At 38.1% G+C, this 144,179-nt stretch overlaps 1 protein-coding gene across 1 annotated transcript; it reads left to right on the top strand.

Annotated features, from left to right (window-relative positions):
- The first annotated feature begins 25,836 nt into the window (after nucleotides 1–25,836).
- Nucleotides 25,837–79,021, top strand: EIF3E (eukaryotic translation initiation factor 3 subunit E). Its single transcript, XM_036741279.1, has 13 exons — nucleotides 25,837–25,996; nucleotides 38,502–38,616; nucleotides 40,180–40,297; nucleotides 44,716–44,758; nucleotides 45,948–46,052; nucleotides 51,910–52,035; nucleotides 52,729–52,853; nucleotides 61,753–61,879; nucleotides 63,466–63,567; nucleotides 64,926–65,035; nucleotides 77,756–77,858; nucleotides 78,179–78,313; nucleotides 78,858–79,021. The coding sequence occupies exons 1-13, from the start codon at nucleotides 25,907–25,909 to the stop codon at nucleotides 78,894–78,896; spliced, it is 1,338 nt and encodes a 445-aa protein (XP_036597174.1). The 5' UTR covers nucleotides 25,837–25,906; the 3' UTR covers nucleotides 78,897–79,021.
- Nucleotides 79,022–144,179: the final 65,158 nt, after the last annotated feature.

Raw genomic sequence — 144,179 nt, forward strand, 5'->3', positions numbered from 1 at the left:
ATAATTTTTCCTCCCATTCCCACTGCTACCACCCTAGTCCAGAATGCCAATCAATCATGTCCTTCTCCAAACTAGTACAGTTACAGGGCAGTACATGGGGTGTTCAGGAAGACTAGCACCTTTTGGTGTGTGGGCTTGCCAAGCCCTCTTCATGGCTACTTATCCACCTTTGGTATTCACTCTCACCGAATTCTCAACTGTGGCTCCAAGAAAACTAACTGTAGCAGGCAAAACAGCCATACTCAGGTAAACCATGTTGGCAGACAGACTAAACCAGATTGAGGGTAACCACCAGGCCTCAAACCTGTTAGTGAGTTGGGGGATGTCTATCCAAAACATGTGAAGTCTTACCCTGGCAGAAAAGGCGGATGAGAACAATTTGTTCCAATGGCCATGAAGGCAGCTAAAGCAGACACTGTGGAGCTCTTAGAGCTTGGAGCTTGGTCAGACATCAAAGATATCAGTGTCATCCACTGCACCCTGGGCCATCGCCAGTATTCTTGATTTTTGTCTTGCCACTGGACTTGGATGACTCTGGAAGAAAGAGTGAGACTGATGACTTTGTGCAACTCTGCCTCACTTAAATCCAATGAACTCTAAAGTCATGACATCACCCTGTGATGTCATTGATCCTCTTCAAAAACTATGAACAACAATAGTAAAAAAAAAAAGCTGATTTAAATACAGTAGTGGTATACCTATAAAGCTGGATATTATGGACCCAGGGGGCAGTTGATATGTGTCCTTGCAAGCCAGGAAGACCAGGTTAGATTTGATTTGGTATACAACTACAAAGTCATAATGAAACCTTCCCATAAGATTCAGCTGGCAGTAGTACACAGAATAAAGCAAAGTGGAAAAAGGGGGACTAGCCACATTGCCAGCCTGTCACCATTCATACACTGGCCTGTTAATACCACTTAGCAGCAAATCCATATTTCCCAATTAAGCACAATTATATTATTATCCCAATTATCTAGGTTCACATCTTGGAATTATACTTGATTCTTCACTCTCTCACCATCCCCTTTCCCATCCAATTACCTACCAAGTCTAGTCAAATTTATCTCCCCAACAGCTCTCAAATCTGTTCCCTTCTCTTGACTCACATGAACATCACCATGGTACAGTCCTTCATCATTTATTGCAATAGTATCCTCACTGGTCTTTCTTCCAGACTTTCTTTTCTCTAATCCATTCTCCATACTACTGCCAAAAGAATCTCCCTAAAGTATAGATCTGACCCTGTCACTCCTATATTCAAACATCTTCTGTAGCTCCCTCTTGCCTCTAAAATAAAGTATAAATTCACAATCACAGAATCACAGAATTTTAGAGCTGGATGGAATCCCAGCAGTCCTTTAGTCTAAGCCATATGCCTGGAATCTCTACTACAAAATACCTGAGGAATAGTCACCTAACCTCTGCTGGAAGACTTGTACTAATCATGAATACATTATCTGTTGAGGCAGTCCAAAACACTATCGGGCAACTATCTATAATTAGGAAATGCTGTTTGTTTTTCTGATCTCAATCTTTATTTTGCCTCTTTGTGGCTTCTATCCATGGCTCCTAGTTCTCCTTCCACAAGATGGTCTTTCAAAAATTTGAACACAATTACGTATATCCTTCCAAGTCTTCTCTTCTTCCAATATGTCTACTTCTAACTGATTTGGATGGTCTGAAGACCCTTCACCAATCTGGTTACCATCCTATGGACATTCCCCAGATAATCTGTCATTCCTAAAATGTGGCCATCAAAACTGAACACAGCATCACAGATGACAACTGACATGGGGAAAACAGAGTTGTACTATCTCCTCCTTATTCCTGGAAACTATATACAGTTATCCCTTCCATGACTTTCCCCATTGCAGTTTCAATATATTGTGGGTCGGCATAAGAAATTAAATGGGAATTTTGGGGGAATTTTGCAGACGCTGCAGATGACACAGAAAAAGTTTAGAAACTCAGAATGTATAATATATATATATATATATATATATATATATATATATATATAGCATTATGTAATATTGACGTATTTTATATTTTAATATAAGAATAATTCAGACTTCTCTAATACGAAGGGAGGGCCAAAAATTTTACATGGATTTTCCAGATTGCAGGGGCACCATGCCCTGAACTCATATGCTGTGGAAGGAATAATACTCTTAGTGCAGTCTAAGATTGCATTAAATTTTTTGGCAGCCATATCCCATTGTCGACTCTTACTGAGTTTACAAACCACTAAAACCACTATATCTTTTTCAGATAAATTGCTAACTGTGCCTCCCATATCTTTTACTTGTGAAGTTAATATTTTGAACCCCATCAACCACCAAGCATTTATTAAGGGCCTAATATGTGCCCAAGAAATCAAGTTCACAAATACAAGACAGGAGAGGTATAATTAAAATAGAAATTTCTTGGGGGAAAAAAGAGCTGGGGTTTTAGAGGACTACAAGCTCAATATGAGATACCAGCCTTACTTTCAAAATTTGCCTCTCAGGGCAGCTAGGTGGCACGGTGAGTAGAGCACCAGCCCTGGAGTCAGGAGGACCTGAGTTCAAATCTCACCTCAGACTCTTGACACACTTACTGGCTGTGTGACCTTGAGCTTAACCCCAGTTAACCCACTTAGCCCCAACTGCCCTGCCTTCCCCACTTCAAAAAAAAAAAAGATTTGCCTTTCATTTCTCCCCTTCATAAAAGCTCTGCTTTAGTCAAACTGTCCTACTCACTAATCCCTGAATTTGGCATTCCACTTTTATGCCTTTGCACAGGCTGCTCTCAAAACCCTCCTCACCTCCACCTCTTGGACAATTTAACGTCATTCAAGGCTCCATCCAGGTGGCACCTCTTAAAGAAAGCCTTTCTTGTCACACTCAGTACTCCCTGCCACTAAGAAAGCAAAGGCTGGTGGATCACTCAAAGCTCAGGAGTTCTAAGCAGCAGTGCACTAAAATGACTGGATGAGTTTTCTTCTCCAAATCCAATCTAGTTAACATTTATTAAAAACCCACTATGTTCCAGGCACTGTGCTAAGAATTGGAGACACAATTAATAAAATGAAAGATAGCCCCTGCTCTCAAGGAGTTTATAATGAGGGGAGACAACGCACAAAAGGAGGCAAGAAATGGTTGGGGGGACGACAAGGGAGTACCTGGCACAGGGACATCTTGTTCCATGGAGCTGAAAACAGGCAGAGCAATAGATGCAGAGTATAGTGAATTGAAAAGTCCAGTTTCTGCCCTCTAGAAAGAAGAGCATTGGGAAGAGTTTGGTACTCTGACCTCCAATCTTTCAATAAGAGAGAATCTGTGGCTCTAAGAAGCTGTAGCATGTGAAGAGGCCATATCCCAGTAAAACAGTCACAGCAGACAGCTCAAGTAGGTTGACAGTTAACCAACAGCATCAGTGAGTTAGAGGGATGTGGACCCAAGCGTATAAAGACTTCCCCTGGCAGAATGGGCAGATGAAAACAATAAAAGCTGTCTGAAGCAGATGTCATGGAGCACTTAGAACTTGATCAGAAATTGAAGATGCCAAGGTGCCTGGACCTAGGAAGAGAGCATAAGACTGATAGACTTTGGGCAACTCTACCTCACTTAAATCCAATTCACATGCAAGTCAAGATATCACCCTATGATGTACTTGGTATTCTTCAAAAACAAAAGACTAATGATAAGAGAGAAGGGGAGGCTGGGGGAGATGGTGTCAGTCAACGCTTTCATTGATGAGATTAAAAGGGCATGGGGATGAAATTAACCCAGATGGGGCATGTTGTTCTATGGAGTTGAAAACAAGCAGATCAGCAAATGGAAACAGGAAATACTGAGTTTTACTCCTACCTCAACACTTACTAATAAACCTTTTTCAGCTGGTTTCCTCATTTGTAAAATGGAAACAATAATAATAATAATGCCTACTTCAGACTTCAGGAGGTGAAGCCAAGATGGCAGAGCAGAGAAAACACTCAGCTGAGCTCTCCTAACACTCCCCTCCAAACAACTTCAAAATAATGCCTCGAATTGAAATTTGGAGTGGCAGAGCCAACAAAAGGTCAGAGTGAGACATTTTTCCAGCCCAAGACAAGACAGGAAGTCAAAAGAGAGATCTGTGAAACAGGGGAGGAGGTTGGCCTGGAGCAAATGTGGATGAAACACTAGTGTGCGACAAGGTGGTAGCAGCACCTTGGGGAGCTCTCAAGCCAGAGACCATCATACCAATTGTCAAGTCTGAAAATAAATGACCAAAAAGTCACAGAGATTATTCTGTTAATTCTGAAAAATAACAACTCACTCACACAGGTTATTATAACCACAGTTAACTCTAAGAAATAAAATGAAATAAAACCAAAGTGATAACAGTGGTCATAACCAAAAAACTTTCTTTATTCCACTGGAGGAGGGCAATTAGACATATGTGCCAGGGCCTCCTTTAGGAAACCCACTTTAGTATGGGCAAATCTCAATACATATACCAATAGCTACACAGGGAGCTATAGCCCTGACTAGGAGGGGTAACAGCAACAAGTTTGCTTTCATTGATGAGATTATCAATCAAGTCTGATTCATAGCAGGACTTCATGACCAGAACATGGGTCCTGCAGGTACTTGCCCAAGCTCAGGAATGACCTGGAGCTGATGCGAACTAATTCTGAGATTTTGCTGCAGCTGAGTTCATCCAGAGGGTGAGCACAAAGGATTGTTGTTATGCTAAGCTCAGGACACAGTGTGCTTGCTGTGCCTCAGCTCTGGAAAACAGGGTGTCTCCTAATAGTAAAAAGAAAAGAGTAAAGTGAGAAGGGTGGTCTTGGCATAGGGATTTTGACACTTGCAAGCACCAAAAACTTCTAAACTGTCAGAACTAGCTCTGAAAACAGCCACGTGAAAAAGCCTAAATCTTGAAACAATGCCCCTCCACCTCCCACCCCCCCACCCCCCATGCTGGGAACAGAGTCCAACTGAAACTTAAACTTCCAGGTCAAGAAATAAGGTGAAAAAATAAGCAAACAAAAAAAAACCCTGAACATAAAAGGTACTAAGGTGATAGTGAAGATTAAGATAAACTCAGAAGAAGAAAATGAAGTCAAAACAGCTATAAGTAATACATAAAGAAAAAAAATGTGAATAGGACAGAAGCCCAACAAGAATGCCAAGATCTAATAAATGATTTTCAAAATCAAATGAGAGTGATAGAAGACAAATTGGGTAAAGAAATGAAAGCGAAGGAAAAAATTATGAAAAGACAATTAATAATTTCGTAAAAGAAGTACAAAAAATACTAAAGAAAATAACACATTAAAAAAACTGAATTTGCAGAATTTGCCAAATGGAAAAAGAGGTTAAAAAAAACTTCACTGATACAAACAACTCCTTAAAGAGCAAAATTGGTCAAATGGTAGAGAAAGTTAACAAAAGTTCACTGAAGAAAATAATTACTAAAGAATTAGAATTGGGCAAGTGGAAGCTAATGATTTCATGAGACATCTAGAAATAGTAAAACAAAGTCAGAAGAATGAAAAAAATAGAAGAAAACGTGAAATATCTCCCAGGAAAAACAACTAACCTAGAAAATAGATTGAGGAGAGACAATTTAAAGAGTATTGGATTACTGACAGCCATCTTTGAAGAGCCTAGACATCATCTTTCAAGAAATTATCAAGGGAGCAGCTAAGTGGCACAGTAAGTAGAACACCAGCCCTGGAGTCAGAAGGACCTGAGTTCAAATTCCACCTGAGAGACTTGACACACTTACTAACTGTGTGACTTTGGGCAAGTCACTTAACCCCCCCCCCCAAAAAAAAGAAATTAACAAGGAAAACTTCCCTGATATCCTAGAATAAGAGGGTAAAATAGAAATTGAAAGAATCCATCAATCACCACCTGAAAGAGATCCCAAAATGAAAACTCCAGGAATATTACATCCAAATTCCAGAGCTCCCAGGTCAAAAAGAAAATACTTCCAGAAGCCAGAAGAAACCATTCAAATACTGTAGAGCCACAGTCAGGATCACACAAGATTTTGCATTATCTACATTAAAGGACTGGAGAACTTGAAATATGATATTCCAGAAGTCAAAAGAGCTGGGATTACAACCGAGACTAACTCACCCAGCAAAACTCAGCATAATCCTTCAAGGGAAAAAATGAATATCTAATGAAATAGAGATCTTTCAAGCATTCCTGATGAAAAGACCAAAGTAAAATAGAAAATGTGACTTTCAAATACACAAAAGAAGCATAAAAAGGTAAACATGAAAAAGATATCATAAGGGACTCAACAAGTTTAAACTGTGTGTCTTTCTATATGTGAAGATGATATACGTAGCTTTTTAAAAAACTATAATTATTAGGGCAGTTAAAAAGATTCTACATAGAGAGTGCAGGAGTGAATCAACTGTATTTGGATAATGGGGGAAGATGGATAGGGGAAAGAGAGATCCCCTAAGAGAAGCGGGGAAGGGAAAGTAAGAGTAGGAAAAAATCTCATAAAAAAAGTGTACAAGGAAGAGCTTTTGCAATGAAGTGGAAAATGGTGGAAGTGATCAACACCTGAACCTCACTCACATCTAAATTGGTTCACAGAAAGAAAAAAAAAGACCCACACACATACATACAGAACTGCTAATAGAAATCTAGCTTACCCAATGGGGAAGTAGGAAGGGAAGGGATTAAGAGAGGAGGGAGGGATAAAGACAAGATAGAAGAGCAGATAAAAGACAGCAACGGTCAAAATCAAAAAAAAGACTTTAGAGGAGGGACAGGAGGGACAGGATATTAATAGAGAAATGAATAAACAAAAGAAATAGGATGGAAGGAAATGTAAAGTTAGTAATCATAACTGTGAATGTAAATGAGATGAACTCACCCATAAAATAGAAGAAGATAGCAGAATAAATTAGTAACTAAAACCCAACATTATGTTTTTTACAAGAAATACACTAGAAACAGAGAGAAACACACACAGAGTTAAAATGAAAAGCTGGAGCAGAGTAGATTATGCTTCAGCTGAAATAAAAAAGTCAGGGGTAGAGCCAAGATGGTGGCTGGAAAGCAGGGACTAGCATGAGCTCCCCACCAAGTCCCTCCAAAACCCTATAAAAATGGCTCTGAACCAATTCTAGAACTGCAGAACCCACAAAATAGCAGATGGAAGCAGGGCTCCAGCCCAGGACATGCTGGATGGTTGCTGGGTGAAGTCTATCGCACATGGAGCTGGGAGCGGAGTAGAGTGGAGCAGAGCCCAGCACGGGCAGTGGCAGGACCAGCCAGACCGGGAGCCAGGTGGAGCAGGCTCTAGCACCCTGAATCAGTGAGCTGCGGCAGTTACCAGACTTCTCAACCCACAAACACCAAAGACAACAGAGAAGGTTAGTGGGAAAAGCTGCTGGGGACTGAGTGAAAGAAGGAGTTCGCGGTTCAGCCACCACCTGGGGGCAGCGGAGGTGGGGCAGCTACAGAACTACAGCTGCAGTTGCTTCTGGCCCCAGACCCACCTGGTGGAAGGAATTAAGTGGCAGATCAGAGCAGGAGTGAAGAGCCTGCTGAAGATCTGAGTCCAGTCCAGGTTGGCGGTTCTTGGGGAAGGAGGAGTGCTGGTGTGGCAGAGCTGGCTGTAATAGCTCTGAAAACAACAGCTCATCCCCTCAAGCTTGGAACATAGTACTCTTTACTCTAAAAGCAGTCATACCCCAACAAAAAACTCAAGGGTCAAGTAAGATGGCTGGGAACATGGCCAGGCAGCAAAAACAGACTCAGATTCAGTCTAAGACTTTGGAATCTTTCTTTGGTGACAAAGAAGACCAAAACATACAGCCAGAAAAAGTCAACAAAGTCAAAGAGCCTACAACAAAGGCCTCCAAGAAAAACATGAACTGGTCTCAGGCCATGGAAGAGCTCAAAAAGGATTTGGAAAAGCAAGTTAGAGAAGTAGAGAAAAAAGTGGGAAGAGAAATGAGAAGGATGCAAGAAAACCATGAAAAACAAGTCAATGACTTGCTAAAGGAAACCCCAAAAAATACTGAAGAAAACAACACCTTAAAAAATAGACTAACTCAAATGGCAAAAGAGCTCCAAAAAGCCAATGAGGAGAAGAATGCCTTGAAAGGTAGAATTACCCAAATGGAAAAGGAGTTCCAAAAGACCACTGAAGAAAATACTACCTTAAAAATTAGATTGGAGCAAGTGGAAGCTAGTGACTTTATGAGAAATCAAGATATTATAAAACAGAACCAAAGGAATGAAAAAGTGGAAGAAAATGTCAAATATCTCATTAGAAAAACCACTGACCTGGAAAATAGATACAGGAGAGATAATTTAAAAATTATCGGACTACCTGAAAGCCATGATCAAAAAAAGAGTCTAGATACCATCTTTCGAGAAATTATCAAGGAGAACTGCCCTGATATTCTAGAGCCACAGGGCAAAATAGAAATTGAAAGAATCCACCAATCACCTCCTCAAATAGATCCCAAAAAGAAATCTCCTAGGAATATTGTCGCCAAATTCCAGAGCTCCCAGATCAAGGAGAAAATACTGCAAGCAGCCAGAAAGAAACAATTAACATAACATAGCTAGTCATTCATAACATGGGTATCGTGGAAGGGTTTTACATAATGATACGCATGTGGCCTATGTTGAATTGCTTGACTTCTTAGGGAGGGTGGGTGGGAAGGGAGGAGGGGAGAGAATTTGGAACTCAAAGTTTTAAAAACAGATGTTCAAAAACAACAACAAAAAAGTTTTTGCATGCAACTAGAAAATAAGATACACAGGCAATGGGGCATAGAAATTTATCTTGCCCTACAAGAAAAGAAGGGAAAAGGGGATGGGAGGGGAGTGGGGTGACAGAAGGGAGGGCTGACTGGGGAAAAGGGCGACCAGAATATACGCCATCTTGGAGTGGGGGGGAGGGTAGAAATGGGGAGAAAATTTGTAATTCAAACTCTTGTGAAAATCAGTGCTGAAAACTAAATATATTAAATAAATTAAATAAAAAAAAGACAGGGGTAGCAATCATGATCTCAGAAAAAGCAAAAGCAAACACAGACCTAATGAAAACAGATAACCAGGAAAATTACATTATGTTAAAAGGCACCATAGATAATGGAGAAACATTGAAACTAAATATTGAATATTGAATTTGGATGCACTAAATGGCAAAGCATCCAAATTCTTAAAGGAAAAGTTAAATGAATTACAGGAGGAAATAGACAGTGAAACTAAACAAGTGAAGGACTTCAACTTTCTCCTCTCAGAGCTAGATAAATCTAAGCAGAAAATAAATAAGAAAATAGTCAAGATGAATAGAATCTTAGAAAGTTAGAGATGACAGACTTCTGGAGAGCCCTGTATGGAAATAGAAAGAAGTATACCTTTATCTCAGCTGAATATGGCACCTTCAAAAAAACTGACCCTGTATAAGGCCATAAAAAAAAATCATAACCAAATGCAGAAAAACAGAAACATTAAAGACACCCTTTTCAGACCATAATGCAACAAAAATTATATTTAATAAGGGGCTGTGGAAGCATAAATTTAAAATTAGTTGAAAATTAATAGTCTAATCCTAAAGAATGAGTGGATCAAAGAACAAATTGTAGAAATAATTAGCAATTTCATTAAAGAGAATGACAACAATGAGACAACATTCAAAAATTTGTGAGATGTGGCCAAAGTAGTATGTAGGAGAAAATTTATATCTCCGAATGTGTACATCAATGAAAGAGCGGATCAATAAAGTTGTCATACAACTAGAAAACTAGAAAAATAACAAATTAAAAATCTCCAAATAAATGCCAAAATGCAAATTTTGAAAATCAAAGGAGAGATTAATAAAATTCAAAGTGAAAATATCATTGAGCTAATAAATAAAACTAAGAGTTGGTTTTATGGGGAAAAAAAGAACAATAAAATAGATAAACCACTTATTAATTTGATTTAAAAAGAAATAAGAAAATCGAATTACTAGTATCAAAAATGAAAAGACTGAATGCACCAGTAATGAAGATGAGATTAAAGCACTTATTAGGAGCAATTTTGCCCAATTATATGTGCCAGTAAAACTAATAATCTAAGTGAAACAGATTGGCATTTTTAAAAATATAAACTCCCCAGACTAGCAAAAGAGGAAATGGAATATTTTAATAAGTCTGTTTTTATGAGGAAAAAGAAATTGAAGAAGCCATCAATGAACTCCCTAAGAAAAAATCCCCAGGACTAGATGGATTCACAAGTGAATTCTAACAAATCTTTAAGGAAAAACTAATCCCAATATTAAATAAGGCTATTTGAAAAAATACGTAAAGAAGGAATCCTACTAAATTCCTTTTATGACACAATTGTGGTTTTGATACCTAAACTAAGGACAACAAAAACAGAGAAAGATAACAATAAGCCAATTTCCTAACAAATATTGATGTGAAATTTTTTAATTAAAATATTAACAAGGAAATTATAGCAATATATCACACAGATTATATACTATGATTAGGTGGGATTTATACCAGGAATCCACTTAAAATCCACTTAAAAAGTAGAATTGGCCAAATGGAAAAGGAGATACAAAAACTCACTGAAGAAAAGAACTCCTTAAAAAGCAGAATTGAGCAAGGGGAAGGTAATGACTCCACGAGACATCAAGAAACAATGTTTAAATGTCAAAAGAATAAAAAAATAGAAGAAAATGTGAAATAGCTCATTGGAAAAACAACTGACCAGGAAAATAGTTCAGAGAGAGATAATTTAAGAATTATTAGACTACCTGAAAGCATGATTTAAAAAAAAGAGCTTAGAGAATATCTTTCAAGAAATTATCAAGGAAAACTGTCTTGACATTCTAAAATCAGAGGATAAAATAGAAATGTAAAGAATCCACTAATCACCTCCTGAAAGAGATCCCAAAATGAAAACTTCCAGGAATATCATAGTCAAATTCCAGAGCTCCCAGTTAAAGGAGTAAATATTGCAAGGAGCCAGAAAGAAATAATTCAAATATCATGGAGCCACAGTCAGGATAACACAAGATTTAGCAGCTTCTACATTAAAGGAACAGAAGGCCTAGAATATAATATTCCAGAAGGCAAAGGAGCCAGGACTACAACTAAGAACCACTAACCTAGCAAAACTGATTATAACCCTTTAGGGTAGAAAATGGATATTTAATAAAGCAGAGAATTTTCAAGCATTCCTGACAAAAAGACCAGAGCTGAATAGAAAATTTGACTTTCAAATACAATAATCAAGTGAAACATAAAAAGGTAACCAGGAAAGAGAAATCATAAAAGATTCTGTAAGGTTAAACTGTTTACATTCCTACATGGGAAAATGATACTTTGACCATTTATCAACTGAAGAATGGCTCTTATTTTTATAAATTTGATTCAGTTCCTTAGATATTTGAGAAATGGACCTTTATCAGAGAAACTTGCTGTAAATTTCCCCCCCAGTTTCCTATCTTTCTCCTTATTTTGGCTGCAATAGTTTTGTTGTAGTAAAAGTCTTTTAATCTCATGTAATTAAAATTATCTCTTTTACTTTGCATAATCCTCTCTCTTATTTGGTCATAAACTCTTCCTTATCTATTGATCTTTTTTATGTCCCCCTAACTTACTTATGATATCACCCTTTATGTCTAAATCATTTATCCATTTTGACCTTATCTTGGAATATGGTGTTAAACATTGGTCTATGCCTAGTTTCTGCCAGACTGCTTTCTACCTGTCCAAGCAATCTTTGTCAAATGGTAAGTTCTTACCCCAAAAGCCTGAATCTTTGGGTTTATCAAACACTTGACTCACTATGATTATTTTCTACTGTATATTGTATACCTAATCTATTCCACTGATCCACCACTCTATTTCTTAGCCGGAACACACTGTTTCAAAGATTACCACTTTGTAACACAGTTTGAAATCTGGAACTACTAGGCCACCTTCTTTTCATTTTTTTCATTGATTCCTTTGATATTCTTGACCTTTGTTCTTACAGATGAATTTTGTTATTTTTTCTAACTCTATAAAATATTTTTGGTAGTTTGATTGGTATAGAATTGAATAAGTAAATTGACTTCGGGAGAATGCTCATTTTTATTATATTGGCTCAGCCTACCCATGAAGAACGACTATTTCTCTAATTGTTTAGATCTGTCTTTATTTGTATGAAAAGTGTTTTGTAATTGTGTCTATATAATCTCTGAGTTTGTCTTGACAGATAGACTCCCAAGTATCTTATATTGTCTGCAGATATTTTAAATGGAATTTCTTGTTGCTAGGTTTTGTTGGTAGTATATAGAAATGCTGATGTTTTATGTGGGTTTATTTTTTATCCTGAAACTTTAGTGAAGTTGTTAATTATTTCAACTAATTTTTTTAGTTGATTCTCTTAGCATATTACCATATCATCTGCAGGGTGATAATTTTGTTTCTTCATTGCCTATTTTTATTCCTTCAATTTCTATCTTTTTTGCTATAGCTAACATTTCTAATACAATATTGAATAATAGTGATGATAATAGACATCCTTGGTTCACTCTTGATCTTACTGGGAAGGCTTCAAGTTTATCCCCATTTCAAATAATGCTTGCTTTTGGTTTCAGATAGATACTACTTATCATTTTAAGAAAGGTTCCATTGGTTCTGTACTTTCTGTTGTTTTTAATGAGAATGGGTATTGTTTGTCAAAGGCTTTTTCTGCATCTATTGATATAATCATGATTTCGGTTGTTTTTTGTTGATATGGTCAATTTTAGTGATAGTTTTCCTAATACTGAACCAGCTCTGCACTTCCATTTGGCTAATTCTACTTTTTAAGGAGTTCTTTTCTTCAGTGAATTTTTATACCTTTTCTTTTTTAGCCATTTGGCCAATTCTGTTTTATTTTTAAAAGATGTTATTTTCTTCAGTATTTTTTGTGCCTGCTTTATCAAGCTGTTGACTCTTCTTTCATGATTTTTTTTTGCATTCCTCTCATTTCTTTTCCCATTTTTTCTTCTATCTCTCTTATTTGATTTTTAAAATCCTTTTTGAGCTCTTCCAGGAATTCTTTTTGGGCCTGAGACAATTCACATTTTTTTTCTTTGAGGTTTTTGCCACAGCAAATTTAACTGTTGACTTTTTCCGAGTTTGTGTTTTGATTTTCCCTGTCACCATAGTGACTTTCTATGATCAGATTCTTTTTCTGTTGTTTGCTTGTTTTCTGGCCTATTTCTTGACCTTTAAATCTATGTTAAAATAGAGCTCTTCTCCTGGGGTGGAAGGGACACCAACCCAAGCTTTAAACCTTTCATGCTATTGCTCTCTGAGTTAGTTGTGAGAGTCTGTAAGTTTTCAGTTCTTCCAAGGCTGTATGACCTAAAGAGAGGTGTGGTCACTGCTCTCCTGGCCTGTGCTTTGATTTGTGAACAATTACAAACATTCTTTTCCACACTGGAACTGTGACCAGGATCCCTACTCACCTGACGCTGCAAGGTATGAAGTACTAGTGTTCTTCCTTGCCCTGGGATTGCAACCCAGATCCACATATGGGCAATACAACAGAGTCCTACACTCAACGCCAGCAAAAGGACCCCTGTAATCTTCTGACCAATTGGTCTGACCCCCTTATCATCTGTGGCCTGGGAGTTCCAGAAGCAGCTACTGCCACAGCTGATTCAGTCATCCCTAAGGCCTGCTGCTGGTTTGCTGGTGCCCAGCCTGTGTTGTAGTAGACTGGGTTATGCCCCTCCAGAATTCCTTTTAAGGTATTATTTAAAGTTGTTTGGAGGAGAATTTGGGAGAGCTCAGGAGAATCCTGCTTCTTCTCCTCCATCTTGGCTCTGCTGCACCCAATTCACTTTAAAACTGAAAGTCTGTCAAGCATATTCTTTGCTTACGCTTACCAAATAAAGAAAGCACTGTATTCTTGTGACTAAATGGTATATTTTTACAAATAAACACAATAACGTAGGTTTGTTATATTCAGACTGGAGCAGAAAGGAATAATAATTAAATTAATCTTAATGAAACCTATAAGAGTCATGGTTTTCTAGTGATATGCAAGTTACTTAGGCCAAGCAATGGTGTTGATATGGTTTCATTTTCTAAAAAAATTGTAATATGTATGCATTTTTGCTGAAATTAAACTGTCCGACCATAGCCAGGACTGAACTGATGCCTTTTTTTTAGTTAGTTTGTTTTCCATCAGCTGAATGCTGGCTTTCATATTATATGCTGGTATTTTATTGCCCTCTTTTGTTGTGTTTTTAGTTTTCTGGTTTTTAAGAATGAATATTATTACTCCAAGAGAATATCCAAAAGTTGGAGCTCTAAAAGAATGCACCTGAGTGACTGCTAGAGATACTGTGACTATCAATATAAGGAAATCAAAAATTTCAAGGATCATTCAAGTCTACATAGTAATAGGACTAAATGCATGAAAATGATCAAAAAGGAAAATTATCCCAACTAACTCTTAAAGAATAATCAAAACCTTTAGAAGGACCTAGCAGCTAGTGGAGTTTTATTGATTCCTCTACAGGTTAACATAGGAATGAAAACAAGGCAGCCAGTAAAAAAAATAGTTGCTATTGTTCTAAAGACAGAATGGTCAGGACAATATAATAATGAGTACAAAAGACTGAAAAAAGATAATTTTTAGAAAACTGAAAAAAATGAAACTCTTTTTTTCATTAAGGCCATATCAAAACCACTGTCAAAAACAGTTCAGCTGGGCCTGTAATAATTGGATATCTTCACCAAACTTTAAAAATTCAGAAATTTATCCAAGAAATAAAGATGGACATGCTTCAGTGGTCTGATAACTCCCTTTATTTAAACCTAATTAAAAACCTGTTGGGGCAGCTAGGTGGCAGAGTGAGTAGAACACCGGCCCTGGAGTCAGAAGGATCTGAGTTCAAATCCAGCCTCAGATGCTTGACACATTTACTAGCTGTGTGACCTTGGGCAAGTCACTTAACCCCAATTGCCTTGCCTTCCCCCCTCCAAAACAAAAATCAAAACAAAACAAACAAAATCCTATGAGCTATAATCAACATGAGACTTGAAAAAGTCTCCAGTTTTTCAAAGATATGCTTAATATACAATGTGATAAATGTATGGTTTCATGATGAAAAATTAAAGAATATGTGTCAAAATCCTGTGAATTCTGTGCCAAATCATGTGAAAACAAGTCACTAGAACCAGTGATTGCAGCATAAATGTAATTATTTTACTTTTTCTCTGTTAATTTGAGCATTACTGTACATCTCTAACCAGCATCATCCAAGGTAATAAAGAATATGTCTACATATCAAATACTGTGCTGTATTGCTGAAAATTCATTGGAAATAAATTAGATAATCTCTACCCTCCAAGAATTTACATTCAGTGGATATTCCTGACTTTTTTTCCTATAGCCTTTCAACACTTGAAGGATCCATGATTTCCTTGTTGTTATATAACTTCTGGTGACATAGATTACAATCTCTCATGGCTACAACCTGTAGTGGTCAACCTTTGACTGACAAGTATTTCTTTTCAGATAACAAACACTGAGTCTGTCAATGGCTTACTAGGTCCTACTAAATCCTGCACTGTGTTAACAAAGTCTTCACAAAGACAAGGTTACCTCCAATGTCACAAAGAGGCAACAAAATAGGATCTTAATGAGTTTGGCCTTAAGTACACAAGCAGGCTTACTTCAAGCACTTATATGTAATAAAAGCAATAATGTAACATAGGTTGTGTTGGGGATTTTTAGTGATATTTAGGACAATGACCTCCCTTCTTTTACTAATATTTATAGAGAATTCAATCATACAAAAAGTATCAGTACTTATCAGTCAAGCCATCAACAAAGAAAAAGTTTGAAAATCACACCAATGGAACTGACTTGCGAAGGAGTACTCACTGGAAACAAACAAAAAAAATAACTGTATATTTGTAGGCTTAAAAAAAACAGTTGCCATATTTCTCTATGATCTCACAGAGATTTCTTGAATCAAAAAGCTTAAGTAGAGAATCTATCCAACCGTACCCACAACAGCGAAAAACTTGCTGTGTCCCACACAAGGTTCCACATGTAACACTAGCTAGCATAGCCCACACTATCAGGAAGGCCACGGCCTCATATTTTCCTGAAAAGGCAACAAAATTAGGACTTGATTGGCCCAGGAGCTCAAGCTGTGCCTTCCTTGATGTAGCTTCCTGGTGGCCCCTTGCTGTATTGACTTGGCTTCCTGGTCACCTAGGGGCATAAAAAGGTTCCACCTATATGGGATGAGTGCCTTTCACGCTTGATGGATTCCTAAAGACCATGTGAATCACCAAACCCTGCCCTGTTATATCAGATGTTGTTCAGCCGGGGGGGGGGGGGGGGGGGGGGGGTAGGCTGTCTATAAAATCTAAGTGCTACTATAAGCCTGTTGCATATCCTTCCTATGTTAAGACTAAGTAAATCTTTTTTTGGAGGCATCTGTGAGTGCCTCATTTTATTCTTAACATCAAACCTGAACTAGAAGAGTGGCATCAGTCCTGCCCCTTACAAAGCCACAGACATAGAAGTTCAAAACACTGACATAATTTAGCCTGGAGACCCTCTTCCTGGGCTTTAGTCCCTTAGTTGGTAAGTGGCATATAGCTTCTGCTACAGTTAACACAGGCTCTTACTAGAAAAGAGGTTTTCTAGTCATTGCATCTTAATAGATGGCCAGGAAACAATCCTATAGAGATGATGTCCAGAAGTGGTAGCAGAGAGAAATTTGTCCAAATATCCAGTGAGTCAGTCAACAAGCATTTGTTAAGTGCTTACTATATGGCTGACACAGTGCTAAGTACCCAGTGGGGATACAAAGAAAACCAAAAACAGCCCCTGCCCTCAAAGACACTGTACCTAGCAGTCATTAGCAGAGCAAAATTCAGAAAACACAGTGGACCTAGCAACCGCCAAAAGACCAGTGAAGTAAGAGGTCTAGTAGATAGCAGAGTCAAGACGCCCAGCAGAGAGCAGTGTGCTAACATCACCAGAAGACATCATCAACTCTACAGCACTAGAGGCATGAGTGACCCAACCATGTTTGTGTCCTGATCATATAGGTTACTTTGAGACATATTCCCTAAGTGTGCTCAATCTTCCCGATGATGACAAATGCATTTGTGAGTAAGTGAGCCCCCAGTTTATGAAGGAAATGTTTTTGCTGCTTTTCCTCCAATGCTAGTTCATTAAATGTTTGACCAACAAAAGTAAACACACTGGGAGGGAACTCATGAGCTACAGCTTTTAAGTAGGTTCAGATCCACAGAGAACTTTTAACCTGAAGTAATTTTTCAGGGGGGATGAAGAGAGAAGGGTATATAGGTTGCTATAGATGCCTTTTTAAAACTGATCAGCATTATTTTCCCCACTGGCAAATTTGTGCAGGGGATTAGGAAAGAGGAGGGAATATTGTACTTCCTTTTCCCCCTCCTCTTTTTCCTCCTCCAAGATTTTAATATAGTGTCACAGTGTCCAGGCAATTTCCTAGTTGAATGGCACAAAAAAGCAGAAAAATTAAGAGATGGAGATAGTTCTAGAAATACTGTTACAACAATTCAGCTAGAAGCTGCTGTGGGGGTGAAAGACCAACACAAGCCCAACAACAAGAAGGCTGCCAGCACAGGTTCTTTTGATCTGCTTTAATGAGGAAAGCAATGTTAAAGGGTTAGCAGTCTTATTTCAATCCAACATACAAATATCATTCACTTAGTTCAGGGGAAAAAGCCAGCACCCAGAACTTCAGAGCAAATACAAACAAGTTACAAATATACATTATAAACAGACCAAATATAATTCATAGTTACCAAGAAATCATCAACATCTGGGTTGATGAGCCAGGAGGCTCTTAGAGCAGCTGCCTAGAGTCCTACACCAACAACACTCCTCCAAGAGTGAGAGCCTGAAGCAAGCAGCTCTGTTCTCTCTTTTTGTACACTCTTTAGATATCATCAAATGTCACCTGAGCCACCAGAACTTAGGCACCTACTATTGGCTCTGGTCTTAGCAACTCCCCTTAGGACCCTGGGGGCTTCACACCTACATCAGTTTAGCACCTAGTAATTGGGGGTTGAGGCCTGTGGTTTAGCACCTAGTTATACTCAATCAAAGAGAATTAATTTATCATTCTAAAACAGTAAAAAGTCCCACCTTAATTGCCAAAGCAAATACAATCTCTAGTATGACTAGAATCACACTCAGCTCTTTTCCTCAATCTCTACATATGGCATGAAAGTCATTATGCTATCACTGGGAGAGGACTGTTCTAAACAGCAATCATTATGTTCTCTGCAAGTGTCTGGAAGTCAGCCAGTTAGTCAGTCAGTCAGTCACATAAGAAGCATTTTTTAAGTGCTTATTATGTACAAGACATTGTGCTGAACACTGGGATGCAGGGAAAGGCAAAACTAGCAAACAAAAAGCAGTTGCTTTCCTTGAGGGGTTCACATTCTAACAGAGAAGACAACATGTAAATAGGTACATACAAGATATATATACAAAGTACATGGACATAATCTTGTAAGAAAAACTCTTGGAGGCAGCAGCAAGGAAGACAAGAAACAGCTTCTTTCACACAATGGGATTTGAATGGAATCTTGAAGGAGGCCAGGGGAGCTATCAATCAATCACTTAGTAAGCAGCTATTCAGTGCCAGACACTATGCTAAGCTGGGGATAGAAAAAGGCAAAAGACAGTCCTTGCCCTCAAAGAGCTTACAGTCTACTGAGGGAGATAACATTCAATAAAATAGATACAAAGCAAGCTATATATAGAATAAATAGGAAACAATTAACAGAGGGAAAGCAGTGGAATTAAGAGGGGTTGGTGAAGGCTTCCAGCAAAAGATGAGATTTTAGTTGGGACTTAAGGAAGCTAGGGAGGTCAGTAGTTATAGTGGAGAAGGGAGAACATCCCAGGAATGGAGGATAGCCAGAGAAAATGCCCAGAGCCTAGAGATGGTGTGTTTTGTTAGTGGAAAATCCAGGAAGCCAGTGTCGCCAGATTGAAGAGTACATGTCTGGGAGTAAAATGTATGACTGGAAAGCAGGACAGGTTATGAAAGGCTTTGAAAATCCAACAGAGTATTTTGTATTTGATACTGGAGGCAATAGCCACTGGAGCTTATTGAGTAGGGGATAACATGACTATCCTGTGCATTAGGGGTGTATCGGGTGTTTGGGGAGGATTAGCACTTCTGGCTGAGGGCTTGTTGAACCCTTTTCAGGGCTGCTCATCCACATTTGGTGTCCACTTTCACCCAATTCTCACCTGTGGCCCCAAGAAACTGTAGCATGCACAGTGGCCACACCCCAATAAACCGTTTTGGCAGACAGGCAAACCAGGTTGAAGGTCAACAGGCCTCAAACCTGTCGGTGAGTTGAGGAATATCTACCCTAAGCATGTGAAGGCTTTCCCAGGTAGAATGGATGGATGAGAACGATTTATTCCATCAACCATGAAGGCAGCTGAAGCAGGTACATAGAGTGCTTAGAGCTTGGTCAGGGCCATGGTTTTTTATTTTTTTCTCCACACAGGATTCTAAAGATGTCAGAATTAAGGAGGAAGAGATCACTTCTCCTTATGCAAAACAGAATAATAGCAAGATATTTTTCTAGTTATGAAGGAGGTATATTATTCTAGATTCTCCCTAAAGGCAAAGATCATGACTTGGTACCACAGAAAGTAGCTAAAAAAAACTAAAGAGCAGATAGGAAAAGTTTTCTGCATGCTGAAGCCATGTTTGCATGCATTAGAGCATAGTTCCAAAGATGATTCTGAAACTAATTTTCAGTATATTAATAAGCCCAGGTTGTGTTATGGTCTAGTACTTTCAGCCTTCTGCCAATCGTAACAATGTGTATGTAGAAGTTGTAGCCCCAGAGTGCTTGATTTAAGGATATAGTAGGGAAGCATAATCACAGAATCTATAGTACTATATGGGAGAAGAGTGTCCTCTTCAAGTGGTAAGGAAAATAAGTTCCTTGAGGGCAAGAACTTACTCATTTTTGTCTTTGTATCCCTAGTCCCTAGCACAGGGGCTGGCACATAGTAGGCACTTCAAAAAGGTTCATTCATTGACTGAATCAACACTGGTGAAAAATGGAGTGACATGTTGCTGCCAGATCACTCCCAATCTAAATCATGGCTGTGGTAAAAATAGTAAAAATAGTTACAAAAGTTACAGTTTCTTTATTTGTGATCAATAAGGAAAAGAAAGGCAGTTATACTCTTAACAAGCACTCAGAACTTGGGAGACTGGATTTCTAAGACTTCAGAGAAAGGATACTATAGCCTAAAATTCTATAGCCACACAGAGGAAGTCAGACTGCTCAATTAATGAAATCAAAATACATTTGTATCAGGCACTGTACTAAGTATTGAATATATACATAAACACATATGTGGCCAGGGAGGGGTTATTTACCATATGCTCACAGTTAAGTAAATATAGTATATGTACAAAATAAATGAACAGTGATTGGAATATAAGGACATTGGTTCTGCTCCTTACTCTGCCATAAGAAGCTGTGAGACCTTGGGCAAAACACTGACCTCCTTTGAGCCTCAGTTTCCTCAAACATAAAATACAGGGTTTGGGTAAGATGATCTCTACGGTTCTTTCAACTCTATGATTTGTTACCCTACTATTCCTAATAACTAGATGAAATACCTAGAAAATAATGAGACTTTAAGAAAAAAACACTTTTATAATTTCAAGTTCATGAAACACAGAAGTAAAAAGAAAAAAAACATTTTATCTAGACAGGCTCCCATATATAGTCACCAGGAGACAGTGTTGTTCCTTTCAGTTAGGGTATAACTCTATCCAGGAGGTTTACATCCCTCTGACTTCAGTCCTAGGACAGTTGTGTTGACACTAATCATATCTTTCAGCTCAAGCCCCCACCCAATGACCACTAGTTTCCTTCTTTTCACAGCTGTCAATCATATAACCTTGTCCCAATGTCAAAAAGCATTTTAAATGGAATAGATAAAAACTAAAGCAAGCAGCATTGCTCAAATATAACACAGACCATATACTGAATTTGATCCTAGACTCACATTCTCCCAAAGTTAAAAACCTTCCTAGGCCACATCTCCTATCTGTTTTCCCCACCTCCCTCTCTCTCTGTCTTTGCCTGTGACTCAGCTACCACCTTGAGCATAACAGCTAATATGGAAAATAATTGTCTAATTTTTTGCGATTTCCCATCTCCCATGAAAAGGAAGTGACAAATAGTACCATTAGCTCATGAATAGTTTGGAAAGTTTTGTAGAAACTTAAACGATACCCCTAGTCACAGCTGCAAACAAAACAGTAGACTATTTCAGCTCTAGGCTCTAGAAATGCCATTATCCAGTATCTGGAACTTCTTTGACTTTGAAACCTCAACACTGAAATTCCCCATCAGAAATGTAAAGCTAACACTGCCAAGGTAATAGGAACAATCCTGAAAGTCACTGAATTTCTTCAGTTACCTTTCTGTTTTACCTTCTAAGATTCACATGCAGGGATATATATTCTAAATGACAGCAATCCTGCAAATCTATCAACCAAATCTAATTCTACAGCTAGGAGACTCTATCAATTGCCTTGTCCCTCTGTTTCTTACTCCACTTAGATAGTGTAGCCGCATCCTTTGTTACATATATTTTTCTCCATTAGTAAAATAACAGTTTTGGCATGTAACACATTCCAGAGAAGAATAACTATTTCCCAAGCATCTCAAAGTATTCATGTGCTTAAACATATTAATCAAAACACAGAGCGACTATAAAAGGCTTGTACTGATTTTCTTTCGTGGTTCAAAAACTGGCTCTGAACTGGAATAACTGTATAGCCTCCTAAGGCAACAACAGGGAAGGATTTATAGCTGATTAAAATGTGTTATTGTTGGTGTATGTTTTCTTAATATAAAAGTGTCTCTGCTAAATAGCCACATTTAGTACATAATAGGCCAACAGTATGAATGGTACTGATTAGAGAAAAAAGTAAATAAAATTGCTTTCGCAAAATACCATTTCACTAAAACATTTAAAGTTAAAAGCAACAATTAGTATATAACACGCAACTATTGAGGACAATACAGAAGTCACCATTCTCAAAATATACAAATTATATTGTATACTATATAGATTTTTAAAAATTACATTAAAACACAAAACAGCATGTAAAAGTGCTTCTATATAAAGTTTTATAAAAAGTTATATAAATAAAATAAAACCAAAAAAATTTAGCCATGCTCCTAGACAGAAGGCCCAGTCAAATGATAATCAAAACTGCTGCAAATTTTATTGAAAAACTAGCAATAAAGACTCAGACTATAAAGAAGATACCCTCAAAATTGCTGCCATTGAGAGTTGGGGTGTGGGGGCGAAGGAAGAGAGAGAGTGATGGGAGAAAATGAGGAAACTCTGTGCAGATTGGCACCTGCTCAGCAAGTTACAGTATTTAGAGAGCTGCTTGCGCACTGAGAGATTAAATGATTTTTCCAGGATCACATGGCTAGCAGGTATCAGAGAAGAAAATGAACTCAGATCTTCCTCACTCTGCAATAAGCTCTCAGTTGACACCTTCTTTCTCCCTTCTTCCCTGTCCCATCTCACCCCATTCATCTAAAAACTTTAAGAGAATAAGGCATGCTGTACTAGGTTAGGTCAACGGCCCATCTAATCCAACAGTTTCTGATAGTGGTACTGAGGGACAGTTTCTGGAAAAGTGTGTATTTATATATTTATTTATATATATTTTAACCCTTCTAATTTCTTAAGTACTTTACTTAAGTGTGACAGGGCCTTTGGAGCCTGCCCAGTTCACCTAACATGGAAGCACCCCTAAGGAGGCTTCACCAGCTCTCCTAAGATAGAGGCATTCTGATTTCCTTTTCATGTAGGTGAGTGTATAATCACAAGAAGTTGTCTTTAAACCTGGCCAGACTCCTTCTGTGCCCAGAGGGTGAGATCCTAGTTTACCCACAGCGTTGGCACCATGAACTGAACCAATGAGAGGAGAAGGACTTCCTTCCCTGCTCTCACTTTTTCACCCTGGATGTCAAGAAACAGGCTAGGGTTTGTCTTGTGTTTTGACTTCAGTTTTAGGTACAGGTAGTGATCCCCACTGGACTTAGGAGTTCAAGTCATAGTGGCCCTGGCAGACTGGTGTAGCCAGTAGGGAAATTCTGGGAAGCCAGGGGGCCTGGAACTGAAGTCCAAAGGGTGTTCAGGACTTGGAAATGGGATTGTACTCCATGGAGACCTAGCTAAGGAGTAAGATGGGACAATAGGGTAGGTGGGGAAATTGTTCCTGTCATGTGTTGGGGGAGTAAGTTTGTATATTTGTCATCATGTTTTTTGAAGTAAAACTTTCTTTGAAAAAGATAATCTGACTGTTCACAGTTAAATGGAACTGGGATACAGGGGACTATGCCCTACAATTGTGGGAACACCACTGGTGGGGCTGGGGCCATTTGCAGAGAGCCTAGATAACCTCAATTCCCTCTTAAGGATAATGGAGGATACTGGAGAAGGGGTGAAAATCTAACCCACCTGGTCTTTCAGGCTGTGAGGGCTGTAGTGGTTAGTGTTACATGAGCATTTAAGAATCTTTATTATTATGAAACAAATGCAATTATTTATGTGAGAGATACATTGTAAGAGTGTTCAAACCTTCTAGTATTAAAAAAATTGGTGGCTTCTAATACAGAAAAATCTTTGGTCACACACTTCATAACCCAGTGATTCTGAACCCCTGGCTGTCATTCATTCAAACCCATTCCCTGTCCACCACTGTCCAATCCCTTATTCCCATTATTCTTAAATCTACCATTCCCCAGAAACTATCCATCCCTCTTACTGTGTGCTCTTTGGAATGCCTGCTCACCAACTCCAATTTTTTTTCTTTCCCCTGAATTCACTTAACACTATAAGGATCACTGGAAGAAAGTGGATATGTTTATCCCTTAGAAGACTTGGTGGACAATATGCTAGCTGGCTTCAAGTATTTTGACAGCAATTACATAGCCCTCATTACAAACTTTCTAATAATAGCAGCTATCTAAAAATTGAATGGATTGACTTAGAAGATAAGAGGATTCCTTCTTTACAAAGGAAGGACAAATACAAACCTGTGAGTAGACCGAGCTGCCTGAAAGGGAACCCAGCTAGTTGGGTAACTCAGCTGGTCCTCTGCCTCTCCCTCTCTCCAAAGTAAGGCAAATTGTGATGGCCAGAAGCTGCCCACTTAATTTGGGATTTACTTGCTAGATTCACTCCTTCCTTCCTTCTCTTCCCTTCCCTGCCTCTCTTCCTTCCTTCCACAAAACTTTATACCCTCTGAAGCTTATAGATTGGACCACAATAGGTCCCTGCCCAAGCTCCACCTAATGGCTGTATTTTGGGCCCTCCTGGTTTAGAGTGAATGTCAATGGTAACTGTTTCTCTTTGGAACAGCAACCCTGAGGGTCTTCCCCTCCCAGCTTGATTTTTTTTTTCCTTTTTTTCTAATTAAAGGTGCCATCCTTTGACTCACTTCTTAAAGAGGCCTATTCACTGAATGGGCTTTACCCACCTCTAAGTGAGTACATGAAAAGGCCTGAGCCTAAAGGGCCAGGGTCTCCCATTGCACCCTGGGTCATCTCCAGTCTTCCTGATGAATATCTGGTCACTGGATCCAGATGGATCGGGAGAAGAAAGTGAGGCTGGTGACCTTGCACAGCCCTCCCTCACTCAAATCAAAGTCACCTGCAAGTCATGTCATTTCCCTGATGCCACCATCCTCTTCCAAAACGAAGGACAAACACAACCTCTTTGAGGGCAAGAACAATACTTTTTCATCTTTGTAGCTCTATAGGATGCTATGTGGCTTTAATAAATGTTTGTTGAACTAGTTTTCCAGTTACAGAGCTCCATACAAATTCATGATTTAGCTTTATAAAGTCCTTGCCTCACAACCATCCTATGAAACACATAAATTGTATCCTAGCTAAGACTCTGGGCAAGTCATTTAATCTTTCTTAGCCCCAGTTTCCACAGCTGTAAAATAGCAATCAACCTGCCCAAGAGCTGGTTAAAGGTTCGAACAAGAATGCACGCAAAGTACTTTGTAAAACCTCAAAGAACTACAAAAAGATAAGCCTATTACATTTAGTGTCAAGAATGCATTTCAATTTAATTCAAAAAGCATTTAGCAATAACTTACTTTGCGCCCAGGGGCCAATCCTAGAGCTGGAAATACAAAGGAAAAGGCCCCAGCCCACAAGTAGCTTACATTCTACTGGACCTCATCCCAGAGCTGCTATGTAAATATTGTACACTTGGAGTCAGTCCCCACCCACAGGACAAGCACCCAATCGTCCTTTCCGGACGTATAACGACGTCCTCCCTAACAAGAAGGATGAGGGTTGGGGGTCGCAGCGTGGGTAGAACGCAGCAAACCAACTTGCTCCGCCATCCCTCCCAGGGACGCAGGCCCTTTCCACCCGTGACCTCGGGGTCCACAGGAAGAAACTTCGGAGGACCAGAGACGTCAGGAGAAGAAGCTCAGCCCCTAGGCAAAGCTTGAAAAAGATGTCAAAGAGGTGGGGGTAAAATGAAACAAAAATCTACCAGACTGACAAGGCTGCAGGGCTCAAGCTTAAGGTCCACTGCTTCCCTTAGTTCCTGAGAAGAACCGGAAAAAGCCGGCTGAACTACGCGCCTGCGCAGTAAGCATGCAATCATCCTTGTATCCCCGGGCCTTGCTCGAAAGCCCCGCCCTCCGCCTCACTCTTTCCTTTCCCCACCCCTCCCAGGATGTGGAGCTGCGCAAGCGTAGTCGAGGATTTGTCTGTTTGTTCCCTTTAGAGCGATATCAATAAAGCTTGGCTAGAAGTTACTCCCTTTTTCCCGGCAAGATGGCGGAGTACGATCTTACTACTCGCATCGCGCACTTTTTGGATCGCCATCTGGTCTTCCCGCTGCTCGAGTTTCTCTCAGTCAAAGAGGTGAGAAAGCTAACAGGGCTGCAAGGAAGGCCTGGGAGCCGAGGCGGCCTTTGTTTCGTCTGTTCGGCCGCGGGAGGGGCGTCTCAGGCCTTCTACACGTGTAAGGAGGCCTAGGAGCCGGCAGGTTTTCCTTTTTCCTCCTGGTCCGGCCGGGGCTTCCGACTGCGGGGACGCGGATAGGGCGTGGAAACGATGGGGAAGCTACTTGGCTTCCTTGGACTCTTGAGTACCAAGGCGCTTCCGCGGCCTGCTGGACTGTTGCCGAGCGCCTAGTATTTCTCTCTTTTTTAAGGTGCATCGCGTAAGAGTTTTAGAACGGGACGGAGGGAGCAAAATTGCTTGCATTTCTTTTACAAGTCTGAGGAAAGGTGGGGACTTCCTTCTAACTCCTCCAGCCTCCTTTATAGGTCCCAGTGTTGTCCTTGCACCCAGATCAAAATGTTAGTGTCTGTTTCTGTTATGGTTGGTTACATACCTTAGAATTTTTGTGGCCTCTTGTGGGATTAATCTCCAATCCGTTCTTCCTTGTATGCACCCTGTTTCCCCCTTTTCCCACCTGCTCTTCCTGCCCCTCCCCCACTTAGATTGCTTGGAAATTGTTTTTATTTTCTTCTGGCTGTTAGGGCAGTTCTGTTTACCGTGTATAGAAGAAGAGCAAAAGATAAAGCAGGGAAGTGTTTGTCAGTCGTAATGAAATTTGTGTTCTCTGAGGTGGATATACAGGCCGTCTTGGACGAGGTAGAGTTCTTTAACCGCTTCCCTTAAAAAAATATTGTAAAGAGATGGTTCAGTGTTCTCATGAACTTGCTCTTTTGTGAGCTTAAGATAAAGAATTTTTAAAAATATATTTTGTTGTTTCGTTTTGTTCAGTTGTACAGGCTGTTTAGTGGCACATTTGTCTACTTATTTCGGGCACTAAACTGTAGAATTAGATCCCCGGAAAGTTTTTCCTGTTGTTCTCACGGTTGTCGCTATATTTCCTTGGTAATGATAGACTCATTTTACAGAACCAGTGTTGAGTTAAGTGCTTTTATTTCTAAACTCTTGCTTAAAAATTAAAAAAAAAAACCGAGAAGTATTTCAGTGGTGTTCTGGGTTTGTGTTTCTTAATATGCTTAAGGAGTTTTTAACTACCCTAGGTAAAGACAGAAGACGGAAAACTGTCCAGGGACACTTTAACTGAAGAATCTATTTTAATCTATTTTCCTTAGCTCCTTGGCTATACAAATTTTGAACTTTGATTTTTTTTTTCTTTGTATCGTTTGGATTTGGAGCCAGAAGATATACAATCATTTCTTTTCTCTGATAATTGGTAGATATGTGGATGACCTTACCTTCTCTGATAATAATAATGCTTATGCTACATGTCTCACGGGGTAGTCAGGAAAACTGAAATACTATATAATTGTGAGGCAAGGAGATATGTAGATACAGTAGCAGGGCTAGGAGTTCTGAAGTCCTAGCTTCAAAGCCCGTCTCTGATATGTACTAACTTTGCGAATACGGATAGATTACTTCCAACATGCCTCTGGCGACTCTCGGGGATGTGTAGTAGTTGATGTAGTCATGAACATTTTTTAAGCCTGTTAGGTGCTAGACACTCAAGTGCTGAAGATGCATAAAGAAAGGTAAAAAGGACAGCTCTTGTTCTCTAGGAGCTCAAAGTGTAATGGGGGGGAGACAACATGGAAACAATTATGTACAAACAAGGTCATAACACAAGATAAATTGCAAGTAATCGACTGAGAGAAGATACTAGGATTGAAGGAGATTACAAAAAGCTTTTTGTAGAAGATAGAATTTTAACTGGAACTTGAAGCTGCAAGCAGAGATGAGGGAGGGAGACCATTCAAGGCATGGGAGAACACCATCAAAAATGTCTGGACTTGTGAGATAAAGTGTCTTGTTTGAGAAACAGTGAAGGAGTCCAGCGTTCCTAAATTATTAATAGAGTGTGGGGGGAGGAGGGGTTGTGAGGTGTAAAAAGACTGAAAAGGTTGGGGGAGTGGGAGATTATGAAGGGCTTTGAATGCCAAACTGAGGATTTTATATTTGACCCTGGAGGTGATAAAGAGCCATGGAGTTAATGGAGAACGGGTCATGAAGTAGTCTAGGAATATCACTTTGACCACTGAATGGAATTGCATAATTTGAGAGTTGGAAGGGATTCTAAAAAGGAGTGGAGTACATAGGTTCACCAGATTGCCAAAGGAGTCTGTAAGGGAAAAAATAGAACCACAATCATTTCATACATATTGATGGACTAACAGTGTCAATGCCCCAATCACCTGGTGGCCTACTGGTGAAAAGTAAGAAAAACATATAATAAACTGTGTAAAATAGATGGTCTTGTCCACTGTTCCAACAACTATTGCTTGTCCTTGCAGTCTTGTGTAAGGACTTTCACAATTAATTGTAAAAAGTATTTAACTACCTCCTCTTGTCTCCTACTCTTGAACAGGGAATATCTTCTCTTTTGGATAACAACTTTTGCCATGTGGGTGGGAAATATTTCGCCAGAAGCCTCTTCTCCTTTTTCTCCCTTGAATGATTCCCCCCCCACCCTTTTCTACCCTTCCCTTTTCTGTAAAAAAAAAAAAAAATGTTACTTATCTAACCTAAGTTGTAACAAAATGCTGTTCGTTGGCTGTGTAATTTAAGTGGGCCTCAAAAGTTGTGAAAACTAAATCTGTACCTCTGAAAGTTGAAACTGCCTTCACCAGTTTCCTTAGCATGCTAATACATTTCTTTGCTTTCAGTTTGATCTATCTTTGATCCAGTCATCAAACCCCAATGACAGCTGTTCATCTCCCAAGAGATTCTATTCTTCTTAGTTGAGGAATTCCCTGACAGACCCATGAGACAGAAAAGGTTAAGAATCCCGCCTCTAATGTGTGTAAAAATAAGTTTGATATGTAACAGTGGCGAGGAGATATCCTGAGGAAATATACTAAGACCATTAGAGGAAGAGCAGAGTGGACAGTTTCATGGAGTTGTAATCTAAGCACTTTATGCATATCTTACTTGAGAAGGTAGTGCAAGTTTTATATGAAGAGAGTTTAAATGACTTGCCTGAAGTCACACAGATAATAAGTGATGGAGCAGTGTTGTATTCACTATGTTGCTAAGGATAATAAAGAAATATAGCCTTCAAATTGGCAACAGTATAGTTGGGAAGGTAAGGTTTACAGAAATGGAGCAGTTAGGTAGTACATTAGCAGAGGGGGTTGGGGGAGAGGGGAGAACTGTTATTATTCAAGAAATAGCAAATAGACCAATGTAGCTGGACCACAGAGTGTGTGGAGGGGAGTAATGTGTAAAGACTAAAAAGTTAGGAAGAATTCAGATCATAAAGAACCTTAAAATGCATTACTTCCAGTTCTACAGTGGAATCCAGCTAAAGTGACCTCCCTGTTCCTCATAACCTTCCTTCCTGCCTGCTTGCCTGTCTTCCACATAGGGTATCACAGCCTTACCTGCTGGTCCTCTGCCCAAAGGGAATGTAAATTTTAATCTCTGAAACTTTTTTTTTCTTATTAATCCCAAATCCCAAGCCCTGCTTGATTATTGTTTGGACCCTGATTGGCTCAGAAGGAATGTAAATAGTAATTGTTTCTGTTTGGACCAGAAACCCAGAAGGTCTTCCCCTCCCAGATCAAAATTTCTAATTAATTAATTTAATTTTTGACTAGTAAAGAGGCCATTCTCTGCTTCAGTTCTTATTAAGCTTCAGTCACTGAATGGGCTTTGTCTAGGAAAGGAAAAGAGACCATTCCAGGCCTAAAGAACAGCCAGTGACAAGTTGTAAAGTATCCTATGGGAAAAAAGCCCCAAGAAGGCCAGTTTAGCCTTCTAGAATCATAGAGTAATAAAGAGGCAAGTAAAGTGTGGGAAGATTGGAGAGGAACCGGCCAGGCTGTGAAGGGCTGTAACTGCCCAATAGGAGCCTTTGGAGTTTATTGAAAGGGGAAGGGGGAGGTGATATACTTAGATCTACATTTTAGTAAAATGACTTTGGCCCCTGAGAGGAGGGTGGATTGTCATGGGGAGAAACTTGAGGCCTTTAAACCAACCAGTAGGCTATTATTACAGTAGTCCAGGCTTGAATTGATGAGAGCCTGCACCAGGATGAAGGGGGACATGGACAAGAGATGTGAAGGGATCAATGACAAGACTTGGCAATGTTGGATTTTTGGAGTAAGCACAAGAGGACAATCAAGGAAGACAGTAAGGTTGCGTGACTGGCAGATTTGTGGTGCCCTGGATAGTAATAGGGAAGTTTGAAAGGGAGAGGGTTTGAAGGGAAAAGATAATGAGTGCTGAACATAACTTGATTGCAGCGTGTTTACAAGTTGTCTCACACATTAGACTGAGAACAAAAGAACTATCTTTTGCAAACTTTCTTTGTATCCCCAGCACTTAGCACAGGTGCCTGGCCTACAGCAGGTGCTTAATGTTAATTGACTGAGATGATTGACTTAAGTTCAAATTGTCCAAACGGCAATTTCTGATGCAAGACTAGAGGTTGGATAAATAGATCTGGGAATTCTCACCCAGCTGCTTAGAGAAGATAATTCAGCCCTTTGGCATTGATGAGATAAATAATGTGGAGGTAGGAGAGAAGGTGCAGTTCAGTGCCTTGAGAGTGTGGCAGATGAAAGATGAAATGGCTGAGGGAACAAAGGTTGGAGCTTCCAAGTGTATTAATTTATTAAACAATGCATGTCAATTACTTAACAAATGAGGATCAGTGGCCTTCCTCAGCTTTGGCATTGGACCCTGAATATAGGAGGAGACAGATTTTTATGCGTTGAAAACAACCAAATAAGACCAATTAATTAAAAAAACAACAATTAACCAGGATACAAAATTAGGTAATCATATTTCTAATTGAAGAAAAGTTTAGAGACTTTCCAAGTTGGGAGAGGAAGAGTAAACCAGTGCAGTTCCCTGAAATCAGAAAAAGAGGTGAACCACTCCCCCCACCCCCACCTCCCAAGTGTCTGTATCCAATCAAAGGAACATGGGACAATAACTGATTAACCAGTACAGGGCTAGTTTTTAAGTAAGATGTATGAGTTGCTTGAGATGTATAATTGTGAGAAAACTCCTTGTCTCAATCTTGAGATTTGACTGGGTTTCTGGTCAGCATAATTTTGGTCCATAGTTAACAATCTCTAAGCAACAGTAGAGGTAGTCCAGCTTTCCAGCCATGCTGAACTAGTTTCAAACAGTGCAATAAGGTTTTCTCATAATTCCCACAATTAAATAGTTTTCTCACAAAACAATAATTGGACTAGACCCATAATTGAATATAAAGGGAACTGAGCTAGATCTAGAATTGAGTCACAAGATAGAATCAGTGTGTTTCACTCAATTCCCACTACCATTGCCGTTCTGATCCCCCTCAGGAGACACCTGTGGTTAGTGGTCATGACCTCGATGAAAATCTGGAGTGGTCAGACAAAAGAAGAACCAGGAGATAATAATGTCAAGGAATTTAGCTAAGAAGGGCAAGCAAGACAGGGTGATTAATAGATGCCAGGGGTGGTAGGATCATGTGAGTTTGTTTTTTAAGTATGGAGGTATCATAGGTATATATCTATAGGCAGCATTGAAGGAGCCAGTAGAGAGGGAGAGGTGGAAGGTTAGAGAGAGTGGTGATGACAGGAGGGTAGATAATCTGCTAGCAGAAAATGGGAAATTTTAGAAGGGACCTTAGAGGTTATTTAATCCAGCCTCCAACTTGATGAAATACTTAATGGACTGCTACTTCCTTCTCTGGGGTGGGGTCGATATTACAGAAAGAAGGATTTCATTGTGATTTTAGGAAAATCATGGATTTCTCCCTCGTTGGAGGTTTTCAAGCAGAGACAGTATGAACAGTTGTCAAGGATATTATGGAAATTATTCTTGTACGGGTACCGATTTGACTATTGCCTTGGATGAGGTCCTTTCCAAATCTGAAGTTCTTTGATTCTGAATTATATACAGCCCTTGTATTCAAGTGCTTATTAGATGGGGAGCCTAAAACATGTATACAAATAATCAGTACCTAGTAGTGGCAAAAATAGTCACTTCATATAAAGAGCTTACTGTGGTATACTCAGAAATAAGTAAGTAGAAACTAATTGAAGGAGAGAGGAGAGTCCTCAAAACCAGAGGAGTCAGGCACCTTCAAGGAAGCTAAGAATTTGGAGAGTTGGAATCCATCAGAGCTACCAACAACTATGTTAGATAGCTTCAAATTACTACTAATATGAAAAATACAGATTAAACCAATTCTCAAGTTCTCTTCCACACCCATAAAATTAGCAAAGATGAAGATAAAAAATAAAGGAAAATGACAGTTGTTAGGTTGGGGGTGGGGATGGGCACATCATGGATGGGCACATTGGTGGAGCTGTGCCTTGATCCAGCTATTCTGGAAAGCAATTTGAAACCATTTTCCAAAAGTGACTAAACTGCTTATTCTGACCCAGCAATACCACTAGGAGGCCTAAACCCCAAAGAGATTGAAGAAAGGAGAAAAAGGACCCATATATACAAAAATATTTATAGCAAAGAATTGGAAACTATGGGAACATCAATTGGAAACATCAATTTTTGTGATTGCTTGAACTAATTATAGTATATGACTACATGGGAAAACTATTGTGCTATAAGAAATGATTAAAGGGATGATTTCAGAGAAATAGAAAGACTTGTAAGAACTGATGGGAAAAAAAAAGTGAGCAGAACCAAGAGAACAGTTGGTAAAATAATAACATTATAAAGAAAACAACTTTGAAAGTTATAAGAACTTTGATCAGTGAAATGACCAACCATTATTTTAGAAGTATGCTACCCACTGCTCAATGGAGGTGATAGACTCAAGGTATAGATGAGACATCCATTTTTGGACATGTCCAAGGAAAGATTTGTTTTTCTTGACCATGCATATTTTTTCCCCAAGGGTTGTATTTTCTTTTTTCAATTGTAGTTTGGTTGAGAGGGAAAGGAGTGGTAGCTGTAGGTTGTGACCCCCTTCCAGGTACCTTCGCCCCCTCCTCCCACACACACACACACACACACACACAGGTCATAAAAGCATTTCAAAGTTCAAAACAATTTTCAAAGACGTGACTGCTTTCAAGCTGTTTTGAAGCAGCACCCGCCAGCCTCTTCAGATCAAAATAGGAGCCAAACATTCTGCTGATATGCCTGCTGTCTTCCATCTCCTACTAGATACAGCCTTATCCCTTGATGCCTCTAGCCTTCCAATTCCTTCCTATTTCACCTTCCCTTCCAGGTAGAGGAAAATTGGTGGGGAACTGGGACTTTTTTCTTCTACTGCTACACCCTTTCCTACCTAATCACCATTCAGAGGGAAAAGGAGTAGTGAAGCAGGGCCTCTCCACCGACCTTCTGACCCTGTGCCTCTCATCTCATAGTTCATTTGCCTCTAGTCCCATCTCCAAATTCCTTTGAGGAATGGCACCCTCTGCTCAATGACGAAGCAACCTTGTCATACCTGATCATTTCCTTCATATCTAAATGAGTCTGAACTCCTACAGGTCATCATCCAAACTACATTTCCCATCCCCCAACATCCAGTTCCTTATTCCCATCCCCCTCAACCTTCCCATTCCAGTTTCAACCAAATTCCACTGAGCCCTTCCACACTGCCCTATGGAATCACCTGTTCCATAGGCAACAAACTTCATTTCATCCTAAATCTTTCCTCTCCTATTCCTTATCTTTCCACTTATCCTTCCTCCCACTTTTCTTATTTACTATAGAAGGCACCACTATCTTCCAAGTCACTCAAGCTTGCAACCTAGGAGTCATCTTAAACTCCTCACTCTCTTAACACCACTCACCCCCACATCAAATTTGTCTCCTCCAAGAGCTGTCAATTTCACTTTTGCAACATCTCTCAAATAAGCCCCCTTCTCTCCTCTGATAGTGCCACCACTCTGGTGCAGACTCATCACCTTATTATGCCTTGACAATTACAATATAGCCTGCTGGTAACTGTCTGCCTCAAATCTCTCCGTACTCCAGTCTATCTTCTTTTCAGTTACCTGAAAAATCGAATAAGACTATTGCTTACTTTGTTATGTTCATTTTAACCTAAAGTAAAGGTCCAACCATCTTACTCCTCTATTCAACAAACTCAGTGGCTCCTTATTGCCTCCAATATCAAATGCAAGATGCTCTGTTTGGCATTCAAAGCCTTTCATAACCTAAACTCCTACCTTTCCAGTTTTCTTACACCTTACGCCCCAGCATGTATTCTTTGATCCAGTAATTCATTGGCCTCCTAGATGTATACGATTTACAAGAGATGTCATCTCTAACTCGGCACTTTCTCTGGCTGTCCACCATGCGTGGAATGCTCTCCTTCCTCAGCTCCCCTACTGTCTTCCCTGACTTCCTTTCGGTCCCAACTAAAATCTCACCTCCTATTGGAAGCCTTACCCAACCCTCTTAATTCTAGTGTCTTTTCTCTGTTAATTATTTCCTGTTCTCTGTATGGCATTTTGTAGATAGGTTTTTGCATGCTGTCTCCCCTCTTAGATTGTGAGCTCCTTGAGGACAATGACTTTCGCCTCTTTGGGTATCTTCAGCACTTAGCACAAAGCCTGGCACATGGTAGGTGCTTAATAAATGTTTATTGGTTGATCTCTGGAAATGGAATGTTGAGTTTTGAGAATTACAGGTAGGCCAGTTTGGCTGAAATGTATGTAGAGTCTATGGTGGGATTAATGTAGCGAAATGAGCTAGTGGCTCTTTATCCAGGCTTTGAATTCTCAACTGTGACTTGTATTTAAGCTTAAAAGCAGCAGGAAATTGCTGTATGTTTTGGTCTTCTTTGTCACCAAAGAAAGATTCCAAAGTCTGAGTCTGAGTCGGTTTTGGCTGCCTGGCCATGTTCCCAGCCAACTACTTGACCCTTGAGTTTTTCGTCGGAATATGACTGCTTGTAGAGTTGAGAGTACTTTGTTCTAAGCTTGAGGGGATGCGCTGTTGTTTTCAGAGCCCTTTCTATACAGCCAGCACTCCTCCTTCCCCAAGAACCTCCAGCCTGGACTGGAGTCAGATCTTAAGCAGGTTCTGCAGTCCTGCTCTGATCCTCCACTTAATTCCTCCCACCAGGTGGGCCTGGGGCCAGAAGCAACTGCAGCTGTAGTTCTGTAACTGTACCACCCTCACTGTCCCCAGGGCAGTGGCCAAATCGTGAACTCCTTTCACTCCTAGCAGCTTTTCCCACTAACCATCTCTGTTGTCTTTGGTTTTTGTGGGTCAGGAAGTCTGGTAACTACCACAGCTCACTGATTGAGGTTGCTAGGGCGTATTCTGCCCAGCTCCTAGTCTGGTTGGTCCTGCCGTGGCCCATGCTGGGCTCTCTGCTCCCAATTCCGTGCACCATAGATGTTACCCAGCGATCATACAGGCTGTCCTAGGCTGGAGCCCTGCTTCCCTCTGCTATTTTGAGGGTTCTGCAGTTCTAGAATTTGTTCAGAGCCATTTTTATAGGTTTTTGGAGGGACCTGGGTGGGAGCTCACGCAAGTCCCTGCTTTCCAGCCACCATCTTGGCTCTACCCCCCCTCCCCTGACACACACATGTTTAAAATTTTTAAAAAAAACTCAAGACAAAAAAAAAATCTGACCTCACACAGATGTATTTGGAAAAGAGGATTATGATAGTTAAAGTTTTATGATATTTTTTACCTTCCAAAAAGTCTTCAAGAACCTCCAGAGTTTTTCATACCACGTTTTGAGAACTGCTGCCTTAGATCCTCACCTCTCCTTATTGGAATCCTTAGATCCCTTCGAAGGTCACTGCATGTACTGCCTCATACAGAAAGCTTTTTCTGATCTCCACATCTTCCTCTTCTCCGCAATTATATTCTATGTATTTTGTATTTATTTACATATTTGTTTTTCCTGTCTAGTTTGTAAGCTCCTTGAGAGCAAAGACATTCCTCTCTTTGTTGCTTTTTTTTTTAATATCTCTTGTGCATAGTATATGGTAAGTGCTTCTAAGAATACTTCCTATTTATTGTTGGTCTTGGTTCTATTAAATTCATGTACCATAAATTTTTTGACCATCGATAGTAATTGAGGCATATTTACATTGCTTCCTACTCTTTGCTACTATTAAAAGTTCTGCTGCAAATATTTTAGGGTATATGGGATCTTTCTTTGACTTTGCTGAGATATTCCTAGTGAAATTTGTGAGTCAAGTACGTTTTATTTACTGTTCTGTTTGTCTTCTTGTGTTTTACTCCCCTTGCCTCACACTCTGTGATCCAGCTGTACTGGCCTGTTGACAGTTACTCCAACCTGACATTTAATCTTAACATCCTTTGCACTGGCTGACCCCTATGCCTGAAAATCTCTGCCCTTTTACCTACAAGGTGAGAGGGTTTTATTGGCCTTCTTCAGAAATCATCTTGAGTTCCAGAGTACTGGAGTCAGGAAGACCTGAGTTCAAACACTAGCTGTATGACCCTGGACAATCCACTTAACCTCTATGTGTTTCAGTTTCCTCAACTGTAAAATGGAGATAATAACATCACTCCCTGGGTTATTGTGAGGATCCAGTGAGATGATATTTATAAAGCACTTGGCACAGTGCCTGGTAGGCTCTATAGAAATGCTTTTTACCTCCCTCTTCTTCCCTCCCTCGCATGAAACCATTGTTCCTCCCAGAACTTATCTCTAGGAAGGCTGCACAGGCTAGCCATCACATTGCTCACCAGCTTGTACTCTAGATTTCTCTTTTCTCGCCCTCATGCGGGGTACCCCCTCTTAGCTTCCTTTTATGTGTCTTAACCCATTGGAATGTAAGTTTCTTGGGAGCAGGGAGTGCCTTTCTACTTGCATTCCCAGCACTTAGCACAGTATCTAGCACATAATCAGTACTTGTGGATTGGTTGACAGGGGGCTTGAGAACAGGCTTTGGCACAATTAGTGATGTGAGATAGATGTTAGAACCAATAAAAGAGGCTGAGAAAGACTAGACAGACAGTAGGAAGCCACTCAGGAAGGAAGTGTCACAAAAACCTAGAGAGGAGTATCCAGGTGGAGAGGGTTGTCAACAATGCAGCAGAAAAAAAAAGTCTAGGAGGATGAAGATTGAGAAAAGGTCATCACATTTAGCAATTATGAGATAATTGGTAACTTTTGAGAGAGCAATTTCAGTTGAGTGATGAGGTTTGGAAGCCAGACTGTAAAGAGTTAGGAAATGAATAAGAAGGTGGAATCTGTGAGTCTATGAGTATAAACAGCTTTTTCAAGGGTTTTTTTTGTTTGTTTTTTGAGTTTCAGTTCATTGTTGGCAACTTTGTTCTGTCCTTCCAGGTTGAAGGTAATTCTACATAGTAGGAAAAAAGCAAAAGGATAAGAGTTGAGTTGTTCTTTCTTCTCTCATCATTCTTTGAGATCATCGATGGAGTTATATCATCTTATGGAGAAATGGGGGCTAATACACTTAAGGGGATTTGAAACTAATTACATGACTAGACCCAGTGATTAATCCTATATAAATGGGTGGTATACTTGGAGGAACAACTCTTGTGGAGTATCGCAGGAATCCTTTAAAAAAGTTGTTTGTTTTTTTTTTTTTTTCAGTTAACATGCATTTGTTTTCTCTACTTTCCACCCCTAATTTATTTTTTAAAAAATCTTTTTGATTTAAAAAAAATCTTTTTTTCTCATTGTTCCCACTGTATTAGAAAAAGAAAAACAAAACCTTTGTAACAAATATGCATATCAGGCAAAGTACTTTTTTCATCCATCTCTCCCTCTTCCCCCTCCCCCTGTGATGGGCATCCACATCCTTTGCCACCACGAAAAAACACTAACATGTTAGTATTTTTCTTCCATCTTTGATCTCTGTGGGATTGATGGATTTATATGCACAAAACTCTAAGGGCATAGTACCAAATTGCTTTCCATAATGACAGTACCAAATTACTAGTCCATCAGTATGCCTGTTTGTCATCTTCTTATTTTGTCAACTTTGCCATGCCTGTTGAATTTGAGGTGGGACCTCAGAGTTGTAATTAAACTTCTTTTAGTGGTTCGGAACACTGTTTTTCTTGTGGCTGAGTCACCAGTATGACATGGTGGCTTGGAAAGATAAAACAATCTTAGACTCTATTAAAAGTTAAAATGAGCATAACAAAGTAAGCAGTAGTCTTACTTGATTTTGGATAGCTCATTTCTGGAGTATTATCTTCAGTTTTTAGTGCCACATTTTAGGAAAGACATATTCAAGTTAGAGTGGATTCCCAGAGGAGAGCACAAATCTGATCATGCATGAAGATTTTTGCACTATCACATAATCCACCACCTCTACTGAAAAGAGGAAAGGGTTTCGTCATTGGTCCTCTGGAACCTAGACCAGAGTAGACATTGCAAATAATCTGAATCCTGAAGTCTTTTAGTATTGTTTTCAATTAATCAGTTTTTTTAACTTCTCTCAGAATATTTCTTAACTCTTCCTTGCAGATATATAATGAAAAAGAATTGCTTCAAGGAAAATTGGACCTTCTTAGTGACACAAACATGGTGGATTTTGCAATGGATGTTTATAAAAACCTTTATTCTGATGACATTCCTCATGGTAAGTAGCCTGGTAATAAATTAAGACCAGAACTTTGGGACTCTGGGCATGTATTTTAAAAGTTTTTCGACTATTAAAGCTTCTTTGCTAGGAAGCTTAATTATCCTTAGATTGACATAAAATTCAGTTTCTTTTGAAGGCACAGAATTGTCGTAAAAGATTATCAAATGCTTTCTGTTCTTGACAGCCCCTTTTGTTTGTATTGTCAGTTATGTACCTGTATATACTGGTGACCTGATTTGTTCTGAAGATGTAACCTTTTCATCTTGAAAAGCATCTAGTGCATACTTATGAAAAAAAAATACAGAAATAGCTCTATCAGGGGCAGCTAGGTGGCACAGTGAGTAGAGCACTGGCCCTGGAGTCAGGAGGACCTGAGTTCAAATCCAGTCTTAGACACTTGACATATGTACTAACTGTGTGACCTTGGGCAAGTCACTTAACCCCAATAGCCCTGCCTTCTCCCCTCCAAAAAACAATTAAAAAAAAAGAAATAGCCCTATCAGCTGAATGATCCTATAGATTTAAAGTTTTCAATTATGCATTGTGTTTATTCTCCCACCAACATTGATTCCATCAGTAAATTTTTAAAAAATGTTTAACAGTAGCCTTGTGCAGAGAGAGTATTGCCAACTTTGAGGTCACTGATCTGTCTTAAGTAACAAAATCCAACAATTTGCATCGAAATCAACTAGATACATACTTTGAAGAAGGAGGCTACTGAAACTTGGTATGTTTGCCTTTTTTGTTTGTTATCATCTAAAAGATAAGAAACAAAAGGTAGTTTGGCAAAACTGAGCAACATATTCACCAAGTATAGCAGGATATTCAGGGTTTACACATCCATAGTCCATCCCTGCATGAAGATACAGAGTTACTTTTTTTTTTTAATGTCTCTTGGGGATTTTTAGCCCCTGTAATTGTGTGTATTAATGCTGATTCATAACAAGTTAATAGCACCAAAAGTGTTTTCATGACCTACCCAAAGTCAGTTGTTTGAAAACTTTTAATTTTTTAATATAAAATTTTATGGACCTTCACCATCATATCCTTAGAACCTACTAGTTGAGAAACTATAACCACAAGTTGTTATTAATGGAGTAGTGCTTTTAAGTGGATTAATTATAATAGTCTTTACATAGATAGTAATATACATATCTGTAAGATATATTGATTCTTCAGATTACTTATTTGAGGATTTGCATAGTCACAGATTTCTTGAAATGACTCAAGAGTCCCTGCATGGTGGGGATGACTTGTGTAGTTTATTGATGCTGGCATCTCTAGAAAGAATAGTTTATGTAGCTTTATTTGTGCTGCATTTGTTATATTTTGTATAGATCTTATTAGCTATATGGCCTTAAAAGTCCCTTTTCCTCTCAGCCTCAGTTTTCTCCTCTGTAAAATGGTAATGATAATCCATTATACTCCCTGCCCAGGAGAAGTAGTTAGTTATTGATAGATAAATAAATCTAAGGACAGTGACTATCCATCAAGTTGAAAATTGTAATCTGATCTGCTTTGCATTGGCATTATAGTAACACTTCACTTTTTTTTTAATAGCTTTGCGTGAGAAAAGAACTACTGTTGTTGCACAACTAAAACAGCTTCAGGCAGAAACTGAACCAATTGTCAAGATGTTTGAAGATCCAGAAACAACAAGGCAAATGCAATCTACCAGGTAGCCATTTCTTTCTTTGAAACCTAATGATGGTTGAAAAAATATTGGCAGAGAGTTTAAAGATCTGACTTCTGTTTCTGGCAAGGTAGTTCTCTCTCTAGCACCTGTTTTCTCATCTCTAAAATAAAGAGTATGGACACGATCATGTCAGAGGTACTTTCTAGTTCTCATTCAATGAAATCTTTCCAGCTTCATTAATTTGAACATGATGGCAGCTCCCTAAAATGAACGTATGATTTGAATTACCACTTTTCCCCCTTTTTTGCCTTTTTGCAAAACACTCTGGCACTGTTTATCACTAAATGCCAATTTTCATTTCTTTTTCTCAAAGGAATGAGAAAAGAATATTGTCTGTGCAGTAAAGCTTTTTACAACAGCAGTCTCAAACTCAGATTTTAATTTTGTTTTAATTTTATAGCAATATAAATTTAATACCTTCTAAATTTTTGTTTCCAAAAAAATTTGTTCATCTAGTTATAAGTGTCTCTGGGGGTAGCCTTGAGGCAGCAAGGTCTAATGCAAAGAATACTGGATTTGGAGTCTTAGGAAGGACTAAATTAAGTCATATCTCAGCTGACTGCTTTTATAAAGTTGAGCATATGACTTAATCTCTGTGGATCTTAGTCTTCTTATCTGTAAAGTAGAGACATTTGGTGTAAGTGAACTAGAGCTTCTTTCAGCTCTAAATCTATTCTCCTGTAACATCACGAACATTGGTAAGAGAGACCTGAGCTCTTCTTTCCTGTCATTTTGTTTCATTTTTGCATACCTGTCTTGGTATAACTTCTTTGTTGCCTGGTGCTTGGGTTGTAGTTGGAGGCTTATCAGATTTCCTTGTTTCCCTTTCCTTCTTAACTGTGTGTCTATTCAGAGTTCCAGAGAGAGAATTGGGAAGAAAAATAGAAGTCAAGTCAATATGCACTTATTAATTGCTTAGTATGTGACAGCCACTGTGATAATTGTGGGAATACAAATACAAGGTAAAAGAATCACATTTCCTTCTCTCACGGAACTTAAGTTCTTTTTTGTTTTGTTTTGTGAGGCAATCAGGGTTAAGTGACTTGCCCTCACAGAGCTAGTGTCGTGTCTGAGGCCAGGTTTGAGCTCAGGTACTCCTGATTCCAGGGCTTGTTCTCTATTCACTGTGCCACCTAGCTGCCCCAGGGAGCTTAAATTCTAATGGGGGAAGACAGCATAAAAAAAGGAAACTGAAAAGTACCAGAGGGGGAGGGAAAAGGGTAAGGAGGTGAGGAAAGACCATGGGAGAGAAAATCTGGAGATTCAGGAGTAGAGGAATAAAGACATAGCTCTTGGGCTTTTTCCTTAAAATGGAGGATCTGGGAGGAAGCAGTTGATGAGAAGAAGGGGCAGAGTATACTTGTAGGATGAGGTTTTTGTAACATGATAGATCAAGTCTGGAGATTGAGAAGTGGCATCTGAGAGTCACTTAATCTGTCAGTATTCCTAGGCAGCTCTCTAAGTCTGTTATGTTTCAAAGTCGATGCTGAGCTACTATGGTAGAAGGTGTTTCCTCATCCAGAGTTTCCATACTAGTGAAATTACAAGTGTGGTTTGGTGTTTTTTTTTAACGAAGCTATAGATAATGAAGATAAATATTTTCAGTTAAGAAAGTTGGTATAGGCTAGGAGTATTTGTTTTGTTGTTGAGTCATTTTGGTCAGATCTGACTCTTCATAACCAAATTTGGGGTTTCCTTGGCAAAGACACTAAAATGGTTTGCCATTTCCTTTTCCAGCTCATTTTACAGTTGAAGAAGCCGAGGCAAACAGGGTTAAGTGGCTTGCCCAGGTCACACTCTAGCAAGTGTCTGAGACCAGATTTGAACTTGGGTTTTCCTGGCTCTAGGTCTGGTGCTCTATCTGTTGTGCCACCTAGCTGGCCTTCAGGCCAAAAGTTTAAATAGCTTTAAATATTGGGTAAATAAAAATACTTAAGCATCTGTGTTTCTGGAGTTTTACGTGGTCCTTCTACTAATGCAGATTGTAACTACTCACCACCTTAGGAGGTTTAATAAATTGTTGTAGATAAAAAGGTCACCTAGCGACCAACCCTCTGTTGATAGACTTCTTCAGGCTTAGGCTGGTTCCAAGCCTTTTCAGTTTGACATAGGACCTGTAAAGCTTGTGGTAGCCTCTGAGATCCCAGAATCAATTCCATACCAAAGTAAAGCATTGAAATAGAACTATGATGAAATACAAACCAACAAAATTTTTTTAAATTAATTTATTTTTACAGACCATTTTCTTTCCTTCTGACTTCCTCTCATCCCAGTTGAACAGTATATAAAAATGAAACCCTCATAACAAATATGCATAATCCAAGAAAATAAATTCCCACATTGGTCATGTCCAAAACTATGTTCTATTTTGCATTTTAAATCCGTCCACCTCTGGCAGAAGCTTATTTCATTGGAAGTCATCTAGACCCCTGGTTTATCGTTGTATTGATTAAGAGTATTAAAGTCTTTCAAAGTTGCTTTTTCATTCCATAAATTCTTCTAGTTCTGTTCACTTCAACCTGTATCATTTCATAGAGATCTTTCCAGTTTCCTATAAAACTGTTTCATCATTTAAATTTGTATCTTGGTCTTCCATGCCACGGTAGTAGTTTTTTAATGATCGTTATTTTTTTTTTTGTTAACTGCTCATTATTCCATCCTATTTCTTCACTTTGAACTTTATCTTAAAAGTTGAGTTCTGCTTACCTGGATGTAGAGCAGCATTGTGCCAAGCTTTAGGCTTTTTCATACTGCTGTTTTCAGAGCTAGTTCTGAAGGTCTACAAGTTTTTGGTGCTTCCAAGGTGGTGCTGTCCTGGGAGAGGTGTAATCACTTCCTGCTCTGTGCTCTGGTTTTTAACCCAAGAAGGGCCCCTTCTCCCCTGCAGCCGCAATTACTAGTGTTCCTTTTGGCCCTGGAACTGCAGCCCAGAACTGCTTATACACGGTGGAGTTTCCAGTCAGCGCCAGCTGTACCTAGTGCCAGCAAAAGCTCTCCTGTAATCTCTTTCTTACTATTTATTCAGCCCCTTTAACCATCTCTGGGTGAGAGCTTTCAAAGCTACTGCTGTCACAGATGCCTCTGTGGGCCCACTGCTGCTTTTCCTGCCACACTCTAGGACTGCACCCACCCCACTGTCACACACCTCTACTGCTGACCTCTTGAATTGTCTTAGGCTGCAAAAATGTCTCCCGCTGACCTTTAGTTGGCTCTGCCACTCCAAAATTTGATCTGAGGAGATATTTTAAAGTTGATTGTAGGGGAATGTTGAGCAACTTCAGCAGGGTTCTGGCCTGTACTTTATAATCTTGGCTCTGCCTTGAAGCTCTATTATTATCTTACATTCAATTTCCTACTGACTTGAACAGATGGATAAAATCACTGCTTTTTGTAGTTGAATAATCATATTAGAATATAAGCTTATCTTAAGCTCACTGAAAGTATCTTCTTTCAACTACAGTAGCAGACAGGGTAGGAATAATATGATATGAAATGACCTCATCCTATTTCTACGAGATTTTGATTTTGTTACAGCCCTCTATTTTCAGTTGTTCATTCTCTGTAACTTGTAGATAGAATTTAGTTTGGTGACATCTATTAAAAACTTTGTTCCTAAGTATTTAATGGCTCTGTATTGTGTCTATGTAGTTGTTAAACAAAATGAAGTTGGCAGTTAAATATCTAGCAAGACATTTAGGTTGATTTCAAAGAGGGCAGCCATATTCTTTCTCTGGTTCTTTCGTGCCTTTTTCAATGATTGACTGATTTTAACCTGATACTATGGTTAGATCAGCCTAGCTAGTCAGATCATTTTAAGAGCACTTAATTTTAATGGGTCCCTAATATGAAAGAGTCTAAGTTTACAGTGTTGTTTACAGCATTTTAGTTTAATTATTTGTCTTCAATTTGAATAGGAGCTCTTTGAGAGCAGAGGCTTTTTTGTATCCCCACCAGACACTTGCTAGAGTGTGACCTGGGCAAGATGCTTGGCACATGTAAATGCTTAATAAATGCTTTAACATTAAAACTAAGTGTGTAATGAAAGATTATTAACCAGTATTTTTAAGTACCATATACCCCAAATTTTATTATTCCAGGAAATAATAAAACATGTCTCCCTGCCCTTGAGAAGTATGTAATCTAGGCAGGGAAGAATGTATTCCTGCTGATAAAAACAGGCCAATTATTTTTATATCCTCACAATTAAAACACAATTACTAGTATTTTAACCCCTTATTCTAATGTTTTGGAAAATTAACAGTGTGCTATTTCATTGTGAAAGCTTATTTCTCGCCTTGCAATTTGTGTCATTTTTAATTTTTTTTCCTTCATGTTCTGAAAGAGTTGTTTATTTTGAATTATTCTTAAAAACTAAATAAATTTTTTAAACATTTATTAAGGGATGGTCGGATGCTGTTTGACTACTTGGCTGACAAACATGGTGTAAGTGTTTCGGTTTTTTAAAATATTTAAAAGTTTAAGTATTAGTATATTTTATCTTAAATATGACAGGTCACATCAATTTGAATACTAATGTAAATTTCAAAAGAGCATTTTTCTAAAGTTGTTTTGTCAAAAGGAATAACTTGCCTTTAGATCACAGAAAAAATAATTCATTTTGTTGTAATGCAAATAAAACATGCATAAAACTGACAGTTAATATTTTTGCTGTATCTTTCATGTCAGTCTTCATCACTTCAGGGGTCTCAATTACACCATAAGAATAGTTGAAGGAATTGGCTGTTGTTTAGCAGGGAGAAGAGAAGAAATTGGGAGGGAGGAGAGGGAAAGAAAAGACATTATTGCTGTCTTCAAATATGGAAAGATTGCCGCATAAAAGAACTGCATGTTCTTCTTGACCTCAGACAGATAGGACCAATAACAGATGGAAGACACAGAAAGAGATTTTGACTCATTGTATGTAAGAACTTCCTAACAATTATAGAATATGAGTTGGAAGGTTCTTGGATCAACTAATCTAAGATTTTTTTCTCTGGTATCCTGCTCCTGTTTGTGTTATCTGGCTTCTGTTTGAGGGCCTTCATTGGTGGTTGAAAATCACTGCTTTCTAAGATAGGCTGTGCAGCTTTTAAAGTATGAAATAGTGTACCTCTAGAGACCTTGAGTTCAGTGACAATGGAGCCATCACGTAGGAGTTGAAAGGATTCATTCCCTTTGTAAGAGGACAGACTAGATGACTTCTAGGGTACTGTCCAATTCTGGGATTCTATTGTCAAATCAATATTGTACAATTTGGGGGAACATTTTTAATATCATTTATGGTTTTAATTGGCAAACTGGTAGGCCATGTAAGATGCAGATACATGTTATAGTTCCTTGTCAGTGGCTTCCATAAAATAACATTTAAGTAAAGATAAGTCTTTTGTATAGTATTTGAAAGTACTTAAAACAGAAAAGCAAATATCTTAAGCATTAGGTTTACCTAAAAATAGTACTCAGAAGAATCTACATTAAGGACCAGAGTTGTTTTTTGATAAAATGTGAGGGGTAAAAGTTGGGAAAGAATCTAGTCTTCAGTGAAACTAGTTGATTGTGAAATGATTTGGTATATAACTTAAGTGGATGGCATTAAGTCAAAATGAAAAAGTAACACTTTAATTTTTATTTTCAGTTTAGACAAGAATATTTAGATACACTCTATAGATACGCAAAATTCCAGTATGAATGTGGCAACTATTCAGGAGCAGCAGAGTATCTCTACTTTTTTAGAGTATTGGTGAGTACTCCTTTTTCTTGCTCTCTAGTAACTTAATCAGATGTGACAGCGTGGCTACCAAGCTAGAAAGACCAGGACTCAAATCTTGCCTTTGACACATACTGGCAGGCATCCTGGTCAAGTCATTTACCCTCTCAGTGCCCCCAGACAGCTTTCTAAGTTGTATTAATATGAGGAGTTTCTTCATAGAGAATCCCTATGCCAAAGAATTCAGATTTGAACACTTTACCCCTCCAAAAAATTCTAAAGGAAATTATTTTTGATTAACATTAAGTGGTTTCTGTCATTTAGGACAAGTTTATTCATTTAGGTTTGACAAGGCTCGCAGAGCAAACATAATTATTTGTTTTGTCTATTAATTTGTTTATTTCTAATTTCTTTAAATGCTAAGAACTTTATGAAAGATTTTGTTAACTTATTTTTGTGTACTTATTATTTGTTTTTGTTGGTAATTACTAAGTTCATAATGGTTCAAAATTGGCAATGTATATCAGGTTTATTACTCTCTGTTTAATTTTGTGTTTGCCTATATAAAATGTCTTTCTGGCTCTTCCTAAAACAGCATAACCATGGGGGCTTTTCTGGAATTTCTGAAATTCACTTCAGTTTATTTTCTGCCTTAATATTCTAGATCTGTGGTCTATGAACATGGTCGATTGCAATAAAAATCATTCCCATCTATAAGTTACATCATCCTATTTTGCTGTCATTTTAATTTTTCTCACTGTAATTAAATACTGTTATTAGAGAATATTATATACTGCAAAGAGAGAAAACCAAAACTGAGAGGCATTTTGATTTTCGAGGAGTATTGAGGGGTAGTTTGTGTTTTCTACATCTTTATTTAGGTTGATGATATAATAATAATAATTAGAGCTGGCATTTATATATCACTTTAAGGTTTTTAAAGTGATTTACAATCACACTTAATGCTCACAACAGCCTGGAGGTAGGTGCTATTATGTATCACTCCCATTTTGCAGATGAGGAAACTGACTTAGGTTAAGTGACTTCCCTAGGCTCACCAGCTAGTGAGTATTCTGCCTAACTTCCAGATCCAGTGCTCCATTTGCTCCAACACCTAGCTGCTTTTATGTCAATAAATACTCCAGATCTATGAGCCTTTAACATAGTGGTGTAGAAATAGAGCTGACCTCGGAAGCAAGAAAACCTGGATTCAAGCCCTCTGACACATAACAGCTTTAAGTGACCCTGCACTTAACCCCTTAGTACTCTAGGCAAATTTCTAACACTAAGTTACAGGGAAGATGATGAACTGATTTGGTAAAGGGAGTTTGCTCAACCAAGAGTTCCCTGTACCAACAAAATTACAGCTCTATTCAATCTGTTCATTCCTATACCTACACATACTTCTAGGTAGCTCACAATTGCAAGGGAAATAAACTACAAATGGGATACTTTTTCTTTCTGGTTTTTGAGTTAGCATAAATTTTTGCCCTGGGTAAATAAACACATCCCTAGCAGGTACCTGTAATGCTTTTGGATTTTTCCCATTCAAGAACTGTGAAATATATTTCTTTATCCACTAAAACTGTCTTTCAGTTCTAGATTACTTGTGTTCCTAATTTCTAATGACCTGTTCTTTCTGTTATCTCAGAGTTTTAACCCAGACTACCACAAAGGAAAGTATTTTTTTAGTTGCTAGCATTGTTTCTTATCCAGGAAATTAATCTCTCCTAATCCTGATATGATTTCAAAATAAGGAAACAAATTGGCAATAAAGCTGAGAGTCAAGAATGCCACATAATAAACTGTTAAAACTATGCTTTTAAAATTTACTGTGCCATTTTATTTTTAAATAAAATCAGCTCTCCTAATTGCTTAGTCTTGTAATTTAAAAATTAATTTCAGTATTCCCTGTAAACCTAGAAAACTAATGTCTTCTAATTAATCCATGTGTAAATGAATTCTTAAACGCCAGCCAGTGATAGATAGCTTTGGCAGTTAAATTGAAGGTAGTCTTTGATAATGCTGAATTTGTAGCTTGCTTGCTTTCTTCCTTCCTTTCTTGCCTGCCTTCTTCCTTCCTTCCTTTATTTCTTTATTTCTTTCTTTTCTTTCTTTTTTAGAAAACAAAATCTCCCTTTAAATATTGTGAGCAATATCAAATAGTATGATTAGTTTACTTTGCAAATGTAAACAGCCTAAATCAGGATTGTAAAATCAGAACTCTGATATTCTTACACAAGTGCATGAAAAGAGCTAGTTATTCCTATCATTTGTTAATGTTGAGAGTGAATTTTGAGAATGAAGATTTAATGTCTTCTTAGAGTCTTAGCACAGTAAATTTATTGTTGCTAGTCAGTGAGTAATGTGCTATTTTGCTAACCCATGGAAACTTAAGGCAACTGTTAGAAAAGTTAGATATTGAAACTGTTCTAGTATATCCATCTCTGAAAGCAGGATGGTAGGAAGAGCCAACTATAATGATACAGAGTTGAGCCAGGGCAGAACATTGAGACTTTGAAAGAAAAAAATACTGAAGTTCACTGACAAACTTTTATACCAGCATTATGGCATGTTCTAGTTTTAACAACATAATTTCTAGAATAAGTAACCTGAAAAAATATTTCTACCTATAGTATGTACTTACTGGATTTTTAGGTTCTTTAATGTTTTCACTCAAATGAAGGTATTTCTTATTCAATTTTTAAAAAGAAAACCTGGCTTCTCTGTAAATAAATCGAACACCATTTATCTAATGCTGTGTTGCAACTCAAACTATACTAGCACCCCAGATTTTTAAGTGGTAGATCATCACTATTAGAATTCCAATTAGTAAGATTTCCGTTAGTACACCACAATTTAGAATGTAAGTTTGTGTGTAATTAATTCTTGTCACCCTGTTAGAAATAGCTGACAAAAGCTAGAGTTGGAAAAAATAATTTGATTTTTATTCTTTTCAGTGGAGTGGGAAATAGAATTTGAAGTCATTCTGTTTACTTAAATTATTGCCTTTTGTAAGAAATTGATTTAGGCCAGAAAATGTAAAATTTTGGTGGTGGTCTTTTATTATAGAAGTAGGATGGCAATGGGGGAGAGGGGGAAGGGGGTGAGAGAGAGAGAGAGAGAGAGAGAGAGAGAGTGTGTGTGTGTGTGTGTGTGTGTGTGTGTGTGTGTGTGTGTGTGTGTGTGTGTGTGTGTGTGAAATTTTGGTTGGTAAAGATTCTTTTAAATTGATAGGGAAACATAAGCTATGAAAGAACCATTGTAACTATGAACCAAGATTAGAATTTGACACCTTAATTGACCTTTTGTGTTTGTGGTGTATAAATTAAAGCTGTGTGACCCTAGAATTACCCTTATTTGAAAAAGAATTAGTGAATGGCTGTTCAGAGTTGAGTAAATTCAAGAACTCACTGTGTATTCTATGAAACTTGAATTGACTTATCGTTTCATGAGAAATGTCTTATTTCTAATGAAAGATTGAATGTTTCCCATTAATGCCTGAGACATTAGTAAAAAAAACATTTTAAATCTTTGAATAAAACTACTGATTAAATAGTAGTTATTAACTTGGATAAAAATCTGCCCCTTATTGTCACCTTTAATCTGGTTCTTCATTAGTAACAGGGAATATCCCAATTGTACTGGCCTGATTATAATTTTGTATCATTCTTTTATCGGAAATGCAATTTTACTGTTGGGAATTTTGAGTTGAATATAGTTGAGTTGAATAGTGCATAATTACAAGATTCTGTTAGTGGAACTCGATGATTGTAGGACAGATGTCCCTTTCTGTTAAAGCTATACTATACAATTAATAGTCTCTTCTGGAAGATCATTATGCGTCCAAAAAGTACAAAGGCTGAATTATCTGTCAGTATTTGAAACAAGGGTTTCATGGAATTGTATGTTTAATATTTAAACTACTAATTAAATTTCCATATTTTTAACAAGTGATCAAAAATTTATGCTATCTAGAACATTTGGGTTGGTTCTTTTGGTCAAAGACGGACTTCAGTACTGGAAATTGTTGAGGAAAGTTAGAAAAGGGAATATATTTATTTACACATAATGCTAAAGGGCTTGAGGAATCAGTTCTGCAGTGGGAATAAGTTAGGAGCTATATGGGAATTTCTAGTTTGTGGAAGCTCTTTGCCTGATATATTTCTGAAGAAAAAGGTATAAGGCAATGCCATTTTGTGATTTAAATTTCTCTGGAGTAGGAGCTAGTACTTTGTCCACCTTGATTGGTTATTCAAGATTTCAGTGACCCTTCCTTTGCCTTTTGTCCTGCTTGCATCAGATCACAGAAGTGTCATTGTTCTAAGCAAAAGTGGTAGATTTGGTTGGCCTGAGCCCTTGGGAAAAATACCTCCTACAGTGGCTCTTATAGCGGGTGAAAATGTTTCCTGATCGTTTTGTCTTTTGCAGGTAAGCATTTTTCTAGATGGATGTATCTTTTGCTGAACCTTTATGGATCTGACGTCTAATAAACAGGCACGTTATGTATGCCTTTATGCCAGTGTGAGTGATATGAGATAGAGTACAGTAGAAAGAACACTGGATTTTTAATCAGAAGACCTGACCTGGCTTTGATTCCTAGCAGTAACTTTCATTTTCTTTGTAGCATAAAGGGGTTGGACAAGATGATGATGTCCTAGGTTCTTTCAAGCCCTAAATCTGAACAACAGAAAATGAATGGTGACCCAGGATTCTCTTTGGCTGTCCTTGTCAGAAACTGACTTCAGATAAACAACTTAGCAGTGCTAGAAAAGAGGAGTAAGAATAGCTTTAGGTTTTAGAAGTTTTTCAAACTTTTGTTAAAACATTTCCTTAACATCCACAGAATAGCATGGTCATCTCTTTTACATTGCTTCATTGACTTGTTAGAAATGCTGTTTGGGGGAAGCTGGCTTCTACCCTAGATTTTAATGTGGATTCACAGAACTTGTTCTCCACATCTGCAATACAGAGTAGTTTTTCTCTTAGGTTTACCTTAATCTCCTTCAGATCCACTTGCTTTCTGAAATTTTTAGGTACTCCAGGTAACAAACATTTGACAGTTTGTGCATCTTCATTTATTATTATTATTATTATTATTATTATTATTATGTTTTCCAGTGGTTTTACTCACATTAAGTACTTTAAGATTTTTCTTAAATTTTTATTGCTACCTTTTGTTTTATATTATCCTCATTTCCAAATACATCCCATCCCTGTCCCCCACTTTGAAAGCCATCTCTTAGAATAAACAGAGCAGAAAAAGCAGTTCACTAAAACCAGTACATCAAATGAGGCCAACATTCCATACATAATGTTCCAGTAGTTGTCCCTTCTACTTCAACTACCCCTTCCAATCTCTCTTCCCCTCCCTACAATGACCACGTAATGAAGGGAGGAGAAAGAACATTTTAAAGTTTGGAATACACATATTTTATAACAACCATGTGCGAGGTTGGTAGCCCCTTTTTTACACATGAAAAAACTGACAAGAGAGTTGACTTACCCAGTTTTACAAAGCTAATATGTGTCAGAGCCAGGATTTAAATCCAAGTCTCCTACTGGCTCCCAAGTTCAGCACCCTTTCCACCAGATCAAAATGCACTTTGGTTTATTCTGCCAGTACTTTGAAATGTTTCTATGTATATTAATCTAGATTAAATATTAACAACCTGTATTTTCAGTAAATCAAGTTAAGTGAAAAAATTTTTAAAAGAGATTAAGTAAAGTATGGTCTATTAAGGACTAAGAATACCCACCAGTTTCAGTAAAATCAGCAATTTTTTTTTCTGAATATAAGGTTATATGGCTTTTATAAGATATTGCATTATCTGGCACTTTGTGGACTACTTTGTTGTAAATATGTAATTGTCTTTAATTACCTAAACAGGTCCCCTCAACTGATAGAAATGCTTTGAGTTCACTGTGGGGAAAACTAGCATCTGAAATTTTAATGCAGAATTGGGATGCAGCCATGGAAGACCTTACAAGATTGAAAGAGACCATAGATAATAATGTGAGTTAATTTTTTTGAAGTGCTACTTAATATAAATTAATGCTTTTTCCACCAGAATTTTCTATTAGTATAGTATGGAAAATTTAAGAATTTTACTTGAATGTCTTTAGGGATAATACAATTTTTGCTTTGCTTTTTTCCCCCCTTAAATGTCTCCTGGGAGGGTGTCCATGTTTTGCATTAATCTGATGAGGAAATGACTGGGCAAATAGCTGGAGTAGTGTTTGTTATACCAAATGTATAGTGCAGAATGTTAACTAGGTAAAAACTAGTATCTTGGCTGAAATTCAGTTTCATAACACTGCTGTTGCTAGTGTACTTTGTTGAGATATTGAGAGACACATACTTGCAGTATTAAATGCTTATTGAGTGGGTATACAGAAAAACCTATTTCGAGGAATGCTTATTACAGTTCTTACTTTGAAACTTTGGTCTAAAATATAGTATAGTTGTTTACTTTTATACATTATTACAAGATAATTAATGTACTTGAACCTCTTTGATGACCCCAGATTTTGAAACAACTGAAAACCATCATTCTGAATATTATATAGAATCTTATTGATTCCAGTGTATCCCTCTATTTCTTCTAAAACACATCCAGTATCTTTTTTTTTATTTGCCTTTTTTTCTCCTAAAAGTGAAGTATGAAACTTTTTTTCCCCAAATGTTCTTTCCTTTATATCTTCTCAGTCTGTCAGTTCTCCACTCCAGTCCCTTCAGCAGAGAACATGGCTGATTCATTGGTCTCTATTTGTATTCTTCAACCACCCCAAAGGTCGAGACAACATTATTGATCTCTTTCTTTACCAGCCACAGTAAGTAATTTTAACGTAAAGATTTGTTAACTTAATTTGTTTGTTTTTTAGTTTTTAAAAATTGTTTGAAGAAAGGGTTACTATTGATACCTTTTGTTACTCCATTTCTTACATTTCCTTCTGTAGCCCTTTTTCCTTCCTTTCCCTAAGAACTATCCCTTATGACAAAAAGATTTTTTTTAAGAGGAAAAAGAAAAAAATGCCAGAAAAAAAACCCATTTAGACATTTAAAAAAAATCTGACATTATTTGTGATGTGTTCTACATCTATAGACCCCAACTCAGGTATCTTCTTACACCTTTTCTTAGAAGCCAAGCTTGTGCTCTATGATTTCACAATATTCAGTTATGATTGCTTTCTGATTATTGTTCTTTTCCATTTAAATTGTTGTAATCATTGGGTATGTTGTTATCTTGGCTTTGATCTTTCTATTGCTCTGGTTCCTATAAGTTTTTCCATGTCTCTCAGTCATGGTTTCACATCGGGCACAGTTTTCCTGTTAGTGAAGGCACAAAATTTCTTTAATTTACGTACATCAATAAGTTTTTGCATATTCTGTGCCTTGCCAGGTAAAAGCAGTCTACAAAGAGACAAAAGCAGCCTGCAAGGAAGTTCCCCTGGGTTCATAGGGTCCATCTCTCTGAGAGCTTGCCTTATGAATTCTTTGCTCAAAGGGCCCACAGCTCCACAGCTGAGTCCTAGTTCAGTGTACCTGGAAGGAGAGTTACCTAAAACTGCCTCTATTTTACATTTTTTGGGAGGTTTGCAACAACCCCTGTTGGTGGTGTAGGAATATAAGGGTTTACTCAAGCCAGTCCAGTTCTGCTAGCATCTGGCCCATAATAACCATGCTTCTCTGTATTCATCATGTTAGACATTTCTTACAACACAATAACATTTCATTACATTCTTGTGCCACAATTTGTTTAGCCCATTCCCCGGTCTTTGGTCATTTTCTTTGTTATCTTGAACAGTGCTGCTATAAATATTTTGATGTATATAGAGCCTTTTTGTGGGGGTGAGGGATTCAAGTGATAACTCTTCTTCATGTGACAAGGTTTGTTTTTTTGACCTTTCCAAATTGAGAATAAGACTCTTAAAATGTACTGCAACAATTTAATATGGTACTTTGTATGTGGTTTGATTCCTCACCTCAATCCTTACCTCCTAAAATATGTAGCAACTGTTACGTTTATGAGATCCAAATGTCATTCTCTCACTTAATCCAAGTTGGCATTAGCATTTTTTGGATTAGATTTGTTCTTTTTTGAGCTATTGGGCAACTAGAGCCCTTGTAACTTATTTTATATAAACTTTTCATTTGTATTTGTATAGTTCATTATTAAAACCTAAATGCTGGACAGCTCTCCCTGTTAAATTTTGGTGGTTCAGATTGCTGTTTCATTTTGTCTAGACCTAAGGTTCTTAAACTTTTTTTTAATTATAGACCCTTTTGGCAGTCTGGTTGAGCCTGTGGACGCCTTCTCAGAATAATGTTTTTAATGAATAAAATACTATGTGTAGGATACTAAGGGAATCATTCTATTGAAATACAGCTTTCAAATTTATTTTGAAGTGTAGGGAGCCCAGATTGAGGAATCCCTGGGCTATTTGCACTCTTGATCTTCTAACTTACTACTTATTCCTCCTACCCAGCTTTATATTATCCACAATTTAGGAGGAGAATATTTCTTATGTTGCTTATTGCTATACTTGGCATGGTACTATACTATGCCAAGTATGGTTCCATACTTGGTAATTCTATTACTTTTAGAATTAAAAAAAAACTTGGCTATGTTAGAAACATGTGGGAAGCAAATTAACACATTTGACATTCATATGGTCTGAAGTTTAATGAAATTTATTTTAAAATTTTAGTTATAGTTTTGATTGTTGTTTGGCAAGAACATAAGCTGTATTTTTCTTGGTCGTACTTTGACACGCAAGGAAAGCTAAATTTTTTGGCTATAAAAACAAAAGTGAAACTGTTCTCTTCTTCAAGGAATTTATATATTACTGGAATATCCTATAGCAAATGATCACTTAAAAATTAATAGACAACCCACACTAATAGAGAAATGATCATTGAAGGAACCTAAGTACCTGCCTAGGAACAAAGTTTGATAGAAGTGATGAAATGCCGTATTTCAAAAGGTTTTTAAAGAATATATACATTGGCAGTGAAATTACAAGATGGTACACTTTTGAAGGTGTTCTGACAGTATAAAGTCTCAAAATGTGGGGGAAATATATTTGATTCAGTTATCCCATTATTAGGATCTATCTATCTCTGATAGAATTTTTTTTCAAAAGTGTATCACACCTTTGTCTTAAAAATGTTTTGTTAATATTTCATCTTAACATCAACCCTTTCCTGCTTCCCCTCCAGGTCAAACCCTCTCATCACAAATCAAAATAAGGAAGAAATCCAATAGACACGCTATGTGGCTACATGTACCCAATATTTTGCCATAGTAGTCTCCCACACCTCCCAGCTGTGAGGGAAGAGAGACATTTCATTGTCTCTTAACTAGAAATTTTCTTTTTTGTTTTTTCATTTATTTTTTATCACTAGCTCCTAGCAGTATCTGGCACACAGCTTAATAAGTTCTTGTTATGATGCTTAATAAACACTTGTTCATTGATTGATCATCACAACATCACTATGAAGTTGGTGCTATTTATTCCCATTTTATAGATAAGGAAATGGAAGCTCAGAGATACTGTATCTTGCCAAGATATATAATAGCATATAAATGCATTCATCCCATTCGAGATAATGTAACATTAAATAGGTAGTGTTTCAGTCAGGGTAGAATGGTGCAGGACTTGCACTAATAGCTTCTACTTTGTTCTTTCCTTTATATATCATGTTGCTTCATGAGGGCTACAAATCATTAGATAGGAAGTTGCTTCCCAACTGAAAATAGAAGTGTTGATTTGTCATTTATTAATTTCCTGCAAGACATTATTAGTTCATTTTTCAGTCGTGTCTGGCTCTTTGAGATGCCATTTGGGGTTTTCTTGACAGAGATACTAGTTTGCCATTTCCTTCTTCAGCTCATTTTACAGATGAGGAAACTGAGGCAAACAGGGGTAAGTGACTTGCCCAGGGTCACACAGCTAATAAGGGTCTGAAGATGAGTTTTCCTAAGGCAGACAGGGGTAAGTGACTTGCCCAGGGTCACATAGCTAATAAGGGTCTGAAGATGAGTTTTCCTGACTCCAGGCCCTTCACTCTCTCCACTGTGCCACTTAGGTGTTCTAGTTAGTTCATTGGAATCTGTTAAATGATAATAATTTTGAACAGTTATGAATATTTAACCAAGATTAGTGTGGCCAACTGCAGGGAAGAAAAAAATTAACAAATTCTTGATTTAGAATTCTACTTCTAAATGTACTTTTAGAGTGTCTCCTTCCAAATTATTTGTGGTAAAATGCATTTATACTTGAAAGACTTAAACAGATGCTTCATAGAGTTTTCACATTTTTAAAGTTTATGGTGGTTTTTTTTTTCCAGGCCTTAGCCTCCATTTCTTTTAACAGAAGCCTCATTTTCAAAATGAACACATTAGACAGAATTTTTAGTTTAGCAAATTGATGAGTATTGATTCTTTTTTTTTTTTGTACAACCTGGCACTGTGAACTTGGAGTTTTAAGATTGGAGCATATTAAATTGTAACATTTTCTGCCAAAGAATGGTATAGCATCTAAATCTCTTAGATGTTATAAAATATGGTATCATGCCATACAAATGATAGAAGAAAAAAGCAGAGCTCTGGGGAAATTTCCATAATGTGATATAAATTGCTATAGGAAAATATCAGAGTCAGGAAAGATCTAGAAAGAAGTGAACTGTTTATTCATGCTATAACTTTGAATGGGCTATTAATCTACAGTTTCTTCCTACTACAGGGCTAAATGGCATTTTATTTCCTTATTCATCAAATATTTCAGTTTGAATCATTTACTTCCATTTTTTTCCTATTCTCCAATTTTATACTGGACATAAATGTAAAACTAAGATTTTCTTTGTAAATAATTCCTCACAAAATTTTACTGGAATTTTATCTATTCCATAAACTGTGTGATGTGTTCACATATTCTGAAATTATCATTGCTCTATTTCAGTGAACATTTTTGGCTTCTAGGTAACTTCTAATTGATGTCAGAGATTTAATGGAGAAAGTGTTACATCTGTTCTATTTTTAATTTCTAATAGAACAACAATATAATTTAATATAGCCCAATATTTTAAATTGATAATTTAAAAAATTTAGAATAGTAGTTTTTTAACGTAAGACAAGAGAAAGATAATTTTCACATGTCCTTGAGGTGATACATAAAATGACAATGCAGCTTTAAGTTGGCTATGTCATATATTGACATCCTTGTGGCAGTTTGTTCTCCTTCTGAAATGGAAGTGATTTATGCATTTGAACACTTTAGAAACCTCTAAATGTAATGCAGTAACCAAGATGGAGGTATAAGGTACTAATGCAGCTAGCAATTAGAGGTGATACCATGTCACTAAATGTCATTATGAAAGAGAATACATTTGTAACACAATGCCATGGTTCCTCTTGTACTATGCCAATGGAAGAAAAAAAAAATTCAGATTTTAGTTAACAGATATATATTATTACTTTTTTTCTTCCCTGTAATTTATTTTGCATGAACTATACCACAACTGTACAGGATCATGCTAAATCCAAGTGGGCAACACTTGGTATTAGAAAATAATACCCAAACTCCTTAGCTTGGCATTAAAGCCTAATACCAAGGCAGAGTGATGTATCCTGGAAAGTGTCTTCAATTTGGTATTAGGAAAGTAGATTTAAATACTAACTATACTACTGCCTAGTTACATTCCCTTAAACAAGTCAGTTAACTGCTTTTGGCCTTATTTGCAAAATGTATATTGTACTACATTACCTCTAAGGGCTTTCCATTTCTAAGCCTAGGATCCTATAAAAGTCCTTTTCAAAAGTGATGAGTTGCCTCAGGATATAGTGGGTGCCCTATTAATGAATGCATGAATGATTGAGGAAAAGAATTTATTAAGTGCTTGCTCTGTGGCAAGCACTGTGCTTAGTGCTGGGGACAGGGACACAAAATTGAAAGTCTGCCCTCACGGTGCTTATATTCAGATGAGGAAGACAATATATGAGGAGGCATAAAGTGACTGAATGAAGAAGAGGCTACATGGTTCCAGAGAATGGAGAGTTGAATGGCTTAGCTTCTCCAAGAAATAGTTTTGGAGGTCCATTTTGAAAGCTGGCACAATAGCAAGCAGCAGAGAGGGAGATAGCTAGACAAAGAGGAGGTTGGAGGGTCCCTGATGAGTTCTGAGGCAAGTAGTTTAGCTCCTCCCAGGTATGGTTTTTCTGGTGGATCCAAAAGGGGCGTAAAGGGATGTAATGGAAAGGAATGTTGGAGCCAAGTTGTCAAAGGCTTCAAGTGCTAAGTACTTGAACATCTGTTCTATTTTTAATTTCTAATAAAACAACAATATAATTTAATATAGCCCAATATTTTAAATTGATAATTTTTAAAATTTAGAATAGTAGTTTTTTAATGTAAGACAAGAGAAAGATAATTTTCACATATCCTTGAGGTGATACGTAAAATGACAAGTACTAAGCAGTTTATATTTGATCCTAGAAGTAATAATGAAACCTTGGAGTTTACCGAGTAGGGAAATAACATGGTCAGACCTTTGTTAGGCCAATCAAATAATCAAGGTGATATTTCTTAGAAATAGACAAAATAATTCAATTTACTTGGAAGAACAGAAGATGTACAATCTCACGACAAAATGAAGGCACAGCATCACCAAACCTCAAACTATTTAAGATAGAGAAAGTTTCCTACGTAATTAGACTTCTTAGTACCCCATGGTTTGGCTATGAAGAGGTTTTACATGGCTTATTTGTTCTTCTGCCTCCTAGTATCATCTCAGACAGCCATTTTAGAAAGCCTAGCTTAGAGGCTGAAATTCTCTCTTCTTTTATTTGCTGTTTCCTGTTCCATAGTTCAACTAGTGCCCACAAGTTCTGTTCTCCATCGCATCCTATTTAACATTTTAATCAGTAATTTAAATGGTATTCTTGTGAAAATTGTGGATAATAAAACTGATATGTGATATTTAGGATGACAGATTCACTATCCTTTTTTTTTTTAAGGTCTTGACAGGTTAGGGTAATAGTTCAAATCAAACAGGATGAGATTTCATAGTGGTAAATGTAAACATCTTTACTTGAGTTCAAAAAGCCAACTGTACAAATACAGGATACTTAGTTGTGGCTAAATAACATTTTATTTGGAAAAGATCTGAGGACTTTGAGAAGTAGCATGATGTGACATAGAAAAATGCTAATGACTCTTTTGTCTACATTAATTAAAAAAACATAGTGTCTTGAGCAGAGGACAGCCAATAAATGTACTGTACCTCAGTCAAACCACATTTTGAGTGTTGTAAGTTTTGTATGCCATATTTCTGTAAAGACATAAGCTAGACTCTGCTAGAGTGTGTCCAGAGAAAGGTAACCAGGATAGTGTGGGAACTTGAACTCCTGGTATCTAAGGATCATTTCAGTAAACTACAAATATTTAGCCTAAAGAGGAAGGACTTGGGGGGGGGATGCACATGACAATAAATACAAGTATTTGAATGCTTGCCATGTGGAAGAAGGATTAGACTTGTTTTATATCACCATGGATAGCTGAACTTAGAACAATGGTTATAAGTTACAAAGAGGCAAGTTTTAGCTGAGTATAAAGAGAAACTTCCTAAAAATTAGAATTCTCAAAAATTTGAATGTGCCTCCTCAATAGTGAGTTCCCTGTCATGAGGGAGATCTGATGAAGACTAGGTGATCATTTGTCCAGGATTCTTGAGGGGGATAATTATTTATGTATTTGTTGGCCTAGATATCCTCTGAGGTTCCCTTCATTCACTGAGTGACTGATTTAATGAAATACATCTTCAACCACTCACCTAAAAGATAATTGTAGTTTAAGTGCATTCCATGCATGAAAGAAAAGCAATAGAATTACCCAAAGTTGGGAGCTATGGCGTGTCTTGTTTGAAGAGCAGCAAGGAGGCCATTGTCAGTGGATCATAGCATGAGGGATGGGGTGGGTGGCGTGTGTATGGTATAAGAAAACTGGGAAGGGGTAGAAGGGCAGACTTATGAAGGGCTTTGAATGCAAAACAGCATTCTGTATTTGTTTCTGTAACCACTGGAGTCTTTTGAGTGGAGCCCGGGGAGTAGGGCATGATCAGTCCTGGGCTTTTAGAATGATCACTTTGACATTTTGAATGGAGGATGAACTCGAGTGAGGAGAGACTTGTGGCAAGCAGACCAACCAACAGGCAATGGCAGTAGTTAGGGTTTAAGGCAATGAGAGCCTTGTGGGACTATACAGAAACCTCACACTGATTAGCTTTTTCTTTAAGAAGATAATCAAAAAGCCCTAATATAGTGAGCACTGAATGGATTCTCGAAAATGAAATTGGCTTTATCGTGACTAGATAACAATGTGGGACCTATTTTAGCATTAGCCATCTTTGTATAGCTGGATCATAAACTGGAGAAATCAAAGTTCACAGTAAATACCAAATGAGAAAGAAGATGATGGTGAGAGGAAGGCACTATGTGTGACCACAGTGGCTCTAGTCTGATCAGTTTTAAGTTGTCAGCTCTGAAATACAGAAATAGATTAAAAGGATGATGTTTAAGTATCACTTATTTATGAGAAAAGTTTACCCATTGAACACAGTCAGTACTTGGGAGTAGAATAAAGCAGAGCATTCTAATTGATTTTGCCAACAAAAAGTTAATTCTCCCTGCCATGCAGAGTGATGTGGTAACAGTAGATGATAGTGTCTTGAGTATAAGCTCATTTTATTTGCAAAACATTGGAAAGCCAGGTGACAGAAGATTTTGAACAGTATCACCTCACAAGAAAGACAAGGAATTGAGGAAAATAAGCTTGTTAAAAACATGGTTTGAGATTCAGCCAGATTATCTTGAGCATTTTATAAGTGAAAATAGCAAGACAGTAAATGGGTACAAAATGAAACAAATGTGCCAACTGAGTCTCTTTGGCGATGTAGTAAAACCATCATTTGTATTTTACCTCTCTACCTGATGTACAAGATGAAGAAGTGGTAATGGCATCTAAAAAGATACAGTTATCTTGACAGCCTGATACACTTATTACTTAGGAAACAATTGATTTTGCAGAACAAAATGTTACTTTGAGGTTCTGCATATGGACAAATTGTCCCATATATGCATCTGAGTCATAGATGTACTATAAGATTTTGTGACAAATCCAGTTACAAATAGCAATAAGTAAGAATCTCTGAGTCCTATACATGTAGCTATCAAGTCCCCTTCTAAAACTAGCTGTAGACTTCACAATACCTTCAAGAGTCATAATACCACCCAGGTTTAGGGTTCGTTCACCACTTCCCTTCCTGAGACAAAGGCCAGAAGATAAACAGAATTTGAGTATTGGAAGGGATCTCAATAGTCTATGTGGTAAAGTTTCAGTCACTCACATTGTAAGACACCCGAATCCTAAAACTTTACTTTGAATTGAGCTGAATATTGAACTGCCTTGACTTTGTACAGTTGGCATTGCTTTATACCCCTACCTCCCTGAAACTTATGTTTGTTCTATTTTAAATAGTTATTTTCAAATTACCTTTCTCCAAATAAAATTATATTAGTTATTCATACATAGTGCAATTTGGAATCCTAGGTCAGTGAAAACTTGCTATCTCTACAATATTATGTTTAATAAAGTCTTCATTAGTTTAATTTATATGGAATTATTTTATACTAGAGGATTGCATTCATTATTGAATTCTAAATTTCCTTTTTAGGTATCTTAATGCAATTCAAACTATGTGTCCACATATCCTCCGCTATTTGACTACTGCAGTCATAACAAACAAAGATGTTCGAAAACGAAGACAGGTTTTAAAAGACCTAGTCAAAGTTATTCAGCAGGTAAGAACAGATCTCTTGAGAAGTGGGGTTTTTTTAATGCTTCTATAATTTTTGTAAAGGGTCTGGGACAATAGATATAGGACTGTCCACAAAACAGTTGAAAATCAACCAGCGATCATTTGAATTCCTGCTACATGCCAGGAACTGTGCTACTTTATTTTAAAGTGAGACAGTAGCTGTCTTGAAGAAGCTTATATTTTACTGGGGTCATTTCATCATGTTCACAGGTAAATAAATACAAAATGTATTTGAAATAATAGCAGGGTACAAACAGTAAGAGTCAAGAAAGGGTTCTTGAAGGAAATAGCACTTTATATAAACTTTAAAAAGCCTGGGAAAAGGAGTGGAGATGAGAGATAGAATTTCATGAACAGGGAACAGCACAAAAGCCAGTTTGTCTGAAACAGTAAGAGGAATTAGTGTTTAGTCAACCTACAAAGATTATTTGGAGCCAGATTATGAAGAGGAGTGATACGCAATCAGACCTATTCTTTAGGAATAACAATTTGACGACTCTTGTGGAGAATGGATTGGAGAGACAAGATTCAGGAAAACCAGTTAAAAACTCATAATAATAATATTTGAGAGGTGATAAGGGCTAGCCTAGGGTGGCTGTGAGTTGTACATTAAGAGGATAACACTGACAAGGTGGCTTTGGGAAGTGAGTGATAATAGAGTTGAGTATGACACCTACATTGCAGACTTGAGAAACTGAAAGAATAGTGGTGCTCTCCACAGGAAGAGGGGTAGCAATAGGAATAAGTTTCAGGTAAGGCAGTGAATTCTCTTTGGACATGAGTGAATTTGAAATATCTGTGAAACATCTGCTTCAGTAGGCTGTTTGCAATGTATGACTGAAACTTAGAATAAAGATGAGGGCTAGCTGTATATGTAGATTTGGAAGTCATCTGGCTGTAAAGGATAGTTTAATTTGAGTCCTTGGGAGCTGATGACGTAATCGAGAGAGAAGAAGAGAGGGTCCAGTATAGACCCTGAGGTATGTCCTGTAGAGGTGTTTAATGAGATGACTATGGGGTAAGGAGGGTTACAATAGATGATGATTTTGCAAAGCACCCTGAGATCAGTCTTACAGCTAGGATGAAAGCCACAACAGATCAATATCTTGAGACCCATAGAGGAGAGCTTATCCGGGAGGAGATGGTAAATAGTGTGAGACACAGCTGAGAAATCAAAAAAGATTGAGGGCCAAGCTAAGGCTATTGGATGTTGACGTAAAGGGAATAATTGGTGATATTGGAAATAGCAGTTTCTGTTGAATCCTGAGGATAGAAGTCAGGTTATAAGGGAGTAAATTAGTGAATAGAAGACTAGAGTGAAAGAAGAGAATATAGACAGCTTTCTCTATGAGTTGGATGTAAAAAAGAAAGATCAAAGATAATGATTTGAGAATGGGAAAATCAAGGTTTATTTTAGGAATGAGGGAGATTCAGGTATATTTGTAGGCAGTAATGAAGGCCTTAATAAATTTGACCAGAATGAGTAATGGGAAGGGGAGAAAACAAGGGATGTTAAGTATTATGTTGAGATGTTTTTAAATCGATCTGATATTTCTTTGACTTTTACAGGAGTCCTACACATACAAAGATCCAATAACAGAGTTTGTTGAATGCTTGTATGTTAACTTTGACTTTGATGGTGCCCAGAAGAAGTTAAGAGAATGTGAATCAGTAAGTCTAAACTTTAACATGTAGTAACCAATTAGTCCATATTGAATATTTTCAGTGGGGTTGTATATTTTTTTTTTTTGGCAGGGCAATTGGGGTTAAGTGACTTGCCCAAGGTCACACAGCTAGTACATGTGTCAAGTATCTGAGGCCAGATTTGAACTCAGGTCCTCCTGACTCCAGGGCCAGTGCTCTACTCACTGCGCCACCTAGCTGCCCCAAGGGTTGTATATTTTTTAAATTATGATCATAGATACATTTTGATCAAGATTTCAAAAGTTGCCACTTTTTAAAGAAAACTGACAAAGACAATGAAAGCAACATGGTATAATGGGAAGAGTACTACAGTGAGGAACAAGGTGGCTTTGGGAAGTGAGTGACAATAGAGTTGAGTATGACACTCAACTAGTGGGCACTACCTTTGTCCTTGGGAAGTCACTTAGTATCCTTATACCTCAGTTTCCTCACCTGTGAAATTAGATATTGGACTAATTAGTTAGCCTTTTAGGCCCCAGATTTGGAAATATGCAGAATACTTAGGGCTTGAGGTGGTACTGAAGCAAGAATGAACTGGAGTTACTAGATTATGATTCCTAAAAATGAGATGATCTCTATAGATTAATGCATAGTCAAAATTCAAGCTTAAGTCCAGTGGGTCCATACGGTTTGGTTTTTCCCTGTCTACTAATAATATACTATATTGATATGAATGGTATGTTGTAAGCAATTTTTTAAATTCATAAAAAGTTTAATTTGTGTATTGTGGGTATATGGTTAAATATTAATACATGATTTTGGTGATCCTAGCTGGTTTTAGAACAAGGTCTAATTTTTCTGCAGAACATAATGATCTGAGTAGACTTTATCATACCATTACAAAGCCTTGTGTTGAGTTCTTTACTCTCCCCTCCTCCCTTTCCATTTTTCTAGCAGTACTACTGAGGTATGATATGTTTATACCAGTGATTCTCACGTTTTTTGGTCTCAGGACCCTGTTACACTTTAAAAACTTATCGAGGACCCCAATAACTTTTATTTTTGTATTCTATTTGTATTCTGTCGATTTTTACTGTATTAAAAATTACAGGGTTATTTATTATGAAAATAGTTTTGACCTCACAGACCCCCCTCCGAAGGGAAACTGCTAGTGTATACAGTTGGAGGTTTGAACAGACTTAGGAACCATATAGCTTTAGAGAATGTGAATTTTTATGAAGCTGAGAAAGAGCAGACTGAAGAATAGTGAGTAGAATCTGAAGAAAGGTAGGTGTGCATTATTTTAAGTAAATATGAAAGTATAATGCCTAAATATGAAGGGCTGTCAGTGTACTCATTTTCTTTTTATATTTTTGAACTGAAAGGTTCTTGTGAATGACTTTTTCCTGGTGGCTTGCCTTGAGGATTTCATTGAAAATGCTCGACTATTCATATTTGAGACTTTCTGTCGCATTCATCAGTGTATCAGCATAAGGTAGGCAAACCTTGGCTTATATTCTTTCATCTAAACATTCATTGAAACATCAGTCAACCAAAGAATATTTGTTAAGCTCCTACTGTGTGACCAGCACTGCACTAGATACAGGTACAAAGAGTGAAGTGATCCCTACTTGCAGTGAACCTATATGCTACTAAAGGACACAAGTACATATGAATTATATATAACATAAATATAAAGTGACTAAATGAAATATGTGTGTATATGTCTGTGTGTTTATATACATGTACATGTATCAGAATGTTTATGTCCTATAGAGATATGCATGTATATACGTGGGGGAGGTACTAGAAAGATTGGGAGTAGATTGTTTAGGGCTTTAAAAAATAAATAAGTTTATATTTTTATCGTAGGAACAATAGAAAGCCATTGGGTTTGATTGAACAGGGATTCATGTGATCATTTCTGGATGTAAGGAAAATTATGTATAGGATGTACTGGGATGGGAAGAGACTTGAAGCAGGGAGACCAATTTGGAGACTTGCAATAAATAAGAAGAGATGTGTTCTGGAACAAAGGTTTGTAGCTCTATGAGTAGAGAAAGATCAGATGTGAGAGATGGTGTGAAGATTAGAATGGCAAGACTTGGCAACTGATTGGATATGTGGTAGGTGGGAAAGTGAAGAGTAAGAGGATAATGCTGAGGTTGTGAACCTGAGACACTGGAAGGATAGTAATTCCTTCAGTAGAAATAGAGAAATTTGGAAGAAAGGAGGATTTTCTATTTATAATAAAACCTGAGAAATATAATTCCATTGTCTAGAGATGTATCTGCTGTCTCTTCCCCACCCTCCCACCCTCAAGGAGAAAGAGGGAAAGTGGCACAGTTCTGACATGTTTCTTGGAAAACATGAGTTCGACCCAATCTCCTGTAGATTCTGCTTGAGTTATACATGATTATTTATGCTCAGAATGATTGCCCTAAGTGTACTTCAAGGCCCTCTATTATTAAGAAAGCTTATGTGGTTAATTTGTTTTATATTTTTGAAATAAAGCGTGGGGTAATACATGTTAGATGTTTACTAATAAGAATAATACAAGATTTTTGTTCAGCTCTTTCAGTTCCAGTTAACCAGAATTTCATTTAACAAGATCACATTCTTCTGACATTCCAGTTATTAGTGCTTATTGTATTTTTCACATATGATTCATATAATTGACATTTCTGAATTTATCTTTTTGACAAAAAAGGTAGAAAGTTTGTATACACTAATTATGTTTCTCTTAAGTTTAAATAATTATGTATTTTTGCTGAAAGAATTGATGATTTACTGACAATATAGTGTAACATTTTAAACTATGTTTGAATATTTGGTAAATAATTGGTATTTCATTAGTATTTGAATACTAACTACTTCTCTCTGAGCCACAAAGTCCAATTCCTGTGCCTGTGCAGTCAAATGCTGCCATACTCAACTGCATTTTTATTTTTTTAGTTTTGACTTTAATATTTGCTGTCAGTCTGGCATATTTTTTATTATTTCCATAAGTATGACTTTCTTCCGTATAGACCTTTCGTATTTGCTTAACCAGTTCCCCATGTGACTGGCAGCACACATTAATTAAGGTGATTGTCTAAAGCTAGGGACATAGTCTCTGGCAATTGGACCTAAGTTTTTCTGGCTCATGTAGGGATTAAACTCAAGTCCTTAGTTTCACTCATTCTGTAGCCCACTGAATTAAATGGTGGCTAGTCTGCTTCTCTTGGCAGATGACTATGTGTACCTAATGTGATTTTTTTTGGCTGTGGAAGGAAACAATAGGTGTATCATTTCTAGAACTCTGGTGAATAACAAACTACTAAATTTTCCTTGCTATGGTTTTTTGTTTCTAAGACCTATAATGAAGGCCTTAAGGAAGAGCTTAAATTTTTGGCTTCTCCCCGGTGGAATTTTCTCCATTCCTGGCTAGCCTCCTGTCGTTTGGCTCTTCTCCTTGGATTGGAACTTCATCTCCTCTGTCCTTACCAGTGTTGAGGAAACTGTAGTTATATCCACCATGCTTTTGTCCTCTGTTCTGTGTTAAGATACCTATAATCAGAAAACCTAGGTACTGTTCTTACCTCCTCAATTTGCAGTATAATTTTAATCAAGTGACTTCATCTCCCTAGTGCTTAGTTTCTTCTTCTGTAAAATAGAGGTAATAAGGTCTACCTTGCTTTTTAACACCTCACAGGATGGTTGTGAGGCTCAAATGGGAATAATATATATGAAACAATTTTAAAAACTTGAAACCACGCTAACAAATGCAAGGTGATATTTCCCCCAATTTTAAAATATGTGTATATATGTTTGTACTGTTAATCAATTTTAACTTAGTAGTGGCATATCTTAATTTGAACCTTTTAAAAAAAGAATCATAGAACCTGAGCTGGAAGAGAAGCCCAAGCCTGTATGAAATATGAATCCTTTTCACTATATCCTTGTCAAGTGATCATTCAGCCTCTGCCTGAGTTAAACTATTTCATCTTTGTGTAGTTCTAATTGTTAGGATGGCAGCTAGGTGGCACAATGCATTGAGTTTCCAGGCCTGGAGTCATGATTCATCTTCCTGAGTTCAAATCCAACCTCACTTATTAGTTACGTGACTCTGGGCAAGTCACTCAACCTTGTTTGTCTCAGTTTCCTCATATGTAAAATGTGCTGGAGAAAGAAATGGCAAAGCACTCCAGCGTCTTTGCCAAGAAAACCCCAGATGGGATCAAGAAGAGTCAGAAACAACTAAACTGTTCTTAGAAAGTTCTTCCTTTGTGGGCAAGTAGTAAGAGCACTGAATTAGAATCTAGAAGACTTGGCTTTGAATTCTGGCTGTTTTTGACTGCCTTTTATTGTGTGTCTTTGAGCAAACCCTTACATTTCTCTGGGTAAAATGAGGGAGTTGGACTATACTATCTCAAAGGTCGCTGCCCTCATTATCTGCATTAGTGGCAGATGTTTGAAGATTGAAGCCTGTATCCTTCCCAAATTATGTTCATGGAATTATGGCCCCCTAGTGGCAAGGTATATGAGGAAGAAAGATGAAGTGAAGTGATTATGGTGTTGAGCTGTTGTTTGGACAAACTTATGTTGTAGAGACAGCATGTATTATTTCCCATGAGAATGGTAATGGGGTTCCAGAATGCAGTTTTTGTGAGGAGGCTGTCAGGGTACTAATTCCATGACTGCCCTCATTTTCTTTTTTTTTTTTTTTTTTTAATTTTAAGTCTGGTTTAAAAATGTAATAGGAAATATTATTAAGACTTCCCTGTGACTTCTTAATTGTAACAAAACCTCTTTTTGGAGGTCCCCAATAATTTGGAAATGTAGTGATCTCTTAGAGGTTAAAATTCATCTTTGTGCTATGAAATAAAATTAAGTAGTTTTAGAAAAGAACTGTTTAATTTTCTTGATAATAGAACTATTTAGTTTTCTAGTTGTCCCATATGCTTTGATACACTAATGCACTTTAGGTAAAGTTTGTGACATAAGGACTAGATTGTATCTCTTTTTCAAGGAGAAAATATAAAGATATACACTATCAAAATTGGAGGGCATTGATAACCATTTGAAAGTAGTAAAGATATACCTAAAATTAAGGTAATTGGGACTTTTTAGGGCCCTAGCAGTGAGAAATAGTGAAGGGTGCTGGCATCACACAGTGGAGAAGATTTGGGCTTAAGTCTCAACTCATAATGATATGCTTCTGGACAAATCACTTAACCTCAGATTGTTCCAGGCAACATTCTCAAGAGTAAGTCACAGGATTGGTGCTAATTGCATTGATCTAGGGAGTTCTTTGCGCTGTATTTCCTTACACAGAAGACCAAAGTCTGGACCCAAATAAAAATAATCCTAGGCTTGTTTTATTTCATTCCTCAAACATTTAAAAAGCTAAATTTCTTCTTTCTCAGCGACAGGAGTATGAAATATTAATATCTCATCCTTATATATACAAGTTAAAATCAAGAAATTGGGTTTCAAGTGACTTTCTGTTGTCAGATAGCTCAATAAGTGTTGGAATAGGATTCAAAATCAGATCTTCTAAGTCTGTTATTCTGTTGTCAGTGTTGCTTGTCTGGGATTGTTGCTCTTTACCTCAGCCTGTGGAGAGGGAAAATAGTCAAGTAAATACTGTGCAAAATGTGACATTTAAACAAAGATTATTGAAGAATACTTTGCTAGGTGCTATAGGAAATATGATGTCTAGATGGGACAGGACATGCTTTTCATGTTCTTCACATAGCTTATCATTATAAAGTGACCAAATTATATTTCTTTCCAAATCTTTTAATTTCTACTATATTAACCTTTTCCCATAGTTCACATTAGTCCACTTAAATTAATTTGTAGAAAGGCATAAGGAAGAATTTCTCTTCCCTTCCTCCCTCTTCCAAGTGTAGATTATGTGTTATATCACTCTAAAGCCCAGTGGTAATTTATTAAGCATTATTTTCCACTTGAAGTTTGACATATAAGCTGAATTAGCATATTTCTTCACTATATGTCTATGAACACATGTATGACAGTCATATCTTTGGAAAAGTGCATATTTAGAATATTTTTGATTAGTTTATGTACAACCTGTATATTGGTAGGATAAGATTTAAATCAATTTACCTCTAAAGTGTATAACATATGCCAGAAAAGATCATTGTGGTGAATAGTATTAAATTTAATATAGCTTAATAGTTCAGCAGATACTGGTGTGCGTGTCTGATATGTAAAGGCTGTTCTAAACTAATACTTGGAACAGTTTTTATTTGTAGATGACAATACAAAAGTGATATTTTAAATGTTTATCGTAAACATACTTGAGTATACATTGATAGTGAATAGTCTCTTTTTTTCCCTTAAAAGAGGTATAATTGTCAAATCCTTTTGTATTTTAAGTTTTAAATTTACTGTGTTTTGCCTATTTTAAGTGATATTTAGATTGTCTTTCTGTTGTATTCCTTAATTGTCCTATATACAAATTAAATTTGGTAATTTGGAGTAAATTTGGATTTCAGCAGACATTTGTTAAGTAGCTTTTGTGTGCAGAGTCCTGAAGATGAAACTCATACTAACAGTGCTAGTAAAATATTCAAAAGCATTTCTAGATGAAGATAAAATACCATTGAAGATCTTAATTATGTTAAATTGCCTTTTTGGTTTCTGAGATAATGGAGAATCCATCAAGAGCTTTTTTTCTTGTCCCACAAAGCATGCATGTTTCAGCATTTGTCTGTGTTTCTTACTTTTTGTTTCTTCACCTTCAGTTTTATGTTGGGACATCTCATTTATCTTTTGTTATGTTGTTCCCCAAAAGAGGACTTTAGGTTTCTCTTTTAAATTGCCTCAATCACTGTTAACAGTATTTGATGTAATCGAGAGTCTCTAGTTTCCAAACTGTATTGTCTAAGTCCCTTAGTGGTACCATAGGTGAAATAAAGTACTTTTCATGGATGAGATAGAGAAAGCCAAATTGTTTCAGAAATGATAACTATTAAATGCAGCATGTTGAGCCATTTTATTAGGTGCCAAACCTTCCAAGCTTTCCATTTGTCAAACTTATCTTTTCAGGGGGAAACATTTACGTAATTTTATCTTTTATTTATTGTTTTTCCCTACTTACTAACCTGCAGGTTGTAGGCCAGGGTTACATAAGTATACATAGAAAAACAAATCCTCTGAGAATTGATAATCAGCTCCCTTCCATTTTTCATGTATTGGGTTTTCTTAAATCAAACCCATCTGTACTCATAACTTGCCTGAAAGTCCCAGTAACAGTTTTGTTTTAAGCTTGAAGAAGTAATTTCTTCAAATAAATTAAGCTAATGTGAAGGTGTTTTGCAACTTTTTTGACTGCACAGAACTTACGGTTTCTATAGATGTTGATTTAAAAGTAGCTTGTTAATAGCCATCTTTTGTGGTTGCTGATCAAGATAGCTATTAAATCTTAAATACGTATTTTAAAATTTATGAACACTTTTCAGAATGCTTAATATAACACATTTCTAGACAAGGTTGCAATTTTAGTGTAATCTGACTGGAAGTTTAAGAGTCTGGGATGAATTAGATGTTTTTGGCAGGCATTCTGTATTTAGATACATTTTCTGCTGCATTTTAGCTATTGGTAAACTGAACATAAATGTTTATAATTAAATCCTATTTCATCAAAACTAAGTGAAATGTTGGCATTCCTCCATGTTCGTTATCTTTTCATTTCATTGAAACTAAAAGTTTAAAGAAATTCTTCCAAACTTTAGCTTAGCATATAGATTATTTTGTCCCTTTTAAAATGAATATATTCAGTCACAGTACTACTACTCTTCTTTTTCAGTGTCACCATCAGTACAACTTCAGAAGTCATCTTAAATTTTAGAATAGTCCTTTACAAGTGCTATAAGCAAGATTTTAAAGCATGAATTAGGATAAGTTCTTTCCTATTTTTCCCTTTATTAAGCGTTTTGAATTTGGTGTGAGTGGGAGAATATTTTCTGACAACACTACAGTATTTTTGTTTTACATTTCCTTAGTGTGAGTGTACTAAGATCATAAGATTAAGAACATTCAGATTTATATCTTTGTGCTAAATCCAGTGTTTACACCACTATATCACTTTCCTAGCTTTAAAGATTTAATTCTTAGAATTTAAATTTTACCTCTGTTCATGGCAAGTAGGAGTCTTATTTGGTAGCTAGACAACTAGTTGGAGAGTGCAGTGCTCATAAAAATGGCAGAAGTAGTGAGACCTTCACAGAATCAGCAGTAGACAAAAATGCAAAAGAATTGTTTTAGTCCCAGCTCTGCCATTAATTTCTTGTATAACCTTAAATAAGCTCTTTGGGTCTATTTCCTCTTTATAAAAAGAGATTATAATACTTAGCTCACAAGGTTGTAGAGTTCAAGTGAGATAATGTATATTATTAAAGTTCTTTGAAAGGGATAAATCATATAAATGTAAGACATCTTATTTTTTTCAAGAATCTGTCTTGCTTCCCACCATATTCTTCCTTGGTTACTCATGGCTGTAGTATTTTATTCTGTTCTAAACTTTATTTATTAGGAAGAACCTAGGCAATGGAATATATCCAGAGAAAGGTGAGAAGTTTACCAGAAACTCTGCTATACACAGGTTGACAGAACTAGGGACTTGCTGGGGGGCAGGAAGGAGGGGGGATAGAAAGATAGCTTTGTAATTTGAAGGAGCCTCAGAAGGGATTACTAGATTTATTTTGCTTAGCCACAGAGGACAAAACTAGTACTAACTGGTAGAATTTATAAGTAGTTAGCAGATTTGCTTTACAAAGAAAATTTACCACCAATATATTGAGAGTTCCTCATCACCAGAAATCTTCAAGTGAAGGCTAAATGAACATTGGTTAAGGGAAATGCAGAAGGATTTGTATATAGGAATTCCTTAATTTATGCTTTGATATCAGTTGAGCTGGGAATCATTTCTAACTCTTATGTCCATAGGATATTGTCCATAGGATCACAGAATATTAGAACTGCAAGATGGTTTTTAAAAGTCACCTATTTAACCCCTTTTATTTTACAGATTTAGAAACTCAAACTTTAGGTAGCTTGGTTAAAAGACATGATCAGTAAGTTGCAGAACTACTACTCACATTAAGATCTTGTGACTGCAGATCCAGTGTCTGTTCTACTATAGCAAATTCTATCCCCTTCCCTTCTTAAGAATGTTATGCCACATGGTTCTCATTCTACTCAGAACAGATTATTTTCTTAAAAATAGATTATTTCCCAATTACATGTTTAAAAAAAAACCTCTTAACATTAATTTTTTGATTTTTGAGTTTCAAATTGCTATCTACCCCTCCCCCACCCATTGAGGAGGCAAGCAGTATGATATTGATTATACATATGAAATCATGCAAAACATTTCCATATAGCCTTGTTGCAAAAGAACACACAACCCAAAAAAAGCAAGAAAAAATGTTTTTAAGTATGCTTCAGTTTGCAGTTTATCAGTTCTCTCTCTAGAGAGAGATACCATTTTTCATCATGGGTCCTTTGGAATTAACCTTGAATCATTGCCTTGATCAGAGTAACTAAGTCTTTTCACAGTTGATCATCCTTATAGTATTGCTGTTGCTGTGTACAATGTTCTCCTGGTTCTGCTCATTTCACTTTGCATCAGTTCATAGAAGTCTACCCAGGGGCAGCTAGGTAGTGCAGTGAGTAGAGCACTGGCCCTAGAGTCAGGAGGACCTGAGTTCAAATCCGGCCTCAGACACTTGACACATGTACTAGCTGTGTGACCTTGGACAGGTCACTTAACCCCAATTGCTCTGCCAAAAAAAAAAAAGATGTCTACCCAGTTTTTCTAAAAACCATTCTGTTTGTTATTTCTTATAATATAGTAGTATTCCATCACATTCATATGCCATAACTTGTCCAGCCATTCTGCAATTGATGAGCATTCTCTCCATTTCCAATTCTTTGCCACCACAAAAAGAGCTATTATAAGTAGTTTTGTACAAATATGTTTTTTTCCCTTTCCTTTGGTATACAGATCTTAGTAGTGGTATTACTGGGTCAAAGGGTATACACAGTTTTATAGTTCTTTGGGCATAGTTCCAAATTGTTTTCCAGAATGATTGGATTAGTTCACAACTCTACCAACACAACATTAGTTTCCCAGTTTGTCATTTTCATTTTTTGTCATTTTAGCCAGTGTGACAGATGTGAGGTAGTATTAATTTGTTTTTCTCTCATCAGTGGTGGTAACATAGAGCTAAAAATAGAAAATCTTAACACTTGGGTTCAAAAATCACTTATACAAGCTTGTAGCTGAAATGTGGATAGATTTCTAGTTCATGTGGAAAGGATCTGGAAGTCTCAGTGGACTGAAAATTCTATATTAAATCAGCTGTATGACAGCAGCTAAAACAAGATCCATGGGAATTAGAAATAGGTGTCAGAATGAAGAAAATTAAAGTCTTGTTACACCTCTGCCTTTGAAATAAAGAGCCATTTTTTTAGCCAAAATATTTTCCTAGTGATATTGTATGACTGGTAATAGAATACCAATCTGAAGATGAGAGTCACCCAGATACCAAGAGAGATATATGGTAAACATGACTAAGTCCAATATATTACTAACCAAAAATCATACTAGCACTAAGGAGTAAATGATGTCATCAGAGAGGTTTGACCAGAGAGGGTAAGCTAGCCATGGAGCATTAGCAAGGGATAACCAGGAAACAGCTTGTTTTACATCACTGTTATACATAAAATGTCAAATTCTAGAGATGGATTAGCCACCCATGAAGGATTTTACAGGAGAGCATGGATAGGTTTAGTGCGTGTTCTTTGTTGAAGGAAGACCTCACACCCATAAAATTGATCCATTGAACTAAAAGGCATATTTCAAAATGTCAGAGCCTATTTCCTCCCCAATCAAACTGTGTAGAATTGTATCTGTGACTGTCTTAAGAGGGGCATTAAAAATGCAGCATGTTTAAGATGAATACAGCAAGGATGATTAGCAAAACAAAAATTAGCCTAACAGGATCTGGGAAGCAGTGTGTATGTGTAATAGAAGAAACATACATTTTAGAATTTTAGACTTCTGAAATCTGGGTTTTTAAACTGTGACTCTAATGATGCCTTATTTTTCCTGGACAAGTCACTTAGTTTGTTCTCTATAAATGGGAAGAATATACTACTCACCTCGCAGGATTGTTATAAAACACTTTGTGTGTGAGCATGCATGTGCCACATGTATGCATGCATATTGCTTGAAGAAACAAGGGACATTTTCCCTAAAAGAATAAAAGACTTAGTGGGAGGTGTGGTAGCTGTCTTTAGACATTTAGAGGATTGTCAAATTGAAGGACACACTTGATTTGTTCTGAGAGACCAAAATCGGAAACGGTGGTTGGAAGTTAAAGAGAAACAGATTTTGGAAAGCTTAACAACTAGAGCTGTCCTGAAGAAGAATGAGCTGCCTCCTCATGTAGAAAGACCTGCCTACCAGTATATCCATCTTTCAGGGTAGAGGAGAGTTCTTTGTTTGTGCTGGATAACCTCTGAGGTCCCTTTCAACTCTTAAGATTCTATAATTCTGTGAAATTAAGTGCTCCTATGAACAACTCTCTTTGTTCTTTCCCTTGTATGTGTAAATCCAGATTGTTAGATCTTCATTAGAGATTGAGAAGAAACATTCATTAGCCTCTAATTCAGACTTCAGTTACTTATCTTCTTTAAGTTTGGTATTCCAGAACTAGGCACAGAAAACAGGTTGTCTGACCTTTGCAGAGTATAAATAACTCCCTGCATTATTTTCTTAAAGGTAATTTGCTTATTTTGTCTTTAAAAATTAGCATTGTCACTAAATTCTGATCATTATTGACTAACATAGTAAAATTTTAGTCTGTGCTTTATAAGTTAAGGAGAGTGGGTTCATGTTTATTTTTAAAATCTAAAAATATTTTGACAAATAAAACAGCAGTAAATTAATATTTCATTTTAAGACATATCCTTTACAATAAATTATTATACTGCTTAGTTATTTTAAGTCCCTCTACTAGTAATTAAATAATATGGTTAGATATTTAGATGGATTCTTTTTTTAAAAAAATATAGACATTATTATATCAAAGGCTTTATTGTGCTATGCTATCATTTTGTATACCATATATACACGAGTGCTGACTGTTTTCAGAATTGTTTCCCATTTCTTGGAAAGCAGACAATAAATTACCTTATGAATATTGGATTAATATAATGTTTTGTCTACTTTATCACATTTGCACTAGCCTGATTGATTTTTAAGACTTGAAATTTATTTTTTAAGGGAAATAATATATTTTGACATATAGTGGTAAAATGATGTTAGTTGTTTGGTGGTATTGTTGCAACTTGACTTAGTTTAGGCACTTCAGGTAAAAACCCCAGACATTTGCCTTGTCTGGAAGCTGATAGGAGATTGAGATTTATAAGTCTTAAAAATAAGCCAACCGGCAGCAGGAAATGCAAGGAGTTTATTGGAAAACCACAGGAAACACCAGCTGCAGGAATTGTGCCCAGACAGAAGAATGCCTATTTGTTTAAGTAAAATGACACATTTCCCTGTTTTGGTGGCTTTTTAAAGGGAGACGGAGTTTAGCTAAAGAGAGATTGTGAGAATTAAGTGGAAATATATCTTCACATCCATGAGAATTAATTGTCACAAATTGGTCACTGTAACATGATTTCTTAGCTATGTTTTCAGTAAAACTAAACATAAAAAATAAGAGGGACATAAATGATATATCCAAGAGAATTTTATGGTTGAATTAACCACTTCTGGAAGTGGATTTTAAATTTAAGCAGCTTTCAAGGAAAACTTTAAAGTGATGATCCCTTAAATTTATTTTGTTTTTCTATGCGACTTAACTGTTTTCCGACTTTGCTTTGATTTTGCATGTTGAATGAATCTTGTAATATTTAGTACCTTATAAATATTCTCCACTAAAGTCTTACTAAAGTCTTTCTTCATCATAATGCAGAGGTAATGATCCTGTGTTCTTAAAGGCTGTGTCAGTGAAGCCTATAACTCTGGCAGGTCCTTATACTTCAGTGGATACTCTTTCACCTGTTACAGATTACAACCCCATATGCATCTTTGCAATGTGTCTGTCCCTTGTCTATGTCCACCTAGAAATCAAGAACTTTAGAAGAGCCATTTAATATGCAGGGACGGGGAGTGGGTCATAGATTTTACATGACTTAGATAACACTTTGATTTGAGACATTACTGTTTGTAATTAAACCATGGAGTCTCAGGATGCTTACCTTTATTACACACTTAACACTGTCGTCTTTGTAGACTGACTGCATTTGCTGGACATACGCTGACATGTCTAGTATCATGCATTCACCTTTCAGGCCTGGTGCCTACTTCCTTACTTTACTATTATCTTATTAACCATTTTACTATTCATGTGTGGAAAAAGCAATATGCACTAATACTCCTAGGCTTTATCCAACTAGAAAGCTGTATATACAGTAAAGTCTATACACAGGGACATTGGTATTGATCATGGTTCAGTATGATTACTGACAAAGGCTAACCCCATTACAGCAGTTTGTATTGTGGTACAAAATGAAATAATCACCAGATCATGATGTTTCTCATTTTTAAAACATTTTAGTAAATGGATTTTTAGAGGCATTTGCATTTCACTGAGAAATATCCCCACTTTTTCCATAAATCTAAGCAGCAAACAGTTACTAAATCCCTCTGGTACAGTGGAAAGAGTTGCTGACTTGGGTGGCATGGGACCTGAACTTAAGGCTGATTCCATCTCTTGTGTGTCCTTGGGCAACTCACTTGGCCTCTTTGGACCTCAGTTTCCCTATCTGTAAAATAAGAGGGTTGGACTGGAGGATCTTCTGGTATTTATCCCAGTTTCAAATCTGTGATCCTATTTTCCCTGCCCTTAGGTAAGGAGCTTGCAAAATGACACATGTTCATAAATAACTGAGAGAAGAAGGCTAGTGTGTGGTGTTATTTTAGTGGTATAGACAGTGAATCCAGAGTGATTTCAATTATATTCAACAGGGAAGGCTTACAAGTAACTTACCAATAGCCAATTGTAACAAAACAAAAATGTGGTTGGAATTTAGCATTACGATATATTTTTATTTATTGTGTAGTAATGAAGTACAAGACATAATACTTAAGCACCCAGGTAACATGCCTGTTTTTCCACTCTTCTGTTAGCATGTTGGCAGATAAGTTGAACATGACTCCTGAAGAAGCTGAAAGATGGATTGTCAATTTGATTAGAAATGCTAGGCTTGATGCCAAGATCGACTCCAAATTGGTATGTATTATAAAATGTTACATTAAATACAGAGTATCAATTACTAAAAGTCAGTTTAAAATTATTTTGATCCTTGTCCTTTCTTTGACGTTTTATTATCAGAAGGTTTTTCTAATTCCATACTGACTACAGAAGTATTTTTAATTTGTTAACTAGATTTACTGAATATGTAACCTAATATAACCTCATTAGCAAGGTATGAAATATTCATATGTTGATTTTACATTTCATATTTGCAGTGTTATTATGTCACGCTTATGTCTTTTTGAACACTATCATTAAAATGTTATAAGACCACATTTCTTCTTGTTTCATTTCAGGGCCATGTGGTTATGGGTAACAATGCAGTCTCACCCTATCAGCAAGTGATTGAAAAGACTAAAAGCCTTTCATTTCGAAGCCAGATGCTGGCCATGAATATTGAGAAAAAACTTAATCAGAATAGTAGGTCAGAGGTAAGAACCTTGACTTTTTGTTTCTGTTTTGGCTGATTTAAGAATAGTAAAACATAATTACCATGTAGATATGCTTGAAATGAATACTAATTTAGATGTCAACTGTTGTATGAACTGCCAATGTTGATTTTTTTTCTCATAAGCACATTTCATTTTAAGATTTCATACATAGTACTAATTTCTTAATTTCTGGGCAGGAACTTTATCATATAAAATTTAAACAGAAAAAAATTATATGTTCTATCTTATTATAATTACTAGTGTGCCTCTTCATTTCTTCCTGTTTAATTTCATTTACTTACAGTTTAAAAAAGATATTAAATATATAACCATATAACATGATAAATAACATATTTATTAAAAACCATGAGTTATTGAAGTCAAACCAGGAAGAAATGACGAGGCAAACTAGTACCAGCTATTACATTCAGTTAAGGTTTTATTATCTACTGTGTACAGAGAATATCATATATAAATATCACCTTAATATTGTTTTCAGAAATTGTTTTTTGCTCTATTGACCACTCTCCCCTTTATATTCTAGGCTCCTAACTGGGCTACTCAAGACTCTGGTTTCTACTAAAATACTTTGGAAGAGGAACATATTGAAAAATTCCCTCTTAAATAAAAATATTATACAAAATATTTAGTTCTAGAGAAAACCTGAAATATTGTGAATTTGAATAAAATTGGCTATGTTTCACTTTATATTTCTATTAAGTCTGTTTGCTTAAACCCCATTATTCACCCATAAGGCAACACTGAAACCATATTTATTTAAAATTGTCAAACAGTGGGGAAACAGTATGTGATAATTAAGGAAATTTTTCCTCCTAACTCCTGATCATGAGACATAAATTTAAGTTTAATCTAAGTATAAACCTGCCCTAGCCTCCATCATTGTCTGCTAGACATGTAGCATGTTGACAGAGAAAATCCATTAGTGGTGCTTCCATACAAAGAAGCTGCTTGCTCTACACCATTACCAGACCCTGACTGCTTTTAGTTGGGGCAGTGACAGTCCTTACTGCTAGTAAAATAAAAATGTTAAGGTGATTTCCTTGGCATCTAGCTTAAAAGACAACAAAGGATGTACCGTCTTTGAAGACGAAGAATATAAATGACCTCCGGGCAGGGACCACCGTCATTTTTGTCTTCCTTTTCCCAGCCCCTAACTCTCTAGGCTTGATGCTAATAAATGCTTGGACTGAATAAAGAGTAGGGACTAAACCTATAACTCTGGTATGGTATAGAGGAATACCAAAGGAGGACACTTCCTTTACCAATGCAGGGTTTGGTGTTTAGTTGAGTTATCTAGGGTGGGATTCAGCAAATTACTACTTTTTGGCCCAGAGCCAAATAAGACAGTCTGTTTTTGTTTGATCATGAGCTAAGAATGGCTTTTACATTTTAAAATAAAGTTTTATCATACAAAAACAGGTTGCCTGTCAGATTTGGCCCAAGAAGATGAAGAAAACCACAGAGCAAATTTCAGTCAATATTTAATAAGCACCTATGGGAAAACAAAAATTGAAAAAAGTCTGTCTCCTCAAGACAACTAGGTGGTTCAATAGATAAAGTTTTGGACCTGGAATCAGAAAGACCTGAATTCAAATTCAACCTGAATTCAAATTCTACCTCAGACCATGTTGTGACCCAGGCCAAAATTTAACCTGCCTACCTCCCAGGCTTGTGAGAATCAGATAATATTTGTAAAGTGCTTTGCAAGTGCTATATAAATGCTTATTATAGTCTAATGGGGAGGGGTCAGAAATATACATACAAATATGCTGCAAAGTAGAAAGGGAGAGCCAAAGTGCCATAAGAAAATTTAAGAAGGAATAAATCACTTTTAACTGGGGGCGGAGGGTGAGGCTGGGGAGGGGGACCAATAAATGTCTCATGGGAAAGATGGAAAGTGAACCTTCAAAAATTTTCAACAGGTAAGATGTAGCTTACAGCGTAGAATGTGATGATTAAATGATCCCCTGCAAATATTTGGAGGTGGAAAAACACAGAACAAGGTTGGGGACAATTCCATTTACCTGGAATATAGAATACATGAAGGAAAGAAGTGTAAAACAATACTAGAAAAAGAGGCCTGAAATCCAGTCTATGGGATTTGTTGCCATATACAATTAGTTGCAATTACAGATCTGCATTTGTAGAAGAAATTCCTTCATTGTGAATTTCTATTTTAATCTGATTACAGGCCACTGGATTTTTTTTCTATATAGTGATATAAAGAACATTACATTCAGAATCAGAAAAACTGGTTTCAAATACTATCTCTGCTAACTACCTGTGTGACAGGCAAGTCAGACCTTCTTTGTGTATAAAATGAAAGGAATGAACTTAATGGCCTTTACTGTCTCTACCAACCTTAAATCTATCATCCTAGACTGACCTGCTGGATCCATTCAAGTTCTTAAATCAGAGATCTCAAATGCCTGCATCTCTGACTGCAGCCTGAACCAGATTAAAATGTCATTGGGAAATACTTGACAAAATGATAATGGAGCATGATATTAATGTGATTTTCTAAATCAATATGTGGCCCACATTATGTACAGTTTAGTTCAGCCCTGCACAACTTGCAGCCTGAGGGCTGCTTATGGGCCCTGGCCCTCTTGCAGCATGCTGAAGGATTTCCAGCAGCTGGCATGCCCTCCCTTTGGCAGTGAGCATCAGGCTGCAGGTTGTGTAGGCTTACTTTAGTTCCAGGCACTGTACCTATATACACTTTGGGCTTTGCTTCTATGTGACCTTTATCATGTAATCTATTTCTCTGCTTCAAGATTTAAACACCTAGGATCTTGAGTCAGTAATTGTTTTAAGACAAGACTAAAAGTTGGAATGCTTGGCCTTTATCTTGAAGTCGAGCTAAAGTCTGTAGGACTACTATCCCTACATACTCAGAGCTAAGTGGCCCATCCCTCCATGAATATGGCCATTATCTATAGCACTAGAACTTTAGGGGAGTATGAGACAGACATCTCAGGGCAGAAAGAAATTCAAGCAGGAGAAACACAGGATACTATTAAACCTTTGGCAAGCCAGTAAATGTTTTGTAATATGTATCTTTGTGTCTGTATATGTGTATGTGTTACTATGACTTCTCTAACTTACATGGAATCTACACAGGTGTGTAGTTACAATAACTTTAGGCCTATGTTACCTATCAGTGCAGTTTTCAACTTAAGTTTTAAGCATAATTCTCCAGAATCCCCTTATCTGTTCTTTGTATTTAAAGCTGAAGTTGCTGAAAGGACTAGGTTTAGCCAAACTGGAGTTAGAAGCTTTTGTTTAGCACTTCATGGTATTGTTTCTTGCGCTGGAATGCCAAAGGAGGGATGTAGTGAATCCCCTAAGGCCCCATTATGGAGGCCCGTCATTACAATTGCATAACCATTTGATGTGGTAGATTGCCAAATCGAGTGCCAACATCTGTAAGAGGAAGTCATGGTTTTGAGCAGTTGTGCATTTCATGGGGAGAGAACACCTGAGTTTGAATCACACTTGTGATAGCTACCTGTTTGATCATGAGCAGTCATTTAATTTCAGTTTCTAAAATGAGTACAAATAATATCTATAATCCTTACCTATCAAGATTGTTGTGAGACTTATATAGGATAATAAACCTTAAAGAATAATTGTTACTTACATTGGGCAGAATTTTCATAGGTCTTTCCAGTTGGATCACTGTCTAGCTCCTTGAAGTAGAAGTAAGCCGATATGAGGAGAAGTGAAAAATCCTGGAATAGAGAATCTCAGAGCCAGGAGCCATATCAGCAGACTGCTGATGGTCCTAGTTGCCCAGTCTAATCCTTAGACATACTTGATTTGAGTCATCTAAATGTTCCAGTTGCCAGCACTCTGAAAGATCAGTATAACCTACTGTTTGGCAAATCAATAGTAATCATCTAGAGACAGGATCTTTCCTTCCCTGAACAGATGCAATAGAACCTGAGTCTATGCAATAGTAGACATTTGGTATCCAATGAGACCTTCCTTTACGTTAATTCTTGGGCCTGGTATTTAAGGCCATCTAGAATTTATTTAGTTCTCTACTTTTCCATCCTTACCTCCTTGTTATACACTATATTCTGACCAACTGGACTACTCTCCATTGAGAGTATAATAGTCTCTTCCAGTAGGAGAGGCTGGAAAGAATTGGTCAATGGAGAGTAGTCCAGTTGGCCAGCATACAGAATATACTGCAAAGGGAATAAACAGTGAGATAGGAATAGAAAAATAGTGGGAAAAGAGTATAAATAGCCTTGAATATTAGGCTAAAGAGTTAATGTAAAAGTTTCATTGGATACCAGATATCTATCTGCTCTCATGAGTTCCATTCCGTCTGCTTAGGGAAGGGAAAAGCCAAGATTCAAGATTAGTGGGAAAATGTCAAACCAGCTGGTACAACCAAAACTTGGTATAGCTATCAGATAACAGACATATGATCTGTCACCAATCTAATACCAATTTAATGGAGCTGCATTAATGGAAGAAGAAAATCAGACTTCACTGTGTATGTGGAGTCACATGGCACAGTTGTTTTGATTCAAAAATCAGCAATGGGTATCCTGCCTGCCAAGTGAGACATCATTATAGAAACTTATTAGGAGATACAAGAAATATTTTTCCTTCATCAGTCTTATTCTTTTATTCCTTCATTCCTCTGTCTTTTGGGAAACTGTGAATCTTAGGTTCATTCTTATTGTGAGCTAATAATGCTAGATGAATTTTTCTGCTTCCTCTGTTAATTCTTTCTCATTCATTCGTTTCTTTCATTTACCAAGTGATGCTAGTAAAAGTCATTAATGTTGGAGGCTGTGTATGACTAATGATCTTCGCAAGGCTGACAAATACATTTCAGTGTTAAAATCCAGCAATAAAATTAATGCAAGAAAATCTTAGACAAAGAAAGATTTGATTCCACATAGGAAAATTATGGTCTTTATACTGTGTTACACCCAGTTGATAGGCACTAATCAATACGTATTTGTTCTTTGGTTTCCTTCTGTTGTTCATTAAGGTGAATGTGTATCCATGCTGGCTTAAAGCCTGAATACTCATAGCATGGTTTAAGAGACAAGACTAGGACTAGGGGCCCCTGGGCTAGGAGTCAAGGCTAGTGTTTTTCTTTGGTGACCGTTTTACCATCTGAGGAATAGTAATCATGCTAAACCTGTACGTACTTCACAAGGTTGTGGTGAAGATCGAATGAAATAAGGCAGGTTAAAGCTTTGTAAGAAATACTGAGCATCAAAGTGGAGATAAAGTTGAGGGAAAAAGTGCTAACCTGGCACTGGCTTCCTGTTGGCAACATGGTCGTAACAAGAGGCAGCAAGGTGGCATAGTGGATAGAGACTTGGAGGAAGGGAAATGTGGATTTGAATCCTATCTTAGACACTAGCTCTGTGACCCTGGGCAAATCACTACCTCTGTCAGCCTTAGTTTCTTTAACTGTAAAATGAGGAAAATAGCACTTACTTCACAGGGTCAAGTAAAATAATATATGTGGCATATGTGTTCAATCGTGTCCAACTCTTTGTGACCCCAGTTGGGATTTTCTTTGGCAAAGATACTGGAATCATTTGCCATTTCCTTCTCCAGCTCATTTTACAAGTGAGGAAACAGGCAAACAAGAGTAAGTGACTTGCCCAGGGTCATTCAGCTAGTAAGTGTCTGAAGTCAGATTTGAACTTGCAAAAGTGAATCTTCCTGATTCCAAGCCCAGTTTTGTATCCACTGTGCCACGTAACTGTAAAGTGCTTTTCAAAGCTCTACGTATTAACTATCTAATAGAACATAAGTCCCATGAGGGCAAGGTTATTGCCCAGGTTTTACATTTATCTGGCATGGATGTGATTACAGTTAAGACATTATGAAGGGCAAGCCAAGAAGCTGCCAGAACTAATGGAAAATTCTTTTAGTTTTTTTCTCTATCACCACAACCTAATTCAGTGCCCAGCACAGAGTCAACAAGCATTTAAGTGCCTATTGTGTTAAGTGCTGAGAATACTTGTCCTCAATCTAATGGCTAGGAAGCAATTAATAAATGCTTACTGATTGATGAATAATGATAGGTTGTGTTTAGAATCTGTTTTATAACTTATAAAGTGCTTTACATGTATTTTCACAGTTGGTTCTAAAAACAACCGTGATGCAAAATACTTCATGAACTCATGATCTCAGACATTTTCTTTGCCATGTGTAGTTCACTTTTTAATGTCCTGTGTCTCTTATTCAGTCCTCCTCCCATTTCCCTGATTGGTGAATATGTTGGAGAAAAGTAATCTAGAATAGATTTTGGAAGAGTAGTTTTAGGAAATGAAGTCATTGGTGGAGCCAGAGTCATGGAAGACATGTCTGGCTGCTGCCTAGGTCACTCCAGGACCGAGCAGTCACGGCCAGCAACAGGAAGAGCAGTTGAGACATCAGTATCTGAACCTATTGGTGTGGGGGAACATTCAAAGCTTACTAGGGAGCTTTAATTAGGCATTTTTACTCTTAGGAAATGGCTCACTGATAGAGCTTTGTTTTGTGTACTTTATATACATAATTCATACCCATGCATCTTTAATTCTCACAGACATCAGCCCATCCTCTGCAAGAGCATTAATTTCCTGGAGAGGTAGCACAAACACTGTTATGTTTTGTTAATTTTTCATTTCATGGATTTAATAAACTGTTTGACTTTTAGAAGCTGTAAGAAATAACATTAATTTAAGGCATCTCCTATTTTGGTTCTAAAACTGTGTCCCTTGTGCTGACTTCAGTTCGGTATCATGGGAAAGGCAGAAGAGTGCCAGACCAAATAATTTTGTCTCAAGTGTTCTGGGGTTGCATTTTTGGGAATGGGGCAGGGAGGTGGAGAAGGGTATAGAGTGTGTGTGTATAGATATTTTTAACAAGAAAACAGCTTGGCCATTTTGATACTCTCCCAGGTAAATCAAGGAACGAAATGAAAATTTTAGATAGATATGTGTATATGAAATGCATTAAGAACAATGCTTTAAAAATGTATGCTGAAGGTAGATTCCAAGCTGGATGGTATCTTAAAAGGTTGCAGTAGCATCCCTGATGATGTGACCAGTTCACAGTGACAAGAAGAGCAACAACTAGATGGTTTTGCTTTGGTTTCTGGTTCAGAAATTGAAACTTGGTGATCCATCAGTTGGATGTTACTTAACTGACTGGAGAATTCCATTTCCCACCCTCATGCCTTTGTATAGATTGTTCTTCACACCTGGAATGCCTTCCTTTATCTTCACCTCTAAGAATTGCTAGCTCTTTTCAAGGTTCAGCTCATGTGCCTCACAGTTAGGCTCTTGTGCCATCCCTACCCCCAACTGTTAACATTCTTTAGATATATGGCTACCTCCTCCTGAAAATTGTGTTTATATATTTGTAGTTACTTATCTGTACATGTGTTGTATCTGTTCCCAACGGAATATGAGTTCCTCGAATATAAGGAGTTTTGTTTTGATTTATATGTACAGTTCCTAGTACAATACTTTGCACATAGTATGTGCTTAATAAATGCTTGTCAATTTGAATTGTTGAAACAAAATAGATTTCTGTACTTGTCATGTCTCCTCTAGAGAGACTCCTTGAGCCTGTCTAGGAGGCTTGCTTTAGACACCTATGTATTGGTTCCAAGATAACCTGGGATTAAGCCCCAACTCTGCCACTGACTAATTAAAAGTGAGCTTGGGTAAATCACCCCATCTTTGTATTCCTTGATTTCTTCATCTATAAACTGAGGCTACTGAACTGGGTGATCTCTATGGCCTCCTGGCTCCCAGAATTCCTTAATTATATGTATGGTTCTTTCACTAAGGAAAGGGGTACTGCTTACATGGTTTAAAAAGCCAACAAAAAATGAGTTCCTGACTAGAGGCCTGTGTTGGGGTGACAAGGCTAAAGTTAGGCTATTCTAGTAGAAGCCCTTTTTTTTTCTCTGTTCCTGTCCACAGATTTCTACTAACCTTTACCGTCTGTTGCATATGTGCACTCCATTGATAACAGGGGAGTTCTGAAGGGAGTGCAGATCAAGTAGCTTAAATCCCCTTATTACATCTATTATAGAAATAACCTAAAGCATGTGTCCTGTTGATGGTATATGAGAAGCTCCACATCTGCATAGGCAAAGGTTAGAATGTGGGTACTGAGGCAGCAAGTTGGCACAGTCCATAGTGTACCGGGCCTGGAGTCAGGAAGGCCTGAGTATCATTTTGATTGTTATTATTATCTTTTGGGGAAAAATTATAAAACTTGTGGCTACAAATTGGAGCTATGGATGTCATTTTTGCATTCAAATTAACCTGTTTGGTGATTTCACCTTAATTTCTCTGTGATAGCTTATGAATCAGTTTGAGATATTCTAGGTGGTCAGAGAAGGAAGAGTGATTAGGACCCTTTACTCTCTCTGCTTCAGAAGATGCCCAGGATCCTCTATTTCATTGTCTCTTTGAATGTCTTTTACAGTGAGTTAGCAAAATTAACTTTGCATGGCTCCTTATAGTATCTTAGAATTTAAGTTGAAATGGCCCTGAGAGGTTGTCTTATAATATTTCTGATAGTTAAAATTTAGATAATCCTTTGAGTTTTATAATGAGCATTATGTATATCATCTCATTTGATCCTCACAACAACACTATGGGGTAGGTGCTGTTGTTATCCCCATTTTAAATACCAGGAAACTGAGACTAAGAAAAGGTAAGTGTCTTGCCAAGGATTGCACAGCTGGTGTCTGATGCAAGATTTGAATTCAGCTCTTCCTGACACCACATCTAGCACTCCATTCACTATGTCACCTAGCTACCAACCTCCTGAGATCAAGAGAAATGAAGTGACTTGTACAAGGTGGTCACACAGCTAACAAGGTCAGAACTCAAACCCAGGTCCACCAGCTCCAAATCCAGCACTCTTTCTACTATACCATTCTGCTCATTATCTTTTGCTCATTTGTTTTCTTTGACCAGTGACTTGGTTGTAGTGCCTGTGAGGCATTGTTTACTGAAAATTCACAGGTCTTAGATAAAATGTCATTAGCTATTGTATGATAATAATAGTAACCATAACAATTCTCTACGTTTCAGAGTTAATTTATGGCATTCGGAGCTCTTTCCCATGTGTTATTTCATTTAATCCTCAACAACAACTCTGTGAGGAGGTAATTAGGTATTACTTTTCATTTTTGTCCTATTATTGACCATTCATTCATTCCGCAAGCCTTTATTCAGTGCCTACAATGTGTCAGGCATGGTGTTGGGTACTGAGATTGCATAGTAAAACAAATGAACAAACAAAACCAGTCCCTGACCTCTAGGAGTTTATATTCCACAAAGGAAAAGTGACACAGACACAAATAAAAGGCAAAATACATACAAAATAAAGAAGAATGCAGTACGCCCTTAGGGATGTTACATGGAGGAGAACAAAGAAGAGTTACGCTAAGTAATGGGGATAAGGAGGCACTAACAGAATTAAGAAAGGAAGGCAATCTTGTGTAAAGATAGCTAGAGGCAGAAGTGAGAGGGAGAGCATTCCCAGCATGAAGACATCCTGTGAAAGGCAGGGGAGATGGGAAGGGAGAAAAAATATTTTGTTTGGGGAACAGCAGGTAGGCCAATTTTTCTGGGATTTACAGTGGGTGAGAGGTTAGGGAATCAGCATGGAAATCAGCCTTCTTCATTTAAAATCCTGTTCCCGAATAGAACATTATTAACAATGTGGTTGACTATAATACAACAATAAAAATTTACAGTGCTCTTATTTTCCTAGGAAGCTAAATGATCTTATTCGTAAGATTTGTTTTTAGCAGGATGACATTAAATAAAGCAATTTTCATGTCAACTTTACATCAAAGGAAGGGAGGTGAAAGAACTAATTTTTTGTTTGCATCAACATTCTAGATGTTTGAATAGACAGTGAGTAGCAAGAAAGAATTTTTTTTTTCTTAGCTGAATTATCCTAAGAACACTCTGCTCCAACATCGGCATGTCAGTGGAACAAGAGATGGTAATACAAGATGCACCAAGAGACTAGAGGTTTTGTGTGTTTGAAACTTCGAGTCGGCTATAATGACTAAATTGTAGAGAAGCAAAACTAATGTTTTTTTTTATATTTACCCAGTGTTTTTTTGGGTCCTGTCTTCTAGGAGTGAACAAACTCCTTTTGTTTCTTAGCCTCCAAAAGTTCACCCTTCAATTGTATAAAAGAGCCTAAGACGAGGGTAGCAAAGAGCAGAGTTTACACCATGACAGACCAACATGCTGCCCAAGAGAGAAATACCAGAGGTATACCCAGGCACAGCGAGGTTTGGAGAAGTTCTTAAAAGTTTGTTTACATGGACCATTTTTATGTATGTGTGTCCTTTAGTCTTTAATTTTACCATAAACAAAAATGGAGTAAGTTATCATGCTAACCTGAATAACAGATCATGTCTCAGAACCATATATATATATATATATAAAATGGCATTGGCTCTTCTTAGGAACTAGCTTTTGATTTTTACTCAAGAATGATTATGCTGGTTTCATATGTATGACTGGACAAAAAGTATGTGGTTGTGTGTTTTGGCTTATATGTTCCCCAGATTTCTAAGGGATGCTCATGATAGCCAACAAAGGAATTTTTCGCAAAATTGTAGAAGGTTAACACTGGAGATCATTTAAAGGTACCCTCTTATTTTAGAGAGAAGAAAACAGAAATGAAATGACTTATACAAGGTTACAGGGCACAGTGACAAAACTTGAGAGGGGGCTGGAGATCATGCCAGATGAGGATCAGATGGAGGAACAGGAGGGGTGGCCAAGTAGTGGAGATCTGATAGGTGATAGCTGATGGGCTGTTAGGAAGGAGACCAAATCCAAGGAAATGGTGGAGAGTAGAGAGGCAGGTTTTTATCCAATGTAAGCAAAACCTGCCTAACAATCAGAGCCTTCAGAGAGGAGTGAGCCGATGTAGGAGGTGGTCGGGTCACTGGAGGTCTTCGAATAAGGCCAGGTGACCTCTTACCAGAGATCCTGCAAGGGGGGTATTATTACTGTTTATCTAAAGGTTGTACTAGATTAATTTTAACCTAGGGCCTTTGAACTTTTTACAAAATATTTTGATAATTATTTCAGTATAATTGTTTTCCTTTGTAACCCTACATATTTTGTTTTATGCATTTAAATATATAATTCTAAGAAGGGGTCCAGAGGCTTCACTGGATTCTCCTCCATCCTAGAATTCTCTTACTCTTCTATATTCTGGATTATCTGGCTTCCTTCAAGGCTCAGCTAAAATCATCTCTTCTGCAAGAAGCCTTTCCCAGTCCCTATTAATACCACTTACTGACTTCCCTCTGTGACTATCACCCATTTGTTGTTGCTATTGTTGTTTAGTTGTGTCCAACTCTTTGTCACCCTGTGGACCATCACAAGCCAATACCATCCACGGGGTTTTCTTAGCAAAGATACTGGCTTGCCATTTCCTTCTCCAGTGGATTAAGACAAACAGAAGTAAAGTGACTTGTACAGGGTCACACAGCTAGTGAGTGTCTGAGGCCAGATTTGAACTCAGGTCTTCCTGACTCCTGGCCCAGCACTCTGTCCACTGAACCACCTAGCTGCCTCCAATCATCAATTTACACTGTATGTATCTTGTTTGTACATAGTCACCTGCATGTCATCTCCCCATTAGAATGTAATCTCCTTAGATTGGGGGCTTTTGGGGGGAGGTGTATAAAGAAAACTTTATTCTCAGCATTTAGCATAGTGCTTGGCACATAGTAGGCATTTAATAAATGCTTTTTTACTTGACTAGAATGCCAGAGGAGTCCATGATACAAAAAAAATTAAGATGAAATAGATGATCTATTTTACAGTAAGAGATTTTCTAGTGGCCTCTGAGGCCCTTTCCAACACTAAGATTGTGTAATTTAAATCTATTACTCAAACCTTCTGACTCTTAGCACAGAGAACTTTCCATTATACTATGATTCTATGAGGTTGTTGTTGTTAGTCCTTCATTCTCAAAGAGGACCATGACATCAGGAGGGTGATGCCATGACTTACAAGTGAATTACTTTTAAGTGACAAGGGCTACGCAAAGTCACCAGCTTCATTTTCTCTCTGGAGCTGTCTGGGTCCAGTGGCAACATATAGATCAGGATGACTGGAGATACCTCCCCCTCAGCATCAGTCTCATGTAAGAAGAATTACTATCTTATGAATTATGTAATTATGAAGACTGAATTAATATTATTACTAGAGAAGCAACTTGGACACTGGAGAAGAGAATCTTATTGGGTACTTCAGTAGGCACCTCCAAGAGAACGTTGCCTCCAACTATTCTAGTTCCCTAGTTCTTTGCAAGGTTTAGCTCAAGTGCCACCTTTTAGACAAAGCCTTTCCTTATCTCCCATGTTTTAGAGATCTCCCCCATTCCAAATTTCTTCACGTTGTGTTCTATATAATTTGTATTTGCTCATCTGCATACCTGTGGTTTTACCTCAATAAAAATCTCTCAGTGGCAGGGACTGTTTTATTTCTGTCTTTGTTTCCTCAGCACCAAACACAATGATTTAGCACATAGTAGTCACTTGATAAGTACTGGCTGAATTGAATTGAATAAGATTCATGAGAATGGTTGTTCGGGGGTTGGAAATATCTTTCCTATGTATGATTCTAATAATCAACCATAAGAAAAAAATCACCCCACCTACTTTTTTTTGTCTGCCTTTATGTTTCTATTCTGATGTCTTAATGTAGATGAGTTCAGGGACACTGAATACGGAACCCAAGAAAATTCAGTTTCTAGAACAGAAAAACACCACAATTCACAAGTCAAGAAAGAGACTCCTTTCTGGCCTTGCTTATAGCTACCAGAGAGAAGTTTAGGTAAGTAATAATGAATCTGATAAAATATGAAAAGAGAGAGTATGGTAAGAAACAAAAATTTTTTCCCATTTTATTTCCATTGTTTTTCATTCATATAGCTTTTCCCTGAAAGCTAACTTCAAAATGTAAACCATGAGTTTTGCATATATTATTACCAAAATGGAAAACACAATCATACACACACACACACACACACCCCAGAGAATTCAAGATATTAGTATCAACCAGAGATGTGAGTGTTAGGCAATCCACAAAGCACTGTTATGCAATAATTAAAGAATTTTTAAACTGAAGATTAAATTGGAATGTTGTTATAAACACCAGGGGAATGGCCAACATTTTTCTTTGTATCAAAAGAAACTCATTTCTAAAAATAAGCTTGCTCTTTGTGATGACCCTCTCAAATTGTTCTAAGTGATTCCATTCAGAGATGAGCTATTGGGTCTGGGGTCCTTTCCTGTACATGGTTTGCTCTTTGATCCTGTAGCCTTTAATCAGGTAGCAACTAGAAGGAAGCATCGGGATGTGCGATATTGCCAGTGGGAGTGGGGGGTAGGGGCTCTTGGCATCACCTTGAAAGTAAATGCAGCATAGATGAGAATAGCTTGTTTCCTTTGAGATTTCCCTTGGTGCATCAACGTTAGAAAAGCGTTGCTAGAAGACTGTCTAAATTTGATTTCACCCAATTGCGGGCAAGTACAATAGTTGTGATTATACGGTTACTAAATGCGGGAAAAATCCCTAGCTGGGGGTTGAGAGTGGGCTGGAAAAGGAATCTACCCTTGGGGTCTTAGAACTCATTTTCTAGGAAGGCTAAAACAAGGACACAGAGGTTTTAGCAATTATTTTAAATGTATTTTTATTTTGATCACTTTAGGGAAAAGGAATTTGACCTAATATTCCATCCTTACCCATATTATGATGTGAAATTTTTTAGTAAAATCATAGTAGGTCTTCAAACAGTGTTACTCCATCGTGATAGAAATATCTCGTTTCTATTGCCTTGTCTGAGTTTTCTGGGCAGAGGTATGACCAGGCAGTCTAACTGGGACTTTTGCCAACATTCAGGGCAATGTGCTTCCATTGGAGGTGAATTATCTTTTTGTGGGAGTTCAGGGGGATTGAGAGAGGGTGCCAAGTCAAAGATTAATGGAGGTTAGAAGGTGCACATCCTCTTCCAGTGCAATTAATCTGGGGTACAAGTAACTAAAGAAAATGTAGTACCCCAAAGATTTCATTCTGCCTCTATAAGGTCTGATCAACTGAAGTTCTCAGCACTCTCCCTTGAAATGGTAGGGCTCAGGTGCTTTAATTCGGCAAGCAACACTCCTGGTCCTGGCTGAAAGAAGTTTCTAAGCTTCTCAGAGAAGCTTAGACTCAGTTATCCAAGTTCCCATGGCTCCTTTAGGGTCTCTCCTAGAAAGGACAAGCTTTACCGAAGCAGAGTTGTTGTAACGCAGCCTTTCTTCCCAGAAGTTCCAAACTTTATAATATGTTTGTAATAAATGTTTGTTGATGAATGGATGGATGGATTGATGGAGTCAACTTCTGGTCTATAGAAACACTACCGTTCATCAGAGGAGGGTTTGGGACCCTGAAGTCCCCTCCATATGCTTCCCCTCACCTCATTTTCTGCCACCATAACTACACAATTCCTTGAATGGCTGGGCACTCAACTATTCTTACTCTTGGTGAAAAAAATGCCCAGATATGCTTCTAATTAAGAGTATTGCTATGAGATGTGATTTTCCAAGAAGTACTGTTTCCAATTTGCATTTAAGATAAATTGCATCTACCATATTTTTTTTTTTACCCCATACAAATGTCTGTTTCTATTTAAAGGCAGGCCATCATGGTGTCATGAGTAGGCTTCTAGGCTTGGAGTCAGAAGGTCCTGGGTTCAAATTCCTGATGTTCTGGGTTTTGGTCTTATTCTGGCCCTGAATCTTCTTGTCCTGAAAAGTAAAGCTATTTTAAGTGTAGCTGAAAGTGTTACACCAGGAAGCCAAACTTGCTCACAATTGCAGGCTGATTTGGGATGGCCAGGATGGTTAGGGTAACATTGTTTTATACTCTGGAGAATGGGTGGCTGGAGCCTTTTACAAAAACACCAGTCTAGGCTAAGCAGACATTATCTATGGTCCAATTGTGGATGTTCCTAAAGACTCTGGCCCTCTTACCCACTGCTCTCTTCCCCCACACTCCCCCAGGGAACATATAAACCCTTGACTTCATTTATCATCTTTAGACTTCTAGTTCCTGAATCTCTCTCTAGACAAGACCCTTCACCTGAACTTTTGTCACATGTCTGGCCCCCAATCCAGATTTGACTTGAATTGATGAGAATCCAGCATGACTTCAGCTGCCTCCTGGATACTTCAATTGAGATATCATACCACCTCAAACTTAACTCGTCAAAAATCAGATTTCTTACCTTCACTCCACTGCTTCCCTGGACTTCCATATGTACATAGTTTTAAATATGTTCTCTTCCCCATTATAACGTATAAAATGAGCTGAAGAAAGAAATGGCAAACCACTGCAGTGCCTTTGCCAAGAAAACCCCAAAAGGGATCCTGAAAAGTTGGACATGACTGAAGTGAGGGGCAGCTAGGTGGGGCAGCGGATAGAGTGCCAGGCCTGGAATCAAAAAGACCTGAGTTCAAATTGGCCTCAGACATTAGTTGCTTGACCCTGGGCAGGTCATGTAACCCTGTTTCCCTCAGTTTCTTCATCTGTAAAATGGGCTGGAGAAGGAAATGGCAAACCACTCCAGTATTTTTGCAAAGAAAACCCCAAAAGGGGTCATGAAAAGTAAGACATGACTGAAAACAACTAATGAGCTCCTTGAGGGGAGGGATCTTGTTTTTTCCCCCTCTTTTTGTACTGATAGAATTTAGCTCAATGCCTATCAAATAAATAAGAGCTCAATAAAAGCTTGTTGACAGATTGTCCTCCTTGATTTCCTGACTATGACAGCAATACCATCATATTTTCCAGCCACAGAAGCTTTAAATCAATGTAATCTTTATCTTCCTTCCTACTCTCATTCCAACTTGAGCATTCAAAAAACATTGGTGATTCTCACTTTCACCTACGATTTCTATTCCTATTGTTTTTATTTTTCTAATCCTTTATCACTTCTCACACCTGAGATTCCTACAATAGCTCCCTAGCCTCCAGCCTCACTTCTTAAGGCATTTAGGTGGCACAGTGGATAAAGAGTTGGGCTTGGAGTCAGGATGACTTAAGTTCAGTTCCAACCTCAGACACTTATTAACTGTGTGACCTGCGGCAAGTCACTTAAATTCTGTCTAGCTCAGTTTTCTCAAGCGTAAAATGAGAATGATAATAGCCCCCACCGCCCAGGGTTGTTGTGATGATCAAATAAGATAATATTTGTGAAGTACTTAGTACATTGCCTGGCCCATAGTAGGAGCTTAAGAAATCCTTCCTGTGGCCTTTTGGCCAGAAAGATAAATACGACGCTATCTAGTAAAACTAACAAGTCAGCAGCATACACTATATAGTAATTCCTCTTACTAAAACAACTGGATAATGTTTGTGAAAGTGCCTTAGAAACCATAAAGCAATATACAAAGTCTAAGTAGTATTTTTGTTAAGGCATTAGAACCATTATGCATAAGTACAGAGCACACTTTCTTCCCTTTCCCCTTCTCTCCCCCTACCCCACCCTGCAGAAAAAGTAAGTATTGTATATGGAAGGTTGGGGAAAGAGATAAGAACAATGTAAGTCATGTCATCATTTCCCTGATGCCATGGTCCTCTTTGAAAAGAAAACGAAGGACAAACACAACCTGTGAGTAGACCAAGCCTCCTGAATGCGGACCCAGATAGTTGGATAACTCAGCTTTTCCTCTCCCTCTCCCTCTTCCTCTCCTTTTCCCTCTCCCTCCCCTTTTCCTTCTCCCTCTCTCTCTTCCTCTCCTCCTCTCCAAAGGAAGGTAAATTTTGATGGCCATAAGCTGCCCACTTAACTTGGGGCTTACCAACTAGATTTCTTTCTTTCTTTCTTTCTTTCTTTCTTTCTTCCTTCCTTCCTTCCTTCCTTCCTTTCTTCCTTCCTTCCTTTCTTCCTTCCTTCCTTCCTTCCTTCCTTCCTTCCTTCCTTTCTTCCTTCCTTCCTTCCTTCCTTCCTTCCTTCCTTCCTTCCTTCCTTCCTTTCTTTCTTCCTTTCTTCCTTTCTTCCTTTCTTTCTTTCTTTCCTTCTTTCTCAAAACCTTAAACCTAGTTCACTCTGAAGCTCATAGAAGCACCATAGGGTCTCTGCCCAAGCTCCACTTAATGGCTGTATTTTGGGTCCTCCTGGCTTAGAATGAATACTGTCAATGGTAACTATTTCTCTTTGGAACATCAACCCTGAGGGTCTTCCCCTCCCAGCTTGATTTTTAATTTTTTTTTTCCAATTAAAGGGGCCATCCCTTGATGGCTCACATCTTAAAGAGGCCTAGGAGTTACCTCACTCTAAGTGAGTACATGAAAAGACCTTAGCCTAAAAGGGCCAGGGTCTCCCATTGAATCTTGGGTCTTCTCTAGTCATTGTGATGAATATCTGGTCACTGGATCCAGATGGCTCTGGAGGAGAAAGTGAAGCTGGTGACCTTGCACAGCCCTCCCTCGCTCAATTCCAAGTCAACTGCAAGTCATGTCATCCTTTCCCTGGTAACGTGGTCCTCCTTAATAACAAATGACAAACACAGCAATAACAAGGAAAATGTGGAAACTGAGAAACATCAAAGTAAAATGAAATATCATCTCAGCAATTAAAGACATCCTACTGCCCTAAGCAGTTTTCTTATTTGTATTGAGGGTACAGATGTTGGGATGAGCCTCACCAAACTTCTTCTTTCGACTAGAACAGGCAATCTACTCTGGTTATAACATAAGTAATGTTGCTGTAGCAAAATGCAGGGCATGTATAGTACGTATATTATGGTTCTGAATATCTTAAAATTATTTTATGAAGAATAGAAGGGTAGAGATATGTCAGATGATGTTTCCAAATGAAACCTTTGAGATTCTGAAGACAACCAGAATAGTCAAAGGCCTTGGATTCATGCCATATGAGAATAATTAATGAAACTGAGGATGGTTAGCCTGGAAAAGAGACAACTGGGCAGGGGGAGGAGACATGATAAATAACCATCTTCCAGTATTTGAAGATTTGTATAGAACAGGAATTAAACTTGATGTGCTTAGCACAGAAGACAAAATTAGCAGTAATGATGGCAAATTTAAAATGGTTGAAAGGCAAAAAAATCCTAAATGCAGAGCTCGCCAAATGAGGAATAGATGACCTTGAGAAATTGAGGGGTCCCCTCATTGGAGGTCTTTAATCAGAGATGATATCATCATTTTTCATATCAACATATTTTCCTATGATATATTAAATGTGTAGTTTATATATGTGAATATATTTCACATACACACATATAAAGATGTATTTATATGTTGGAAAGGATGTTTTCGGGACACGGTGTGGACTAATTGTACTCTGAGGTTCCTTACAACTCTAAAATTCCACAACTCTGTGAATTCAAGGCAAAGAAAGAGGGGAAATGAGCATTTATTAAGTACTTACTATGGGCTAAGTGTTTTACAAATATCATCTCATTTGATCCTCAACCAACCCTGGGAGGTAAGTGCTGCTATTAACCTCACTTTATAGTTGAAGAAACCAAAGGAGACAGATGTTAAGAGACTTCCTGAGGGTCACACAGGTCATATTTGAACTCAGGTCATGATTCCAGCCCAGTGTTCAATCCACTGCACCGTCTCACTGTTCTCCAATTTCTGGTCCTGAATTGCCATCATAAATCTCTTTCCACAACAGTGACTGAACAGTTTATTCAATGCTTCTTCACTGACATACTGTGGGTTGATTTCATGAAGGTGTCTTCTATAAAAGGTTCTTTGATTCCACTCTTGGATCCTAGACTTTGATTTGGCTTCATTCAGAAATCAGCCACTTTCAGTTACATTTAACAAATCCATTGGTAGGTACTACTTCTTATCAGTCTTTAGTATAGTATTTCCACACATTCCACAGATCATAGTTTTAGAGTTGGAAGGGACCTCAGAGGCTGTGTATTCCAACTCCCTTATTTTACAGATGAGGAACTGAGGCGAAAAGAGGTTAAGTGACTTGACCAGGTTCACACAGCTTATCCTGCTTACGATGAGATTTCCATTCAGGTCTTCCTGTCTCCAAGTCCATCACGCTTTCCAGAGTTTGTCTGGGGGGAGGGGAGAGGTTTGAGGTGATTATTACTGTTGTTGCTAGCATTATTGGTTGCATTCATACTGCATATTTTATTGTAGTATGGTTTCACTTTTGTATTTGTATCCTCAGCATCTAGCACAATGTATGGCACATAATAAGCACTTAAAAAGTATTTATTGATTGGTTGATGCATCAGATTTGGAATCAGGAGACCTATGTTATTACAATAACAATAATATAACATTTATATAGTGCTTTAAGGTTTGCAAAAGAAATATTTTATAAATATTATCTCATTTGATCCTCATTACCACCTTGTGAAGTATATACTATAATCACTTCCATTTTACAATGAAGGAAACTGATTTTAAATGACTTGCCTAGGGTCACACAGCTTAGTAATTATCTGAGGTCAGATGTGAACACAGGACTTACTGATTCCAGGTCCAGAGCTCTATCCACTAAGCCACATAGCTGCTGTTCACTAGGAGTATGACCTTACTCAAGTCATTTAATTCTCTAAGCTTCAGTTTCCTAATCTGTAAAATTAGGGGAAGGCGGGGTTAGAAGAGGTGACTTCTGAGATCCTTTTCAGCTCTGTGATCCTATGATAGAGTGCCAGGCCTAGAGTCAGAAAGACTCATCTTCCTGAGTTCAAATCTTTCCTCAAATGCTTACTAGCTGTGTGACCCTGGGCAAGTCACTTAACCTATTTGTCTCAGTTCCTCATCTGTAAAATGAGATGGAGAAAGAAATGGCAAATCACTCCAGGTCTTTGCCAAGAAAACCCCAAATGGGGTCACAAAGAGTCGTACATGGCTGAAAAACAACCAAACAACGATTCTATGCCAACACTGAAGATGCTTGCACTGAGAAGGAAAGTAACATGATATTCGTAAGCTATCATGAGTCATTTTATAAGTTAACTACAGAATTAAGTCCAACCCAATCATTTCAGACAAGGAAAGAGGTTGTATGACTTGCCTATGGTCACATAGCTAGAATTTCAACTCAGGTCTTCTCTCTAAGCACCACTTAATACCCACTGAACCAATTAATCCAATCTCCATGACCAAAAATCCCCCCTAAAACATAACTAAGTGGTCATTCAGCCTTTGCTTGAAGACTGTCAGTGATAGAGACCTGTGTCCCCCTCAGAAACATCCCATTATATTTTTGGATAAGTCTAATCATCAGGAAGTTTTCTATTACATTTCTTAAATCTGCATCTTTGCAACTTCCATCCATTTAACCTAGTTTTATCCTTTGGGACCATGCAGAACCAATCAAAATTATCTCCTACGTGACAGTCCTTCAAACACTTAAAAATAGATATTAATGTTCTCTCCCCATCTCTGCCCCACCCCACCCTCCCCCAACCCCACTCCCAACCTTCTCTTCAGTTCCTCTAACAGATCCTCATGTGTCATGGTCTGTTCCCTTCACCATCCTTCTCTTAATATGTTCCCTGTCAATGTCGTCACTAAAATGTGACACCCAGGAGAGGCCATAATATTCTAGATGTGCTCTGACCAGGGCAAAATACAGTATATCATCTTGGTCATCGTGTATACTATACCTTATCTTGTAATCTAAGATTGTGTTAGTTTTTTGGGGGCTGATATGTCAGACTTAAAATGAATCTTTTAGTCCACTAAATCTTTCACGCACACTCTTGTGTGAATGCTTGAGATTGCAAACTCCTTGAAGGAAGAGCCTGTTGTTTTTTTACCCCTTGTTGATCTTTGTATCCTCAGCACATTAGACAGAACAGTCACCTGATAAATATGTGTTTACTTGAATCTTGTATTTTACTCTTAAAAAGTCTCTCAGCCATTATTTCTATCTTTCTCATGACAGGTATACCCTCATGCTTTGTCTTTCTCCTGTGCATATAATGGTATTATGAATCGTATGATTAAAACCAATGTTCTTTCTTTCTTGTTGAGTGACAGCTTCTCCCAGTATTTTTAAAGCATGCCAGATCGAGATCTTTGCAGCCTCAGCTTAAAATCCACAATTCCTTTTGAATCCAACACAATGACAAGATTGCCTTAAATGAGACAAGACCCAGAGAAACTTGGCACAGTCTTCCAGAAATAACTTAGTAATCAGTATTGGAACAACCAGACAGCAGATAGGCATTGGGCATTTTCCAACCCATTTCTACTGGCATTTGGCAGACTGGGGTCAATGGGCATCAGAATTTTAAAAGCTTGGATCCTTGAATTATTCTTGAGCAACTAACAGATTTTGTTAGTTCCCAAGTCAGCAAGAGAATTCCAATCAATCATCAATGGAAAAGACATCTGGTAAAACAGTTGATATCATCTCCTGAAATTCCCATAACAATATTTTAAATTCAATGTTGCATGAACCTTATTAACTGCTTTCGGTTAGGGAGAGGGGTGGGGATTAGATCTGTATTTTATTGGTAAGTGTACTTCAGGGTGAGGAAATTCTTACCAATGCAGGTCTGCGCCTTCTCTGCAACTTGTAGCATTAGAGAGTTGCCTAGACCACAGAAAGGTTAAGTAGATGACTTGCCAAAGGACCCAAAGCCAGTATGTTAGTAAAGAAATACTATTATTTCCATCTTTAATATATGATACAGAGAAGTTAAATAGTCATTTAATAGGAAAACATAGGGGTAAGTGGTATGGAAAAGCGTCATTTTCTCATTTAGAATATCTTAAGTCAAGCTGACCTTTGAGAGAAGTTTTAACTTTACGGAAAGGATAGTTGCTTATCTATAACAGGCCTTAAATGTAAGCAATATAAACAGACTCAGCTATGAGATAGCAAGGAACTCCTGCTACCTTTCCTTCAGAAAGTCAGCAAACATTTATTAAGCACCTACTACATGCCAAGGACTGTGCTAAGTGCCAAGGATACAAAAAGAGGTAAAAGTCCCTAGTTTTGCAGAGCTAAGAATCTAATGGGGAAGACAACATGCAAATAATGATGTATAAAAGAAGATACATACAGGATAAATTAGATGAGATGAGGAAGGAGAGCACTCCATGAATGGGGGGTGGTAGGTGGGAAGGGCAGCCAGCGAGAATGCCTGCAGTCATATGGAATGTTTTGTTCGAGGAGGCCAGGGTCACTTCACAGAGCCTTCACAGAACCACAGAACTTTTGAGTTGGAAGGGAGCTCAGAGATCATCTAATTTAACTCCTTCCGAACCAAGAATCCTCTCTACAATCTTGCCTACAAATGGCCCAGAGAGACAGAAATGCCACTACCTTCTGTGGCAATTTTCTAGTTTTAGACATCTCTAATTGTTAGGATGTTAAAGCTTATATAAAGTGAAACTCTGTCTCTCTGAGACTTTTACCCATTCCTCTTGGCCCTGTCTCTCTGGAGTTAAATAGAACAAGTACCTCTTCCATGGGGCAGCCCTCCATATACATGAAGACAATTATCTTACTCCCCCTAAATTTACTCTTATATAGGCTGAATATCTCCAGTTCTTCCAGCTGCTACATGGATGGCATGGTCTCTAGTCCTCTCAACAACGTCCTCCTCTGGTTTTGCTCTAGATTGTCTATGTCCCTTCTAAAATATGATGCCCAGATCAGAAAACTTCAAGTATGGTCTGACCGTGGCACAGTAAAGTGGGACCATCAGCTTCCTAGTTCTGGACACTATTCACTTAATGGGTGCTGGGCTAATAGTCTTGTTTGTTTTGCTGCTGTGTCATACTAACTGATATTGACCTTGCAGTTTACTAAAAACAACAAATATCTTTTTCGTACAAGTTTCTATTCTCCCATTTTTCCCCCTTATGTCACTTTAGTGAAGCAACGAACACATCAAATATTTGAATCAAGAATAACTAAAGACAAGGATAATGTGGTTATTTTATTTACTTATTTTCCTTTGAATATCTGGGGACTACATGGTATAATCAAAAAAGTGGTCCCTTGGGAGTTGGGCCTAGGGTTGAATTCTACCTCTGTCACTTAGTACCTGTGTGACCTCGAGCAAGTCTTTTGATACCTCTAGGCCTTAGTTTCCTCAAGTGGAAAATATGAGAGCTGTATTATACCGTCCCTAAGATCTCTTCCAATGCTGATTCTATGATCCTGTATTATTGGAGATGACTTGTTTTTCATAATTTCTAAAACTAATTCATAAATAATAGGAAAGGCAGTATGCTACGGTTTAGATAGTATCAGGAGCCCTGGATTTAAGCCCTGACTCAACCACTAACTTCTGTCACCTTGGACAAGTCATCTTCCCTCTCTAAGTCTCCTTTTCCTTACCTGGAAAATGAAGGGATTAGACAAGATGATCTTTGAAGTAAGTCTGTCTGGCACCAATATTCTTTGCTCTATTACCTATATTCTCTGGGTGAAAATTAAATGGCTTGGAAAACCAGATGTTCTGGGCAAACTCTAAGGACAGGAAGCATGTGTGGCAGGCCGCGAAAACACTGACTATAGCAGAGGTGTATGTTTTTGAGTGGGGGGGCATGACCGACTCTTGTCAAATTTAGCTTGGTTCTTAATGGAGAAAAGCCGAAATCCAATCTACTTTTCTCCAAGTGCTAAGTTGTTTCCCACAATTCCCTTTTTTGTCTTGCCTGGTTTTTAAACTCTCACGTTCCTTCCTAGATATAGATAATAGAAGTCACCAAATATGAGTATGAGATCACAATTGAGAAGGCACTGAAACTGGCATGAGGGATGAATGCTACCTCTAACACCTCATGAGCTCATAGAGAAGAATATTGAACGAGATGCAGAAAGGAGGTTTCCAAAGCCATGAGTTGTGTGCGGATACCATTGCTTCCCTTACACAATCATCCTTTGTCGCAGCTGACAAATGACACCCCACCTAAGGTGGTGATTACATTCACACTCCCTCCTCCCCCATCCCTCCTTTTGAGGGTAGGTTGGAGTAAAGTTTGATACTGTACTTAGGGGGAAGTGGAAAAGATGTAGTGAAGATAACTGAAGGAATGTACTTTTACTACAAAGATCAGAAAAAGATACAGGCTGATGAATTTTGCAAGTTTAGACACTTGTGGTTTATCTCGTATGTCAGAAATGGGCCTCAGACATTCCAATGGTCATTTGTTACTCGCTCTCTCCCTTTCAAGCCTGCTGCTGAGAAAACAGAACATGAATGAAGCAGGTGGTGGCTAGACCCTGAAAGTTTGGGTTTGCGGCTGATAAACTCTTTGAACGTCACTAGAAGTTAACCAGCATGAAAAAGATCAGAACCAAACCTGGTATCAATGGTTTCATCTTTTAATGGTCAAATAGGTCACAGCTGGGTATTTGGAATTGTTTCAGTATTTTCTGGGTTCAACAAGTAGACCTTTAGCTAGCTATCCATTAAAATTGTTTCTGGTTGTTTTTGCATGACAAGAAAGCATTCTATGTAACAGGGTTTGAGCCAAGGTTTTAGCAGAGAAATCTTGTCGTCTTATAGGTGCTAAGTGACACAAGGAAGTTAGGGAGTAGAGAGAAAGGGCTCTTCAAAACTAGAGAGGGGTTCAGGCAAGGAGAAGGAAAATCCCCAGAGAGAAAGGAGATCCAGTGGTAATCTTTCCCTATTAAAGGAAAGTCTGGTGTGTGAGAGAGACTGTCCAACCGGAAGAAGGCAGTTTCACAGAGAGGAAAGGCTCTTTTTCTCTGCCTAGGAAGAAGTCTGGTTAATCCAGGTACATAATGAAAAGTTATTATGTTTCAAAATCTCTGAGGGAAAGGGGACCCAGTTCTACATTGTGACATAAAAGGAAGTACCCTAGCCTGGGAGTCAGAGAAGAAGAGTCTTAGTCCCTGTTCTTCCACTAACCACTATTACATAAAACACACATTCCCCCAGTAAAACGTATGCTCCATGGGGGTAAAGACTGTTTAGCATTTTGTCTTGGAATTCCCGTTGTTCAACTGAATGGCTTCTAGCAAGTAGCCTCAACTGACTGAGCCAGTTTCTTATCTGCAAAATAAAGGGATTTAGAGCAGCAGATTTGATGTCAAGGTTACCTAGGCTCAAATCCTGGCTCTACCACTAAAGGATCATAGATTGAGGGAGGGAAGGGACCTCAGAGGTCATCTAGTTAGTTGTGTGAACCTGGGCAAATATTTCTCTCTGGGCTTTGGTCATAGGATTATAGATCTAGAATTAGAAGAAACTTTGGAGGATCATCCAGGTTAATCCTCTTATTTCACAGATGAGACAAATGAGCATATGATTTAAGCAAAAGATGAAATGACTTGTCTAGCTAAGCATCTCCTAACTGGCTGCCCTATAGCTTGCTCCAGATAGCAGCTTACATAAGGCAGACAAGTGTTGGAAATTATGCCCTTCCTTGTTGCAAAATTGCACTTGCTAAAAATCACTAATCTTTTCATTCCCTTTGAGCTGGCAACACCACCTGGCATATGCCCCAAGGAGGTAAAAGGCAGAAAGAAATATCAGAATTAATGTGTTTGCTGATTTTTTTTTGCACTAGCAACAATGAAAAACAAAGAAGATGGCTATTGATTGGAGAATGGTTAACCTAATCACGGTACATGAATGTAATAGAATATTAGTGTGCCATGAGAAACAATGAATATGATAATACAGAGGACTTAGGAAGATTTAACACGAATTTATTCAAAGCAAAATGAAAAAAAAATGATATTCAATGACTGTAACAATAAAATAATCAAAACTGAATTCTATGAAGTTATAATGACCAAGCTTGGCCTCAAGGAAGAGACAAGAAAAGATACCTTCCTTTTTTTTAAACAAAAACTGTAGTTACAGAGTGCTACATATAAAGTCAGATTTTTTTATATGTTGGTATTTTTATTTTTTTCTTCTTTTTAAAAATTCTTTATTATTTTGTATTGCTCTCTGGGGAGAGGAAGGCATAGGGATAGACTGTGAAATGTAGGTGTTGTAACCACAAAAAATATCAATAAAAATTACTTTTTAAAAAGAATAGCTTCCCAGATTAGAATAGGCTGAATACATTTGGCATATGAATGTAATGGAATATTATTGCACCATAAGAAACAAAGGAAAAGCAGTACTGCAAAGTAGATAGAGAGGGCCTCAGAGTGAAGACCTGTTTTTAAGCCCTTCTTCTGTCATATACTGGCTGTGTGACCCTGGGCAAGTCACTTAACCCTATTGTGCCTTAGGCAACTCTTTAAGACTCTAAGTTGTAGAACAAATACAGATCTATATTGGTTTATAGAAAGTTTTCTCCCTTTGAGTTCCCTACACCAACAAAATTCCAGGAGAAAGAGAAAGAAAGGAAGAAAGAAAGAAAGAAAGAAAGAAAGAAAGAAAGAAAGAAAGACAGAAAGAAAGGAAGGAAGGAAGAAAGGAAGGAAGGAAGGAAAGAAGGAAGGAAGGAAGGAAGAAAGAAGTGGAGGGACAGAGGAAGGGAGAGAGGGAGGAAGAAAGAAAGAGAAAAGAAACAGTGAATATGAAAATTTCAGAGAAATTTAGAAAGACATATAAACTAATTCAAACTGAAGAAAACAGAACCAAGAGAAAAGTATACACAATGACAACAATAATGTAAAGGAAAATAGCACTAAAAGATAACTAAATTCAGATTAATGTAATGACCAATCTTCATTCCAGAGAGTTGATGATGAAAAATATTTACTTTACTCTTAGTAGAGAGGTGATGCACTATGGAAGTGGAATTCCACATATGCTGTTAGATGTACTTGTTATGTTGGTTTATTTTGCACAACTGTTTTTCTTTTTTATGACAAATTTAGTTTTGATCATGCCAAGGGTGAAGTATTGACAAGCAAAAGTCAAGCTCGTTAGATGAGGTGCCATTTTTTTCCTCCAAAACTGACTTTCTAACTTCTTTATTTCTCCTAATAGTAGCACCATCCTCTCAGTTATCCATAATGGATACCTCAGATATATCTTAAATTGTTTTCTCTCCCTCCCCATTATGAATACAGCTAATTGCCAAGGTCTGACATTTCTATATGCCTAATATCTCTCAATTTCTTATCACTCCTATTCATCCCCAGGGCTTAACACACTGCCTAGCAAATAGTAGGGGCATAATACCTATTTATTGACTGACTGACTGACAGATTTCCCCTAAGCTTTATTGTACTGGACCCCAGTATGGATGACCAAGCCACATCAACAGTCTGTTGAACCTCCTTGCTCCATCCTCTCCCATAGGAGCCTTATCTTATTCTCAAATTTTTAAAATGGAATCAGAGAGCAAGCTTTGAGCTTCATCCCACATGCAGAGAATGTGGCTTTGCTGTGTCATATTCAGCAAGTTTAATTTACTTCATTTTACATTTTGGAAAACTGATACTTTTTCGATGTACCAGATGAAGAATAGGAAGGCCTATTAATAGCTTTAACTGGAAAACGTGGCGTGCCTTAGAATAACTTGTCAGTGAAGTGGAAATAACAACCACCTCCCTTCTGTTGTTCCATTTCTACTTTTTGATGAGCAAACTGGAACCATCTTTAGGACATTATGTATTCATTGATGGTGGGGGTGGAGTAGGGGTGCTGTGACCTTAATCCATAAAGCCTTATAGAGTTTGGGTCTTTGTTACCTTAGAGATTGTCTCTCCTTCCATACATTGGGTAGGCAATCACAATTCACCCCCCCCCAACAATAATGTTCCTGCTGATTTCTAGAACTTTGTTTAATGATGGGCTGAGCCTTCTCAGAAATAGTCATCAGCACTGAGATTTCCAACCAAGGCTCATCTCTTTGTTACCTAGGGCCTACTGTGCAAAGTGCTTCCTTTCACCAGAAAACTGCAACAGCTCTTTACTTGCCACCTACCTGTATTAGTGGAGCTGTGTGCCCTGGGATTACAGTAATTAACCCAATCAACTAATAGGAGTAAACTATTCTCGTTGTTCTGACAGAAACCAAGACTATTAGTCATATGTGATTCTAAAATGATTTTCCAGTTGTTTTAAAGGATTCGCGTTACAGGAGAGGTCTGAAGCCTAATTTCAATCAACTCTTGCCTTTTTCAGGGAGCCTACGTTTCATCCTGGCCCTAACCTAAAAGGATAATAATAATACTAACAACAACAACAACATTGATGATGTGATGGTGATGATAATCATAGTAATAAACGTAATTCTCGGAATACCCTTGAGAATTCAACAAACTGACCATATGGGAACCAGACCATTATCACAGATAGAATTGTTGCTCACGATCACCTCTAATTTAAGATTGATCCATAAAAAATTCAAGAACAAGAATTTCAATAGATGTCATCTTATCAAATATTCATAATCTCCAAGTTTTGTGGAATGAAAAGAAAATTAAAATATAGAGATCTAGAAGACGAAATCAAAACCACGTGGGAACAGGACAAAGTGGACATCATCCCTGCCATCCTATCTGCCCTAGGGATTGTCCCAAAGATGTGTTCGGTGACCCTACACAGGATGACCTTATGGTTTTATCTACTTGGGCAATAGTATACAGAACATTAAATATAAAAGAATAGCAGGATAGCAACTCATCCCAGGACTGTTTCTACCTTAATTCCCATCAAAGAAAGAAGAGAAAAATGAGAATAACTTTAATAAAAATATTAGTAGCTGAAATTTACATAGCATGTTAGTTTCATACGATGCTTTACATAGTGCAATCTCATTTGAGGTCCTGACAACAATCATGTGAATCAAAGACTATTATTTTTCATTTTACTGATGAGGAAATTGAGATTCAGCTAGGTTAAGAAACACTCATGGCCACATAGTGTCTAAGATGGGATCTGGGCCCAGGTCTTTCTGTCTCCAACTCCAACAGTATATGCAGTATCTGATAACATTCTGAGTTTTATTCCATTTTCTCCTTTTCCTGGAGCCTGCTTCACAGTGTTATGGAATAGTCAATCAATCAAAATAATAAGACTTGTCATTTACGTAGTATTTCGAGGTTTGCAGAGTGCATCACACCCATTATCCCATTTGAACCTGGTCACTGTTCTATGATGTGTTCCTCATGTTATTGTCCCTCTTTTGGTTAAGGAGACTAAAGTAGAGATATTAAGTAGCTTGACCAGCATCACACAGTAAGTGTCAGAGGCAAGAAGCAGACCGTTTTTTCTTGGTTCCTCCCATAGAACATGTTTCTGTACAAGGAAGACAGTCAAAGAAATGACTTTAAAATGCAAAACTAGCTGGCAATGAGATGAAATGAAGATATTGATTAAGTATTCATCACTAGGCTCTGCCATCAATCAAAATTTAAGGGAAGAAAGGGAGAGAGGGAGGAAAGAAGGAAGGAAGAGAGGAAAAGAAGGAAGGAACAAAGGAAGGAATGAAGGTAGGAAGCATTATTAAATAACTACTATACAGTGCTAAGTGCTTCACAAATATTATCACACTTGATCCTCATAACAACCCTGGGTGGTAGGTGCTATTGTTATGCCCATTTTACAATTGAGGAAACTGAGGCAGACAGAGATTAAATTGTTTGCCCAGGGTCACACAAGTTTCTAAGTTACTAAGTTTCTGAGGGCAGATTTGAATTTAGATCTCTCAGACTCCAGGACCAGCATTTTATCCACTTCATCACTTAACTGTCTCTAGGATATTTCTTTACTTTTGTTCTCTTTTGACTGCCTTCCCTGCCCAGGCCTGGATTCTAGCAAAAAGGGATCGTTAGCACTTGGGAAATCCAGCAGTGAGGCTAAGATAATTATTCCTTTGCTTCCCATCTTAGAATTCCCTTCTTCCTCCCCAGGCTACACTGCTTACTTCTTCCAGACTTTGTCTACATGTTCCAGAAACGGGTGTATGCAATAAACTAACATATTTATTAGCTTATTTAATGATATTTTATTATTTAATAATATTTAATAACTTAACTTATTTAATAATTGGCTCTCAAAAATGTATTCGTGACACACTCTTAAGTTTAATCTGCATTATTAACATTTTCTCACCCCTTTATGTCTAGAAAACCAACAAAATGATAAATCAAGACACGATGTATATATTTGTTGATTTCTCAGGTGTAATGTTCACACTGAAAATTTAGCAGTTGGCTCTTAAGAGCTGGTAGGAGCTGGCTCCAACATGATGCTGCCTGAAACCTCCTCCACTCTAGATGCAAACTGCGGCCCTGGACTTCCCACAGCCCCTGCTGTTCCCCCTTCTAACTGGCTCCTGCCAGAACTTCCATCATAAGGGCAATATCCAGGTCACCCAGGTCTTCTTTTCTCTGCAGATTGTCTCTCCTTTTGGACATTTTCTATAATACCTCCACATTGAGTTCTTTCATATCCCTGCTACTCCTTTCCAGCTTGCAGCTTCCATGCGTTGCCTCCCTTCCCCTTAGAATATAAGCTTTTTGAGGGCAGAGACTGGTTTTCTTTCTGCTTGTTTCTTATTCTCAGCACCTAGCACAGCTCTTGGCACTGCTCCTGGCACCAAGTAAGCACTTAAGTTTCCAGTAATTACTTTACACTGAAAACTTTTACAATCATTACCTCGTTTAAGATTTTTGACAAACACACAAAAACAGTTAAAATGAGTTGGTGTCCTGTATCACTTAAACCTTAAAATTGAAAGTTGTCAGGACCACGGGTGCCTTGAACAAAGACTTCAAGAAATATGTGTTGATTTGATTGGATTTGATAAACCTAGAAACTTTATGGGACCTTTGAATTCCTTGGACTTTATTATGAAAGCCAGGAATTTATCAAATGTTCTTGGTCAAAATAATTCTATCTTCCATATTGTAGAGAATGTTTTAATTCTGGAAATGCATTTTTTTTTGTCGAAGCATCTGGGGGAAAAGGAGCTTTTCCCTTGCGTACATAGGAGATGGTGGAATTTCTCTGAAATAACCTTTGGAAACTAATATCAGCACATAGGTTCAACTAAGCCACAAATTTTTGTGAGCTCCAGGGGGTGGGAGGTTGGGGAGGCAGGGACTGACTTTTGCCCTCCTTTATATACTTAGTGCTTGGCATGGTGTCTGGCACATAGTAAGCTCTTAATTAATGTTTAGTGATAGACTAACTGTTGCCTTTATAGAGCCTACTGGGAAAAACCAATCCTTAACTTCAAATTTTTGGTGGATTGATTTAGTAGATCTTAGCTTTACCAGGTACATCTGGGAGTAATAGATTTTTTAATGCATTTATCGATAGGGGTTCTTCTGCCTCTAGAGCAAGTCACAACTTGTACACATCCTCTGGGATTCTTGCTCATTTCCTTCCATAAAATCTTTATAGTATGTCTATCTGCTCAAAGTACTGAAGGTCTTCTTTTTCAACAAGAGTTCTTAACTTGTGTGTGTGTGCGCACACGTGTATGTGTGTGATGGATTCCTTTGGCAGTCTGGTAAAACTTTTGGATTCCTTATTAGACTGTTTTTAAAATAAAACATAATATACAGGATTACAAAAGAAATCCATCATACTGAAATATAGTTATCAAAATATTAAAAAGAACAAGTTCCCAAACCCCGGGTTAAAAAGCCTATTTTAGGGCTTTAATATTTAATATATACTAGTACAAAGTTCTAGTTGTCTTACTAAAATAAAAGAAACATTTATTAAGCATCTACTATGCTGGGAGTGGGGGGTGGCATGTATGGAGTGTTCAGGGAAGACAAGCATCTCTGGTGTGAGGGGTTGCTGAGCCCTTTCTTGTGGATGAATGCCTCACCCAACCCAATATTTCATGGAAGTCCCAGCCAATGTAAACTTTAGTCCCCATTCCTGAGCTGTCTTCTCAACAGTCACCTTGACCCCTCAAGTAACCTCCCCTCCCCTTTCCAACTCTGCAACCATCACCAGATCAGTACAGACATGGCTCCTAGAAGGGTGTGTCAATATAATCAATCCCCTACAGCTCAACTCACCCTGGAACTTTCCAAACCAACATATACCTCCTTAATGACCAATTCCTTATTAAAATTCCTCCAGGCCAGGGACTGCCTTTACATTTGTATTTATGTCTCTACTATGTTTAGCATAGAGCCTGGCTTATAGTAAGTGCTTAACAAATGCTTTTCCATTCATCTCGGTCTCATGTCATTTTGTGTCATCTCATTCACTCACTCATTCATTCATTCCTGCTGTTAAGATAGACTCACCTGAAAATTTGGTTTGAACTTTTGCCTGCCTGTTTGATCTCATAACTTTTTCTTTTCCTTGCTTGCTATTTTTCCTTTTTCATGTTTTCCTTAGGCTCAGGAAGCAAGTTCTATGCACCAACCTCATCACCCCTATCACTAGAAGGCAGATACACATTTTTGTTAAAGCTCGTTAATATCTATCATCATAAAGAAGTAAGATGAGCTAATGAGGAAATTGTGTGGAGTACAGATGACAGCCCTGACCCTCTTTGAGTTCTACTGACAGTCAGTTTCAACTGTGTAGTATTCTCTGGTTCTCCAAGTATAACAAAATCCAATAATAAAAGGTTCTCAGTGTGTCAGGAAATGGAGAAAAAAAATTCTCTCTCTCCTCTCTGAGCAAGACATGCATCTCATCTGATGTCACTGTTGCCTATTTTCTTTTACTGCCAATAATGGTGAATTTGTTATCCTCTCAGGTTCAGTATAACTCTGCTACCCTCATTAAGCCTTGTGATTCTGTTCATTCATTGTCTGGTCGTAATCTTAATTACCCCTGCTTAAAAGAAGCTTAACCTACTTAAAGGAGAAATAACAAACTAATCCTAATTTGACAACACATGCACACTGCATCTGGCATTAGGAACAACTGAAGCTACAACAGCATTCATTACCATTCTGGTTCCCAGAAGAAAAAGGCAGAAGTAAAGATGCATAAAGATGCTTTTTCTGTTATCTCTCTCTCTCTCTCTCTCTGTCTCTCTCTCTCTGTGTCTCTCTCTCTCTGTCTCTCTGTTTCTCTCTCTCTCTCTCTCTCTCTCTCTGTTTCTCCCGTCTCTATTTCATCCATTATGGAAGACTGGGATGTAGGCCCATTCTGTATCTGTATGTCTGTGCTGTAAAGAACCATACCAACCTCTGTTTTTTAGCGTTTGTCCAACTTTCTGTAATATAAAAATGAAGGAGAGTTATTCCCCAGTGTGGTTAGAATCCAATTAGGAGTGTAGAAACATAACACGACAAGTCAGAGAGGACCTGACCACCAATCTCAAAGCATGCCCTCTTGCCAGAGCACAATTTGTGTTCTATCTTATGGACTCCCATGTTTATTCTGTCCTAGTTTAAAGTGCCCCAAATAGTAGAGCTCACATGCCCTTTGCTTCAGAGGAAATCTAATATGGATCCATTACCTATTCTTGCAGATGGATCTTGATTTAGGAATTATAAGATTGCGATGCTGTTAATTTGGAATCTGGAGAGAAGCAGAAAATCCTGGAGTTTGACAGCTTTTATGTGAATGGCTAATGGCCATGAGCTCTTGGCCTCCAGGGGCTTCTGTTTGAAATCTTTTCCTATTCATTCAGTTGAAAAGAAGGAAGGAAAGAGGGTGACTGATGTAGTATATAGAGCAGATAGCAGCCCAAACAGGGAGTCAAGAAGACATTACAAGAAGACTTACAATCATAGATTTGAGGTGAAAGGATCCTTAGAGTCTAGTATCTAGTTCAGCCTTCTCATTTTACAGGGGAAGAACCCAAGGCTCAAAGTGGTCAAGTGGTTTGCACTTGTGGTAGGGTCGTACAGTGGCAGGATTTGAACCTAGGTTCTTTGACTCAAAATCAGGGTGCTCTTGCTAGCTGTATGGCCCTAGGGTAAATTATTGTTTCTTACTCTCTGAACCTCAATTTCCTCAACTATAAAATGGATTTAATAATAATAGCACCTACCTCATAGGGTTTTGAAGATCAAATGCAATAGAATATGTAAAAGGCTATAGAAATGTCAGCTGGTACTAGTATTATAGTCAAGATATTTTCAGGTGGTTTAGGAGTTCACTCTGGGTGTATGGTTTGGGGTGTGGGGTAGTGAGAGACTGAGAGATAGAGACAAAAAATATTGTTTTCATCTTTCAGATTTCTTTTTCCAGGGACATGAAGTTCATAGGAGGAGCCACAGAAACAGAAGAACCGTGTAGGGGAGAATGTGCAGGTACCAGGCTAAATAATGCTTTTTACACGTACATAAAGCATTCCTCTTGTGATGTTATCTTGGCACCTAAAGGCACCCGACATCTGTGGAGAAGACAGTGGGAATCCTGCCTGAACTCATCCACCTCTTGCTTTCTAGGATCATAACCTGTCCAGAACCACATTGTAGTTGGGGTTTTGAGAGCAAAAAGATTGTCATTACTGCGACAAAAATACAACTCAAATTTATTGAGCACTGACAGTGTGGCTGCTACACTGACAACATGGAGAAAGGGAAAGCTTTTGCTTTATGAGTTTAAAATATGCAATGTAAATCACAATGACCAATGCTCAGTCCACTGTCTCTGTTCCAACCTGGCACTGGACTTACTTGCCCCTTTTGCCCTCTCTCCCTGGGTTTTGTTAAAATACTTATCATTCAATTCTGCCAAACAGGAAAATGGGAATATTTGTGTTCTTTGGAGTCCCTGCATGCCAGTTACCGAAATCGAAAAGCAGCATAGGCTGCCAACCAAGCGATTGCCTTCAGGCTTATTGGATTTCTCTCTTCACTCCCACTCAGCAGCGCTTACCACCAAAGGCAGCTGAGGAAAACAATGTACCAAAAAAGGCATGCTAGGAGTCAGCGAAAAACTCAAAGCTCAGGCTCACATATTATTAAAAACAGAAGAATTATTGAAAAATTAAGCTTTCAAAAAGGAAAACAAGGGAATGACCCACTTCAAGTCAACCCAGGCATAAATGGCAAAGAAGCATCAAGGATTTCCAAGGGAATTATGGGAGATATTAAGGAAAGGGTGATAACAAAATAAACCAACCCCTTTACCTTTCCCATGACATTACCTTGTCATATTTTGCAAGTCTCTCTTCCTAAGAGGCAGGAAGGGGGCTAGTCCTAGTTCCTGAACTTTGGTAGACCCCATACTGCTAGCACTGAATAATGACTCAAAGGGGCACAAAACTGGAACAGTAGGGGGTGGAGCAGGAATGAAGTGTTTATAGTAACTGATATTTTTTAAAAGACCTGAGGCTCATACACAAGGATCAAATGCTATCAGTCAAAGGTCATTAAAATCTTCCAATGTAAAATCACATATATTCATTAAGCCCAAAATTGATCAATTGATAAATAGCATTTATTAAATGCCTACTATATACTGGGTGCTAGGGATAAAAAGAAAAAGAAAACATTTCTTCCTTCCTTATCAAATGAGGCAATATTTGTAAAGCACTTAGCACAGTTGGCACATAATAGGTGCTTAATAAGTGAGTATTTCTTCCTTCCTTCCTTCCTCCCTTCCTTCCTCCCTTCCTTCCTTCCTTCCTTCCTTCCTTCCTTCCTTCCTCCCTTCCTTCCTCCCTTCCTTCCTTCTTCCTTCTTTTTTTCCCCCTTCCCTTCCCTTCCCTTCCCTTCCCTTCCCTTCCCTTCCCTTCCCTCCCCTCCCCTTCCCTTCCCTTCCCTTCCCTTCCCTTCCCTCCCTCCCCTCCCCTCCCCTCCCCTCCCCTCCCCTCCCACCCTTCCCTCCCCCCCCCTTCCCTCCCCTTACCTTCCCGTCCCTTCCCTTCCCTTCCCTTCCCTTCCCTCCCTTCCTTCCCTTCCCTCCCCTCGCCCTCCCTCCCCTCCCCTTCCTCCGCCTCCCCTTCCCTTCCCTTCCCTTCCCTTCCCTTCCCTTCCCTTCCCTTCCCTTCCCTTCCCTTCCCTTCCCTTCCCTTCCCTTCCCTTCCCTTCCCTTCCCCTTCCCTCCCCTCCCTCCCCTCCCCTCCCCTCCCCTCCCCTCCCCTCCCCTCCCCTTCCCTTCCCTTCCCTTCCCTTTTTTCTTCCTTCCTTCCCTTCCTCCATTCTTCCTTTCCCTTCCTTCCCTTCATCTGAGTTTAGTTGTGTAGCAACAAGACATGAGACACAACAGTCTGTGAAGAATCAAAAATGCAGGTCACATAGAGAGTAATGGAAAGATCCACAGTGAGTGTGAATTAGATAGAACATAAAGCCAAAGGTGAATTTAAAAGAATAGGAGTAAAGACATCATTAAGGAAATGTACAGTAGGAAAAGAAGATGGGCTGGCCATGTGGCAAGGGTAAAGGATGACAGGCAGAAAGCCTGAGTGATCCTCTGGTATCCTCAAAATGTCAGGAAGAAGTGAGGGAGGCCTCTTGCATGTTGGTTGAAACTTCTGGGGCAGAATTACAGGAGAACATAAACAAAAATTGAACACAATGAGTAGGCATGAAGAAATTGGGATCTCCATAGCTGGAGGGAACATCCAGATTAATGGGAATTGAGATTCACTTGAATATTTTGAGTACAAGTGTCTTACTCTGATGTTTCATCCTGGTGTGGAAGTGAACCCTGGATTTTTGAAGGCTATTCCAGTGGAGCACAAGCTCTGGCAGGTGCTAGCAGTATGGGCCATGTTGGTGAAGGGAAGGAAATAAGCATTTATATACCACCTACTATGTGTCAGGCACTGTGCTAAGCACTTTTTCAAGTATCTCATTTTATCCTCACAGCAACCTCATGAGACAGGTGCTATTATTATCCACATTTTACAGTTGAAGAAACTGAGGCAAATAGAGATTAAATGATTTGTCCCCCTAATAAGTGTCTCAGGCCAGATCTGAATTCAAGTCTTCCTGCCTCCAGGCCCAGTATTCTATCCAATGCACCACCAACTGTCATTGACAGCATTTTTTATGTCTTATCTCTTGGGACCATTCCATCTAAGGTTAGAGAGGCAGTGCTTCCAAATTAACAGCAAAGTGGCAGATTTTTCAGTGAGTACAGCTCTCAAAGACCATCTCTGAACCAAAACCAGAAAGTAGTCTCCAACCATGTTAGAAGTAAGTTCACTTGCACACACGTATACACATATGTGTGGATACACATGTAGTACATACATATATGTATATATGTACATATAAATCTATATGTTTGTGGGAGATATTCATGATAACAGCTAGCATCTATTTATGCTATAAGGTTTGTGAAGAGCCTTACATAGATGAACTTATTGGATTCTCACAACAACGCTGTGAGACGGGGGGCTATTATTATCCCCATTTCACAGATGAGGAAACTGAGGTTGAGATTTGCCATCCCGTGTGCTTAGAACTCTCTCTCTCCTCGACTTTACTCCCTAATTTCCATGACTTCCTTCAAGTTGAAGCTAAAATTCTTCCTTTGGCATATAAGTCCCTAAATGTTAGAGAGTGATTATCTCTAATTTATCTTGTATCTTTTTTTTTGGTATGAATTAATTTCCTCCTCCATTAAACTGTGGACTCCTTGAGAGCAAGGACTGTCTTTTACCTTTCTTTGTATCCCCAGTGCTTGGCACATAGTAGGCACTTAATAAATCCTTGTCGACTGCCTGAGGCAGAGTCTGAGTGACTTGCCCAGAGTCACACATGTAATAAGTCACTGTGATGGAATTCCAACTCAGATCTCCCTGACTCCAAGCGTAATACTCAATTTGCTATACTCTAACTGCACAACTTGATATTTCCTGGGTCCCAATCTCTACCTTGATTTTTAGCGCTGGTGGGAAATGAAAAGGGCATTTAAGTGATGCAGAGGATAGAGCCCCAGGCCTGGAGTCAGAAAAACTCATCTTCCTAAGTTCAAATCTGGCCTCAGACACTTGCTAGCTGTGTGACCCTGAGCAAGTCATTTAACTCTGCCTCAGTTTCCTCATTTGTAAAATGAGCTGGAGATGTAAATGGCAAACCACTCCAGTATCTTTGCCAAAAAATCCCCCAAATGGGGTCATGAAGAGTCAGATGAGACTGAAATGACTGAACAACAGCAAGAAAAATGTGAGTGAAGCTAGCACCTCTGTCGAGATCCTTTTAGCATCTGCTTTTAAGCCTGCTGAATGCTTCTCCTATTGCCCACCTTCTCTCTGGGAGTCCTGTGCCTTCAGATGTTCACCTGGTATGGGGAATAGGAATGGGGAATGTTTCATCTCAGTGCAATGAAAGATGAGAAAGAGGTAGAGAGGTGGGGTTAAACAACAGAGAAAAAGCAGTGAAAAGCTTGAGGTCAGCAGCAAGCTCTCATTGGCAGCTTGTTCTCACTTCTGGTTTGGTAAAACTGTCATCCAAACCCTCCTACTGACATGTTTTCAACTGCTATTTGCTGATGAAGGAGGATTACAGCCTCGATGGAGGCTCCCTCACCCTCCTCCAGCTAGTTGCAAAGAACAATTAAGAGAATAAATGCCATCGATAGCTTGTTTTACTGAGGGAATGGCATTAGTAGAGCCTCAATTATCATTCCTGAAACAATTCTGACTCAGAATTTTTTTTAAAACAACCCCAATGTAGCATTAAAAATGATATTCTGTGGGCCAGAGCAGATGGTGATATGAAATTTAATGGACTAAAATGATAGAGGAAGATAATGGAGGCTTTATAAGATGTACACTACCCTTGATTTGGCTCTGCTTCTCACACTTCCTCCTAAGAGAACTGCCATATGTCAGAAATGGGGAGAATCTTATCTTGTTTATATTCTTAGCAAGCCGTTCATCAAATTTATAACATAGAGTAATAGAGTCATGACATCTTAGGGGTGGAAGGGATCTCTGAAATCATTTAGTCCCATGTGCATTTGAATAGGAATCTTCTCTATCACATTCCTGGCAAATGGTCATCTGGCCTCCAGTGGAAGACCTCCAATGTTGGGGAATCCACTGTCTCATAGTAGCCCATTTCAGGAATCAGAATCTCAGAGTTGGAAGGGACTCCAGAGACCATCTGCACATGACCAAGAATCCCCTCTTCAATGTTGTCACAAAGTGGTCATCGACAATCCCAAAGGACTAGCGATGAAGCACGCTAGCTACCTCCAGAGAAAGAACTGATATTGATTGAATAGAGACTGAAGCATGCTATTTTTCACGTTCTTTCATTTTTTCCTTTTATTTGAATCTTCTTGTACAAAATGACTAATATGGAAATGTTTTACATAACTGTACATGTATCACCTATATCTGATTGCTTACTGTCTCAGGGAAGAGTAGAAGGAAGGGAGAAATAGGGTGGAGGGGAGGGAGGGATAGAATTTGGAACTAAAACTTTAAATAAAAATGTTTAAAAATTGGAAAAAAATAAAAATGGAAGACATGAGTAAGATAAAATCCAGGAGAAAGATTAAAAAAAAATGTGATTGGAATAAATTAGAAGATTTTCAGTAAGGTAGAATCCTCTACCTCCTGAAACAGCCCATTTTATTTTTGAACTTTTCTAACCATTGGGAAGTTTTTCCTTGTATCTGTCCTTTTGAACCAAGCAGAACAAGTCCAGTTCCTTTTTACATAGCAACCCTTCACATATAGGGTTAATGTCCCTTCTAAATAAAAGTATACTGGCAAATGTTTAACAATCAGCTTTTTTTAAAAAATGCATGACATTTAAAAAAGTTTAATCTGAATTATCAATAATTTCTCTATCTCTTTCTTAAGTGTAGAAATCAACAAAACAGTAAATCAAGCCCTGATTTGTATCATTTGCTGATATCCCAGGTGTAAATGGTCATGCTAAAAATTTAACAATCACCTCTTACTAAGCCTTTATAAGCTGACTCTGGCACATTCCTACTTCTGATTATTCTCTTCACCCCATTAATGAAACCTAATTTGATTTTCACAAAGTGTGATCTTTAGCCTTTTAGTTACCCCTGTCATCTTCTTTTTTAAAAAAAAATGTACCTTATCCTGTTAATGTTCTTCCTAAAATGAGTTGTCCAGTATTGAATATAGTATTCCAAACATGGTATGAATGAGCACAGAGGCACTATCACCTCCACTATTTTGGACACAATGCATTTCAAAGCTAGTCAGTCAATAAACATTTATTAAGTACCTACTATGTACTAGGCTCTGTGCAAAGTAAGCCCTTGAAATTCAAGACAAAAGACATTCTTTCATCTCAAGGAGTTTAAACTATCAGAGGAGACAATATGTAAATAACTAGGTACAAACAAACTACATACATAGGAAATAGTTAACAGAAAGAGTGTTCGTAGAATTAAGGAGGCTCAGGAAAGGCTTCCTGTAGATCAGGCCTGCACAAAGTACAACCCTCAGGACACTTGCAGCCTGACAAAGGATTCTAGGCAGCCTGTGAAAAATGTAGAGGAATGAAAGAAAGTAAAGATGTAACAAGTGCTGTGTCCATGCCCTGCTTAATTCACTTTCCCCTAGTCACTATTGGGCTGGTCATGTAATTTGGAGGGTGGGTTGCCACTGCTCACTCTCTCCTGTTTGTCATGTGATCTGCAGCAACCAACCATTGTCAGACTATCTCTAGTCTGAGAGCAGAGATTTCATGATAAATAAAAATCTTAGGTAATAAGTGTTATTAATTGATATTAATTGAAATTTTCCTTCTTAAAAATGGGGTTCATTTGCAAAATAGTTTAATCATTAATTATATCTTTACTTGGATAGTGAGCCACTAAAAATCTATCTGCAGCCCAAAGAAGTTTAGCCTGTTTTAATTTTGGCCCTTACCTATTGCCAAATTGTGCCAAATTTGGCCCTTACCTATACCAAATAGATAGCGGGATTTTAGCTGGGACTTGAAGGAAGCCAGGGAAGGCAGCAGATGGAGATGAAGAGGGAGAGAATTCCAAGTATGGGGTAGAGCTAATGAAAACACTGAGAATCAGGAGATGGAGTGTCTTGTTCACAGATCAGCAATAAGCCACCGTCACTGGATCATAAGATACTGGGCAGGGGAAGAAGGTAGAAGAAGGCTGGAAAGATAAGTGGGGGAGAGGATTTTATATTGATCCTGGAGGTGATGTGGAACTACTGGAAACTCAAATCTTTGTCCTTATTGATTATAATGTTCCCTCTACCAATGATGATCACACATTTTTATGATTGTCCATTCTCTGTGACTCTTGTCCCTTTTTGGTGGGGGATGGGAAGGGCACCTAATATGCTGGAAAACTTTTCTAATAACATCTTTTGCTCCTGTTCTTTCCAGTTTGTCTTTGGTTATATATTGAAACCAGATTATATCCCTCAAAATATTCTCCATTCCCCTCCATGGAATATTCAATTCCAACTCTTCAGAGACTCTTGTGATTTATGCCATTTAAGTTATGTAGCAACACTGGTAGAATATTGGTGTCAAAATGATAGGTCTTTGTTTCTGAGAGAATATTTAGGTCATTAAAGAAGCATTTCAATTTCCTAATGCAAATCAGTCTGCTCGCCTCCTATTTAATACCAATCACAACTTGTCAATATATCTGTCTGTCTCAGATATACATGATGATGGTCAGGCTCTATAGACTGTCTATATAATTGCACATAAAAATCTAGGAAATAGGCATTCTTCATCCTTTTGGTCTTTCTTGTGTGGATGGTCAGACCAGACTCCTTCGTACGGTTATGGATCCCTTCTAAGGTGCTCAGCAATGTTTTGGGGCTTGTGGGATAGCCATCATAGTGACATGGACAAATGGTAACATCTGGAAGATCTCATCATCTGCAGGGAAATCCTCTTCAACTTGTATTCTCAGCTGGGTCTCCTCCACCAAGGTGCAAACCTTTGGTGAGCAATTTTGTTGGATAAATTTTGTTGTATAGATGAGAGATAACTCATTGAAAAATGACTTCAAAAGTGGTATTTTATTCCAGTCAATAAAATACTTTTCTGTAATCAACAATGAGCATAATGTAATCTTATATCTCTGCATTTTTCAGTCCAAGATGTGATCCATTGCAGAATATCACTTGTGAATCTCTTCTTGTTCCCTACTAATGCCTTTGTTGAGGATGCTGTCAATGCATGTGTAGGTGAGTCTCATAAAAACTTAATATGGATGGAAAAGTAGGCATATAGGTTGGTAATTGTAGATGTTTCTTTTTCTTTTTCTACTTAATATTTTCAGTTTTCAGCATTGATTTCCATAAGATTTCGAATTACGAATTTTCTCCCCATTTCTACCCTCCCCCCCCTACTCCAAGATGGCATATATTCTGATTGCTCCATTCCCCAGTCAGCCCTCTCTTCTGTCACCCCACTCACCCCATCCCCTTTTCCCTTACTTTCTTGTAGGGCAAGATAGATTTTTATGCCCCATTGCCTGTATATCTTATTTTCCAGTTGCATGCAAAAACAACTTTTTTTGAAGATCTGCTTTTAAAACTTCAAGTTCCAAATTCTCTTCCCTCTTCCCTCCACACCCGCCCTCCCTAAGAAGGCAAGCAATTCAACCTAGGCCACATGTGTATCATTATGCAAAACCCTTCCCTCTCTCAATATATTCCTCTCTCATCCCTTAATTTGATTTTATTTTTTTTAGATATCATCCCTTCATATTCAACTCACCCTGTGCCCTCTGGACCTCTGTCTATACATACTTACATATATATATATATATATGTATATATGTATATATGTATATATAGATAGATAGATATAGATATAGATATATAGATATATATGTATATATGTATATATGTATGTGTGTGTGTGTGTATGTGTATATTCCCTTCAGCTACCCTAATACTGAGGTCTCATGAATTATACACATCATCTTTCCATGTAGGAATGTAAACAAAACAGTTCAACTTTAGTAAGTCCCTTATGATTTCTCTTTCTTGTTTACCTTTTCATGCTTCTCTTGATTCTTGTGTTTGAAAGTCAAATTTTCTATTCAGCTCTGATCTTTTCACTGTGAAAGCTTGAAAGTCCTCTATTTTATTGAAAGTCCATATTTTGCCTTGGAGCATGATACTCAGTTTTGCTGGGTAGACGATTCTTGCTTTTAATCCTAGCTCCATTGACCTCCAGAATATCATATTCCAAGACCTTTGCTCCTTTAATGTAGAAGCTGCTAGATCTTGTGTTATCCTGATTATGTTTCCACAATACTCAAATTGTTTCTTTCTGGCTGCTTGCAGTATTTTCTTCTTGATCTGGGACTTCTGGAATCTGGCGACAATATTCCTAGGAGTTTTCTTTTTGGGATCTTTTTGAGGAGGTGATCTGTGGATTCTTTCAATTTCTATTTTGCCCTGTGGCTCTAGAATATCAGGGCAGTTCTCCTTGATAATTTCTTGAAAGATGGTATCTAGGCTCTTTTTTTGATCATAGCTTTCAGGTAGTCCAATAATTTTTAAATTCTCTCTCCTGGATCTATTTTCCAGGTCAGTGGTTTTTCCAACGAGATATTTTACATTGTCTTCCATTTTTTCATTCCTTTGGTTCTGTTTTATAATATCTTGATTTCTCCTAAAGTCACTAGCTTCCACTTGCTCCAATCTAATTTTCAGGGTAGTATTTTCTTCAGTGGTCCTTTGGACCTCCTTTTCCATTTGGCTAATTCTGCCTTTCAAGGCATTCTTCTCCTCCTTGGCTTTTTGGAGCTCTTTTGCCATTTGAATTAGTCTATTTTTTAAGGTGTTATTTTCTTCAGTATTTTGGGGGGTCATTGACTTGTTTTTCATGGTTTTCTCACATCACTCTCATTTCTCTTTCCAATTCTTCCTCTATTTCTCTTACTTGCTTTTCCAAATCCTTTTTGAGCTCTTCCATGGCCTGAGAACAATTCATGCTTTTCTTGGAGGCTTTTGATGTAGGCTCTTTGACTTTGTTGATTTCTTCTGGTTGTATGTTTTGGTCTTCTTTGTCACCAAAAAAAGAATCCAAGGTCTGAGACTGAATCTGAGTCTGTTTTCGCTGCCCGCTCATGTTCCCAGCCAACTACTTGACCCTTGAGCTTTTTGTTGGGGTATGACTGCTTGTAGAGTAGAAAGTACTTTGTCCCAAGCTTGAGGGGCTGTGCTGCTGTTTTAAGAGCTATTTCTACACAGCAAGCTCTGCCACACCAGTGTTCCTCCTCCCCTAAGAACTGCCAACCCGGACCCCGGGACTCAAATCCAAGCAGGCTCTGATCCGCCACTTAATTCCTCCCACCAGGTGGGCCTGGGGCCAGAAGCAACTGCAGCTGTAGCTCTGTGAGCAGCCTCAGAGCTGCACCACTTCCACTTCCCCTGGGGTGGTGGGCAACCTTGAACTCCTTTCACTCTGTCTCAGAACACTGTCTCAGTGTTTCCCACTAACCTGCTCTGTTGTCTTTGGTGTTTGTGGGTTAGAAGTCTGGTAATTGCCACTGCTCCCTGATTCAGGGCACTATGGCCTGTTCTGCCCAGCTCCCAGTCTGGTTGGTCTGGGTCCAGCCCACCCTGGGCTCTGCTCCGTTCCCCTCCCAGCTCTGTGGGATAGACCTTACCCAGTGACCATCCAGGCTCTCCTGGGCTGGCGCCTTGCTTCCCCTTGCTATTTTGTGGGTTCTGCAGTTCTAGAATTTGTTCAGAGCCATTTTTATAGGTGTTTGGAGGGACCTGGGGGAGAGCTTTAGTCAAGTCCCTGCTTTCTAGTCACCATCTTGGCTCCGCCCCAATGTTCTTTTTCTTAGGGTTTGGTTTTTTTTTTGGTATTAATAAAGCCCAAGATTTTCACCTATACTTATACTCTTTCATAAAACTTGTGAATTGATTCCTCAATGTCATCAAAACTGTGTCACCTTTGATATGAATTTCTCCTATGTGTATTTGGTCCTCCTTTTAGTGCCATTTCAAGCTCCTTAAAAATATGTGTGGGACTATGATGCTAAAATCCAAGAGTGGTGGCTCTATCATATTTGGCAGTAAAAAGAATTTACTTTAAAAATATTTTCTGATGTTTTCCACTTTTCATGTTGCTCACACCCCCACAATCCCTGCCACTATTTTTATCCTTAAATGTTACTACAATGACTTTGCATAGGTGATTCACTTGCCAAGCTTCCTTCAAACAGGTTTTACCTTCCATTTCTCTCTGTCTTGTGAGGCAATACTGGTCAGACTAATTCACTATCCTTCTTTGTAAGATTTTTAAAAAATGAATTTATATTCTAAACCAATGGTGTTCTGACTTCCATCTTTCTCCACTTGGCAAGTGATTCAAGCATTTGCTGACTAAGATGGTTTTTAGACTCTTTTGGTTTCCACATTATGGCAATTAATTTACATTGGTTAAACTTCTATATAAAATGATTATTATCAGTTTTGATGTCATTTCTCCTCTCTGTTACCAAATCTCACAATCAACCACTTGTTTAAATTGTTCATGATTAAGTTTTTTCAATTGCATGCCACATCTCTTTCTCTTTATTGTTCTTTTTTCTGCCTCTTTTTTTCCTAATCTTGCTCTTTGTTTTTATCCAGGTAATGGTCTCCTATACACAGACAGCTGACTCAGGATGCCTCCCATATTAATTATATATTTTTATGTGTGTTAAAACATAATAAAGTTCATTTTTGTAATGTTGTTTGGTGCTCCTCATGTCTACAACGTACAAATTATTTTCTTGAAGAAATATTCATTACACAAAGACATGTCATAAGCTTGTGCATGGCATACAAGTATTTTCCCTTCTTTATTCTTTCTCCTTGACCTATATTTTTCAATATAGTTATCACTTTCCTCACTTTTTCGTACCTTTGTGCTGAAGGCACTGAGCATCAAAGTATATGTCGATTTAATTTAGAAGAGCACTCTTTAGAATTTCTCTATCTCAGTCCTCTGCAATCAATATTTATGTATAAGTTGCAATTATTTTCATGGAGTTCTTTTTGTAGATATTACTGTGAGTATGTATAATACATGATGACTGAATGTCCTACGATGATGTTGCTTGTTGCCTTTGGACATACGATAAAACTAACTTTATCTACTCCTTTCTTTGCCTCTCCAAGGAGTAGCTGTGAGCCAGCATTCCAATTAGCTACAGTTTCTACTGGTTTCATTTAGAAAAACAGCGATAAGATTGATTTGATTCAGCTTCTTCAGGAATATGTCTGCTGGTTAGAGATGGACAGTTTCTCAAGTTTAAAGTACCAATAACCAAATTAAAGTTTATAGATGCTTTAAAAATTGTGTGTTTCCTGGTACTTGATTTCTCCTTTCCCACCAATCTGCCACTATCACTGCAGAAAAGGAAGCTACAGCTGATTAAGGGTCATTTTCTGTTTCTTTTTGTTTCATCATCAAGTGGCCAGCCTGCTGGGTGATCCTCTCTGTACTTAGCTATGCTGGAATGATAGGGACCAAGGACAAAATGAGCTTATGCTGAACTTCTGGCACATTAAAACCCATGGATGCTTTTTTTTCCCACTGGAACTATTGCTTATCCATGCCTCCCCAATCTTGGATATATAAAAATGATTATCCTATAGTCATAGTAATCTAGCCCTTTAAGGTTATCTAGCTGGTTTAGTTGAAAGCTTATTAGATTTATGGAGGAAGGAAAAGAGAGAAAAGAAGAAAAGGAAAGGGAGGAGGGGAGAAAGAGAAATAATAATAGCTAACATTTAGGTTGCAATTACTATGTACCAGGTGAAAGCACTTTGCACTTGATCCTCATGATCCTAAGAGGTAAGGGCTGTTATTATTCCCATTTAACAAATGAGGAAACTGAAGTAAACAGAGGTTAAGTGACTTTCGCAGGGTCACACATAGTAAGTGTCTAAAGCTGGAATTGAATTCAAGTCTTCCTGACTTCAGGCCCAGTGCTCTATCCACTGTGTCACCTAGCTACCCCTTAGAGACAGGGATGGAGATTAGGAGAATAGATGGGAAAAGGGAAAATGAGAGAAGAGAGAAGAGGAAGAAGAAGAAGAAGAAGGGGAAGAGGAAGAAAAAGAGGAAGAGGAGGAAGAGGAAGAAGAAAGAAGAAGATAAAGGAGGAGGAAGAGAAAGAGGAGGAGAAGGAGGAGGAGGAGAAGAAGGAGGGAGGGGGAAGAGGAAGAGGAAGGAGGGAAGGAAAAGGAGGAGGAGGAAGAAGAAAAAAGAATAGTTTTTACACTGGTTAAGATCTCTTAAAAATTTAAGGAGTCTTGGGGAAAAAATTTATTTCAGGGCAGGGTGTTATAGAAAGAAGCAAGCCTTTGCTTTTATGCTTCCTGAATTCTGTCTAAAATTATATTATCTCAGGACATATTAAAATGGTCCAGAATATGATTACACTTATTCTTAAAGATCAACCAAGAATTATCCATCTCTATGCCTAATGAGTGTATATAACTGCTTCTAATTTCTGGAGAATTGTTGGCCTTAAGAAAAGCGGTGAAAGTTCAACAAGAGTTAAGAAAGCACACTTACAAATAGAATCAGTTGTCCTGGAACTGGGGTCTTAAGGCCTGGATTACTTTGTTCATCTCTGGTCTTTTCACTGAGAAAGCTTGAAAGTCCTCTATTTTATTGAAAATCCATATTTTGCCTTGGAGCATGATACTCAGTTTTGCTGAGTAGGTGATTCTTGGTTTTAATCCTAGCTCTGTTGACCTCCAGAATATCGTATTCCAAGCCCTTCGGTCCCTTAATGTGGAAGCTGCTAGATCCTGTGTTATCCTGATTGTTTTTCCACAATATTCAAATTGTTTCTTTCTGGCTGCTTGCAGTATTTTCTCCTTGATCTGGGAGCTCTGGAATTTGGTGAAAATATTCCTAGGAGTTTTCTTTTTGGGATTGTTTTCAGGAGGTGATCTGTGGATTCTTTCAATTTCTATTTCACCCTCTGGCTCTAGGATATCAGGGCAGTTCTCCTTGATAATTTCTTGAAAGATGATATCTAGGCCCTTTTTTTGATGATGGCTTTCAGATAGTCCAATAATTTTTAAATTATCTCTCCTGGATCTATTTTCCAGGTCAGTGGTTTTTCCAATGAGATATTTTACATTGTCTTCCATTTTTTCATTCCTTTGGTTCTGTTTTATAATATCTTGATTTCTCCTAAAGTTACTAGCTTCCACTTGCTCCAATCTAATTTTTAAGGTAGTATTTTCTTCAGTGGTCTTTTGGACCTCCTTTTCCATTTGGGTAATTCTGCCTTTCAAGGCATTCTTCTCCTCATTGGCTTTTTGGAGCTTTTTTTGCCATTTAAGTTAGTCTATTTTTTAAGGTGTTGTTTTCTTCAATATTTTTTTCAGTATTTTTTGGGGTCTCCTTTAACAAGTCATTGACTTGTTTTTCATGGTTTTCTCACATCATTCTCATTTCTTTTACCAATTTTTCCTCTACTTCTCTAACTTGCTTTTCCAAAGCGTTTTTGAGTTCTTCCATGGCCTGAGACCACTTCATGTTTTTCTTGGAGGCTTTTGATGTAGGCTGTTTGACTTTGTTGACTTCTTCTGGCTGTATGTTTTGGTCTTCTTTGTCACCAAAGAAAGATTCCAAAGTCTGAGTCTGGATTTGAGCACTTTTTAGCTGCCTGGCCATGTTTCCAGTCCACTTACTTGACCCTTGAGTTTTTTGTTGGGGTATGACAGCTTGTAAAGTAAAGAGTACTTTGTTCCAAGCTTGAGGGGATGTGCTGTTGTTTTCAGAGCTTTTTCTATGCAGCCTGCTCTGCCACCCCAGCACTCCTCCTCCCCCAAGAACCACCAACCTGGACCTGACTCAGATCTTAAGCAGGCTCTGCACTCCTGCTCTGATCAGCCCCTTAATTCCTCCCACCAGGTGGGCCTGGGGCCAGAAGCAACTGCAGCTGTAGTTCTGTAGCTGCATTACCCCCGCTACTCCCAGGGCAGTGGCCAAACCACAAACTCTTTTCACTCTGTCCCCCACAGCTTTTCCCACTAACCTTCTCTGTTTTTGGTGTTTGTGGGTTGAGAAGTCTGGTAACTGCTGCAGCTCACTGATTCAGGGCGCTAGAGCCTGTTTCACCCAGCTCCTGGTCTGGTTGGTTCTGCCCCTGCCCACGCTGGGTTCTGCTCCCCTCTGCTCCCAGCTCCGTGCATGATAGACCTCACCCAGCGACCATCTAGGCTGTCCTGGGCTAGATCCCTGCTTCCCTCTGCTATTTTGTGGGTTCTGCCGTTCTAGAATTTGTTCAGAGCCAATTTTATAGGTTTTTGGAGGGACCTGGTGGGGAGCTCACGCAAGTCCCTGCTTTCTAGCCACCATCTTGGCTCTGCCCCCTCGATTGCTTTGTTTCTATTGATTATATGCCATAAGGCAAACTGGTGCAAATGCATCAAGTCATACTAGCTAAGGATAAGTTTCTACTCAATATAAGATAGCTTTGAAGGTTAAAATCAAGTTGTTTGTTGTTGTTCAGTCATGTCTGACTCTTTGTGATCCCATTTGGGGTTTTCTTGGCAAAGATACTGGAGTGGCTTGCATTTCCTTCTCCCATTCATTTTACAGATGAGGAAACTGAGGCAAACAGGGTTAAGTGATTTGCCCAGGGTCACATAGCTAGTAAGCGTCTTCCTGATTCTAGGTCCTGTGGTCTGTCCACTGCATCCCCTAGCTGCTGGGCTTTCCTAGCCCTACTTTAACAATAGACATAGATTATAGACCTTTAAAGTTGGAAGCAACCTTTAAGATAGTCTTGTCATCTAGTTAAACTTCCTCACTCTACAGATAAGGAAACTGAGGTCTAGAGAGGTTAAATAGCTTTCACAAGGATAGATAATTCACCACTTGAGAAAGCAGTGTTTATCAAGCTCCTATTGTGTGTCAGGTACTACATCTGAGACTAGAGATACAAAGGTATCTGTTCCCCACAAAAGTTCATTTTCTGGTTTGGGGAGGGGGGTAGAGAACAGCATATAAATACAAAATTGATATGCAGTCAATCAACAAGCATTGATTAAACACTTACTACGTGGTGTGATGATAAATGTTTTACTGGCTCTCTGAAAAAACAAACTACACATGACATACTTTTCAATTTCAATGTATGCAATTTCAGTGTATTATTAACTTTTTCTCCATCACTTTTAAAGTATAGACAATCAACAAAACAATAATTCATGCCCTGATTTGTAGCATTTGCTGATGCCTGCAATTCAAATGCTTACACTGAAAATTTAACAATTTGGCTCCAGCACACCCTTGCATAAAGTACTGAGCATACAAAGAAAACCAAAAATCACTGTTCCTGCTCTCAAGGAGCTCACATTCTAATAGGGGAGACAACACTTAAAACAGTGGGTATATATGAGATACCTACAAATTATTTGAGAGAAAGAAAGTAATTTCAGAGGGGAAAGTATGAGCAGCTAGGGGTCAGGAAAAGCCTCCTGCAGAAGATGAGATTTGAGCTGAATCTTGAAGAAAGTTAGGGAAGCTAAGAGGCAGAAGTGAGGAGAGAAGGCATGCCAGGTATGGGGGGGGCGGGGTGGCATTGCAAAGGCACTAAGACAAGAGGTGGGATGTAGTATTAGAGAAACAGTAAGCAGGCCAGTGTAGCTTAATCATAGAGTTCATTGAAAAGCATTAAAAAGCTGTAAACATAGGAATGGAATAGGCCTCAAAGAGCATTAAACACCAAAGGGAAAATTTTGTATTTGATCCTGGAGATAATGGAGGGAGCCATCGGAGTTTTCTCGATTAGTAAGGTAATACAAAGAACGATGCTTGAAGAAAATCACTTTGGCAACTATGAAGAAAGTGGATTGGAATGGGGAGAGTATTGAGGCCGAGAGAACTAGAAAGTTACTGTAATAGTCCAGGGGAGAGGCGATAAGGGCTTAAAGTAGGATGGTGGCTGCATGAGCCAAGAGAAGGGGACATATGAGAGAGATGTTATGAAGGTAGAAATGCCAAGATTTGGTTATGGATTGGATATATGTGGTGAGTAAGATTGAGGAGCTGAAGATGACAACATTCCTGACTTGGGTGCCTGGGGAAATAGTGGTGCCCTTGATAGCCATAAGATTTTTTGGAAGAGGAGAGGATTTAGGGAAAAGATGAGTTCTGTTTTGGACGTGTACAGGTTGGGACATAAGACATCTGAAAGATGTCCAAAAGGCAGTTGGTAATGGGGAAATGAAATTTGGGAGACAGACACAGGCTAGAAATATGTGTATATACATACACACACACACACACACACACACACACACATATACACCATACCATATATATGTATACACACAGACACACATAAATGTATATATACATATATATGTGTGGTGTATGTGTGTGCGTATATACATATACATGCATATATATGTACATATATATACACACCAAAGAACCTAGAATTTGTGTTGCAATGCACTTCAGATCCTATCTAGCCCAACTCCCTCATTTTACCATCTGCACAGGGATAATTGAAGCAATAGGAGCTGATGAGATCAAGTGAGGAAACAGAGGAACAAGATAAGAAGCACCAGAGCCAGACCTTGGAGGAAATCCATGGTTAGTGAGTGTTACACAGGTGAAAATCTTCCTAGCAAAGAGGACTAAAGGAGTGGTCCAACTGATAGAAGGAGAACTAGGAGCAAACAGTGAAAACATGAAAACCTAGATAGGAGAGACTACCCAGGAGGACAAAGTGATCAACCTTGTTGAATGCTGCAGAAAGGTCAAGAAGCATGAGAACCAAGAAAAGTCCATTAGATCAGCAATTAAGAATCACTGGTAGAGGGGGTGGAGCCAAGATGGCGGCTGAAAAGCAAGGACTAGCATGAGCTCCCTGCCGAGTCTCTCCAAAAACCTATAAAAAATGGCTCTGAACCAATTCTAGAACTGCAGAACCCACAAAATAGCATAGGGAAGCAGGGCTCCAGCCCAGGACAGCCCAGGGATGGTCTCTGGGTGAGGTCTATCCTAGACAGAGCTGGAAGCGGAGCAGAGTTGAGCAGAATGGAGCCAAGCATGGGCTGCGCCAACCAACCAGGCCAGGAGCCGGGCGGAGCGTGCCCTAGCGCCCTGAATCAGTGAGCTGCAGCAGTTACCAGACTTCTCAACCCACAAACACCAAAGACAACAGAGAAGGTTAGTGGGAAAAGCTGCGGGAGTGGAAGGAGTTCAAGGTTCAGCTACCTTCCGGGAGGCAGCAGAGGTGGGGCAGCTACAGAACTACAGCTGCAGTTGCTTCTGGCCCCAGGCCCACCTGGTGGGAGGAATTAAGTGGTGGATCAGAGTGGGAGTGAAGAGCCTGCTGAAGATCTAAGTCCAGTCCGGGTTGGGGGTTCTTGGGGAAGGAGAAGTGCTGGTGTGGCAGAGCTGGCACATCCCCCCAAGTGTGGAACATAGAACTCTTTAGTCTACAAGCAGTCATAACCCGCTGAAAAACTCAAGGGTCAAGTTAGTTGGTTGGGAATATGGGCAGGCAGAGAAAATGCACCCAGACTCAGTCTCAGACTTTGGAATCTTACTTTGGTGACAAAGAAGACCAAAACATACAGCCAGAAGAAGTCAACAAAGTCAAAGAGCCTACAACAAAAGCCTCCAAGAAAAACATGAGCTGGTCTCAGGCCATGGAAGAGCTCAAAAAGGATTTGGAAAAGCAAGTTAGAGAAGTAGAGGAAAAATTGGGAACAGAAATGAGAAGGATGCGAGAAAACCATGAAAAACAAGTCAACGACTTGCTAAAGGAGACCCAAAAAATGCTGAAAAATACACCAAAGAAAACAACACCCTAAAAAATAGACTAACTCAAGTGGCAAAAAAAGCTCCAAAAAGCCAATGAGGAGAAGAATGCCTTGGAAGGCAGAATTAGCCAAATGGAAAAGGAGGTCCAAAAGACCACTGAAGGAAATACTACCTTAAAAATTAGATTGGAGCGAGTGGAAGCTAGTGACTTTAGGAGAAATCAAGATATTATAAAACAGAACCAAAGGAATGAAAAAATGGAAGACAATGTAAAATATCTCGTTGGAAAAACCACTGACCTGGAAAATAGATCCAGGAAAGATAATTTAAAAATTATTGGACTACCTGAAAGCCATGATCAAAAAAAGAGCCTAGATAACATCCTTCAAGAAATTATCAAGGAGAACTGCCCTGATATTCTAGAGCCACAGGGCAAAATAGAAATTGAAAGAATCCACCAATGGCCTCCTCAAATAGATTCCAAAAAGAAATCTCTAGGAATATTTTCGCCAAATTCCAGAGCTCCCAGATCAAGGAGAAAATACTGCAAGCAGCCAGAAAGAAACAATTTGAGTATTGTGGAAACACAATCAGAATAACCCGAGATCTAGCAGCTTCTACATTAAGAGATCGAAGGGCTTTGAATACGATATTCCGGAGGTCAATGGAGCCAGGATTAAAACCAAGAATCGTCTACCCAGCAAAACTGAGTATCATGCTCCAGGGCAAAATACGGATTTTCAATAAAGTAGAGGACTTTCAAGCTTTCACAGTGAAAAGACCAGAGCTGAATAGAAAATTTGACTTTCAAACACAAGAATCAAGAGAAGCATGAAAAGGTAAACAAGAAAGAGAAATCATAAGGGACTTACTAAAATTGAACTGTTTTGTTTACATTCCTACACGGAAAGATGATGTGTATGATCCATGAGACCTCAGTATTAGGGTAGCTGAAGGGAATATGCATATATATATATGTATATCTAGGTTTATGTATATATGTATGTATATGTGAGTGTGTATGTGTGTATATATGTATATGTATATATATATATAGAGAGAAAGAGAGCGCAGGCACAGCGTGAGTTGAAGATGAAGGGAAGATATCTAAAAGAAATAAAATCAAATTAAGGGAGGAGAGAGGAATATATTGAGACAGGGAGATACAGAGAGATAGAATGGGGTAAATTATTTCTCATAAAAGTGGCAAGAAAAAGCAGTTCTGTAGGAAGGGAAGAGAAGCCAGGTGAGGGGGAATGAGTGAATCTTGTTCTCATCAGATTTGACTTGAGAAGGGAATACCATACATACTCCATTTGGTAACTTACCCCACAGGAAAAAAGGAGGAAGAAGATAAAAAAAGGGGGGAGATGATAGAAGGGAGGGCAGATGGGGATGGAGGTAATCAAAAACAAACACTTTCGATAGGGGACCGGGTCAAGGGAGAAAATTCAGTAAAGGGGTTAGGTTAGGAAGGAGCAAAATATGGTGAGTCTTTCACAACATGAGTATTGTAGAAGGGTTATACATAATGATACGCATGTGGCCTATGTTGAATTGCTTGACTTCTTAGGGAGGGTGGGTGGGAAGGGAAGAGGGAAGAGAATTTGGAACTCAAAGTTTGAAAAACAGATGTTCAAAAACAAAAAAAAAAGTTTTTGCATGCAACTAGGAAATAAAATACACAGGCAACAGAGCGTAGAAATTTATCTTGCCCTACAAGAAAGAAAGGGAAAAGGGGATGGGAGGGGAGTGGGGTGACAGAAGGGAGGGCTGACTGGGGTACAGGGCAACCAGAATATATGCCATCTTGTTGTGGGGGGGAGGGTAGAAATGGGGAGAAAATTTGTAATTCAAACTGTTGTGAAAATCAATGCTGAAAACTAAATATATTAAATTTAAAAAAAAAGAAAAAAAAGAAAGAAGAATCACTGGTAGAGAATGATAGTTCTGGAGAGAGCAGTGGTTTCATTTGAATGATTAGGCTGGAAGCCAGATTACAGAGAATTAAGAATTGCCTGAGAGGGGAAACACATGCACAAATAAACTGGGACAAAGTAAAATAATTAAATGTATTGACCTAATAAACCCTACATGTCTTTATATCTTTTATTTTAAAAAATAATGTGCAACATGTCCTCTTTTTTCTTCTTCAGGCTCTTGTTGGCATGACCTGTCATTGACTTTACAGTATTATAACCCATAATCTTTAGCTCTTCATTATGAAACCACATCATAGTGGGTATTAAGCTTACCTTTGATTTTTTCCCAAACTGAGCCTTACTTAAAGCCCACAAGTTTTCAATAGAATTTAAATAAGTCTGAAAATAGTGACAGGGAGCAGGGATTATTCTGACTTTCTCCTCATACCCAATTTAATATTTGGGGTTGGGGCGGGGAAGGACGGCCAAGGAAGCAATGTTATCAGTGGGAAGCCAATCCTCAGTGACTGCCAGAATTTAAAAGAGTGAGAAAGGAAAGGTCCTAAGATGAAAGGAATTTTGCCTATTATTTAGCAGGTGTCACAGATGGTAGAGTACATGGGACAGATCTGAAGTGGGACATTGTGGGAATAGGGTGGAGGTGGATGAGAGTAAGGGATAAAGCAAATGGGGATGAGGAACGTGGCTTACTCCTCTGTAGCTGGAGGCTCAGAATTAGTGGGATAGAGAAAGCATAAAGAGGAGGAACTTCGTTAACCATTGAGGAATGAGTATAAGCAGTCTATCAGTGGATGAAGGAGAGATCCATTGTTCATGTTCCTCCCTTAAAGTCCATAGCTTCAGTGTAGATGATATTGTAGCCTAAGAGGTCCTTGAGAGGCCCACCTCACAGCAGTGACCTGAAGAGTCTAGGAACCCAGACAGGTGTCAGGAAGTGGTAGAATGAGACAAGCCTGGCTGGAGAGTGACCTGGTAGTAAATATGGAAGGCAGGAGGTGAGTGGTGAGGTTTGGTTCTGCATCTAACTGTTTGGGCCCAGGTGGGGAAGGCACAGGTGGCAGATGTTCAGGGGAACTCTTTGATTTGCTAATTTGGGACACCTTCCTTGAAATCATACATAGGCTCTGGCATTTTGTTACATATGCTTTGGACATTTCCTGAAGGACAGATACCTTGCTTAGATGACACACAAACTCCTTTTTCATGATTCCTATGAATGGGTGGGTGGGAGGTGTCAAAGATGATTAGTGACTAAGCTCCCTACTCTGTATGTCTATTAGGGGACCTGAGGAAAAGTCGCTCTGCCTGTTCTGAGATGCATCAATTGCTTTCTCTCTCGGACTTCCATCAAGAGAAGATTTCTCTCCTTTCCTTCCTCCTTGTCAGTAGCAATGGTAGCTTTGAGCACAGGGCAGCAAGAACACGTACACATCCCAAAGAGAACAAATAAAGAGGAAAAAGTCCAATATATGCAAAAATTTATAGCAGCAATTGTAGTGACAAAAAACAAACAACAACTAGAAACCAAGGAGATGCTCATAAATTGGGAATAGCTGAACAATTATGGCATATGAATATAATGAAATATTATTGTGCTGTTAGAAATTATGAAGGGGGGTTAATATAAACCCAGGAAGACTTATATGAACTGCTACAGAATGAAGTAAGCAAGACCAGGAGAACAATTTATGAAATAACAACAACATTGTAAAAATGAACAGTTTTGAAAAACCCAAGTACTCTGATCAATGCAATGACCCACCATGATTCCCGAGGATTGATGATGAAGAATGCTACCCATCTCCTGATAGAAAAAGGATGAACTAAATATGCAGAATGAAACCCACTTTTTGGGACATTGCCAATGTGGAATTTCTTTTGCAAGATTACGCATATATGTTATAAGCATTTTGGTTTTTTCCTTTCCTTTTTTCCTTGAGGGGGAAGTGAGAGGGAGTCAAGTAAATGTTTGTTAAATGAAAAATAATTAATGAAAGAAAAAAAAAAGCATATTATCCTTGGTCAATCCAAGTTAAAGGTCATCTTCTTTTATGCCTATATTTCTTCCCAGAGCACAAGTAATGGGTAATCCTGCAAAATAGACTCTTCCAACCTTGGTGGGAACCTCATGAATTGAACATTGCAGCATTTTGGAGTTGGGTGCCAGCTGTCCCATAGGAAGTGATCTCAGCAACAGTTCCATTTCTGGGAAGAGAGGTTGATGACCACCAGAGCCTCCTGTAGTTGAACAAATAAAGCCCAGGCCATGTCCTGGCTGGATCTTGTGAGGTGCTTAGATGATAGAGATCAAAGAGAATGTTAATGTGAAAAGTACTGTTCTCCCACAAAGTTATCTTTACCTTCCATGAGAGTATAATGAATGTGACAGATTATTATTTTATGTTGCTATATCTGCAAATGTATAAATCTTTTGTGTTTTTACTGTTCAATGTGGTAAAAGAAAAAAATGGCTATCCCACACCTGATACTTATGTTGTACATTGAGTATTTTCTAGAAGTGTCCCTATTATCCATATTTTGTTGTGACTTTAGACATGATACATGTCTAAGCTTTGTTTTGGAGATTATCCTGGAGTTACTCTGCAAGAGAAAGCCTTACCCTCTATCTTTGGGGTCAGGCTTCTCTAAGAAGCCTTATTTGAGATCTGTTTAAGTCCAAAGTGGAACATCTTGTAATCGGGAGGGAGGAAGGGATCTGTGCTATGCTGACATATTGTATATATACTTTGCAACTCTGTGTGTGTGTGTGTGCGCGCGCGCGCCCGCACATTCGCATGTAGGTGCTGATCAGTATTGATAAGAAGTGCTCTATCCTGATGAAATCATAGCTCCAGATTAAAAATAAACTTTGTATTTATCTGTGTGCGTATCATGCCCTCTGTATAATATAGGCTCCTTAAGAGAAAGAGTGGTTTTGTTTTTGTCTTTGTATCACCAACTTGTAGTATGGTGTTTTCCCTGTGCTGGGCACTTAATAAGCAAATGTGTTAACATTGAATGCTAGTTGTTATTTATTAGTGTTATTATTAATATTAATACATGTTTATACAATCTAAGTGAAAAGGAGTCAAAATCTCTTTTCAAGGAAAAAAATGCATTTCCTCCCCCATTTGGAATTATGACTCCTTAGAGGAATGAGAAAACAAGGCTACTCTGCTTTCCTCTCCCTGCTGCCAGTGAGATCCCTGTTCTAAGGTTGCAGGCTAAGGTGGTGCTCAGCTGACACTATTGAAAGAAGGAGTGAGGTAAACAGTGGCTTATCGCAGGACACCGGAGGTCTACTGTTTCTGGCTGTGTAGTACAGAAAATTTAGCATTCCAGAAGCTCTTGTAGTTGGATTGCCAAAAGAGCAGATTCCTTATCCAAGGTAGGGTCAGATTTTCTCTGCCTCCCTCTGCCCTCCCCCCATTTATAGTAATCGCAACACCCGGAAACCTGAGCTCTCTTGTTATTTGGCTGCCTGCTTTTATTTGCCTGGAAAATATTACCTCCATTCGAGAAGCCTCAGGGAGGAGCTGCCTCCTGATTTATTGCTCTTTGCTTCAGTCAAGTGTGGACTCCTGGGAATTCTATTGTGTCAGTCAGTGATGGGCTTTGGGCCTGGCTCTAAAGGGATTGTCATCTCTGTAATGAGATTAATAAAAGGCAGATTCTGGATCTGCTCACACACACACACCCGCCCCCATCCCCTCCTTGAGATTTTAGTTACTTATTAGGGAAAAAAGGGAGAAAGGACAGTCAATTTGCTTTTCTGTCCCCATAGACCTTTAATAAAGGCTGTACTCACTGATGGCAATAAAAATATTTTAGGAGACTACAAACGTTCTTAGACTGTTACACTCAAGATACCTCATGACCCTTTCATCAAAAGAATCTTAAAGGGTGTCCACGTGAGTTGAGAAAGAGAGTGTGACAGTAGCTAGTAAAACATGAAAGTTGAAAACCAGGGAGCCAAGGCTGGGTATGGAGACAAGTGAAACCAAAAGAGTTTATATTTGGTCTTAGAAGCAATAGGGAATGACTGGACTTAACTGAATAGGGAAGCGAGGTTCAGAACCGTGCTGGAAGAATATCCCTTTGGAAGTTGAGTGCAAGATGGACTGAAGAAGAGAGGGGTGTGAGGCAAGAAAAACAGTTAAGAGACTCTAGCAATAGACCACTCAAGAGGTGTCAAAGGACCGAACTACTTTGTTTGTAAAGTGATTAGAGAGGACAGACGTGAAGGTAGAATTGGCAAAATCATAATAACTAATTCTATATATCATTTTAAAGATTGAAAAGGATTTTATACACATTCTCTCAGCTGATCCTCATAAAAAAGCCTTTGAGATAAGTAATAAGTATCATCCCTATTTTACAGATTATGGAACTGAAGCTCAGGGAACGTAAAAATATATATCCATTGTCACACAGCTAGTAAGTGTTAGAGGCACAATTCAAACCCAAGTCTCCCTTGACACTTAGGCTGACACCCTTTTCCATTATATTTTGATACTGCTTAGCAAGACTGTTAAGGCAAAAACTCCTACCCTCTCAAACAACACTGGAAAGGTGTAGGTACCACCAGGTTTTGGAAAGACTGGAATGCTAGGCGGAGAAGTTTGGCCTTCATTCAGGAAAAAATGACATGGAAGTATTTTGTTTATTTGTTTTGAGAAGAGGAAGTAATAAGATCATATCTATACATAAGAAATACTATTTTGTAGTTTATCTGTTAAACTTATGGAGAATGGAGGAATTTATGACAAAACAAGAGAAAGAGAACATTATGAAATGCAAAATGGATAATTTTGATTACATTAAATTGAAGAGTTTTTGCACAAACAAAACCAATGCAACCAAGATTAGGAGGGAAGCAGAGAACTGGGAAAGAATTTTTACAACTAGTGTTTCTGATAAAGGCCTCATTTTTAAAATATAGAGAGAACTGAATCAAATTTACAAGAATACAAGACATTCCCCAATTGATAAATGGTCAAAGGATACGAACAGGCAGTTTTCAGAGGAAGAAATTAAAGCTGTCTATAGTCATATGAAAAAATGCTCTAAATCACTATTGATTAGAGGAATGCAAATCAAAAAAACTCTGAGGTACCACATCACACCTGTCAGATTGGCTAACATGACAAAACAGGAAAATGATAAATGTTGGAGAAGATGTGGGAAAGTTGGAACACTAATTCATTGTTGGTGGAGTTGTGAGCTGATCCAGCCATACTGGAGGGTAATTTGGAACTATACCCAAAGGGCTATAAAAATATGCATACCCTTTGACCCAGCAATACCACTTCTAGGGCTGTATCCCAAAGAGATCATAAAAATGAGAAAAGGACTCACATGTACAAAAATATTTATAGCAGCTCTTTTTGTGGTGGCTGAGAACTGGAAAATGAGAGGATGCCCATCAATTGGGGAATGGCTGAACAAGTTGTGGCATATGAATGTAACACAATACTACTGTGTTATAAGAAATGATGAACAGGCGGACTTAAGAAAAACCTGGAAAGACTTATATGAACAGATGCTGAGTGAAATGAGAAGAACCAGGAGAACATTGTACATCATAACAGCCACAGGGTGTGATGACTGACTTTGATAGACTTAGACCTTCTCAGCAATGTAAGGACCTAAAACAATTGCAAAGGACTCACAATGGAAAATTCCATCCACATCCAGAGAAAGAACCACAGAGTCTGAATGCAAAGTGAAGCAGACTCTTTTCTTTTTTGTTTTGTTTTTTTTTCTTTCTCATGATTCCTTCCATTCATTCTAATTCTTCTATACAACATGACTAATGCGAAAATGTGTTTAGTAGGAATGTATATGTAGAGCCTATATCAGATTGCATGCTGTATTGGAGAGAAAGGAAGGGAGAGAGGGGGAGAAAATTTAAAACTTATGAAAGTGAATGTTGAATGTTGAAATAAATGTTGAAATAAGAATAAATAAATTAAATTAAAAAAAGAAATACTATTCTGGCAGCAACAGGATAGAGGATAGGGGAATCAGGAGAACCTGTTAGAAGGCACTATAGTGCAGCAATCTAGGAATATGTTAATAAGGGACCTACATGAGGATTATGGCAGTGAGAATAGAGAGGGAAAAGACATGTTTGAGATATGGAAACTGATTTCACAGAATCTGAGAGTTGGAGGAGACTAGAAGCCATCTAGACCAGTCCTTCTCTGAACAGGAATTCCCTCTGCAGCATCCCTGACAGGTAGTCATCTAACCTTTGCATGAATATCTCTAGGACCTTCCAGGGGAAGCTCATTCCACTGGTGGCTAGTTTTACCTGACATCAAATCTGAATCTGCATCTCTGCAGCTTCTGTTAAATATTCCCAATTCTGTCCTCTTGGGCCAAGCAGCATAAATCTCTTTCACATGGCAGTTCTTTAGCCTCTTGATGATACTGATCATGCTCCCCATGAGTCTTCTCCTCTCCAAGCTAAATGTTTCTGTTCTCTAATGGCATGACCTCAAGGCTCTTCACCATCCTGGTTGCCCTCTTCTGGATGGTCTCCAGCTTATCAACCCCCTTTTTACACTGTGGTGCCCAGAACTAAACACAATACTCCTCCAGATGTACCTTGACCAGAAGAACAAAACTATTACCTTTTGAATCCTGAACATTATGCTTCTCAATGCAGCCTAAGCTGCCAGACTGCTTTCCAGTTTTCCCAGCATTTTTTTTTTATCAAATAAGGAGTTTTTTTTCCTAAGTAATTTATATCTTCTATTTTTATCAAACACAGGGTTATTGAGTTCTATTGTTTCTGATTCAAATAATCTGTTTCATTGATCTATTTTTAACCAATACAGGTAGTTTTTGATAGCTTCTTTTTAATATAGTTTGAGGTTTGGAAGTACTACTCTCCCTTCATTCCCACTTCTTTTCATCATTTTTCTTGATAGTCTAGATTTTTTCATTTTTTCAAATTATTCTGATTATTTTATCAAGTTCTATAAAATAGCCTCCTGGTAATTTGATTGGTATAACATTATGTTGGCATGACCTAGCCATGAGCAATGAATATTCCTCCAGCTATTTAAGCTTTTTTTAAAAAAAATCTCTTTATGGAGCACTTTGTAATTGAACTTATAATGTCCTTTGTGTGCTTTGGTAGGTTAGTTCCCAGATTTTAATGTATTTGTAGTTATTTGGAATGAGATTTCCCTTTCTGTTATTTCTTATTGTGTTTTTTATTATATAGAAATGCTGTTCATTTTTGAGGGTTTCTTTTGTAGCCTGCAACTTTGCTGAAGCTATTAATTGTCCAAGTAAACCACCATATCTTTAACAAACAGGGGTAGCTTTATGTCCTTTTTACCTTTCTTTATGCTTTTAATTTACTTTTCTTGTCTTATTGCTGTTCCTGGCTTTTCCAAAATTATATCAAACAGTAATGGGGTGGGTGAGCATCCTTTCTTCAAACATATTTTTTTTCTTTTGGCAGGGCAATTGGGGTTAATTACTTGCCCAAGGTCACACAGCTGTAACATGTGTCAAGTGTCTGAGGCCCGATTTGAACTCAGGTCCTCCTGACTCCAGGGCTGGTGCTCTACTCACTGCACCACCTTGCTGCCCCTAAACATATATTTTTTTTTTTAAAAAAAGGTTCTATTGTATCCCCATTACTTATGATGGCTGCTTTTCGTTTTAGACTGATGATTTTTACAATATTAAAAAAGGTCCCTTTATGCCTATGAGTAAAGTTTTTTTTACTTGTAGGGTTTTTACTTGTAAAAGTGTTGTACTTTGTGAAAGGCTTTTTCTGCAACTATTTATATGATCGTGTGGTTTTGTATGTTGTGGTTTTTAATATGATTAATTGTGTTGATTGTTTTACTAATGTTGAAATATCCTTACATCTCTGGTATAAATCCCTCTTGGTCATAATGAATTATTTCTTGGCTAAGTTGCTATAGTCTGACTGGGTTTTGTTTAAAATTTTTGAGCCTCTGTTCATTAATGATATTGGCCTATAGTTTTCTTTCTGTTTTATTTTTCCATGGTTTAGGTATTAGGATTATATTTGTCTTATAAAAGGATTCTAGTAGGGTGATTTCTTTCTCAAATTTTGGGGGTAATTTGCAAGGTGTGGATACTATCTGTTCTTTTAAAAGTTGATAAAATTCTCCTATGAATCCATCAGTATCAGGGTTTTGTTTTGGTTTTTTTTTGGTAGTTCTTTTACAACTAGATCTATATCCTTTTATGAGACTGGTTTATTCAAGATCTCTTTCTAACCTTCTGACAATTTGGGCATTTTATGTTTTTGAAAGTATTCTTTTGTTTATTTTATGTTCTTAGCATATAACTGCATAATATTATGATCATTCTTTTTATATCATATCATATCATATCTTAAGTATGAATGTTCCATGCTGATTCCTCATGGTGCATAGGTGAATTTGTGTGCCTCGATGCTGGTAGGAAAGGAGGTGGGGGAGGCCTGCTGAGTGAGCTTAGGGTCAACGAGCATCAGTCCATGGGCTTTGGTTTGTTTGGGTGTTTTTTTTTCAATTTTCTTTTGGATTCTGGGTATACTAGGCCAGAGAGATATCTGAAGTTGTTTATCTTTGGTGCATAATTTCTGTTTTGGAGAGGTTTATGAGGTCATGAGGATCAGAGAAAATGTCTAGTCCTCTTTCTTGTTGCTCACATGACTTGGAACCTCAAATATCTTTCAAAAATCTTTGGTAGTGGCTCCAAAATCATATCTGATTATTTTTTTTGTACTCCAAGGCTATGATTTATCTGGGGCCAGTGACTTTAAATCACTGGGAGCAGCTTGGTGTTCTTTTATTATCTCCTTACTTATCTTGGGTATCAACTCCTTATTAGCCATTTTTGGTCTGTTCTTTATACTCCAAATAGCCTGCTTCCTAGAGAAGAGAAGCACAGTAAAAGTTAAGTATCTCTGTTTTTTATCCTTCACTGTTTTTTCCACCATCCCATCCACTCCCAATTTGATTTTCCTCAAGGGTTCTGACTTCTTTAAAAGTCAACATGAAATTATTACATTTGGTACTTGGTATCCTAGGTCTGATGCTAGCTAGGGTCTTTTGACTTGTGAAAGACACCAAATTACAACTCTTATTTGTTACTCCAGGTATGGTGTTTGTCTGCCACACCATGACGATTTTTTATGAAGGACCAAGTACTTGCCAAAATTTGAAAATGATTTCCATTCTACTGTTTCCATTCTTCTATTTTTACGAGGAGACAAACATGGATTCTCAAAGGCTGTGCCAGTGAAGTATGAAGTGGGGTGGGGGAGGGAGAAAGTGCTATAATGTGAAGAACACTGACAGACATCCAGGACATGGGTTCAAATCCCACCTCTGATGCTTACTATCTTGGTGACTTTGGGTAAATATCTTATAATACCAGGATATCAGTTTCCTCATCTGTAAAAAGGCAGTTCTTGTTCTAAACCTATGATCCTACAATCTTTGGTTCTACTGAGCTGGAAAGGCTTCATGTAGGGCCTTAGTAATGATAGCTAACATTTATGTAATGCTATACACATATCAACTCTTTTGACCCTTATCTTTTCTCTAATTTTCTTGATACTGCTCTCCCCTGGTTCTCTCCCAATCTGTTAGACCACTCCTCAGTCTCTTTTGATGGACCTTCATCCAAGTCATGCCCATTAATTGTAAATGTCACTCAAGGCTCTGTCCTGTTCCCTCTTCTCTTCACTATGCTGTTTCATTTGGTAATCTCATCAGCTCCCATGGATTAAGCTATAATCTCTATGCAAATGCTTATCAGATATACTTCTCTAGCTGTAAGCTCTTTTGTCATCCAGTCTTGTTGTGAAGTAGATGTCTTAGACATCTTGAACTCAACATGTCCAGAACTAAACTGATTATCTTTTCCCCAAAGCCTCCCTTCTCCCTAACTTTCCTATTGCTATCCAGAGTACCACCATCTTCCCAGTCACCCAAGCTCATAACCAAGGTGTAATCCTCATTTCCTCACTCTACTCACCCCTGAGATACAATCTGTTGGCAAATCCTGTTGATTCTAACTTCAGAAAATCTCTCATACACTTCTTCTCTCCTTTGACACTGCTACCACCCTGTACAGGCCCTCAGTACTTCATGCCTAGACTATTACAATAGCCTTTTGGTTGATCTCCCTGTCTCAAGTACCTCCTTACTCCATTCCATCCTTTACTCAGCTATCAAATTGGTCTTCCTAAAATTCAGGTCTGACCATGTCAACCCCAATTTCCTCCATTCAATAGACTCCATTAGCTCCCTGTCACTTCCAGAATCAAAGGTAAAACCCTTTGTTTGGCATTCAAAATCCTTCATAACCTGGCGCCCTTCTGTATTTCCAGTCTTCTTATACCTTACTCCTTTTCCATCTCTTTTACACATGAAAACTGAATTTTCCTTGGATGTCTCCCATCTCCCATACTCAGAATTCTCCTTCTCCTTATCTCTGCTTCCTAGTCTCTCTGGCTTCCTTCAAGTTACGGCTAAAATTCCACCTTCTGCAAGAAGCCTTTCCAGATCTTCCTTATTTCTAGTGTCTTTCTGTTAAGATTATCTCCAATTTATACTGTTTTTGACTTGTTTGTACATATTTTTTGCATGTTGTCTTCCCCATTAGAATGTGAACTCTGTGAGAATGGGGATTTTTTTTTTGGCCTTTCCTTCTTGTCTCCAGGACTCAGCACAGTGGCTGGCTCTATGAAGTACTATTATTATTCTCATTTTATGGATAAGGAAACTGAGGCAGACAGAGAGATAAGTGGCTTTCTCAGGGTCACCTACCTGGGAAGAGACTGGGGCAGAATTTGAAATCAGGTCTTTTTGACCTCAAGTCCTATACTCTATCCACTATGTTATCTATAGCTAAGACTCCTCACCAGTAAGATTGCCACTAAATGAGGGTATGGCAACACATTTTCAAGAAGAAGCAGAAGGAGAAGAAGCAGAAGGAGGAGGAAGAGGAGGAGAAGGAGGAGGAGGAGGAGAAGAAGAAGAAGAAGAAGAAGAAGAAGAAAAAGAAGTAGCAGAAGAAAAAGAAGCAGCAGCAGAAGGAGAAGAAGAAGCAGAAGGAGAAGAAGCAGGAGGAGGAGGAGGAGGAGGAGGAGGAGGAGAAGAAGAAGAAGAAAGAAGAACAAAGAAAAAGAAGGAGAAGAAGAAGAAAGAAGAACAAAGAAAAAGAAGGAGAAGAAGAAGAAAGAAGAACAAAGAAAAAGAAGGAGAAGAAGAAGAAAGAAGAACAAAGAAAAAGAAGGAGAAGAAGCAGAAGAAAGAAGAAGAAAGAAGAGG

Source organism: Trichosurus vulpecula, chromosome 1 (assembly GCF_011100635.1).
Source record: "Trichosurus vulpecula isolate mTriVul1 chromosome 1, mTriVul1.pri, whole genome shotgun sequence".
Taxonomy (NCBI): domain Eukaryota; kingdom Metazoa; phylum Chordata; class Mammalia; order Diprotodontia; family Phalangeridae; genus Trichosurus; species Trichosurus vulpecula.

Coding starts and splice junctions, on each gene's coding strand:
- EIF3E (XM_036741279.1), top strand. CDS start 25,907: ATGGCGGAGTACGATCTTACTACTCGCATCGCGCACTTTTTGGATCGC. Junction 46,053..51,909: donor TCTACTTTTTTAGAGTATTG/GTGAGTACTCCT, acceptor TTACCTAAACAG/GTCCCCTCAACTGATAGAAA. Junction 78,314..78,857: donor ATCAGAATAGTAGGTCAGAG/GTAAGAACCTTG, acceptor TTTATATTCTAG/GCTCCTAACTGGGCTACTCA.